Source organism: Bos grunniens, chromosome 23, assembly GCF_055505025.1.
Source record: "Bos grunniens cultivar Pamir isolate PY7600 chromosome 23, Bosgru_T2T1.0, whole genome shotgun sequence".
Classification (NCBI taxonomy): Eukaryota; Metazoa; Chordata; class Mammalia; order Artiodactyla; family Bovidae; genus Bos; species Bos grunniens.
The window spans coordinates 47,472,846-47,617,024 of record NC_141187.1 but is presented as its reverse complement, the minus strand read 5'-3'; the positions used below and the strand labels follow the sequence as shown (position 1 = coordinate 47,617,024).

The following is a 144,179-nucleotide window of genomic DNA, read 5'->3' as shown; positions in this document are numbered from 1 at the left end:
ACCTTCAAGAGAGAGAAAACAAGAAATAAAGAGAAGTGTATAAAAAGAAAATAACAAGAGAAGCTTTCCTCCAAATTACTAAAATAAATGACCAAGAGGAAGTTTCTTTTGATTGACCTGGTGATTTTTAAGAGATAATATGGCTTCACTGGTTAGAAATCAGTAAGAAAAAAGAAAATGGAAATATGGGGTAAAAAAATCCCAATTTGTATCCCCAGTGAGAATTAGTCATTGGGTATGTATTTCCACAGAGAGATCTCTGTTGTTCCTCTCCTTTGCTAAAGAACGTCACTGGCTCAGTGGACTGTAACTTTACAACTTAAGGCTTTCCATCGTTTCTGCCAGGGTGATGCTTGCTGCTGCTGCTGCTGCTAAGTTACTTCAGTCGTGTCAGACTCTGTGTGACCCCATAGACGGCAGCCCACCAGGCTCCCCCGTCCCTGGGATTCTCCAGGCAAGAACACTGGAGTGGGTTGCCATTTCCTTCTCCAATGAATGAAAGTGAAGAGTGAGAGGGAAGTCGCTCAGTCGTGTCCGACTCTTAGCGACCCCATGGACTACAGCCTACCAGGCTCCTCCATCCATGGGATTTTCCAGGCAAGAGTACTGGAGTGGGGTGCCATTGCCTTCTCCCAGGGTGATGCTTAACTGTAATGTAATGTATATAGCATTACATTTTAAGCTATAAATACTTAAAAATACCCTGTCCCAATAAGCTCAATGGAAAGTTCAAATGCACTGATCATTTACCCATTTTAGGGTGAGGGGGGATCACATCTCTTATTGCACAGAAATAAAATAAACCCCCAAAATCCTCAATTTTAATATACTTAGAAAGTTCCCTAATTAAGGTTCCAGAGATACATGCCAATATCCTATATGCAAATATTCTAACTATTCACAAAGAACAAAAACACAAACAAAAGTAATTTGCCTTTAGGAGCCATTTTGTAGATTTAAAAGGGCAAATTCTATATTAAACTCTTATCAGTCTGGTGATGAATAGGCTTCATATGACAGAAAGATAAATTAATGCCATCAATTATCATCTAAATTGCCATTTTACACTTAAGCATTATAAGTAACCAAGTGAAAATTTAAGAAAAACAAAATGAATTTTCAAAATTACATATGACTTTTTTCAAGTGAGATTAATGTAGAAATTCAGACATAGGAAAGCAAATAAGCATAAATAGGCAATCTGAATAATTCTACCAAGCTAACATTTACCTCATAATAAAAGAACTGTTTAATCAGTAATGTGTAGCCTATTCCTGTAGATTTCCATAATCTTGGTCAGTATAAAAGCAATCCTAAGTCTCTTTTCCTTTATCCAATCACAGTTTCTGGAATCTAATGATTCATGAACAGATTTCTTAAATTAGCACCTATTTTCCTCTTCCAACATTGTTGGCTATTTCTGAATTTCTTTCCACAATGCTTCCCAGTGAATATTACAGAACCATGACTCAGGAACACTCAGAATCCCTTTTGCCTTACTTGCTTAATCTAAGATTAGGATATCTGATTCAAAAACTTTCGTAAACGTATGACTATTTGTTTAACTCATCATTTGCTTTTCCAAGTATGCCACCCGTCTGATTAAGAGCTATCTTTCTAGTTGCAGGGGTGGAGTTAGAATCAGGTCTTTTTTCTTTCTCTAAGTAAGTTGGTCTTCAGGTAGACTAGTAACCCATGGAAAGAACAATATCTTTTTTTCCCTAATTATTTTTAATTGGAGGATAATTGCTTTACAATGTTGTGTTTGTTTCTGCCATACATCAACATGAATCAGCCATAGGCATACATATGACCCCTCCCTCTTGAACCTCCCTCTCACCTCCCACCCCATCCCACCCCTCTAGACTGTCACAGAGCACCAGGTTGAGCTCCCTGCATCATACGACAAATTCCCACCAGCTCTCTATTTTATATACGGTAATGTATGTACTTCAATGAGACTATCTCTATTTATCCCATCCTCTCCTCCTCCTACTGTGTCCACAAGTCGAGAACAAGTGTATCTTAAGGTCCCCGCCTGGCCTGGCCACATGGTGCCTGTAGGCTCCCAGTGAAATACCTGGAACAGCCAGAAGAGGCATTGCTGTGTCTCAACAAGCAGAAGGTGGGAGTTCGAGCCTCTCTGAGACAGCGAAGTGTTGTCCTAATCTACACAGAGGGTGAGCATACTTTCAGGACGTGACACACACACACACACACAAATCTAAGTAAAAAGCTAAGAGCCAATCCCATTCCTTCATTTGAAACATAGCATCATGTAAACTCAAAATGCTCTGCTAAATCATGTTGCATCAACCAGCTTCGTAGCTAAGACCTGCAGGCTTTAATTACTTTCAGGGGAAAGTCTGGTGTCCAAAGAAACTCTCATTATGAACTGGCATTTGCTCCAGGGTGGAAGGAGGCCCAGAAATGAGGCTGTCTTGGGGTTCCTTCACCAAATCAAATATCTGTTCATCCTTCCTAGTGACGAGGCTGGTGATCTACATAATTAATATATGCTCACATCGAAGTAAACACGAAATGATTAAACAGGAAGACTTTAACTAGACAGCATGTGAGGAGGGAAAAAAGAAAAGGAATTAATGGGTAACAGAGTCTTAGAAACAGGGGAGAGTACTGTATGTTATTTTTGAGCTAAATTTTGTTCTCATCCAAAACCTAATTGGTTTTTAAACTTCTTTCTCCACAACAGCCCAGACAAGGTGGTTTGGAGCATGTGTTATACACAAAATATTTACATCGTGGCTCTTGTAACCTAGTCAGCAATTTGTGGAATAGCAAATTGAAAAATTAATACTGTAATAAAAAAAGAATAGTTGAATAACCTGCATTCCTAGCAGACCAAACTTGGAGGACCAGCAATAGAAATCTTGAGAAACCACTGCTATTGGCATTTAAACAGCAGCTCTGATGTGGTGGGAAGAGCCAGAGTAGGGGTCTTTATTTACATTTATTGAGTCTGCTAGGGACCAGGCACCACGCTAACTGCTGGGAATGTGTAATCTCATTTAACACTAAAAGCAACAGCTTATGTAAACTCTGATATCGTCATGCAGGACACACAACACTCGAAGCTAGTCAATGAGAACTATTAATCAAAGCGAAGGGAGATATGCATGCCCCGTTATCAAAAGATAAATGCCACCAAGACTGGGGGGAATGTTAAATACCTGCAGTATCTCTTGCTTAAAATCTCCTTGTCTAGAAATTATGAAGTTATGTTTGCTTGCTTTTTAATGTTCAATAAAGGAGTTATGCTAAAGGGAACAATAAACCTCTGCCGGAAGTGTTCTGCGTTGGGAAAACAAGCTGTGTTTAGATTCATCTCTGATCTTTCCTCAAATGATGAGTTATGGATGGTTGTCACCAAGAGTTCAGAGTTCAAGGTGGAGACTACTTAAGGGTCTTTTCCTGCCCAAGACAGAAAGAATCATACATTTGCCGGAGGACTGATGTCAGGGTGAGCAATGCTGTGTATAATAGGAACCCTGAAAGAAACACCTAAGACCCTTTGGTTTCTGCCTATCTCATCATCCCCTAGAACTTCCATTGCATCAGACTTTTTGGGTTTTAAGTTAAGCAAGATCCAGCACCTGGAGCAGAGTCGGCTGGTAATTTTTCTGTTGTCCTAATACACAGCCCTTTGAGGCAGGCGCTAAATGGCATCTCTGTTCACACAGGAAAGGGAACGCACACTAGGCGAGGCTGCCCTCCTGGTCGCCCGCACAGGCAGTAGGCGGAGCCAGCAAAGTTCATCCCTTGTTTGCGCTCTCAGCTCTTCACCACGGGGGTGGCACCGTTCGGCTGTGGACGAATATCGAGGCTAAACCATCTTTGGTCCTGGAGTCAGAAACAAACCATAGGCCAATGGAAAAATCGGACAGATGGGGGAAAAGGGGATTCGGGGCAGTAATTCCTAGCAATCACAACTGATAATCAACAAGGAAGGGATGGTTTCTTCCTAACAGAACCAGTCTGTAGGAATGCTCAATCTGTAGTCTGTTCCTTCCTGAAGTTTCAGTCATTTCCAGCTAGTCTTTTTATTACTAAGTATGAATAAGTATTTATACCTGAGCCAGGTAGACTCTACTGATGGTTTCCTACAAGAGCCCAGCACACACAACTTAGCGACTAGACTACCACCACTACGCACTCTTAAGAAATGGGGCTGGAGCACAGCCTGAATCCTTCGGGCTGTGTGCCGTTGGGCAGTTTGATCTACCTTTCCCTGGTCTGCCCTTTCCTGACAGAGGAAAGGGTCTAAGGAGTCGTCCTACAAACACGGCTCTTGTTTTTGGAATTTCATTTCCAAAACGGCTGTCTGATGGAGGAGGCAGAGCCTACTTTCCATAGACAAGTGCTTGTGTTTTCTCATTCTTGTTATTATGAATGTGAAAGTGAGAGTTGCTCAGTCGTGTCCAACTCATGCAACTCCATGGACTGTAGCCTACCAGGCTCCTCTGTCCGTGGGACTCTCCAGGCAACAGTACTAGCATGGGCAGCCATTCTCTTCTCCAGGGGATCTTCCCAACCCAAGGATTGAACCTGGGTCTCTTGTACTGCAGGCAGCTTCTTAACCATCTGAGCCACCAGAGCCTGCTGGGCTACAGTCCATGGAGTCACAGAGTCGGACTCTAATGAGCGACCTGCTGCTGCTGCTGCTAAGTCACTTCAGTCGTGTCCAACTCTTTGTGACCCCATAGACAGCAGCCCACCAGGCTCCTCTGTCCATGGGATTCTCCAGGCAAGAATACTGGATTGGGTTGCCGTTTCCTTCTCCAATGCATGCATGCATGCTAAGTCACTTCGGTCGTGTCCGATTCTGTGCGACCCCACAGACAGCAGCCCACCAGGCTCCTCTGTCCATGGGATTCTCCAGGCAAGAATACTGGAGTGTGTTGCCATTTCCTTCTCCTAGTGAGCAACCAGCACTTTACTATTATGAGAAAGGTACAAAAAGGAGTAGAAAATAGTTACATATTTTTTTTAAGTATAAATTTTGAAAGCTGGATGGATTTTTACTGGACATCCTGCATTGGGCAAGCTCATTATCTTGGCTCCCAAATTAGGAAAGCATACCTTATTTTCTGAAATAAACATAATTTTTGTAACTACAGAACATTTAAAAAATCATTTCCAAGGCTCAACAAGTTTAACTCAACTTCCTAAAAACCCTTCTGTCACCCAAGGGCAATGCAACAGAACAGAGGAACATAATGTGCAGAAATCGCTTCGTTAAAGAAGTGCAATTGGCAAGACTCTTGATCCACCACCTCCCAGCACAGGCACACCCTCCAAACAAGGCAGACAATAAATGGGAACAGCATGGTGAGGCTCTGCTCATGCCACACATCTGTTCGCTTAGTTGGATTGTGTTTTATATTTAGGCATAACAAGTTTGGATTGTCTTTACGTACAGTGACAGCAGTGCAATGAATGTTGTTTGAACTCTGAATTGTATAAATACGGAGACATGTTGATTTGAGAAGAGAAAACAAGGCATGTGAAAATTGGCAAAATACCCATTTAAGAATTATACTTACTCTTCTTGAAAAAAATAGACAAGAAACTCAACTGGCAGACCACCCACGAAGTACCATTAAGATCTAAACAACATGAAAAAAAAGACAACGTGCTCTAGCCAGTACAGTTTTTGAAAGCAGTAACTTTATAAAGCCTTTAGTTTAATCCAGGGACTTCAGCATAGTTCCTATAGTTACAGACGCCTTTGTGTGTTCACACATGTGAAATAAATTGGGATAATTAGAAAAAAATAATGATAATAGTTGCTAGTGTATATAGTACACCTCTATGAACCAGAGACGTCATACGTGTTACCTTATGTGGTGCTATAATATAAAGCCTATAAAATAAATATTAAGTCATATGTCATAATTTTCCAGATAAAGAAATTGAGGCTAAGAGACTAAATAAGTGAATAAAGTTCAAGTAGCAAGGTCATCAGTAGAGGCTGAATTTAAACTCAAGCCCACTTGTCTCTCTACATTTTGTTCTTTGGCTGCACCGTGCCGCACTTGGGATCTTAGTTCTCTGACTAGGGGTCAAACCCATGCCTCCTGTATTGAGATCTCGGAGTCTTAACCACTGAACTGCCAGGGAAGTCTACCTGTTCCTAAGACTTGTGGCCTTGTCGCTACAATGCCCTGATATTCAATAACTCCTTTCTACAGTAGATTTAATCAGCATACAATAAGCCAAATTCACTATTGACAATAAAACAAGAACTCATAACCCAAAATAAGGATTCAGTTCCTAGAAAAAGAAATTTCATTGACATAATCTTTCAAGGAAACAAATAAGCAATTAAATAAGGCAAATGTGCAATCAATTTAAGAGAAACAAAAAGAGGAAAACATCCAACAATAATACAAAATAAACCAATCTTGAACAATGAAGAAGTAGTGAATAGAGTAATCCAAGTGTTTTCTCTCTATAGAGTTAATGTTCTGCAGAACAAAAACCTGTCTTCAGTTCAGTTCAGTTCAGTCGCTCAGTCTTGTCTGAACCGACTCTGCGACCCCATGGACTGCAACACACCAGGCTTCCCTGTCCGTCAGCAACTCCCAGAGCTTGCTCAAACTCCCGCCCATCAAGTCAGTGAGGCCATCCAACCATGTCATCCACTGTCATCCCCTTCTCCTACCTCCCTTCAGAAAGACTTTATTTAAAAATGGGAAAATGTCCTTTGCCCCTGTATTTCTCTGATAATCCTAGCCACCAGTAATGATTCTTTTTCCTGCTCTCCTACTGCCCTTAAAATCTGCATGACTCATTTGCTTTGTAATTTCCTTTTATATGTATAGATCTCTACCATGAATTTGAAGCTCTTCAAAAGGAGCAAGTACATTCTGAACTTCTTTGTATGTCTTATAATATCTTGCATATAATACACACTCAAGTAATTGCTGGTTTTATTCAGGGCAAGACTTCTGCCACTAAGATTATCTAGACTCACCAAATTTGACTAAAATGTAAGATTATGGTTCTAGGTAACTGGGCAACCTTTGAGACTCTTGGCAATGTAGTGCATATTTTCAGCTCAAAGTATCCAGTACTTTGCAATGGGCATCATCCTTTCCCTTTTTAATGGACAGATCATTGTATTTGAGAGTAATAGGTACAGGTGACAGTAATAGGTGCAAACTTGCTTTTTATGTTAGCTGTGTTTTTCAAAAGTTGTGTTTCATTCTAATTTCTGCCACTCAAGACTTCCTCAAGGAATAAGGGGCGCAACAGAGTACAGCATCCACTGCAGAGCAGAAAAGATGGAGGCTGGATGGGTGGAAAGAAGGGAGTGGATCAAAGCTTGGAAAATATTGCCATGAAGAATAAATCCAGGGAGGACAGACACTTAAGCCCCATACATTGGAGCCACCAGAAAAGAAAAAGCATACAGAAAAGGGGGGAGGATGAAACAAAGGGACATTAAGGTTTGCAAGTGAGAGCTAAGATTTAAGATATTCTATAAACATTTATTGAATGGCTGAAGGAATGCGTGCATAATATCAGAGTCCCTTCACTGAGCTTGAGACAGCAGAGGCGTAAGGATAGGAGAGTAAGAGGGGTCGGAAGGTGAGCGTTCAGAGGCACTTACAGGATGCAATCAGGCTGAAACAACCAAGAGTTCTCCGGGAGCTGTACAGAAAAACAGAACATGCAGTATGGCTTTTGCAAACTCCCAAGAAGTTCTGGGCGATGTTGGCTACCAAGCGACACGTGTAAGAGTCATGGTCACGCTGTGCCTCTCAGCATCAACCAGGTGGCTGGATGGGAAGGGATGCAGCGTGTAGCAAACTACTTCACAGCTGTTTTTACGTGTGGATTCTGAAGCTGCCAAACTACGTGAACGGCACGTTGGCCCCGACGGCCGCACGAGCGCAGTGAGCCCCCGACTCGGGCAGACGCGCTGCGTTCCTGCAGTACCCACGGTGGCTGCAGGGCAGCTCACCTCCTCAGAGAATGCGGGCTGCGGCAGCTGCTAGTGACGGCGATAGAATCAGATAGGTTCTGCCCTGCAGTTTGTAAGTGCTGCCTGCCTTTCAAAGGCAGAGCCTCCAAACAGTACGGGAGTGAACAAGTTTGCAAAGGAAACGCACTTGCAGTCTGGAAACCAGAGCAGCTGGATATCCAACTGTGTGAAGAAATTCAGAGGGCTCTTCCTGTCCCTTAAATTGATATTACTCACCCCCGTTTTATAGAGTGAAAGCATATGCTTAATTCCTCAACAACTCAGACCAATTTCCACATCACAGCCATATACATGGAATACTCGATTCCACCTAGGTGGTGACTATGTGACTTTTTTGCTTGGGTATTCCTTAAGGAGGATTATAAACCAATGGCTCTGGAGGTGACATTTTTTAAATAAAATGAAATGTGTTGTAAATACAATTGTGTATGACACTATGTATGACATTCCAGGTGGCAGGAGTGGTAAAGAAACCGCCTGCCAGTGCAGATGTAAGAGACGTGGGTTCAATCCCTGGGTTGGGAAGATCCCCTGGAGGAAGCCATGGCAACCCACTCCAGTATTCTTGCCTGGAGAACCCCATGGACAGAGGAGCCTGGAGGGCTACAGTCCATAGCGTCGCAAACAGCTGGACATGACTAAAGCGACTTGGCACACACACGCGTATGTAAAGCACCTAAAACAAATGCTGCATGCCCACCATCCATTTGTGACAATGGCATTAATCTCCTCATGCTGATGGTAATTCTATTGTCTCCGTATCACAGAGGTGCCTTTTCCTGGTGTTACTGTACTTCTTTTTGACTCTGCTGTCATTTTGAACAGGTAAACAGGCTGCTGCTGCTGCTAAGTCACTTCAGTCGTGTCCGACTCTATGCGACCCCATAGATGGCAGCCCACCAGGCTCCGCCGTCCCTGGGATTCTCCAGGCAAGAACACTGGAGTGGGCTGCCATTTCCTTCTCCAATGCATGAACGTGAAAAGTGAAAGTGAAGTTGCTCAGTCGTGTCCGACTCTTCGAGACCCCATGGACTGCAGCCCACCAGGCTCCTCCGTCCATGGGAGTTTCCAGGCAAGAACACTGGAATGGGGTGCCAGGGTAAACAGGCTAGGACTCTCTAAAATCCATCCAGAGCAGAAAAAGGAAAATGCAGTGGATTGTTGGTGAGGTCTGGCCAGATACAAATGCGTGCTTGAAGATGCTGAAGCAGAGCGGTGAGAGATGCAGAATCCACGTAGCCAAGCAACGTGGGAGAGTAAGAAGAAGAAAATTGAAGTGAAAAGAGTACTAAGTTCTTGACCTAGTCCTAGGGGCTTGGTGTCAAGAAATGTGTGATGGAGCCATTAAACTTCAAACTGCAGAGCACTGATTTTCTTAGAGAATTCTTTATCCTTTCAGACTGATTGTGTGTGTACATGTAGATAGGTGTATACATGTGTAGTTTGAAATCTAATTTTATACACATAATATACTTATTTTAAACATAAACTATAGGATAACCCTAGTATCATATGGTTGGATGGCATCACTGACTCGATGGACATGGGTTTGAGCAAGCTCCAAGAGTTGGTGATGGACAGGGAAGCCTGGCATGCTGCAGTCCATGGGGTCACAGGGAGTCGGACACAACTGAGCGATTGAACTGATGTATCACATTTGATATTTAATAATATCATATGCTCTGAATATAGTGGAGACAAAACTTGCCGATTACACTTTTAGCAGTCATACCAAAGAATGAATATTTCATGAGAAATGTAAAGAAATTACTTTTCCAATGTCTTCATTGAGGAAAGAAGGCTATCATCTGAAGAGGCAGCTTCAAGGGGCTGTTTGGATGTTGTAAAGAGCCATCAAGTTTATTATTCATGACATAAATGGAAACTTTTTAAGTAGATTATGTTCTGACATAAAGGATTCCAGTTAAGACACCAGATTGCAAGGAAAGGCACAAACAGCTGCTGCAGCTTTGAAACTGTACTTACTGCTCAGTTGTTCACAAAAATGTTTAGATCAACTTCACTACTTTTAAACTTTCTGTAGACAAGTGACATGGATGTATTACAGGCCCAGGGAATGGTTTTAGAAGCAATCAAAGGCTGACAGCAAAGCCAGGAAGTGTTCAGGGGACAAAACCTCCCCTTTGTGACCAAATGAAGCACTTTTTGCAAAAGCCAAGACAGCATTGAGGAAAACACGTGCAGCCAGCCTATGAAACGGAGTGAACTTCAACCATAATGAAGTCACTGCTCATGTAACAGCAAGAAGCGGTCCCCAGAGAATCAATAAACAATTGGTTCCCAAAGAAGATGAATCCTACTGGCCGAAGAAAATCAGAGGGACCGCTTTCTTTCTCAGTGTTCTTCTCTCTACCCGAGCTTCTGTTATCTGTGGTCCAGTCATCCTTCAGTGTTTAATCAGCTTCCACTCCTTGGGCAAATCTTAGCTCATTAGCTCCTTCAAATTCCTCTCAGCGCATAGCCTGTACTTCCTATTGTCCGTGACCTTGAGCTCTCTACCGTATGATTTGCATCACTATTATTTGCTGTTCAATTGCTAAGTTGTGTCTGACTCTTTGAGACCCCGTGGACTGTAGCCTGCCAGCCTCCTCTGTCCATGGGATTTCCCCGGGCAAGAATGCTGGAGTGGGTTTCCATTTCCTTCTCCAGGGGATCTTCCCAACCCAGGGCTGGAACCCTAGTCTCCTGCACTGGCAGGCAGGTTCTTTACCACTGAGCCACCAAGGAAGCTGCGAAGTAACTTAAGTAAACTAAAATAAACAAGAGTCTTTATTTCCTTTCTTAAAGCCCTGCTGTGTCCTACTGAGATGAAGAAAAGGACAGCAAAATATCCAGAGACAACCCGGAAGGAAGGTATAAAGGCAGCAGGAAGGAACTTCGGGGATGTTTAGCACAATGCCCACTCCAATACTTTGGCCACCTCATGTGAAAAGTTGACTCATTGGAAAAAGACCCTGATGCTGGGAAGGATTGGGGGCAGGAGGAGAAGGGGACGACAGAGGATGAGATGGCTGGATGGCATCACTGACTCGATGGACATGAGTTTGGGTAAACGCCAGGAGTTGGTGATGGACAGGGAGGCTGGCGTGCTGCGGTTCATGGGGTCACAAAGAGTTGGAGACGACTGAGCGACTGAACTGAACCGAGCTGAACTGAGCACAATGCCTGCTATGCCTTTCTGGGGGAATTTTAACTCCTTCTCTGCCAAGGCTTCATACCTGCAGTGTGAACAGTTGGGGACCCCACAGGGTGGTGATGTGACTTCAAAGAGGAGCAGACAGGTGAAGGAGGCCGAAGGGACGTAGTAGAGCCAGAACAATCTCTAGAATGTCTCAGATCAGTAGCCTCTGCACCTGTCCCAAAGCACTGCGTTTAAGGGTGTTCCTTAGACCACTACTGTGTCCCCAGATAATAAGACCCAAAAAGGAAATGTTTAAATGTTTGTCGGTGCCACTTACCAAATCTGCTTAAAAATGCACTCCTTGTTGAGAAGAGGTAGTTAGGGTGTGAGATAGACATGTATACACTGCTATATTTAAAATGGATCACTAACAAGGACCTCCTGTAGAGCACAGGGAACTCTGCTCAAGGTTATGTGGCAGCCTGGATGGGAGGGGAGTTTGGGGGAGAATGGATACATGTATATGTATGGCTAAGTCCCTTTGTTATCCACCTGGAACTCTCACAACATTGTTAATCAGCTATACCCCAGTACAAAATAAACTTTTTTTTGAAATGCACCCCTTGGAGAGATCATTCTGGTTGTCTCACTGAGTTTCTCTAGCTATTACCCTATGCAATGAATGCTTTCAAAAATAGTATTTGAGAGTTGCAAGTTAAATCAACTAGTCTGGGGTATCACAGTCCTTGAATTAACTGAGTGGAGGGAGAGAGCAGGGAATGAGCCAAGTCAGAAGAATAAATAGAACCGAAGGAGCATCACCAACCTCAGGTCCAGAATCAGGATATTTATTAGGTTCCTGAGGAGTGAAGTGACTGCTCCCATGGGCAATTACATTTTCCAGAGCAGAATAAATTAGTTAAATGTGTGTACAGAGTGGCCAAGCATTACAATTGTTCTTAGTCTGTTTCTAAGAATTATTTCATCACTAACTTACATTAGTGATCTTGGAAATAAATGAAAAGAATCCCAAGTTATGAAAGCTCTAGACTTTTTTTCTCACGGAGTTGGTGATGGACAGGGAAGCCTGGCATGCTGCAGTCCATGGGGTCGCCAAGAGTCGGACACAACTGAGCGACTGAACTGACTAAACTGATAGCAAATGAACAACTTTTAAGATAAGAGACATCTTAGGAATCGTATTAACTGATTCAAAATGTTGTCCCTCGGAATTACAAGAAGAACCTAAAAGTTTCTCTAGGTCTCATAAGCATGCTTTGGACATGAATAAGTTTTTAAGTATTAATAATAAATATTACTGGGCTTCCCCAGTGGCTCAGTGGTAAAGAATCTGCCTGCAAAGCAGGAGATCCAGCAGACGTAGGTTCGATCCCTGTGTTGGAAAGATCCCCTGGAGGGGGACATGGCTACCCACTCCAGTATTCTTGCCTGGAGAATCCCATGGATAGAGAAGCTTGGTGGGCTAGGGTCCGTGGGGCCACAAAGACTCAGACACGACTGAAGCAACTCAGTATGCATGCCATGTGTATTATTACTATAATAGAACTGTGTGTGTGCTTATAGAGCTCAGTTGTGTCCTACTCTTGCAACCCCATAGACTGTAACCTTCCAGGCTCCTGTGTCCATGGGATTTTCCAGGCAAGAATACTGGAGTGGGTTGCCATTTCCTTCTCCAGAGGATCTTCCCAGCCCAGGAATCAAACCCAGGTCACCTGCATTGCAGGCAGATTCTTTACTGACAGAACTACAAGAGAAGTCCATAAAAGAACTATGGGTAATGATTTATCTCAATTAATCTTCACAACAGTCCATATTATTCCCATTTAAAACTCAATTTTTAATTCTCTTTCAATGTTTAAATTTTTTAAAGTTATTTCCTTTTGAAGCTCAGCAAGGTTTGGAGGCTTTCCTTTCCTAAAGGTGTCAGACCATCTGAATGGAAACCAGATCTTCTCATTCTGAATCAAGTGCATCTTGGAAGTGATGGAGGCCTAAATGGATTCCATGTCTTTGACAGTGCAACTGACAGATTAAAAATATGATCCCCAGAGGGTCGTAAGTGAAAATAAGGACAAAGATTTTTTTTTATGGACAACTGTCATTTAGTTCAAAGGAAATCATGAAACTGCCTTGTGTCTAGTCAATTAAAGATTAGAGACAGTGGAAGGAAAGAAATAGTTTCTGGGCCAGCTTGGGATCTAAGTATTTGGATGCTTAGACCAGGTTTCCCAACAGCAGGACTATTGCAATTTGGGGCCAGACTTCTCTTTGATGTGGGGTCATCATAAGGTATTTTGCAGCATCCAGGCCTCTACCCCCTGGATGCCAATGGTGACAGCTAAGAATGTCTCCAGCACGGCCTCCCTGGGAGTCTAAGTCCTCCTCCTCCCCAGCTGAAAACCACAGACTTAGAGGCAGTATTATATTTTTTTCCTGTGCCTGAAAGAAGTTCTATTTTTTCTTAATTGTAACATGTTACTGAGAAATGTTCCAAACTTCCTTCAGATGTAGAAGAAATTCAAGAAAGATTGTTCTCTCCACTAAAAGAATTGCCTTAACAAGAATCACCCATATGACTATCTTAGTGGTGATGGTGACTTTCCTGGCGTTTGACTTCTCCCATCAATGGGACAGTCATCCTAGACTGTATCCTGATGACACAGAGGCATGCTGTGAATAGTGACATACTTGGAAGAAACTAGAGAGGGAATTTTTGTCACCCGCATACGTGTAGGTGAAATAGATAAACATATAGAATGCCGTGCTCGGAGCCACAGTGAGATTCCCCTACACATGCATTCGATTGGCTAAAATTAAAAAGACTGACTGACTGAATCAAGTCCTGGCAATGATACAAGGGAACCAGAGGTCTCCTACAGTGCCAGTGGGAATGCAAAACGGGGAAAACACTTTGGAAAACAGTTCAGTCATTTCTTAAAATGTGAAACTGACGAACATGAGTAGGTGAGTTTCACGTACATGATGCAGCCACTCCAGTCCAGCCATTGCATTGGCCCATGGGAAACAAACAAATGAAAAATGTAGACTTTTACATGAGTGTCCATAGGAGCTTTATTTATAATCACCAAAAGCTGAAAACAACCCAAAATTACAATACAGCCATTGAGTGCAATTTTTGTTGCTTTTGTTGTTCACTAAGTTGTGTCTGACTCTTTGTGCCCCCAAGGACTGTAGCAGTATGAAAAGGCAAAAATAGGGTAGAATACTACTTGGCAATAAAAAAGAAGGAACTATACTCAGTTACATGGATGAATCTCAAAATCATTATTTAAGTGAAGGAGGACAGCTTGAAAAAAGTATACATCGTGTATGCATATGCAAAATTCTAGAACACACAAACTGATTTGTGGTCATGGGAAGCAGGTCAGCATTTCCTGGGACTGGTGACTCCTGGGGAAGGAGAAATGGAGAGGAAATGTATTCAGTGATGGAAAAGTTTGCTATTGTGATTGTTATGATGACTTTAATTGTTCGATGCATATGGCAAAACTGCTGAGATTGTTCATTTAAATATGTGTAATTTATTGTAATTCGATTATAACTCAATAGAATAAAAAGGAACAAGTTATAGGAAAATGTAGGTTTTATCTACCCAGTAGAAATGGTGATAGAAGACAGAATTCAAACTCCAATCCTATGATTCCAAAGTAACTGCTAAAGACAATTTTGGTAAATGTATATGTTGCATAAACACCAAATCCATGACACAGTTGTATCTTGGAGCCAGTCTAACCTGTATGTCTTGCCTTTCAGGCCAGAATGTATAATAACACGAACCTGCACACATGCACACCGACACATACACTTCCACGCCACCCCATCACAAAGCAAACCAGCTGCATTACAGTTGTTTCACTCCGCCAGCCTGTGCGTTCTTTCCTTATTTGAAGCTATCATCTTTTTGTCATTCTTTGATTTAAAAAATAGCTAATCTCATTTAAACAAAACGCTACAACCTTCACCTTATGAACAATTCAAGTTGGTGCTTATATTAATGCTTCAGCAAATACCAAACGCAGCGAAAGTTTAAAAATCTTGGAAACGGGGACTTCCCTGGTGGTACAGTGGTTAAGACTCTATGCTTCCAATGCAGAGGGCACAAGTTTGATCCCTGATCAGAGAACTAAGATCCCACATGCTGCATAGTACACTCAAAAATAAAAAATATTTTAAAATAATAATAAAATATTTTTTAATCTTGGAAATGCACAGATGAGGTAAATTCTGTGTTCTTTATGTTTTATGAACAGAAGTTCCAAACTGATACGAAGTGTTATTAAGTTGGCATTGTAAATGTGCCAGGCCTAAAACAGGTATACTCTAGATGAAGTCTCAGCTATGTCAAAGAATAAATGCATATCATATTATTTGAGTCACAGCAAAGAGACTATGTTAACAATAAAAGAAGTATATTAATTTCCTTTCCGATATTTGGCCACTTTGGACATCTTTTCCTGAAGAAAAAAAGAAATCTATAGGACTTGAATACCAAGTGAGGTGAAGTGTAACTTTGAACTCAGAAAATAAGTAACTGCAATTCTGTGGCTCACAGTAACATTTTGGCCTTCCTTTGTTCCTCTCTGACAATGGTAAATTATAGATTATTATGTCACAAGTTAGACAACACATGGATTTAGGGTGAACTGACAGATTCTGAGGCAATAGCAAACTCTTTCTGCAGGAACTGAACATTGCTCCATCTGGCCAATGTAGAAGCAAATGAAAACAATATATTTAAAGACATTATGCCCTTTTTATTTTTCACTCCCAGATCAGTTATTATAATATCTTGATGCAAACAATGTTGTAATCCAGAATGAGGCTTAGCACTTAGGAACTAAAATGAGTCAAGAGAAGCAAAACAGGAGAAAGGAAAAAAGGAGCATAATATACAGACAAACAAGAAACAGGATGAAACTTGACAAAAATCTAAATTAAAAAAAGGAAGTATTCCAGGTGAAAGTAGATGAAACAAAGCCAGGGGCACAAATATCAAGAGAAGAGTCTCAAACAAATAAATGCAAACTTATCTTAATTATGTTTTAACGGAGATAATGAGAGCCACAGTAAAGAACATACTGCGATCTAAACACACAGACACATATTCATGGACAGACAGACACATACACATCCAGAAACAGGGAAGAAGCTGGCTTTATGACTTTCTGGCTGTGATCTTGGTCAAGCTATTTAATTCTATTCTGCTTCAGTTTCCCATGTTAAATGAGAATAATACAAGAAAACCAAAGGACTGCTACTCTGTGAATTAAATGAGATAATGGTGATTGAGCCCTTAGCACCAAGTGAGGAACATTTGTAAATACAATAAATTTCAGACGCTGTTATAGAATTTATTAGGCACTATAATGGGAAAAAAACTAATGTCACGGAGCAATATATCAGTTATGCAGAAGAAGAATTAGTGCCACTGCCCACTTCACAAGTATTTACAAAAAGTGGTAGTAATCATGTAAGGGAAACTGAGAAAATCATTCTAAATTATCTGCAATAATACACTTGATCCAAATGATTCACAGTAGAGATATTAGATGAGGCAGAATGGACCTGAAGTGAAACTAAAGCCTATTTTCCCAATCAAAAAGACAGTTAAATACAGACTCAGAGAGGACCCAAAAAACCATCCAAGGATAATTCCAAAAGAAAGAAATCACCTAGTTGCCAAACGTTTAAACCTTAAAGATAAAAACCATATTTTACCAGCTGCAAATGAGGGAGAAAGGCTTAAGAATCCAAAATTTAAAAAAAGTGACATGAAATTCATTCTCTGAAATGTATGAGAAGAAAGGCGAGAGAACCAGAGCTGCGACCACAGATACAGTAACTGAGGAAGGGCATCTCCAGGAAAGCAAGGGGAAACTCTAAATTCAGCATGAGACAATGACAAAGAACAATAACAAACCAGAAGCAGCAAAGAGGAGGTTGGGAAGGAATGGATATCTGAGAACAAATGAAAAGGAATGCTTTAAAACAAACAAGAGATTTTTAGAACCTGAATAAAAGCAAGGTTAATGATAGAACTTGAAAAACTTCAGTGGATCAGACTTAACTGCACAAGATGCAGAGAACTAGAGCATCCCGTGAATCACCTCCCGGAGCGTGCGCCTTGCTCTACTGGTTTCTACTCTCTCCCATGATTCTTTCTTCTCCTTTCCTTCCACCCTCACCTTCTTTTCTTGACCCCTCCTTCATATCAAGTTCCTTCCCTACTCAGAGCATTGAGCCCGGTGATTCCATGCAGGACAATCCTAGATAATATTTTTCTCGTTTTTTAAAAGTAAGTATAATATTTATCAAGCATCTCAAATATTTCTGGTCTTCAGAAGGCTGCAGATAAACCAACACAGAATGTAGATACCCATCATATTTTCAGAGATTTCCAATAAAGATAAAACCCAGTTCCATAGAAACCTCATGTCACAGAATTTACTCTCCAACAGTCAGTTCTGTAGAAAGTGTCTCCAAGTTGACACTACTGATATTTGGGGCTGGACAATTCTTCATTCTGGGGGGACTGGCCTGTGCATTGTAGAATGTTTAACACATTCTTGATCTCTAGATGACAGTAACATCCCCCTACCCCAATTTTGACAACCAGAATTATCCCAGATATCTCCAAAAATCCCCTGGGAGGCAAATAGCCCCAGCTGAGAACCTCTGCTATAAACTCTTAGATTTGGAGACCTTGAAGAGTCATTGGGCAGACTGAAAGTGAAAGTGAAGTTGCTCAGTCGTGTCCGATTCTTTGCGACCCCATGGACTGTAGCCTAACAGGCTCCTCCATCCCTGCGATTTTCCAGGCAAGAATACTGGAGTGGGTTGCCATTTCCTTCTCCAGAGATCTTCCCAACCCAGGGATTGAACCCGGGTCTCCCTTATTGTAGGCAGACGCTTTACCATCTGAGCCACCAGGGAAGTCCATGGTGACCATTTCTGTATTTATGGCAAGCACACACCTACTTTTTTTTTTTTTGGAGTATAGTTGCTTTACAATGTTGTATTAGCTTCTACTGTACAGCAAAGCGGATCAGCTATATGTGTACATTTATGCCCCTCTTTCTGAGATTTCCTTCCCATTTAGATCACCACAGAGAATTGGGTAGGATTCCCTGGGCTCTACAGTAGTTTCTCATTAGTTATCCATTTTGTACACAGGATCCACAGTGTATATACATCAGTCACAGTCTCCCAATTCATCCCACCATCCCCCATATCCCCCTTGGTATTCATAGGTTTGTTCTCTACGTCTGAAGGACACATCTACTTTCTAGTATTATGCTTCTCAATACAGCAGCCACGAGACACATGTGACCATGGAGCACTTGAAATGCGACCAGTCAGAACTGAACAAATATCAAATTTGAAAGACTTGGACATAAAAAAAAAAAAAAAAACTCAACAAAAATTTTACATTGACTACATGCTGAAATGAAAATTTTTTGAATGTATTAGGTTAAGTAAAATATATTATTAAAATCAGTTTCAACTTTCTACTTTTTAATGTGGCTACTAGAGAATTTGAAATTGCATATATGGCTTGCATTGTATTTCTGTTGGGCTTGTGCTGTTCTAGGAAGCCAAAGCACTTTGCATGTCAAAGACTTTTGTTTTTCATTAAGCCAACAGTATTTAAAGAATGTCCGCGGTATGTGCCTAAGGTTGCATTAGCTGCCTTTGGCTACATCTATCTGAGGTAAGTTTGTTGATGCCAAGGTCTGTCATTTCACTTTGAAGACAGAAAAATAGGAGCTAAAGAAAAAAGTAATATAAAATCATCCTCTCAATTGTAATGCCAGAATTAATTAAATACAACCTATTGTTTCCCATTCCCAAAGTTTTTAGTCACCAAATATCTTTGTCCCTAAGAAAACAGGATTTTCCTTCTTCTATAATTATTATAGAGATAAAAATCAAATTCCAAAGAAAACAATTTCCAGACACCTTAAGACAATAAAGGCAGCATTTGTTTGAAGAGAAAACAAAAACAAGATGGGAGACTCAAAAGGCATTGCTTTGTATAATAATTTAATTAATAGCATGTTGAGAAAAGAAAAACATTTTCCATCACTTTTTACTTCCTTTTGCGGAGACTTCTACAATCTGTTGTGGCTGTGCAGGTCTATCCCTTTTTTTCTGTGCATGCTGGATTTGCATAATGTGCATGGGCCTCATGGGCACTCACTTAAGATCAACTGAGTTAATTTGCTTTCTTAACTCAGGTTTAAGCGTTTCATGGGCACTAAACTTCAGATCAACTGAGTTAATTTGTTAGCTTAGCTCAGAAAATTAAAATGATGGTTGCTCCATTTTGTTTTAAGCGTAAATGTAATTGTGGTCCTTTGACTAAGCAGAGGTCCAAAATCTTTGTCTATTCTTCCCCAGTCGAAAGAGCCAAAGATACAAGAAAAGAAAAATGCTGCAAATGTGTTGCCTGTGAGCAGGAACAGCAGGTGACAACTATTGCTCAAGCTAGTGAGTTATGTTGGTGTAGCCACGGTCCAACATTTTTCCTAGCCAAGAGAGTATAATCTGCCAGGACTTTTATTCTTTCTAAGAGTCCACTGTTAAATCTTTTCACTGTACCTAGAGTATCTGACCTGGAGGAGGAAATGGCAACCCACTGCAGTGTTCTTGCCTGGAGAATCCCAATGGACAGAGGAACCTGGCAGGCTACAGTCCACTAAGTCAGGCGTGACTGACGCGACAGAGCGTGCATGCACGCAGGGTATCTGAGAAACGTTGCCTGCCTTTGAAAAAGTGAAGACACCATGAGTCAAGAAATGCTCGGCTGAGATCAGTAGAGCGCAAGACTGAAAGGGAAGCCTCATTTCATAGGAAGTGAGGAACTCAGGAAGCTGCCTAGAGCATTGGAGTGTGGCGCCTCCAAGAGAGCCACTGTACATCCACCAGACAATACGATTTGAGAAGAAAGCAAGAATATCGGCATGGGTATTTATTTCCCTATTTATATTCATTTATTTACTCATTTTTTTCTTTCATTTTTCCAAAAACATGTGTGAGGCATTGTGTTAAATGCCCTGGGCTTCCAAGTGAAAGGAAGAGACAAGTAGGTAGCCATAAGCAATAATCAATACCCGACAACTCACTATATTAAAAAATGTTTGTAACTTGAATTTGAATACCTACAAACGAGAGTGCTGAACCGTCAGAGCGGTATAGTCTGTTTGCAAATCTTCCTTTATGCTCTTTGTGTTACAAGTACTGAGGATCTAATTCTTTCGCCATTCATTTAGTCATTCAATAACTATTTAATTCAGTTTGTTTTCCTGAAGATAGTTAAATCGGTCAATGTGTCTTCCTCACTGGTTTTGATAGAAGATTCATTGGCATAAGAAGATCTGCAGGAATTAATAGGAACTGCTTCTTATTTTTATTATGTCAATTGGATGAATTGCATTAATTCATAAATTTGATTTTTTAAACATAATACATTATGAAAAAATATGAGAACTTGATGAGTTGTGTCTAGCTGGAATTGAAGGATTAGATCAATTCATGAATTTGACTGAATTTTTAACATCATACATTCATGGGAACATATGAGGGCTGGATGATGTGCGCCTATTTGAAATTCCTCAGTTTTCTGTCAGGAACACATCTGACCCAAACAAGCCAGCCAGTCTATTCCCATTCATCAGATAGCTCAGCCTAGCAAACTGGAACAAAAAAGTTTCTTCCATATTTCCTTACAGTGCTGACCTATCCTTATTCCAATATCCGTCAAACCATTTAAAATTCCATAAATGTTCAAAGAAGCATGTACCCCAAATTAGAAACACTATTCCAGTTTCATTCCTCTAGTAGACATTATGGAAGCCAGATTTTCCTGTTGTGGTGTTTGTAATTGAGAGTTTGTAATGAGCAATGAAACGGCAGAAAGTCAAGTGAGCCCAAGGTAGGATTTGATCTGTAGGCATGGTGCTTCTTAGAAGTGGGTTCTAGTGAGAAATGTGACTCATACCAATAAAATTAACTCCAGAATTCAGTGCTCAAGGCTTTGCTATGCTGAAATTCCATTTATTGCAAATTGTGCTATTTCCAATTTCTTTTAGTAATAAAATGCATGAATAGCCCAAAAAAGGCTATAAATAGTCAACAATGCCAAGAGCTTTCTATCAGAAGCTCTTGTAGAACCGAGGGACCGGAGTTTTCTGATCCTGTTCTCTCTTCCCTCGGTCAATACTCCACAATAACTCACTAATCATTAATAATTTCTTTGTCCATTTAGTTTCAATGAATACATAAATCAACTATTTACTCTAGGATGAGATGTGGGAAATTGTTTGAAGCCAAAATTCTTTTGTGCATCAACAATATGTAAATTACATCCTCTTCTGTTTGGACTCTGACTACATAAAGTCAAAGAGGGAAGAAAGGAGAATAAGACTCCAAATGGGAGGTAATTTGTTCTGTGCCTTTGTTTATCTAATGCTACCCTTTCAGGATGGCTCAATGCCATGTTGATAAAACAAAAGAAGATTGATAAAACAAAAGAAAATGAGGCCTACTGACTTTTGATGAGGTTGTGATGTGGCATACTATGAGGGTGCTTGCATTGTATCGTTTTATTTTTTCTTTTACTTAAAGCTGTTCATAGTTCAAACATAAAGTATTTCATGCAATTAGAGAAAGACACTAGATGTTATTTTACTTACTGTCCTCAATATTATATTGAACCACCCTAAAAGCATGACAATACAAATACATAAAAAAACAATGCAACAGATTACTTAGGGTTCAAAGTCTTATTATTGCCATTGCTTTGTCAAAATAAAATACTATTGAGAAAAGTTAAAATACAACTAAAAAGACAATTAGCTTGACAAAATCCAGTATAAAATATTTTAAAACTACACCACTAGTCCCTTCCAACATACACGTCCAATGATTAAATTACTGATTTCGTGTATACAAAATGCAAAAATGCTACTCAACTTTGACGCACTGCGTTGCTTTCTCATCCTGGTGGCTTGTAAAATGTCATCTTCAACAAGATCTAACATAGCATAATCCCTTCTGAAAACCCTGGGGGAATTATATAACATAAGTAATTCAGGAAAGTGTCAAAGTTTTATTTCTTCTACCCCTAGGCAGGTTCAAAACTATTCTTAAGAATTCCTCACTATCACCAAAGTTTAATTGTGACTGAAGAGTTTTAGAAAATCCTACCTGTCTTTCAGTTCCAGGCAAGTGTTTTCCATTTGAAACTGTACCTCTGGCTCTACTGTGGTTTCTATAGTGACAATTGTGTCTGAGTTTCATGGTGGGAAGATCCTCGGTATATTCAATAGAACCGGATGTGGTTTCACTGTGCCAAGGCTCTTTGGGCTAACAGAGTCCTGTGATGTTAAAGAGATAGATTCTCTCTGAAAAGAGTATTCCTAATTTTATCTTTTTTTGGAAATGAGTACAATTATAGCAAATTAGAAAAAAAAAAAACTTTGCAATAGATTATAGCAAATTGGAAAAAAAAAGTTTACAATAGATGTGTTTGAATACAAGTTTACATGCTTCTCTTGGAGGAATAAACCCCTCCCTGCCAAGAAAAGAGAAAAAAATCCGTAAATTCCACATACAGATAATGTATGATGAAATTAACAAGGCAAAAGAATGCAAGGATACTATGAAAATTATTTTAACGTAAGCAATTCTTTTTTATGTCTCCCACAGTATATATATGATAGAGAAACAAAAGGTTGAAAGCTATCTTCTAAATTATCTAATCTGCTGTTAATAAATATGCAGTTCAGCAAAGAGATTATACAAAAAAAAAAGATCATTTCCTGCTTCCTGGGAATATGTGCTTCTAAAACGTCAATGATACCTGCATGAGAAATAGGCAGAGACAGGCATCGAGGAGGGGAGGTTTTTTTTTTTCCTCAGTTCCAACACATTGGAGATAAAAATTAATAGGCAAAGTGTATCAAAAAAACAGATGCTCTGCTGAAAAGCCCTTCAGGCAGAATTGCATCAGCTGGCTTTCTCTGGTGAGGCAGGACTTCAGCAACTCGCAGAATAATTGCTACATACCCTAGTCGAAGCATTTTACTGTACCTGGCTTTATGCTCAGGCAACCATCCCTTGATGGGGAGGGGGTATCCATGGGGGCTGGAGTAACAGCCAGAAGATGCATGTAATTTTGGATTATGCTTCTTTCAATTTGAAAATTGCCATCTCTCAGCTTCCTAAATGATCAGCAGCCTCAACAATTCCTTCCCTAACTTTTTAAACTGAGTGAAACAGTAACAACTATTGCTTGTAAAATCTTAGCACTCAGGAAAAAAAAGGTATAATTCTTAAGTGTACAATATGTCAGTTAAAAAAAAGCACAGCTCAGGATATTGTAGCTGAAAAAATAGAAAAGATTAAATTAATTTCCACACACAGATGATTTATGAGAAAATTAACATCCGGTTGGACATCTGACCACAAATTTGCGAACACTGGCTTAACGTTTAAGAGTGTGGTAAACCCAATTAAGAGCACACTACAACCGTTTCTTATCTCTAGGCTAGTTAGCCATTTGGAGCCTGTTGGCACGTTATAAATGATAACACCTGTTTTGAAAAATGGAATCCCATGGACAGAGGAGCCCAGTGGACTACAGTCCACAGGGTCGCAAAAAGTCAGATATGACTGAAGCAACTTCACACTCAGTGAAGTCGAGGGGAGATAAAGTATAAAACTGGTGCAGCGGGGTGGCTGGGATAACACACGTGCTAAGGAGATAAGATGGCCTTGGACGAGTGTTTATTGTAAACACGGAAGATTATCAATATGTGTGTGTGTGTGTGAGTCGCTCAGTCATGTCCGACTCTTTGCAACCCCATGGACTATAGCCCACCGGGCTCCTCTGTCCATTGGATTCTCTAGGCAAGAATACTGGAGTGGGTTGCCATTTTCTGCTCCAGGGGATCTTCCCAGTCCAGGGATCAAACCCAGGTCTCCTGCATTGCAGGCAGATTCTTTACCAGCTGAACCACCAGGGAAGATTATCAGTGTGTGTGTGTATGTGTGTGTGTGAGTTGTTCAGTTGTGTCTGACTCATTGTGACTCCTTGGACTGTAGTCCACCAGGCTTTTCTGTCCATGGGATTCTCCAGGCAAGAACACTGGAGTGGGTTGCCATTTCCTGCTCCAGGGTATTTTCCCAAGCCAGGGATCCAACCTGCATCTCTTATGTCTCCTGCGTTAGTAGGCAGGTGTTTTACCAGCTGAGCCACCAGGGAAGATTATCAATAGCCTCTAACTTAATCCAATAGAACAAAACCCACTCAATCCATTTGTAGAGGTCTCTTGGACTGCAAGGAGATCCAACCAGTCTATCCTAAAGAAGATCAGTCCTGGGTGTTCATTGGAAGGATTGATACTAAAGCTGACACTCCAATACTTTGGCCACCTCATCCGAAGAGATGATTCATTGGAAAAGACCCTGGTGCTGGGAGGGATTGGGGGCAGGAGGAGAAGGGGACGACAGAGGATGAGATGGCTGGATAGTATCACCAACTCAATGGACATGAGTTTGGGTAAACTCCGGGAGTTGGTGATGGACAGGGAGGCCTGGTGTGCTGCAATTCATGGGGTTGCAAAGAGTCGGACAGAACTGAGCAACTGAACTGACTAAACTGAGCCTTCTTGGAATGAAAACTTATCCAATCCTGTGGCCACTGCTGAGTTCTCCAGATTTGCTGGCATACTGAGTGTAGCACTTTCACAGCATCATCTTTTAAGATTTGAAATAGCTCAACTGGAATTCCATCACCTCCACTAGCTTTGTTTGTAGTGGTGCTTCCTAAGGCCCACTTGACTTCTCATTCCAGGATGTCTAGCTCTAGGTGAGTGATCACACCATCGTGGTTATCTGGGTTGTGAAGAACTTTTTTGTATAGTTCTTCTGTGTATTCTTGCCACCTCGTCTTAATATCTTCTGCTTCTGTTGGGTCCCTACCATTTCTGTCCTTTATTGAGTCCGCCTTTCCATGAAATGTTCCCTTGGTATCTCTAATTTTCTTGAAGAGAACACTAGTGTTTCCCATTCTATTGTTTGCCTCTATTTCTTTGTACTGATCACTGAGGAAGGCTTTCTTATCTCTCCTTGCTATTCTTTGGAACTCTGCATTCAAATGCGTATGCCTTTCCTTTTCTCTTTTGCCTTTCACTTCTCTTCTTTTCATAGCTATTTATTTGTAAGTCCTCCTCAGACAACCATTTTGCCTGTTCGCATTTCTTTTTCTTGGGAATGGTCTTGATCACTGCCTCCTGTACAATGAAATGAACCTCCAACCATAGTTCTTCAGGCACTCTGTCTATCAGATCTAATCCCTTGGATCTATTTCTCACTTCCACTGTATAATCATAAGGGATTTGATTTAGGTCATACGAGAAGGCAATGGCACCCCACTCCAGTACTCTTGCCTGGAAAATCCCATGGACGGAGGAGCCTGGTAGGCTGCAGTCCATGGGGTCGCTGAGTCGGACACGACTGAGCGACTTCACTTTCATTTTTCACTTTCATGCATTGGAGAAGGAAATGGCAACCCACTCCAGTGTTCTTGCCTGGAAAACCCCAGGGATGGGGGAGCCTGGTGGGCTGCCGTCTATAGGGTCACACAGAGTCGGACATGACTGAAGTGACTTAGCATAGCATAGCATAACATACCTGAATGGTCTAGTGGTTTTCCCTACTTTCTTCAATTTAAGTCTGAATTTGGCAATAAGGAGTTTATGATCTGAGCCACAGTCAGATCCTGGTCTTGTTTTTGCTGACTGTATAGAGCTTCTCCATCTTTGGCTGCAAAGAATATAATCAATCTGATTTGGTGTTGACCATCTGGTGATGTCCATGTGTAGAGTCTTCTCTTGTGTTGTTGCAAGAGGGTGTTTGCTATGACCAGTGCATTCTTTTGGCAAAACTCTATTAGCCTTTGCCCTGCTTCATTCTGTACTCCAAGGCCAAATTTGCCTGTTACTCCAGGTATCTCCTGACTTCCCACTTTCGCATTCCAGTCCCCTATAATGAAAAGGGCATCTTTTTGGGGTGTTAGTTCTAGAAGGTCTTGTAAGTTTTCCTAGAAGCGCTCAGCTTCAGCGTCTTCAGCGTTACTGGTCGGGGCACAGACTTGGATTACTGTGATAGTGAATGGTTTGCCTTGGAAACGAACAGAGAGCATTCTGTCGTTTTTGCCATTGCATCCAAGAACTGCATTTCAGACTCTTTTGTTGACTGTGATGGCTACTCCATTTCTCCTAAGGGATTCTTGCCCACAGTAGTAGATATAATGGTCATCTGAGTTAAATGGACCCATTCCAGTCCATTTTAGTTCACTGATTCCTAAAATGTCGATGTTCACTCTTGCCGTCTCCTGTTTGACCACTTCCAATTTACCTTGATTCATGGACCTAACATTCCAAGTTCCTAAGCAATATCGATCTTTACAGCATCAGGCTTTACTTCTATCACCCGTCACATCCACAACTGGGTGTTTTTTTTTGCTTTGGCTCCGTCTCTTCATTCTTTCTGGAGTTATTTCTCCAATGATCTCCAGTAGCATATTGGGCACCTACTGACCTGGGGAGCTCATCTTTCAGTGTCACACACTAGCAAAGTAATGCTCAAAATTCTCCAAGCCAGGTTTCAATAGTATGTGAACCATAAAATTCCAAATGTTCAAGCTGGATTTAGAAAAGGCAGAGGAACCAGAGATCAAATTGCCAACATCCTCTGGATCATCGAAAAAACAAGAGTCTGCCAGAGAAACATCTACTTTTGCTTTATTGACTATGCCAAAGCCTTTGACTGTGTGGATCACAACAAACTGTGGAAAATCCTTAAAGAGATGGGAATACCAGACCACCTGACCTGCCTTCTGAGAAATCTGTATGCAGATCAAGAAGCAACAGTTAGAACTGGACATGGAAAAACAGAATGGTTCAAAATAGGAAAAGGAGTACATCAAGGCTGTATCTTGTCACCCTGCTTGTTTAACTTATATGCAGAGTACATCATGCAAAATGCTAGGCTGGATGAAGCACAAGCTGGAATCAAGATTGCTGGCTGAAATATCAATAACCTCAGATACACAGATGACACCACCCTGATGGCAGAAAGTGAAGAAGAACCAAAGAGCCTCTTGATGAAAGTGAAAGAGGAGAGTGAAAACGTTGGCTTAAAACTCAACATTCAGAAAACAAAGATCATGGCATCCAGTCCCATCACTTCATGGCATATAGATGGGGAAACAATGGAAACAGTGAGAGACTTTATTTTGGGGGGCTCCAAAATCACTGCAGATGTTGACTGCAGCCATGAAATTAAAAGACACTTTCTCCTTGGAAGAAAAGTTATGACCAACCTAGACAGCATTTTAAAAAGCAGATACATTACTTTACCAACAAAGGTTCATCTAGTCAAAGCTATGGTTTTCCCAGTAGTCATGTATGGATGTGAGAGTTGTGCTATAAAGAAAGCTGAGTGCTGAAGAAATGATGCTTTTGAACTGTGGTGTTGGAGAAGACTCTTGAGAATCCGTTGGACTGCAAGGAGATTCAAGCAGTTCATCCTAAAGAAAGTCAATCCTGAATATTCACTGGAAGAACTGATGCTGAAGCTGAAACTCCAATACTTTGGCCACCTAACTTGAAGAACTGACTCATTGGAAAAGACCCTGATGCTGGGAAAGATTGAAAACAGGAGGAGAAGGGAACAACAGAGGATGAGATGGTTGGATGGCATCACTGACCAACGGACATGAGTTTGAGTAAACTCTGGGAGTTGGTGATGGACAGGGAGGCCTGGCATGCTGCAGTTCATGGTGTCGCATAGAATCAGGCAGGACTGAGAAACTGAACTAAACTGAATTGAGTCTTCTTGAAATTCAAAAATATATTAATTCAATATAATCTTCTCCAAAAAAGAAGAAATTAATGAAAACACAGAAGAGTCCATATTCTGTAATTCTAAAAATATATATTATTTCAAGGTTCCGGAATCCCTGAGTTCAGACTCTGGCTCTGTGACCTTGGCGTAAGCCCATGTACCTCAGTTTTGTCAGGAGTAAAGTGAGGGGACCTGATGGTCCAGTGGTTAAGACTCCACGCTCTCAACGCGGGGCATTCAGGTTTAATTCCTGATTAGGAAAGTAACATCCCACATGCTGCGGGGTGTCGCCAACAAGTGAAAAAAAAAAAAAGATTTTAAGAAAAGGAGTAAAATGGGAATAGTAAGTACTTACTTCATGGCATTGTAGGGAAAATTAAATGCATTAATTTAATGTATATAACGGACTCTGGGAGATACTGAAAGACAGAGAAGCCTGGTGTGCTGCAGTCCATGGGGTCACAAAGAGTCAGACACAGCAATGGGCTTATGATAGTGCCTGGTGTAAACCTTCAGCAAAGATCACAATCTGTTGTCACCTGGAAAATCACTGGTTAGTTTCCTGTGTACTGATTACAGAACATTCAGAAACCAAATTTAGAAAGATTTTTCTCTTAGTGATGCAATAAAATTACTACTAAGGTAGCAATGTTTTAATTATGAATACATGTAGATTTTTAAACTTTTACAATATTAATAATGAGTACACATTTTTTAAATGAGAGCACCTTATTGTTTGCCCTGAAAATGAAGATTTGAGTAATGCCTCAGGTCAAAGGAACTATAACAGCATTGCATTATCTACTGTTGAGTACTCAGGAGTGATTGGAGTCCCATTAGCAGATCTGAATAAAGTGTAAAAGAAATTCCTCTCCAAATATATGTGAAACCATCCTGATGACCTAGTTTTTAATTAAAATTTTACTAGATATGTAAACTCTGGGAGATCAAAGGCACAGCTTCACAACTGAAATAAACCCATGTTTGATATACTTACAATATCTGAAAATCTAAAATACTCTGACAGTGAGCCATCAATAGTGAAAAGTAACTTGTAAGCAAACTGTATAAAGAGAATCAACTGTCAACATGGTTTTGCTGAAACACTATATTTAATCCCAGATAATTTAAGAAGGGGCTTCCCTGGTGGTACTGACAGTAAAGAATCTACCTGCCAGTGCAAGAGGCCTAAGAGATACGGGTTCAATCCCTGAGTCGGGAAGATACCTGGAGAAGAAAATGGCAATCTGCTCCAGTATTCTTGCCTGGGAAGTCCCATGGACAGAGGAGCCTGGAGGGTCACAGTCCATGGGGTTACAAAGAGTCGGACGTGGCTGAGCGACTGCGCATACACTCATATAGGTCATTACAGAGGATTGAATTGAGTTCCCTGTGCTATTCAGCAGATCGTTCTTAGTTATCTATGCTATATATAGTAATGTGTATATGCCAACTAAGAATAGATACATGTGTGTGTATAACTGACTCATTTTGCTGTACTGCAAAAACTAACACAACATTGTAAATTTAAAAAAAAGAAGTTTGTCTTTATGCTCAAGTCTTTCTGAGGAAGAATGGATTGGATAAATGCTACACACAAATATATCTTATATACCCTAATCAAAAAAAAATAAAAGATATATATATAGCTAAACTCTCTACCCAACATCCCCACCAAAAAAAAAAATACAAAAACAAAATTATTTCACTATAGCTACTAGCAAGCCTGCACATTACAGTAATGTAATTCAAGCATAAACGTGTAGAGATCACTTCTCTTTCAACTGAAGTCTAGAAAGACTGTTGGCAGTCAAAATATTTATTTAACTCAAGAGTTCTTTGAGTAATTTCTTTTCCTTTCAGACCTATTTTTCTAAGTGAGCCTAATTCAAACTTACGAACATGTCATGGATATGATATTTTTGACGTCATTCCAAGTTGCTGTTTCCTTATCGTTAATCCAGGTCCTCTGTGCCCGGTCACATCTGCCATTATTTTGTATGAGGGTCAGTGTAGTGGGCTGATAAGAAACCTGGACCCCAGGCCCGTGGAGGATTGAGTCCCGGCTCTGTCACGGGGCCAGTGTGTGGCTTGGGGAACATCACTTGACTTCCTGTGCTGGTGTTCTTTTCTGTAGACGAAGAGTAATACTATTTCTCCCATAGGGAAGTTGGAAGGATTGTGCAAACTCAGCTAAACGAACTAATATTTATAAGTGCTTAGCAGAGTAACTGGGAATGTAATATGGCTCAGACAGTAAAGAAACCGCCTGCAATGCAGGAGACCTGCCTTCGATCCCTGGGTTGGGAAGATCCCCTGCAGAAGGAAATGGCAACCCACTCTGGTATTCTTGCCTGGAGAATCACATGGACAGAGGAGCCTGGCGGGCTACAGTCCACGGGATCACAAAGAGTCGGACATGGCTGAGCACATGTGTGCACATACAGACACACAACAGAGTAACTGGCCGTCCATTCAACATTTTTAAATAAACAGTAGCCACCAGAAAAAATGAGGGGAGGGGTGTAAGGAAACTGCGACCTAGGAAACTGGTCCACCTGGGTGACAGTATTGAAAAAGCTCTCCCTTTCTCGAAGAAAGAGGCCAAAGAAGTAGGGAAATCCTGCACCGTCACAGGTCCTAAGCCTCAGCAGGGAGAAGCATTTTATACAGGATGAGAGAGAAGAGAAAGACAGAAGGGTGCTTTTCCTCTTCCCTTGTAGAGCTCTAGGGAAAAATAACCAACGTGCCCACTGTTATTCCACAACATAAAGGAGCCATCGTCAGCCCTGGAGAAAGCTTAATTTATGACTCCTGGGCCATACTTGGCCCTCACGTTGTGTATCCGTGACCCTGAAATTCCTGCTAATATCTCTCAGGGGTGGAGTGTTGATCACTGGGTCTGGTTGCAAAGCTTCGAAGATGAAGTTGAATTAGTTAATAGGGTAAAGGGACCGTGTAGACAAGGATGATTGATCATGTACACACACCCTACCATTTAATGAATGTGAAATTGTTTACTTAGCTGTTCTCCTATTATTCAATGGAAAAATAATGTGATGGGATCATTATTGTGACATAACCAAAGAATTAGATGAACATAGATGAAGAAGCACATAGTTCTATCTGGGAGAACAAAAGACAGCTTTAAAGAGGTGGTGTCCTATTAGCTGGTTCTGAAAGATGGCAAGGACTTCATGTGTAGACTAGAGAGGCAAGGGCAATGCATGCAAAGGAAATAGCTTAAACAAAAGTATCAGGGCTTAAAAGCACATGACATTTTAGTAACGTCAAGTGATGTCAAGGAACAAGTACACTCAGACCGCGGAGTGAGTGGTGGTGAGGATGAGGCCCGAAGGAACCACGAGGGCAGATGGTAAAGAGACCCGAAAACCATCCTAGGGAGCCTAGAGGCCATCCCGTGGGCAAGTGGACTAGATCCACGTTTTAGAAACACATTGCACATCGGAAAAAACACTGCTTGTAGCATCGAGAGACCCATTTCTCCTGAGGTCAGTCCCCATATGTGAAATTAAATTTCAAGAAGTAACTTTGAGGATTAAGTAATCTGGATTAGTAGGTTCTCAGCAAATGATACTTACATGTGAATTGGCTACAAGTGCAGAGATTGTTTTAATGGAGGAAGAAGATAAAAACTGTGTTCTAGAAATAGATAGTAATACTCCAGGCAGGAGATGGTGAGTGATGAAACTAGGGAAATGGTGATAGGAAAACATGTAACCAAAGGGTTCAAACTATGTCAGGACTAAAAGACAGGCCCTGATAACCAGCTGGATGTGAGTAGTGGGAACGATGGAAAGATGGAAATGAAATCATAGAATGTCACTCAAATGACTAGTGAATGAGAATAGGAAAAAAGCAAGAATAGAAACAGAAGGAAAAGTGTCTTGAAACCTTGAACAAAATTACGACCATGTCTCCATAGGCTGTATTAGATGGAAAGTAAAGTTGCAATTAGGTAAATTTGATCAATATTAGTAACACAGAAAATTGAGGCACTAATACACTTTTCTATCCACAGTTTCAGGATGAAAGAATGAGCAAGGGCAGTAACTTATCTGAAATTTTTCATAATTTTGGCTTTTGGATTCGAGGTAAAGTAAAAATGAAAGTCAAACATCTCAAGAATGGCTTGCAAGATCAATGCTCCTCAATTTAATCTTCATTCACATACTCCTTGGCTCCTGCTGCTAAGTCGCTTCAGTTGTGTCTGACTCTGTGCAACCCGATAGACCTCAGCCCTCCAGGCTCTCCCGTCCCTGGGATTCTCCAGGCAAGAACACTGGAGTGGGTTGCCATTTCCTTTTCCAATGCATGAAAGTGAAAAGTGAAAGTGAAGTTGCTCAGTCATGTCCAACTCTTAGCAACCCCATGGACTGCAGCCTACCAGGCTCCTCTGTCCATGGGATTTTCCAGGTGAGAGTGCTGGAGTGGGGTGCCATTGCCTTCTCCATACCCCTTGGGGAAGGTGTTTAATGTAATTGCATGAGTATGGTGGTGTCTCAGCGGCAAAGCATCTGCCTGCAACGCAGGAGACTCAGGTTCCATCCCTGGGTCAGGAAAATCCTATGAAGAAGCAAATTGCAACCCACTCCAGTATTCTTGCCTGGAGAATTCCCATGGACAGAGAAGCCTGGCGGGCTACAGTCCATGAGGTTTCAAGAGTCAGATACCACTTAGGGGCTAAACCACCACCACCATGAGTGTGGCAAGAATACACACATACATATATACATGAAAACACATAAATATACACAGACACATACACCTGTATATCGACTATATATACAGACTATATATATTTGTGATATGTGTATATATAACCTATGTATGAATTTCATGAGCATGGCAAAAAAAAACTATGAATAGATAGATGGATCCATACATACATATACATACTAAGTCGGACACAACTTAGTGGCTGAATAACAATATATGTGTACATGTGTGTATATATAAACTATATACATTAAATTATACAAATGCATAAACCCACATCAGGTTACGTAAATAAATAAACCATATATATTAAAAATTGCATCAGCTCGAGGCCAGGGGTAAAGACTTCCTTACTTCTGTCCCTCTGTGACTGCAGAAAAGGAGGAGGAAGCCAGACTCAGGAGGCTGTCCTGAGCATCTTGAAGCTGCTCCTCTAGAGCAGCTGTGTCCTTTACACAAGGGAAGTTCTCCCTTGTATCCTAATTGGGCATGAAATCTAACTCACCAGCCCAAGTCCTATTGGAGCCGGCCAGCAGAGCAGCTGCCTGTGAAACCCCTTGAATAACCCTCATCCAGTGACTGAAATTGACATGGGGTGAAACAAGGGGCCCCTGTTAACCTGGCAGATGCCACGAGGACCCGAGTCACCCTGATGCTCACCACGCACTGTGCCGAATTGCCCCAGTTTGTTTGTCTTCCCAGTTTCTCAGAGGCCAGAAGTAGAACAAGAGACCAGATATTTTTATCGGGACGGTAGCTCTAGTGACATCATATTGGCAGGGTGAGTTATCCTTTTTACAGACTAACTCATCCCGTTAGCGACGAGAGAGCACGCTACTTGTGAAGAGATTAGTCCGGAGAGAGTGTGATCCGCTGAAAGTGTAAAGATTGGCATCTCACTAAACCACCTGTGGTTGGTGTTTATTGCTGGCAGGCCCCTGCCAGGCTCTAGGTAAACATTCTATACTGAAGGCAGAATCCTATAGTGCTTAAAATTGCAGGCTTTGGAATCAGACAGTCTAGACTCAAGTCTCACAATTATTTCTGGGTGATGCTGAGCAAGTTCCTTAACCTCTCTAAGCTTCAGCTTTCTCACCAGAGGTTGCATATTATTTTTAACACATGGGCTTGTTGCGAGTTCGTTACTATAGTGGATATAAAGTGCCTACTGTATAGAAAGAGCTCACCAATGTAAGATGTTAATACTAGATGGCGTGATTTTTTTTTCATCAAAATTGTCACAAAGTCAAGATTGGTTTATGAATTCAGAGGGACAAAAGGCAAGTGGTCTCATGCAAAACTTTCTCCCCTGCTGACATAAATTTGCAAAATTAGCAGTTCCTATATTTTATGTTTTGAAAACATTTTATTATTAAGAACTTATTCACACAATATAAATCTCTCTTCTGAAAACCCCAGATAAAAGAAATGAGTTCATTTTTATTCGAGACTGTAAAAAAAAAAAAAATTCATTCCCACACATGCTACCTTGTTCAAGAGGAAAAGCTTAGACTTGGAGGAAATGGGCTTCTGCATTTCTTAGGATGTCTAATGAAATTTATTGATTTATATTCCATTCTGATCACTAATTAGAGTTAATGCAACTTAATGACCCAGCTCCTCTCCAAACTACTTATTGAGATAGGGACGCCCTAAGAAGTTGCAGATGGTGACTGCAGCCATGAAATTAAAAGACCCTTACCCCTTGGAAGAAAAGTTATGACCAACCTGGACAGCATATTAAAAATCAGAGACATTACTTTGCCAACAAAGGTCCATCTAGTCAAAGCTATGGCTTTTCCAGTAGTCATGTATGGATGTGAGAGTTGAACTATAAAGAAAGTGAGTGCTGAAGAATTGATGCTTTCGAACTGTGGTGTTAGAGAAGACTCTTGAGAGTTCCCTGGACTGCACAGAGATCCAATAAGTCCATCCTAAAGGAGATCAGTCCTGGGTGTTCACTGGAAGGACTGATGCTGAAGCTGAAACTCCAATACTTTGGCCACCTGACTTGAAGAACTGACTCACTGGGAAAGACCCTGATGCTGGAAAAGATTGAAGGCAGGAGGAGAAGGGGACGACAGAAGATGAGATGGTTGGGTGGCATCACTGATTCAATGAGAGTTGGTGATGGACAGGGAAGCCTGGCATGCTGCTGTCCATGGAGTCACAAAGAGTCAGACACGACTGAGTGACTGAACTGAACTGAAGTGAAGAAGTTGTGGGTGCTTATCCATACACCCCAGTAAGATACTGAATATTCATGCCCTGAAGACCAGAATTACTAGGAATAGAGAATTCTGGTGAGTATTCTTGGATACAGGAAAGCCTATTTTTTCAGTAATTGTTGTACTGAAAATCATTCCAACCTGCTTAACATACAGGTATGGACATATATCTTGATGGTGCTCCATAAATCTTACTGCCCTTAGGAAGATCAGGGAACATCTAGTCTAATCTCTCATTTGTAGGTGAAGAATCTGAGATACAGGATGGTTAAGTAAGTTTTCAAGCTCCCACGGCCACTTCACCGCAAGGTAGAGTTTTAACTCAAGTTTCCTGAGTCTCCTTACATTACGTTTTTGCTTTGATTTTTTTTTCAGACCTTTTTCCAGACTACTGCTTAAAATGACATGAGGTTTTATTGTTTGTTTTTTTGGGAGGTGGTTGGCTATTGTTTGTTTATTTGGGGCGGGGAGTGGGGGCAGATTGACCGTATCATATGGCATGTGGGATTTAAGTTCCCCAACCACGGATAGAACCCATGCCCCCTGCACTGAAAGTGTAGTCTTAACACCAGACTACCAGGGATGTCCCTTGATTTTTCTTTAAAGATTCCTGATGTTGAAAAGTCTCTGGTCCTCAATCAGGGATTTGAATTATGAGCATCTAGGAATGCAGGGCAGACTTGGCAGGAGATTGAACAGTCTGAAATGCCCGGGTTACATCCTAACACTAATGCCCTAATAGGTCTCTGAGAGCCACTTCTGTCTTGGTCTCTGCCTCCTCAAAGTGCACATTAGAGAAGAGGAAGGGGGATCTGGTGACGTGAAGAACTGGGGTAGTAAGTTTCTCACTACGTCAGGTGGTCCCCGTGGTAACATGCTAATGACCCATAGGAGTTAATGACTCCTAATTCCTTGTCTTGTTGCATTTTCTTCGTGCTCAGTTGTTTCAGTCGTGTCCAACTCTTTGCAAGCCCAAGGACTGCAGCCTGCCAGTCTCCTGCGTCCATGAGATTTTTCTGGCAAGAATACTTGAGTGGGTTGCCATCCTCCCCTCCAGGGGATCTTCCTGACCCAGGGATCGAACCTGCATCTCCTGCATTATTTACCACTGAGCCACAGGGGAAGCCTCATTTTCCTGGGACCATGTGTTTGGAGAAAAATTTTTCTGCCAGCAGATGTTTCTGTATCTTAACTGCTTTGTCCTCAGAGGGGTCCTCGTACACCAGGGCTCCAGGGGATGTCTTAGGGGCAGAAGCTGTGGTCTCTGTAGCCGTGGGGACATAGGAGCAGCCTCTCATTAGCAGAGCCTTCTCTGCTCAGCCACACGCGGTCCCTTCATTTTTCCTGACCACAGTCTCAGTAGGTCGCCCACAGATATCGAGCTCTCACCGTCGCAATCGTCACTTCGCTCCCCTCCTGCCCAAGCCTATTACCACCTTTCTGTCATGAGCTAAAGAGAAAAATAAATTATAATTGCTCTTGCCTTCCCAACAGCAATGATGGGCTGGCCTGGTTTGGAAACTGCCTAACTCAGAAAATGGGCTCAGTGAGGAGCAAGTGTGCAGAGGTAAGTGTGCAGAGGTAAGTGTGCAGACGTTGGCGTGTGTTACAGATGGGGACCCCCGCGACGCTGTCACGTGGTGTGCAAAGCAGTTACCGGATAATGGTTTCCGTGAGAAGTACACACACTCTCTACTTCACATAGGCTCACCGGGACCAGGTTTGTTTAACACCAGTTGCTCTCCGTGGACAGACTTGGAGGGCGTGATGCTGAGTGAAAAAAAGTCGGACAGAGAAAGATTAAGATCGTATGATATCACTTACATGTAGAATCTAAAAAATGCAACAAATGAATAAATAAAACCAAAAGGAAACAGACTTACGGATATAGAGAACAAACTGTTACCCGTGGCGGGAGGGGTAACGTGGTGAGGGAGGGGGAGGTACAAACTGTTGGGTGTAAGACAGGCTCAAGGACGTATTATACAACAGGAGGAATACAGCCAACATTTTTGTAACAACTCTAAATGAAGTATAACCTGTAAAATAGTATAAAAATAAATTTTAAAAAAAATCATTTGCTCTTCATCCCTTAAGACAGAGATTAACAACAATACGCCTTGATACGATCAACATTATCTCATATGGATAAATATTAAAGGATTACTTTCAAAATTTGAGACATTTCTCGTATTATTGGTATGTGTCCTTACAAGTAAACAAAACTTTTTTCATACACACCAACTAAGAAACACATTCAGGCTTAGGGCCATCTATACGCATACTCTACTTTTCAAATGTCTGCCCTCAGGAAATTCTCCTAGCCCTCTGGAGTAACTTATCCATAAAATTCCTTTTGCTTTTCTTGTCATTCATTAACAAGCTTCATAAGTGGAGTGACAGTCCTCCTAAATTAAGTACTGTATACTTCAGGCTAATTTTATGTTTTTTATCACAATAGCGGTGCAGTATTAGCAGCCTATTATTTTGTCAGCTTTCTCATTTAGCAAAGCAGCTTCAATTTATTAACAGTGAGGAGTGTGCATGAATCAATACGTTTCATTGGGCAATGTGTCATTTGTTAATCGGATATTGATGAGATTATTGACGCAGAGCTAATTAATCTCCAGCCCAGTGCTAGCCTTCATATGTTTCCTTAATTATGTCCTTCATCTTAGTCTCCTGGTTTGAGCACCCAGACGCGGAGCTGTAGACAGTGAGTGAGGCAAGCTGTCAGAGGTTCTTTTCACACATTTACAATCCCTTGGCAGCGAAATTATTTTCTGAGTTGTAAATAGGTATCAAAGAGATATTTAATAACATTTGGCAGCAGATTGATATTGATTGGTGTGGACTGGCTTCAGATCCAGCAGCCATAGAGTTTTGCCTCTGAAGGAGGCTATTAAAAAAGAAAATGCTTAATTAGTGATCTGCAATTGCATGAGTCAGTTGTCATCTGCCCTCTGGAATTTAAAAATTGCTCTCCTACAGACGTTGTTCCTATACCCTTGGTTCAATATTTCAGATAATTTTGTTTTCTTTTTCACTTTAACTGTTTATTGTCACCTTTCTTAGCCACGGACAGCATACATGGGGATAGAAAATTCAGAGAGACCCAAACCCCTGGTAGTTTTAAAGACTTAATTCAGCCATGATTAATTCCACTGCCTGCACCTGTGTGTCCAAGAGCCTAAACAGAAACCCTCTCCCACATCAAGGCTCTGGCTATTCTGTACCTTTTATAATTGTAATTTTTTTAACCTTTTCCCTTTTCTAGAGTTCCTTCTCTCTAGACTGCATTTACTCAACTTGTATACTTGGCAAACTCCTAGACGTTGTTTGAGACTCTATTCAAGTATCAAGTCCTTGTTGCTGTCATTCTCCAGGTGGATAAAGGTTTCTTCCTACATGCCTTCTGCCATCATTGTGTGAACACAGTAATCACAGCACTCACGATATTACTGTATTTGTAGGTTTTTGTGTATCTCATACTTGCTTATTGATGACCTAAAATCAATGGACAAATGGTCAATAACCCCAGGTGGTCTACGACCATTGTTGTCTTCTTCTCTTGTAGCAGTTGCGTCCCTCAATCCCAGCCAACCACAGTTTGATGTCTAAAATAATGCATATCCTTCAGCATATAGTAGGTGCTCCCATTGCTTCGTGCTCAGTTTCATTCCTTCCCTTTGCTGATCCTGACCCCTTTATAATTGGCAGATTTTCTGTGCCCATCTGGTACTCTGAACTCACTATTATTCCAAATACTTTCCTTTTATCAAGATGTATCACCAATTGGTTCATTCCCTCCATTTAAAAAAAAATGTGACTATCAGAAGCTCCTAGTTTTCCTTTTACAGGGAGTAGGCAGAGAATATAAAACATTAAGGAAAAAAACATATTCATGAAATGCCATCTAGATGTTCACTGTGGTTCATCTGGACCCAAGCAAGGACAACAGATCTGTCTACTCAGAATCAGCTCTGTAATTCCAATGATGACAAAGTCAGAGGCTGAACTCAAAGAGAAAAACAATCACAGATCTATTGTCTCCAAGACTTTCTCAAACCCCAGTGAGATAATCACCTGTGGGTTACTGACCGTAGACCTAGAAGCAGCCTGCCATCTATTCTCAGCTAACACTATGCAGAGGACACGCAGAAAGTAAAACAGTTGATAATTATATGGTAAATCTAGAAATGGTACATAGTAGAGATGTATCTAATTCAAATCACAACCTTTCTATTTACTATAATAGAGAAGAAAATATGATTTTATGCTGTGACTCATACACCCAAGTAGAGGGAAATAGAGTTTAAATAATATAATCAATATTAAACCAAATCTAGATATACACACTAAAGACCATCTGTTTCATTTTGGTGTTCAAATATAACAATAATATTGAAAAACCATTTACAGATTCAATCTTTACCTAAAAGCATTGAGGGCTTCCCTGGTGGTTCAGCTGGTAAAGAATCCTCCTGCAACGCGGGAGACCTAGTTTCAATCCCTGGGTTGGGAAGATCCCCTGGAGAAGGGAAAGGCTACCCACTCCAGTATTCTGGCCTGGAGAATTCCATGGACTGTATAGTCCATGGGGTGCAAAGAGTCGGACACAACTGAGCAACTTTCATTTATTTTAAAAGCATAGATGTAATAGAAGAAAAGGAATTTAGTGGCAGTTGCAATATATGGACTAAGCTGATTAAGAGTGGACTAGGTAATTTTTACAGACCAAATAACTCATGAAAAACTCTTGGAAAGTCTTCTTCATTGAAAAATGAAGAATAATTTTTCATTAAACCAATCTAGATATGAATATAAGTGAAGACAAACAAAGAAAGGCAAGATTTACTTAGATCAGCATTGTTCAATGGAAACAAAAATGTAACTTTACATTTTCTAATAGTCACTTCTTTTAAAAGTAAAAAGAAATAGGTCATAGGTCAGAATTATTTTAATAATGTATTTAGTTTACCAAATATTTCCAAAGCATTATTATTTCAGAATGTAACAAATATTAAAAAAATAGCAAACTATTTAATTTCTTATTTTGTACAAAAGTCTTCAAAATCACATTTTAATTTTCATAGAAAATTCTTGAACAATATTTAGATTTCATCATATTTATAGTTGAAAAGTCACATTGTTCCAAACATTCTTAATAGTTTTCCAACAACTGAATCAACCATCCTACCTCCAGCCAAAAATAGGTTGTTTTTAAAATAATGTTTGTATCCACATTAACAAAATTGGCTGGTTCATCTCATTTAAAAGACTTATTTGACTTTATCCAAAAGCACATTAATTTCAAAATTATGTCTGTACAAGTTAAGTAAACCCACTAATGCTTGTGCCAACTCAGTATTACTAACGTTGAATTCAAAAGGATAGTATAGAAACTGAAAAGAAACTTTGTCAATATTAACAAAGCTTCCTTCAAATTTTTTTGCAATTTCAAGAGCCAATGTACGTAATGCTGTTGATTACAGTTAAAATATTCTGCATGTTGATTCTTGTATGATCATTATTATTGATCATAAAGTCATTATTATTGATTTCAACATAAATTCTTACACCCACCTACCAAAGTTACAAATAAGATTTCCTTTCTTTGGAGCTTCAAATTTGGCTCATTTATATGCTATGTGTTTTTGGAGAGAAATTATAAATCACGTTGTTATTTTTGCCTTTGATTATTGAACATTGAATATATTGAGCGTTCTTTATGTTAGAGTTAACAGCACAGTAAACCTTTGTAAAATTCTTCTATGATCCCACCAGTGAGTAATGACAAGAACATAGATCATCAAATTCTTTTCTTCTATTTATTTCAACATTTCTATAAGCTGGTGATAATTAATGTCATTTGCACATCTCTGTGGAATGATTTTAATAATCATATCCACAGTATTTTTCATAGAATCTGCTTCAGAAAACCCTGCACAAATATTTCCAATCTGTATTGTACAATGGAACAAAGAAGAGAAGCATCAGTCTTTTGTTGCAAAATTTCAGCAAAACTTGATTTGCTGTCTAACATAACTGGAACTGTGTCCATTGTTTTAAAAACTACAATTTATATATCTAGATGAAATTCTTTGGTAGATGCAGGATGCAAAGATATTTGCACCGTTGGTTCAATTTTTTAAGCCATGAATTGACAACATTTCTTCATAAATTTCAAAATCCTTTGAGAAAAAAACATGTATCCAAGGCATTGAGAGGACAGTGTCTTACATCTTGAAATTCATCTAAAGCTTAAAAATAGTGTTTGAAATTTATAAAATTTTGAGTACATTGCTCTCTGAAATTGTTAGTAAGGTCTTTTATTCTACAGGCAAATATATGGTAGCTTAACCAAAGATTTTTTACTTTGTATGAAATATTATTTAGTCTAATCCTCATAATTTTCTCACCAAATTGCCAGAACTTAAATCATTTCTTTAATCATCTCTCCAGCTAAAAAATGGAGGTTTTCTGTGTGTGTGTAAGAATTGAATTCCAGAAAATATCTCCTTACATTGTCAACTTGATCATCTTAAAACTTTGTGTACACAGTAAACAAACCATCTTCTCTGATGCGCTCTGCCGTCGTAATTGCATTTGCCATTCTTAATGAAATCTTTGATACCTCCTGTTCTCTTCTTTCATTTACTATTCCAGTTCTCTTGTGCTGCTGCTGCTGCTAAGTCGCTTCAATCGTGTCCGACTCTGTGCGACCCCATAGAAGGCAGCCCACCAGGCTCCCTGTCCCTGGGATTCTCCAGGCAAGAACACTGGAGTGGGTTGCCATTTCCTTCTCCAATGCATGAGAGTGAGAAGTAAAAGTGAAGTCGCTCAGTCACAATTCTGTATCAATGGCATGTCTTTGTCTTGAATCTTTTAATGTGTCCATACTTAACTTTTAATTACCTGTGCTTAGTCACCCAGTCGTGTCCAACTCTTGCGACCCCATAGACTGTAACCTTCCAGGCTCCTGTGTCCATGGGATTTTCCAGGCAAGAATACTGGAGTGGGTTGCCGTTTCCTTCTCCAGAGGATCTTCACAACCCAGAGATTGAACCTGTGACTCCTGTGTCTCCTGCATTGCAGGCAGATTCTTTACCGACTGAGCTACAAGGGAAGCCCAACTTTTAACTATAGTATCTTTTATTAAAAGGTAATTAAAATAATAAGTACATTAATATGATTATAAGTTAAAATTTATATCATTATCACTGTAATTCATGCAATCTTCATAAAATAGTCAAATATATACATTGCAGTGTTATTTTGGTAAATTAAAAAATATTTCAAAAGAAGTCAATCCATTTACACCAACTAGATCCATAATGTATTTCTGTGTTATACTAGCAACAATACATATGCCCAAAATGTTCTCTAGAACACAACAGTGATATCTCTCACAATTCAACAACTGAAGAGAAATATAGTCTTACAAAAAAAATGAAGTTGTGTTTAGTGGAAAATACTGTATACTGCTTCGGATTTTTTAATTAAGTTAAAATCAGCCAAAATAAATTAAATAAATAAATTTAAAATTATATGTAATTAAATTAAATAAAACTTATACTTATTCATGCTTGTCACATTGCAGGTGCTCAATACGCACAGGTTCATCCAAGTGAGAAGGAGGAAGGAAAGAAGAAAGGAAGGAGGGGAGGAGGGGAAGAAGAGCAGGAAGCCTTAAACACCAAGAGTAGTTAAGTTAAAGCAAGTTCCTGCACTCAAATGCACGTGTGAATTAGGTTTAGAATATATAATAATGTCCTATCTCAAACAGCCATAATTTTTATTTATTACCAAGTTAAAAATAATTGTCCACAATTTTTAAATTATTCATATAACACCAGGAGCTAACTAGTTATAATATCAGTATCTTGAACACTGTCAATTTTTCCACAAAATGCACATTTTATTTTATTTTTTACTTTTTGGCCGCACCCCATGCCTAAGGTCAGCCCAGTTCAGTTCAGCCGCTCAGTCGTGTCCAACTCTTTGCGACCCCCTGTCCATCACCATCTCCCGGAGTTCACTCAGACTCACGTCCATCAAGTCAGTGATGCCATTCAGCCATCTCATCCTCTGTCGTCCCATTCTCCTCCTAAGGTAGGGGACTTTAGTTCCCCTACCAGGGATCAAACTCATGCTCCCTGCATTGGAAGGCAGAGTCTCAGCCACTGGATTGCCAGGGAAGTCCAACAAAGAGTGACTTTTAAACCTTCATGAAAGTTGCTGCTACTCCTGCTGCTGCTAAGTCGCTTCAGTCGTGTCCGACTCTGTGCGACCCCATAGACGGCAGCCCACCAGGCTCCCCCGTCCCTGGGATTCTCCAGGCAAGAACACTGGAGTGGATTGCCATTTCCTTCTCCAATGCATGAAAGTAAAGAGTGAAAGTGAAGTCACTCAGTCATGTCCAACTCTTAGCGACCCCATGGACTGTAGCCTACCAGGCTCCTCCATCCATGGGATTTTCCAGGCAAGGGTACTGGAGTGGGTTGCCATTGCCTTCTCCATGAAAGTTGCTAGATCTTAACAACTAGATCTATCAGACAATGGTAATTGGTAATCTCATCAATTGATCCAATTCTTTAGGAAGTCTCACAAGAAGCTCCATATAATATGTCCAAAGTGTAAGCCATTAATCACTCCCTCCTCTTCAAATCACCCTATTCCTCTTCACACATGCTTTTTACTGAGTATCTAGCATAGGATGCATATTAGGACTCAGTAAGTAGTGGTAGAATAATTAAACATATGAATTTAATAGCATTTGTAAGCTGAAGTTCTTAAGCGGTTCTGTAAGTTGATAAACTCAAATTTTATATAAAGTCTTAAGTATATACAAGAAGTAACAGCCTGTCATCTTAAATTTATAATGGAGAGGAAGAAAACAGACTATAAAAATAAATTCCATAGTAAACCAAGATATCTGACATCAACAATTGCATACCACACAGTAACAGCAAGCCAATCAGATAGAGCTTTCAAACATCATTATCTTGGACTATATATTGCTACAAAAATCAGATCATCATTTACTTTTTACATTTAGAGTGTTTTACAGCTCAGTTGAGGAATAACTAAGAAGGGACCCATGATTTCTGTGTTTGAGGTAATCAGCAGTACTTGTTTAAATTTTACTTAAAGTTTATAAACAAAGACTTGATATTAACTTGACACAAACCTTCTCAATAAGGTGTGTATAAGATACAAGAAAAGAAGAAAATAATAGTGTTTCTTTTGAGGGTAATGAAATATTACCCTTTTATCCCCATTTCAAGCTACAGTCTGCAATCGATGAAATCAGTATGAGTCCATCTCAATGAAGTGAACCACAAGTTCCCTTTCTTTGGCTCATTAACTTTTCAGTGACTTCAATTATATTTGGGCATTAGAGTCCCCCTAAACTTTTGTGGGGTGAGTAGGACAGATGTACATAACCTCATCGGTCTAAAGAAGAAATGAAGGCAAGAGATTTCAGATGATCAACTTAAGTCATAAAAGTAGAGGGACGTGGATTTGAAGAACTCAGACCTCCTTTGTCCAAACCCACCACTCTCTCCTCTGAACTCTGCATATAGTGTAGTCTAATATTGACAGATTCAGTAGAAACACGGGGAGACATTCTCACCCAAACTAAAGAAAGTTGAGGACAGAGCGTAGACCTAGGGAAAAATACTGGCATTTTTGAGTTGCTCAGAAATAGAGCACTAGAAGGTGAAAAAGCAGTTCTCAGAGAAAAATCCCCAACAGTTCCATTTGCTGGTAGCACCTTGGAACTTTTCAGCATTTAACAACACAGAAAAGGGGAGGAAAACACGACATGACCTAAATGAAATGGCTTCACTTAATGAATTTGGACAAGCCATATTTCCTCAAAGCATTCCATTAACCGTGTTTTGTCCCTCCGCTTATGTAAAAATATCATATTATATAAGGGCCTGTGTTTGGACATGTAGATAATTAAAGTGGAGGTTTAATGTCCATTTGGCTTTACAAAGTTATGACATTTCCTATACAAAGTCAGGAGCTTGTTTCCTCCCTAATTCATTTGATAACTTGCATTGATGGTAATATGAGTTGTGTGTTTTAAGATATTATTTGTTTAGCCCAGAGGTAATGTAAATTCTGAAATTTAAAAGCTACAACTCTAACGATCTGAATAATAACAGTCTAGATTTATACGTGGTCAAGTTAATGCCTTTTATATTTTGTTTTCCTCTACACTTTTGACGAGAGCATGAAAAAAAAAATCCAAGGAACAGACCTCCAACACACAATTTTATGTATACAACGTCTGGCCCTAGCACCCCACGCGTTTCTCTCTTTCCTACCACCAAATCCACCCTGTCTATCCGGGGTTTGAAAGTAGTTTTCTGTTTTACATTTTCTTAATTCTAATTAAACAAATCTTAATCTTGACTTTAATGGTTGCAATTATGATACTTCATTATGTTAAATGTTAGTTGCAACATAAGAATAAATTGTATAAACAGTTTAGCTGCAACTGCATGGTGTCTAACTGTACATTACTCATTAACAAGATGTGGGTAGCAGCAATTATAACATTTCCTCCTAATGTCCCCATTTATTGAGTCACAGCGGCAAGCCCCCTTTTCACAACACACACTGATTGACGATAGCGGCTTTTGTGCTCGTGGAAAACAGGCAGTATAACCCGCTGTGTGTCTCCAACTCAGATCGATGAAAGTACACATTAGCTCTTAGCCTCACAGGCCGGAGTTCTTGAAGGTCAAAATAGCCATCAGCGTCACTGTAGGGTATAAAAATCATTTCACAAACTGTGAACAAAAACAACACAACTTGCTTTGCAGTTTGATTATTGTTTATAGATACAGCAAGCCAAGAATTAAAGCGTAGCCTTGGGGCAGCATAATTATTTACAGCTGAAGACTCATATCACTATTAGCGTTCCCCTAATTGCTTGAAGTTATATCAATGTTAGTTGATTTAACACATTTTTTTATAACATGCATGGAAATTGTTTCCTCTGCATATGGAGTGTCAGTTTAACTGTTAGATGATTTCTTAATTTATCAAGGTTTTTTTTTTCTTCTCCTTTTTCTTCTTCTTCTTCTAATTGTTCATTTTTCTTTGAGGGAAGGTTTCCTCCTAGCTGTACAGAGAGAAGAGCTGAAGCTGAACTTCAATTTATCTACAGTATGTGAAAGCTAACAATGCTGGAATGGTTTTGTTTTGCTATCATTAAAAATTGCATCCATAGAGCCACAACATCTTCAATTAGGAAACGACTCAAACTTTCCTCCAGGTGGTTCGCACGCATCTTTTTTTCATGAATATTTAACCTGACATTCGGATCAGCATGAAGAGCAGAGCCATGTATCTCAAGAAAGTCTTTAAGAATATTGAAGTCATAAAACTTTTCATATATTGTAAAATCTCAACATCTGAGTCAACCTGCCAAGTTTTTAAAAGACACGTAAGGAAAATAAAGCTAATTGTGTAGCTATAACATAGATGAGAACCTGCAGTAATAGTGGAAAAAGAAAAAGAAAAGAGAAGCATTCAGGTATATGGTTGCGGATGGAGTTTGGAATTTGGAAAGCTTTAAAGGAAGTCCTAGTCTTCTTTTTTCGATGTTCTTTACCTGGATATTCTTTCTTTTTGCAATATATTTTCTACCTATAGGTGGTGACACTTGTACTGTTCCCTTTCAACTGTTTCTGGATCGTGACTAGGAACAGATGAGCTGCTACAAGACAGGGACCACGGTGTCATAGGTTTTCAAGACCAGAAAAGATCTTAGCAACCAAGTAGTCAACCCCTACATACAGCATCCTACAGTTGAGGGAACTGAGGTCCTAAAGGATTAAGCTAAATGCCTAGGATCACATAACTAGTTAGTGATAGAGCTGGGAAAATAAAGAAGAAACTTGATTCAGAAAGAATAAACAGGGACAAACTTGCAAAATATCACTTAAAACACTATTTGCACCAAGCAAAATAATCCCAATAAATTATATGTATTTAGGCCCAAATCCTATCATTCTTTTTTTTTCTTGCTTCACAATAAATGGCTCTATACAATATTAGGATTAAAAGACCTGAAGTCTTTTATTTGAGAAAATGTAAATGTTTATGAAAATGCTTCCCAAAGGGAAATATCAATTTAATGGCTAATGTATGTTTTTACAAAATTGATCATCGCTTGCAAATATGAAACTACTTGAGAATATCTGAGAAGATTGCTAATGGAGCTTATTGTTTAGAAGTATGTGAAAGCAAATACCAAAGACTTTGATTCTGGGTCACAGAGGTTACCCAGAGATCTTATGAAATTTAAGCTGTGATTGTTAACCTGCTAAAAGTTACCACATTACTTAACACTTGTGATCTTATCTAGGAGCCATATGGTAGAAATATTTCCAAAGATTTCTCAGGACAATTTTGTTTTATCAAAGGGAATATTATTTAACAGTTCTCTGTACTTGATGAGCCTTTAGCAAAACTCTGTCTGCTGCCTGGAAGAAATAGAAAACTTTAAAATGATATTTCAGATTAATTTAATTTAGATTTTCTTTGAACAAATTGCAGTCTCTACAGTGACTCTGGAGAGTTGCTTCTGGGGTCTGAAGCTGCCTCGGTCCCAGCTGCCCCATGAAAAAGATGCTGGGAAAATGGAAAGAAAGTCAGATGTAAAGAGTGGTTTGCAACACCCAGCATCACTGATAAGTAATGGTAGAGTCATCTGCTTTCCCGAGAGTTTAAAAATGCTTTTCCTTCTATAGATAGAAATGATATCAGAGAGGATTAAGTCACCACCAAAAGACATTGATTTTTTTAAAGAATCTCTTGATATATAATATTTATGCTTTACATTTTTTCTCTGTGTTTAGAAAGACTATAAAACAATCAAAATTAATTAGATGGAGAAATAAATAAAAGTAGTAAGCAAAATTAAGCAGTTTTTAAATTACTAAATACTGCTGCTGCTAAGTCGCTTCAGTCATGTCCGACTCTATGCGACCCCATAGATGGCAGCCCACCAGGCTCCCCCGTCCCTAGGATTCTCCAGGCAAGAACACTGGAGTGGGTTGCCATTTCCTTCTCCAATGCATGAAAGTGAAAAGTCAAAGTGAAGTCGCTCAGTCGTGTCCGACTCTTCGAGACCCCATGGACTGCAGCCCACCAGGCTCCTCCATCCATGGGATTTTCTAAATAAGTTAATCTCACTAAATACTGAATTAAAGTGTTTTCTTCTCAAATATGCATCCATATTTTTCACAAAATAGCAAATTGATCCCCTCTTTTGTCTTTCACAGTCATCCAATTTGATTTTACTTTTTCAGTGCCAAGTTTCACTTGGACAAATTATACACCTTAACTTTCACCTTTCGGTTTGGGGGGAAATGACTACTTTTTGCTTGCTGTCGACTACTGTCCTTGCTTTATACCAATATACATGCTTATTAGGTAGTAAAGCTGTTTATAGTTACTGTATCCTGATATAGTAGGATGAAGTACAATGTTACTTAATTTAGCAGCTGCAAGATTACATTCTTCCCCCAAAATGATGGTTAAGAAAACTTTTAGCTGTAACAACGGTTTGATTGTGGTAGACACTGAGGAGCTGGAAAATGACTATTCTGTGGGTCCCAACTTTCATTAAAAATGTCTCTTTTATTGAACTCAAGGTAGAAAAAATTTATCTTGCCATCCATTGCATAGATTCAAATTCTTTCAGACCCAGAAGATAAATATTTACTTTTTAAACTGTGCTGAAACAGCTATCATCACATGGCGGTCCCATAGATGACAGCCTCTACCACATAGTGACCCAAAAGGACCACGTTTCCCTTCACTGCCTTCTGCATTTCAATCTATGTCTGCCGTTCTCTGCGCTCCCTTTGGAAGGACTGTGTGCCCGAGTTGCAGAGGGGCTCGTGGGAGGGTGGGAACAAGCCTCAGAATCTTCTAGGTTACAACATATGCTGGGCAGATAACATCTGCAGATAATGACGGGGCAGGGGTGAAAGGTGGAAAGGCCAGGCTGGGGAAGAGTGACGAAGCATGGGGACGGGAGGCAGCTTTCTGGCGAGGGCTTTGCCGCAGACACTGTTTCCCACTGAATCACTCATTTGCAACCTCACCATTCAACCTGCGCAGCGCGGGGACGTACCGGACCTCCAGCCGCTGGGAGTTGTTTACCTTCTCTTTCCACTCGCAGGAAAAAGGACCCTGAAGGCAGTGACAAGTCTGAGCAATCTGATCTGGGATGAGGAGCACGTCTACTGCTTTGCACAGTTTTTGTTCTCCTCTCCTAACTGGAGCTGCGCGCCTGACTGAAGTGAGAGAAAGCTAATACAGTCAATGGAAACTGCTGTCAGGAGAAGCTAGATGAGTCAGTCCTTATAGCCAGAGAGAATTTCAGATAACAGCTCAAGCATGACCACTCCGATCACAGCCCGGTGTTTATGTATACACAGGAACAATGAAGTGGCCTGGCAATTACTGGAAATACATTCCTCAAGCTTTCAGCCGATGCCAGGCTGAAAATTGTGGTCAGCGCATGTGGGAGACGCAATATCCACTCAGAATTCACCGCAGCAATTGTAATTAAACCGCATATTTTGTGTCTCTCTCCATGCTCAGTGTGTAGCTCTTTAAACCCCTGTGAACATGTCAGACCAGACGACTGGAATTCTCTCAGGTCGAATCTTTTCAGTTCTGTCTGTGGATTCAAACCACCAAGAGGAAATAATATCACACCTGCTGTCCTGACCCTGAAGGCGGCGATTGTTCAGGTGCTCAGTCCTGTGTGACTCTCTTGCGACTTCATAGACTGTAGCCCACTGGGCTCCTCTGTCCGTGGCATTCTCCAGGCAAGAATACTGGAGTGGGTTGCCATTTACTTCTTCAGGGGATCTTCCCCACCCAGGGATCAAACCAGTGTCTTCTGCATTTAGGAATCTTTACCACTAAGCCACCTGGGAAGCCCTGACCTTGATGGTAACTTGTCAGAAGATCACACCCATCTTTCTTGAGCTCATATTTGAGACTTCAAATGTTTGCAAACCTACAATTTAGACAAGTGAAAAAGCAGGATTCACCAAAAACACAAGTCGGAAAGTTAGCTATTGGCAATAACTGCAAATTAAGATGCAGATCCATTTTTTTATCTACTAACTTTGCATACTCGGTGCTGACGTGCAGTGTCTACACTGGTGTGGAAAAACAGGTCTGACTTATTAATAAAAATAACAGACCTTAAGAGGATTTGACCTCAAGCTGCCTGATTTCACATCTTATGGGTTGAGTAACCCTGAGTAAGTTGCTTAACCTCACCGCACCTCAACAGAAAATGAGGACAAGGATTCTGTCTGCTTCACTGTGTCGCAGTGGGGGCTAAATTTTAAAGTGTGGAATAAAGTGTTTAGTAGAGCCTGTCATTCCATACACTCCAGGTATTGTGTCTATTAACACTGTCATTTTGCACACATGACCTCATAGACTTCTCAAGCGTAACTCAAATTGTATTATGGCTGAAACTACATCAGAATGTGTCTGTGGCTATGAACCAAAAGGGTAGGAAAAGCTACATAATCTGAAATACTAGACTTTCCTGGCAGTCCAGTAGTTAAGACTCCATACTTCCACTGCAAGGGGCGCGGGTTCAGTACCCAGTTGGGAAGTTCCACGTCCTGCCTGCGAGATATGGCCAAAAAAAATTAAAACTCGAGGTTAAAAGATGACAAGGACATTTTTCAGTTTTTCAAAAAAAATTTTTTTTTATATTATTATATCGTTGACAAGGGGGAGGCAAAAGTATATGTGCAATTCTTATTGCTAAACGTTTGCTGTAAGAATTTTATTTCCTAATTAATTATATAAGAAGGGGAAATAAATGGCTTTAGAGATAACAACTTAAGAGAACAAGGAGCATGGGAAGCACTGTAGCCTCCCTGACAATGAAAAATAAAAAATGTCAAACACATCCTACCAGCCAGAGATTTGATCTGATTGACAAAGTCACCTTTTAAGGTACAAATAACCATTAGCAGATATTGCCTATTAGTTGCTTGCACATTAGCATGGATTATTTAAACCTCACAGGTCAACATCTAGCTAAAATTAGAGGTTCTCAGTTGATAACATTTTTGAAAATTGAAAACATTTTTGAAAAAGGAATAACAGAAGAATTTGTCAGAGATCCCTGGGACTTGAAGAACAGCAGGCTTGTTTAAAAAGAAGAAGAAGAAGAAGACGAGGACGAATTTTAGACAGCTAGGAATCTCCACAAGTGCTGTGCTATTGACCTCAGTGAGTCATCACAAACCCAAGTGCCTCTTGCCTGTGGAACAGTATGAAGACATGCGTCTACTCTCATGTGACCCTCTTCAAGGCTCTCTTCCGATTATTAATGTACACTCCAATTATGAATCATGCACTCTTCTTGTGGTTCCCTAAAAATATCTCCCTCAACAGTGCTGAGCATCTCTTTAACCAGGGAGTATCAAGGGACTTAGAAAGACTGCAGCACGGTCCCTAACCTCAGCGTTAGCCATGTTATGAGGTCCCAGAAGTTCTGCAGATACATCGTAATAGAATCCAGCGTATGTGCTGTGCTTCCAACTCTTTGCCCCTCCATGGACTGTAGCCCCTCAGGCTCCTCCATCCATGGGGATTCTCCAGGCTAGAATATTGGAGTGGGCTGCCATGTCCTCCTCCAGGGGATCTTCCCTATCCAGGGATCAAACCCAGGTCTCCCGCATTGCAGGTGGATTCTTTACCATCTGAGTCACCAGGGAAGCCCAGAATCCATCATAACAAGTTCTAACTTCTTTTCTGCTGCCTGATGTCTGAACACCCAGTGTTAATGTTTTGCATTATCGTAAAACTCAGTTGAGGCTAATTAATTTTTTCCAACTAGGCATTTTCTTTCACTTTAGTTTCCTGAATTATCAATGGCAGATATTTTTTAAACTAGTTTCCACATTTTAAAAAGGTAAAAAAATAATTAAGAGCTATTGAGATTTCTGGTTATGGAAATTTTCCATAAGTAATGCTCCCAGAGTAACGAACTCCAGAAATATGGGTAGCCTCTAATTAAGCATGACACAACAATGGAAATTAAAAATGGAGAGGGGGGACTCACAAATCTGGCCCTCAGGGGGCTGCTGCTGCTGCTGAGTCACTTCAGTCGTGTGAGACTCTTTGCCACCCAATGGACTGCAGCCCGCTAGGCTCCTCTGTCTATGGGATTCTCCAGGCAAGGATACTGGAGTGGGTTGCCATACCCTCCTCCAAGGGATATTCTCAACAGAGGGATTGAACCCACATCTCTTACATCTCCTGCCTTGGCAGGGGGATTCTGTACCATTAGCGCCTCCTGGGAAGCCCCTTAAGGTTGCCCACGTTTCATCTTGAGAGTGAAAAATGAAGGTTTTTCTTAACCAATGTGTTTTTAACTCGGGCATTTCCTGTCAGTACATTAGCTTCTCAAAAGTTTCCATTATATTTTTTTCTTTCTGATATACACAGAAATCTAACTGTCTGTGGTAATAAACATCATCTCTGTCATCTATGGCTATCAATAGTCACAGAAATTTTGGTTTTCATCTCATATGGTTGTGATGCGCTTTCACATTTAGCTGCAAGCCTCTTGTTGTTTAAGCTGGATTCAGATGCTATAAGACAATGATAGCCATTAACTATTAGTTTCACAATATCTGAGACATAGCGATGCGCCCTCTAACTTGCTGGTACCAAAAACTGCAACATCCAGGACAATGCTTTTCATCCTTGTTCAGTATTCCACCGCTTAGCTCAGCTTCACCAAACATACAAAATGTCACCAGAGTTCCATCTTTCTGGCCATAAAACACAATGTTTTTGGATTCACACCGCTGTATCATTCTGGCAGCTGTGTGTGTGTGAATGTGCCAAATCCTACTTAAAAAAAAAAAAATTCTCAACCCTTCTAGATTCATCTCTTTATGGTTTAAGTTCTTTAAGGACATGCTATCTCGCACCTTCTCGGGGAGTCTCTTTTCTGGGTCGGCTTTCTTTCCTGAAGTTGGTAGGTATCTCTGAGCAGATGGAGCTCATCACTGCCTTTCTTTATTATTAGCACATCCTACAGGGCTAAAGGGACCAGATCATGTTGCATTTGCTCTTGTATCTCTAGCATAGTAACTTCTGCGCAATAAATGTCCATTAGCTTTCACTGAACTTCTGAATGACTGAATGAAAGAAAAAAATAATAATCCCACCCCTTCTCTTGGAGAATGTCAGTATGCAAACTAATTCTTAAACACCCTTAAAAACTACTGTGGTTGTAGCTTTGAGTGTAATAACAATAGAGTAACTTAGGAACTGGGAGGGTAGAGTCTCCTGTGGACGACAAAGAACAGTCAGTGCACTACTTCACTTACACATTACTCTCACAACCCTTTGTACATTTTTTGTGTTTCTTATAGTGTCTAAACATTGGATCACAGTGCCCAATGCCCCCCAGGTCTTGTCCCAAGTTGGGCTTCACACTTAGCATGCTCTCCAGACCCCATTTAGCCAGTTCTCTTGTTTCCATCATTCAAACAACTTCTGAAATCCTATTTCCTCCATCAAGCTTCTGACTAATTGGAAAAGAGGCAGCAATTTCCCCTAGAAGGGCAGTTCCCACCCCCATCCCTCCACAGAAGTCCATGTCAAGGGCCAGATTCCTCTAGGCACTGAAGCATCACTCTAAAGATTTGCTTTATATGGAGCTCTATGTCTATAGAGGTCCACTCAGAGACTAGAGAGAACTATGAGCAGTGCCTTGAACTTTTCCCTGATCAAATAGGATCTTAATAAATGCTTTAAAAGAAAAGAGACATCAAAAAACTTCAAATTGCAAATGTCTTCTTTAGCTCCACTTCAGTGAGAGTCAATGGTTCAATAATAGGGTTTTCACAATGAAACCCTTTTGATGTTCTTGTCTGCTACTACTGTTGATCAGACACAGTGGATAACTGATCATCTTCCCAGTAACGCTGTCTAGAGCCATTAATTTGTAAAGCGTGGGGAGACCCAGGATAAGAGTGAAAGTGTTAGTCGCTCAGTCGTGCCCGACTCTTTGAGACCCTATGGACTATAGCTCATCAGGCTCCTCTCTCCATGGGATTCTCCAGGCAAGGATACTGGAGTGGATAACCATTGCTTTCTGCAGGGGATCTTGAACCTGGGTCTCCCACATTACAGGTGTGATGTGCCTGAACCACTAGTGCCATTAATTTCTAAAGCATGGGGAGATCCAGGACAACAGAGGTTGGTCTTATACCAAACTATGAAGTTTCACTCTCTGCGTAATAAAAAGTATGCACTTTTTATTCATACTTCACAAATGAGGAGATTCTGACAGCTAATCCAGATCAAAAATTTTGCATTTGATCAAATGGCAGATCCCAGGCCCAAAGCCATCCCCCTCCAGCAGTCAGCCTTTCAACCTGGGCTCATCATCTCACCTCAAAGAAGCATATTAGGGTGAAATTCATGAGAAAGAATTTGTCTAGGTCACATAATGGCTCCTTTTTAGTCTTTGATTTCTGACACTGGAATCACCCAGCTTCAATACTGCTATGAAGACTCTAAAGTTGTAGGGCCTTTTGTCTGTTCAAAATACAATTGGATTCGGAAAAAGACTGACATAGTAGATCTCAACATCTTTTCAACACCTTTCCTGAGGACACGCCTTTTTTTTTTTTAACAAGATGCCATTATTCTGTACATCTACAAATGCAAACCACTGACATGCATTGATACGCTGTGTGAATGCTTCTTTGATCCTTTGGGAAGTGCTGTAGTAACCAGAAAGCAAAAGAAAAGTGAGAGGAGGGAAGCCCTGAGGAATAGTGCTTTATAAATCAGAATTGCCATGCAATTTACAGATGAGTTCACTGGGTACCATGTTAGAATATGAATGCATAGCAACAGAAGCATCAGAGCTCATCATTTTTATAACAAAAATGTGCTATGCAAAGCGTTTATCTAAATGGAACGTGTTGGGACTTCCCCTGTGGTCCAGTGGCTAAGACGTCTCAGTCCCAAAGTAGGGGCCCAGGTTCAATCCCTGGTCAAAGAACTTGATCCTGTATGCCGCAACTAAGACCCAGTTCAACCAAATAAATAAATCAATCAATAATTTTTAATAAATGAAAGAAATGTCGTATGTTGATACCCCCTACTTCTTTGGACATACTGAAGCAGTTACTTCCTTCATTTAAATTACTCCCTAATCATGTATTGGACTTCCCTGGTGGCTTAGTGGTGAAGAATCTGCCTGCCCATGCAGAAGACTAGAGTTCCACCCCTGGGTCAGGAAGATCTCCTGGAAAAGGAAATAGCAACCCACTCCAATAGTCTTGCCTGGAAAAGCTCGCGGACAGAGGAGTTTGGAGGACTACAGTCCACAGGGTAGCAAAAGAGTCAGACACAGCTTAGTGACTAAAAAACAAGAAGAATCATGTATTATACACCATGTTTGCAACTATATTCCAAGTCATTTGATGAGTGCCATTAAACCCAGTAATACACCAAAGACAAGTTCTACAACTTCTAGAAGAATATAAAGGGGAAACAGGGAGAGGAGCCAGCAGTTGATGCCATTTGGTTCTAAAAATAAAATGTCCATCTTTCATTAAATGCTTGATTGGATTTAGTGAAGTTTTCTGTTTGTTTTGTACCAGCCACAGGAACTTGTTTTTGATATATTAGCTTTATTGAAATAAAAATTCCCATAGCATGCAGATCAGCTATTTCAAGTGTACTCTTCAGTGGATTTCAGAATAACCACAGAGTTGTATACAACTGTGATAACTGTTTTATCTGGCTATTTTAGAAATTTATGAAGTTGATATCAGTATACATTGAAATCTTAGTGAATTCATTTAAAGCATGTTAAGGTTTAATTATGTATGCCAACCTTTTTGCTCCTTTTTTCCATTTTTTGAAGAAAACATATTATGAAGAAAATGTGAATTTAGCATATTCAGTTAGACTAATCATTCCTAGCATTTATAGAAAATAGACAATTTAGCATGTTAGACACTTTACATGCATTATTTCATTTCATCATCAGAACAGCCCTATGTGATAAATATTGTGGTTAGCCCCATTTTATAAAAAGTTAGGAGAACCAAGATCAAGTTGTTTGTCCAAGGTGAAATAGAAGGAGGTGGAAACAGAACGACTCACACTTACATAATCCTATCTACCAAGCCCATACTTCCTTGTCCCACATTTGGTTTTTTTTTTGTCTCTACTATTACAAATTAAAAACCTCTATGAAGGTGAGTGATGGATTTTCTTATCCAATGCACCACACAAATAAATAATACATCAGGGGAAAAGAAGCAAAGTGTGGTACAGCCCTAGGATTGGCTTCAAAAGCTATAACTTTGGCTTTACCGATTATTAGCTATGTGACTTTCAGGCAAGCTACCAAACTTCTTTGTGCGTTGCTTTCCTCACTTCTAAATGGGATATTGGGGGACCTCTCTGGCGGTCCCGCGGTAAAGAATCGACTTTCCGGTGTAGAGGATGTGGGTTCAATTCCCGGTTTTGGAATTAAGATCCCACCTGCCCCTGGGCCACTGAGCCTGGACGCCACGACTGAAGAAGCCTGAGCGCTGCAGCGAAGACTCAGCACAGCCAAAAAAACCTCCATAAAATGGGATACTGGTGTTGATGTTAAATTATTTAGGGATCAGCACATAGTCAGTACTCAATACTTTATCTTTTACCTAGTAGACAGAAACTTACTTTGTTTACAAAGGAAAGAATGTTTGCAGCTATCAAGCTAAAAGCATGTAGTCTGATTTTCTCAAAGAATGTGGTAACTTCTGGGAACCGACTAGTTCCAGCTACCATTTTTCTCTTTAAAATCTGATGCAAGCACCAAAGTTATTCTAGCAATGTCCTGAGAACAGCTACAATGAGTAATTATTTGAATTCCAAAGTAGTGGTTCTCATTCTTTGAGAGGTTAGGGCTCCTTGAAGATTCAGACGAAAGCTATGAGTCCTCTTCAGAAAAATTCAAATATGCACACAGGTAAGCCTTTGCAGATAATTTCAAACTTCCAGAGAACCTTAAAGCTCATGGACTCTCACAAAAATGAATCCCTGACTCACAGAGATATGATTGAGGCAGAAAACCCATGTTCTATTTTGCCCTTGCTAACCAGTGAAATGATCTTGCAAAAAAAATTTCAACCTCTCCAAACTGAAAGTTCTTACTCCCACCTTAAAATAAGAGGATTGGAGTGGAAGATCTCTAAAATTCCTTTCAACCCTAATTCTATAATTCTAACTTCTGAATTACATAACGAGTTCTGTTAACCAACCAATTTCAGTAATTTATTATCCTTCTCCCTAGGTTTCTTAATTAATATTGATCTTCCTTTAGCTAGTGCTGCCAATTCTGAAGAAAATGGAATATTACCTTAATCTTTATAGGCATCTTCTAGATTTTGAATTTATAATTTACTGCCCAATTTCACCCAAGTTTGTATAAATGAAATTTACATATTTATGTGCTCTATCAACTATTTGATTATTAATGCACAAATTATAGTCTGAGATGCCTACAAATACAGTACACGGGTAGTAATTTAATTCCTCCTCCAAATACTCATCACTTTGGTGATACTGTCCTCTTTAACCCAAAACTGATTAATTTGGCAGATTAAAGATGGAAAAGGGGAGGGAAACCAGACACTAACTGTCAGCCCACAACTTCACAGAGGGCCCTTGTGACTTGTTAAGCTTTAAGTGTAGTTATTCTGATAATAATATTTTACAGTTTTATAATCCTGTGTATCTACAAAACCCTGTCATGTACATCATCTCAGTGGACATCATCTTTTATTTTTCTTTTATTTTGGAATAAATTTAGATTTACACAAAAGTCTCCAGGATAGCACAGAGTCCCCGTAGACCCTTTGCCCAGCACCCCTCATGTTACCATCAGTGCATTTGTCAAAACTAAGAAATGAGCATTGGTTGGGCTTCTCTGGTGGCTCTGACGGTAAAGAATCTGCCTGCAACCAGGTTCAATCCCTGGGTCGGGAAGATCCCCTGGAGTAGGAAATGGCAATATTCCTACTCCAGGAATAATCGCACTCCAATATTCTTGCCTGGGAAACCCCACAGACAGAGGAGCCTGGCGGGCTACAGTCCATGGGGCTGCAAAGAGTCGGACCTGACTGAGCAACTTCCACTTAACTATACTATTAACTAAACACACTTTTCTCAGGTTTCAACAGTTTTTCTACAAATGTCCTTTCCTGTTCTAGGATCCAGCTCAGAACACCACATGGCATTTATTCATCATGCCTCCTTTGTCTTCTTGAGTCTGGACAGTTTCTCTGTCTAATTTTTTACAACATGACACTTGTGAAGAGTATGGATCAGGTGTTTTATAGAATGGCCCTCAATTGTGTTTGATGTTTATTCATGATTAGACTGAGTTTATGTTTTTCAGGGAGGAAGAGCATGGAGGTAAAGGGCTCAATTCATTACGTAATTATATGGGGGATATGTGATATCAACATCCTGTCACTGGGGACGTTGATTTTGATCACTTGGTTAAGACTATATTTTCCAGTTTTCTCCACTTTAGAGTTATAATATTCCTCTTTCTTTAACCTATTCATTTGAAACAAGTCATTAAGAACAGTCCATACTCGAAGAAGAATTAAGCTCTAAGTCCTGGAAGAGGGGTGTGTCTGCACGGAGCAGTTGGGATTCTTCCATAGAAAACCACCTTTAAAAAATATTGGAGTATAGTTGATTTAAAATGTTATGTTAGTTTCTTCTGGGCAGCAAAGTGAATCAGTTATACATATACACATGTCCACTCTTTTTTAGAGTCTTTTTCCATATAGGTCTTCACAGCATATTGAATAGTTCCCTTGCTGTACAGTAGGTCCTTATTAGTTTATCTATGTTTAGTTTATTAGTTTATTTATGTAATTTATCTAATTTTACATAGAGTAGTGTGTATTTGTCGATCCCAGTCTCCCAATTTATCCCTTTTAAAGCACATATTGCTATTTCCAACTGTATAAACGGCAAAGAGAAACCAAAGTTTCAACTGTGTTGATGAAGACTGGCCTTTAGACTGGGCTTCCCAGCTGGCACTAGCGGTAGAGAACTCACGTGCCAATACAGGAGACGTGAGAGATGTGGGCTCGATCCCTGGGTCGGGAAGACCCCCTGGAGGAGGGCATGACAACCCACTCTGGTATTCATGCTGGAGAATCCCATGGGCAGAGGAACCTGGTGGGCTACAGTCCATTGACTCACAAAGAATCAGACAGAACTAAGGCAACTCAGCACACATGGCTCAGACTGACCAAATCACACAGCACGTACAAAGTAGAGCTAGTTTGCAAAAACAGCTCTTCTAATTCCAAATCATTAATTTATTCCATGACACCATAGTATCTCTATTTAGATAAAATTTTTTGCCCTGTGCCTTAGGAGGAGTCCAGCAATATGCACCTCAACTTTCGTCTTGTTTTTATTTAGCATCTGAAATACCTTTCAGCCAATATCATTTAAATGCAGCCAAAAGGGTCAAGGTGGTTTCCAAGTTCTACCCTAAGGTGTAGCATATGATCTGGGGATACTCTGGTTTCCTCGGGATCCACTGTATTTTCATTCTAGGAAGCGGTCCGCATTCTGTCTCCTCAAATCGACCTTTTTCTCCTAGAAGACTAGCCAATCAAAATAGAGATTTCATCTTTGTATCATTAACAAAAGGCAGAGTGAACATTTTTAGTCCTTGCCTCAGATAAAAGCCCTCGAAACTCAGTTTGTTACCTCTCAAGATGAATAGCCATCAATATGGACTTCCAGATCTCCATAGAATGATCTGAGCTGTCTAAGCAATCCAGGCAAATTTACAAATAAAGGTCAATCCTGGCCCAACTTCAGCAGCGTTCTACACTTCACTTTGGTTGCAGACACCAGGCTTGGGACAGCTGTCAGCTGCTAGTGATTTCCAGCCGAGGCACAGGGAGGCCAAATTGTAACAGGTGACATAAAGGGGAAAGATGTCTGTATCAGATTACTCATTCCCGGGAGCCATCCCCTCCACTGGACTGCCCTTGTGTGAAATCCAGGAATCTACAGACATTTTAAAATTAGCATTTCTGCTGGCACAATTACTTGTCTTATCAGTCACTCAAGTAATGTTTAATAAGCACTCCCCTGCTCGTGGTGATTCACTAAGCCTGTGGGAGAGTTAATCCAGAATGACAGGGTCTCCGCCCACTGGGCACTTACATTCTAACACAAAGACAGCAGACCCCACGTAATGGGAGCCATTCCATCCCAGCACGAAAAGGAGGGCTGGTTTTATGTTGCCTGTGTTGCAGGTTCTTAGCTTTTGCTGTCCACTTTAGAGGTGTATGTAGAGGTGTGTGTAAAAGACTAAGAGACAAGATTACAAGCACTGAAATTTTAAGGAACTAGCGTAAGAAGCAGGGTTTGCTGGTTATTATTTTCAAATTTCAACATTCGGTTTCCTGAATTCTCTCCTGTGCTTAATACAACAAATATGGAGATTTTACTCATTGGAAAAGACTCTGATGCTGGGAAAGATTGAGGGCAGGAGGAGAATAGGGCGACAGAGGATGGTTGGATGGCATCACCGACTCAATGGACATGAATTTGAGCTAACTCCAGGAGATGGTGAAGGACAGGGAAGCCTGGCGTGCTGCAGTCCGTGGATTGCAAAGAGTCAGACACGACCGAGCAACAACAACAAAGAGGAAGCACCACGTATGAAAACCAATGTGGACGCGCCGTGTGTACATCTCCTCACACTCATCATCTCTGTGTATTTTCTGCCCTCCCTTACCCAGACCCCTTGCCCTGCAAAGAGCTTTATGCCTGAAGCATGCAGTCACATTCCCTACAGAGAAGGTCTGGATTTGTTGTTTCTGTTGACAAAACTTGGACCTACTTGTTGGGGGGTTTCTCTCTCTCTTTGGTGTAATGGAAACAGCTGGTTGTGGAGTCAGAGACTCAGCTCAGCAGGGTATTTTCTTTCTCAGCCTCAATTTTCTGGTCTGTAAAATGTGGTTAAAATCTATAAATTTATTGTGAAAATTTGGCAAATGTATATATAAAAGTATTTTATAAACTGTGAAACACCATTTGGCTTCTTAGGTGGCTCAATGTTAAAGAATTCATCTGCCAACGCAGGAGATGCAGGTTCAATCCCTGAGTCGGGAAGATCCCCTGGAGGAAGAAATGGCAACCCACTCCTTTATTCTTGTCTGCAGAATCCCATGGACGCAGGAGCCTGGCGGGCTACAGTCCACGGCATTACAAAGAGTCGGACACGACTGAGTGACTTAGAATGCATGCATGCATATGCATATATATATATATATATGTATATATATGTACATACAATGTCAGGCTAAAAGGCCAGAACTGAATTTGCATTTTAATTCTAGCATTTTACATGCATAACTAAACTTTTATCTAGTTCCTTTATTAAATTGCAAAGCAGTTACAAGTTCTTCACAGTTATAGACAATCCAAAAATGTATAGAGAATGGGGGACAAGAGATACATTATGCTTGTTAAAAATTATTTGGGTATAGGGCATAAAAATGCATGCAAGAAAACACGTCAAGGACAAGATTCCCTTCTGAACCCTTCACTGTATGTATATTGAATTCAATACATTTAGGAAAACAGCATAATGCATTTAACAAGAAATTAAAAACAGAATGAATACAGTCACGGAAGTCTATATCCAAATGCGTATTTAAAAATATATTCATTAAAAATGAATGCACTAAGAAACTTGCAACTTTTTTTTGTTGTTGTTGAATGACACTGCTTTTTTCCTAAAAGTTATGAAAAGGCAGGAAGACTGCCCAGACCAACAACACAAAGGCACCACCAGCTGCTTTCTATCTAACAAGGTTTGACTTCAGTTTCTAGGCATTATGGGATGATCCCATTTGTAACAAGCAACTCTTCCTTATGGAATTTAGTCCACAGTGATCCTAAAACTTTGACAGTGGAACAAAAACGCCTTCTGCCTTTCCTCTACTGGGAAAAAGACACTTTAAGGTAATTGTGTGAAACATATCATCCTTAACTTCAATGAGTCAAGTTTTACTAAAGCTGAGAACCCAATCAGCTTGTGTGTACATCAGGCTTCCCAGCGGAGCTTCTTAATATGAATGTCCAGAATCCAGCCCAGAGAGTCTAATGAATTTTCTGAATCATGCTTGGATATCAGTACTGTAAAGAGCATCCCCAGGGATTTTGAATGCATCCAGGTTTGGGGACCAGTGCACTAAAATGCCCCAACATTGCACTCAATTATAACAGCAGTGCTTTCTGGGGAGCATTTGTTTGCAAGAATATGACACACGTTCTGTCTTCACTGACCTTCATACTAAACTTTCAAGATGCCCCTGGCTCCTCTCTAGTCATCCACAGGGCTCCACACCCCCCAGGCCAGTGGCTCATTCGTCAAGAATCAGATCTGCTCCTGCTTACGTTATGTGTGATATACCTATAATTAGGTAATCTGTTTTAAATATTTACAAAATTAAATATGGGTACAAAAAAGAGAAAGAGTACTTTCTTTCCATGAAAATTGAGATGAAAACATTTTTAAAACAAAGGCTAGTCGCCAGGAAAAATTGTTGTCCAAGGAAATATGGAAGAAAAAGTTACAAAGACAGGGAAAAAATAACAAAAATCAGAAAAAAAAATCTAGATAATTTCTGCACTTACTTTGTTCCACTTCAAAGAAACATAAGCTGGAAATCACAAATGAAGCTTTAAGGGTGTGACTTATCCAAAGAGAGAGAGAGAGACAGAAGGAATTTCAATCATGTCCAACAAATAAATTAGCATTTCTATCTCAGCTGACTTGAACAAGTTCAGGTGGTGTATTAAACCTCTAGGAAAGAAAAGTATATGCTTGTGCGTGCAGTTCTGCAGTTGAATAAATAATCAGGAACACCGACAAAAATTCTTCTTCCTTCTCCTCCCCCTCCAGTTTTTTTTTTTCCTGTGTCATAAATGATACAAAGAAGACGGAAAGAATTAAGGAATATGACACGTGAATGCACCTCGAGGACCTGTCAGGTACAACTGCCGAAAGAGAGGCTTGAGAAACTCGCTGCTTTAGCCAACAACTTCTAAGCAGCTCTATGGATTCAGTGGCTTGGGTGGTGACGAAAAAAATCAATGCAAAACTGCTGATTTTCTGAATGTTAATCAAATAATTGAGGAAATAAGTTTCCAGGGAAATTAATGGGGTGGGAGCACAGCAAGAGGAAGAAAAACATTTACAGTAGCAGAAAAGTCTCTGTGTAAAGTGATTTCACCCTTTTGGGTTTTTTTCTTAAAGCAGTACCTGCTATAATTCTCCCAGCGCACAGGTCCTGTAATTCAGTAACTAAAAGGGCACTCCTGTGGGTGCACGTTAATTCCATAAACAAAAGCCCTTCACTTATCGCAGACAGAAATTTGTGCACTGCACGGATTTGGTTCAGCAAATATTAAATAATAGCCCATTTGAAAAGAAAAAGACAGATATGGGGTGTGTGTGACAAAGGTTCCATTCTGTGTTAATTTTAGTAGTTGAAGGCATGTGGCCTTCCCAGTGTTTTCTTTGAGTCAGATTTTAATGCAAAGCCGGATATTTTTTTGACAGAGGAAAATCCTTAAAAAGCCCTCATTTGAAGCTTAGGATTGATTTGTCATTATATTCGAGGCCATTGCCTTTGTATTAGACTTAACAACATGTTAACATTGTATGGCAAGAAGACCTGTTTCTACAAGTCAATTCTTCATGGAGCTCAGAGGAGCAGGCAGAAATATCTTACCCACAGTCAACCACTCGTGCACACACATATGCACACTCAACCACACACACATACACACACGCATCCTCTTGAGAAAATTTCACATCCTTACAACTTTTTGAGGCTTTATAGTATAATTGCTGCTACTGCTGCTAAGTCGCTTCAGTCGTGTCCGACTCTGCGCGACCCCATGACGGCAGCCCAGCAGGCTCCACCATCCCTGGGATTCTCCAGGCAAGAACACTGGAGTGGGTTGCCATTTCCTTCTCCAATGCATGAAAGTGAAAAGTGAAAGTGAAGTCGTTCAGTTGTGTCCGACTCTTAGCGACCCCATGGACTGCAGCCTACCAGGCTCCTCCGTCCATGGGATTTTCCAGGCAAGAGTACTGGAGTGGGGTGCCATTGCCTTCTCCGATAGTATAATTCAATAGGGATAATTCTTTGGACATGTTTCCCCTCTGTCTGGAATTTCATCATGGGTTCTGAAAAATCTTAGTAACTGTAATATATGTATGTGTGTGCTCAGTTGCTTAGTCAAGTTTGACTCTTTGCAATGCCATGGACTATAGGCCACCAGGCTCCTCTGTCCATGGAATTTCCCAGGCAAGAATACTGGAGTTGCCATCACCTCCTCCAGGTGATCTTTCGAACCCAGGGATCGAATCCATGTCTTCTGCATCTCTGGCATTGGCAGATGGATTCTTTACCCCTGAGCCACCAGGGATGGAGGTATACTTACATCCATACACATACATTCATTTGAGGAACAGAATTCGGCAAATACGATATACTGTGCACTCTGAAAGCATAAAGTTTCTAGGAAATAAAAAAAAAGTCAGCAGCATATATCCTGAGTGGTGTTTTTGACTTTCACTTTTATAGGAAAGGGTCTAAATAATAAGCATGATGAAATTTATTAGCATTTATTAAGAACCTGCCATTTCAGTAAAATATTAAAACAGGCTCATTGGCACATTAATAAAGGTGCCTTTGAACTCAGACTAGGTGAACGACCCCAAGCCAGGTGAGGTGAAGCATATAAAGAACTGTCACGAGTGATAATTTCCGCATAGTGTACACTTGTTTAATTTCCCTCAGACCATGCCTACCCTCTGAGTTTCAAACCCTCATGAAGCCATCTTGCTACCAAAGGACTTTCTATGGTCCTATGTCAAAAAAGGGAACAGAGTGAGCAACGTGGGATCCTCAGCAATGCTGAATACCCACAGGAGGATAGCATCTTTTCAGCCTTGGTCCTCATACTTCCCAAGCCCTGCCTTCAAGGCAGCTGTCCCCAAGCTTCTTGGCACCAGGGACGAGCTTCATGGAAGACAATTTTCCCACGAACCAGGCTTGGGAGGATGGTTTGGGGATGATTCGAGCAAATTACACTGATTGTGCACTTTATTTCTATTATTACTACATCAGCTCCACCTCTGAACATCAGGAATTAGATCCTAGAGGTTGGGGAGCCCTGTTTTCCTGGAATCAGTGAATTCATTAAGGGCACAGCTGACAAAAGAAATGCCTCGTGGTGATAATATACATTCTTTCTGCAATTCTCAGCAGACACGTGCCGGTATTAACTCTGAATATAAAGGCTACATTCCTTTGGTTTGTGGTGTTGGAGAAGACTCTTGAGAGTCCCTTGGACTTCAAGGAGATCAAACTAGTCAAATCCTAAAGGAAGTCAGTCCTGAATATTCACTGCAAGGACTGATGCTGAAACTGAAACTCCAATACTTTGGCTACCTGATGTGAAGAGCTGACTCATTGGAAAAGACCCTGATGCTGGGAAAGATTGAAGGCAGGAGGAGAAGGGGACGACAGAGGATGAGATGGCTGGATGGCATCACCGACTAGATGGGCATGAACTTGGGCAAACTCCAGGAGATGGTGATGGACAGAGAAGCCTGTCGTGCTACAGTCCATGGGGTCACAAAGAGTCAGACAAGACTTGGTGACTGAACAACATGATAAAGATATTGACAGCATGTGATTTTATCTGAGAATGGCAAAATGTATGACATACACTGTCCAGCATTATCATTTGAAATATGAAGCAAACACCACCAGACATAGTTCCTTTTTTTTTAAGATTTTTTTATGTGGACCATTTGTAGTCCTTTCTGAGTTTTTAACAATATTGTTTATGTTTTATGTTTTGGTTTATTTTAAGCCATAAGGCATGTTGGATTTTAGCTCCCTGACCAGGGATCGAACCACACCCCCTGCATTGGAAGGCAAAGTCTTCACCACTGGACCACTAGGGAACTCCCAGCCATCATTTCTTGAAGAATAAACCAAGCTAAAGACTGTCAAAACAACTTGCTCAACATTCAGGCAAAGCAGGGGAAGCATTTGAAATAGGAGTCATAGCGCCCATCCTCAGCCATTCCACAAATTTATTTTTGCCATTTTTGAGATTATCTTTTACAAAGTTGCCTCAGGGAACACCTGTAGACAGTTAAAATCATAACAAATAAAACACTCCTGAAACAACAGTAAGAACTCACACTAATTCATTCACCGAGTTAAACCCTCGGTGGTGGTTTGCTACCGAAGACAACAGTCCTTTTGATGGTGCCCCAGGAGGTGTGCAGTGCACAGCCTGAGCTGCTGTATAAAGCAGACTTGAAGTTCGCTGTATTAACTGCCTGCCTGTGTGCTGGGTCACTCAGTTGTGTCCGACTCTTTGTGGCCCCATGACTGTAACCCACCAGGCTCCTCTGTCCACGGAATTTTCCACACAAGAATACTGGATCAGGTTGTCATTTTCTTCTCCAAAGGATCTTCCCACTAGGGTTCAAACCCACATCTCCTGTGTCTCCTGCATTGGCAGGCAGACTCTTTACCACCAGTGCTCCCTTGGAAGCCCTTGATATATTAGCTGAATTAATATAACTATAATTAGAGGATCTTATGTCAAAACCTGAACTGTCAAAAATGATAGTTATCTCTCATGCCTTTGAGTGGGTGGGGTGGGAGGCTTAGTCACTCAGTCGTGTCCAACTCTTTGTGACCCCATCGACTGTAGCCCACCAGGATCCTTTGTTCATGGGATTTCCCAGGCAAAAATACTGGAGTGGGTAGCCTACTTCTCCAGGGAAATCTTCCCAACCTAGGGATTACAGCAGGGTCTCCTGCATTGCAGGCAGATTCTTTACCATCTGAGCCACCAGGGAAGCCCAGTAATGCCTTCACTATGAACATATTTTTGAGATGTCTACCATTGCTTTCTGTTGGCTGAATATATCTTGCTTAAATTTCCAAGTTCTCTGAGAGAAAGCAGTCTGGATGGCAGGTAACTGCCAGGATAGTGACCATACCAACTATTTTCTCATTTCTAAGCATGTTGAAATCTCTAGTTAACCAACTGGTCCATTAAAATGGATTTTAGTTCCTTACTGAGAGGTAAAAGAAATGTTTAGGATCAAGACTTGCCTCCTATAGAGAAAATGTAAACTCTATGGAAATAATTTATCTTATTTTGAGAAGTGGATTATTGGTTTAATAAATAGAAATAGCTCTATTTCAACTTCATTGCATGTCAAAAGCAAACAACCAAAAGGAAGGCTTTCCTAGCTGCTTCCAATTATAACAATAAAAGGACTGAGGTTTAGAGCAAATGTTTGTTTAGCTTATTATTATAAAGTAATTTCAACCTAAATATTTTGGTTTATGTCTTCTGTAGCCTCCAAGTGCTTGACACAGCATTTTACTATAATAACAACTTACAGAAAATTAGAGACTAAAATTAGACAGGAAGATTATACATTTTGGTAACAAATCAAGACCCAATAAAAATATCTGAAATCTCAAAGGCATATTCACTTTTCCAATATATGGAGCGGAATGGCCAGCTTCAAAGATTTAAAGTTTTTTAAAAGCATTTGTTCAAAAATTCATACAGATATTTGAAAATAACATTTAGCTAAATTCTTTAAATAATACAGAACAAATGGACCTTTCCTTGAAAAAATGCAATTAAACAGCCTCTGAAACTAAGAGGGAACATTGTCAAAGATGGAAAAAGAAATTAGTCCTATCTTTATATTTACATCTGAGAGACAACTTGATTTTCTGTGTTAGCTAGACAGAATGAAGGTAAAAATTAAGCCCTATGAATAATGGAATAGGGAGCTATTGCCATTCTGTTAGTTATATTGGAGAACAAGGTCAGTGGAAAAAACAGCAAGCCAAATCTTGGTCCCACACCTGCTTCTGCCCATTCTTCCTTGTTAAACAGAAGGGTTTGCACTAATGTGTGGTCTCCCAACTTGTTATTGGAGGGTAGGAGCAAGGAGGGAAGATGGTGACTAGTTTGTTTTCAGAGGGAAAGCGGGATTATTTAAAAATCTAGCCTCCTGAGGTTCTTTTTCCTCTCCAGAGTGACATTCTCCACCCTTCTTGATTTAAGCATCATTTCACTCAAGGGGCTTCCCTGATGGCTCAGACGGTAAAGAATCTACCTGCAAGGCAGGAGACACAGGTTCAAACCCTGAATCAGGAAGATCCCCTGGAAAAGGAAATGGCAACCCCCTCCAATATTCTTGCCTGGGAAATCTCAGGAACAGAGGAGCCTGGCGGGTGATGGTCCATGGGGTCACGGAGTCAGACACGATAGAAGTGCCTGAGCACACACATCACCTGATTTCAATAATATCTCTTCATGTTTCTTTCAGCCTACATATGTTCTCAGTCACTTCAGTCATGTCCAACTCTGTGACCTCATGGAAGCAGCCCACCAGGCTCCTCTGTCCATGGGATCCTCCTGGCAAGAATACTGGAGTGGATTGCCGTTCCCTTTTCCAGGGCCATCTTCCTGCCCTAGGGATCGAACACATGTCTCCTGCATCTCCTACATTGTAGGTGAATTCTTTACTGCTGAGTCACCAGGGAAGCCCTTGTCTCAGCCTAGGAAACATTTTCTCCAATAGGTCTTTGCTGGCCACCACTTACATTTATCCCAATGTGGCCCTAGAGTGCCTGGAGCAAAGACAGTAGTCAGATGATGTTTGAGATTGACAACTGTTTCCCCGCCCCTGCCCCCACCAATGATGCAGTCTCAGATACTAAGGAACATTACAAGCCATCTGAGAATGAAGCAACTGATTTTCTATACTGGATGAGCTCATAATGAAACAGAAAATCAGGAATAAGTGACTGGAATAATTCCAAATATCCTTGATTCTGTTCAATCAGATTTTTATAATTTAAGCTATAATTTACATGTTTTTAAAGTAAATCAATCTTTAATTTTATGTTATAAAATCTAACTTCCATCCTTGGATGGAAAGAGAATCAAACTGGCAAATACTTCAAATACTTCTTGTGAATTAATTGAATTATTCCAAGCTTTGGAGTGTGCATATGTGTGCATGCAAGCCTCCGTACTGACATATGCATGACCTTTTTAGGTCTTTATTTTCTAGGTTCTTCTTTGAATGGATAGCATATTTCATTGACTGGCCCCCATATGAAATATTAAGTATTCCTAATTGTTTGGCATTGTAAGAATAGAATGAGCGAGTTTAAGTACAGGTTTCAAAAATAGGATGTATATATATGTACATTTGTTTTCTAAATATTATAATGCCCTAGATACGCTTTCTATTTATCTGGATAGCATTTCAAAAAGATGACTATTTCTTAAATATTGCCTGAGATGTTCCTTTGTATTCATATAATAGTTTAGGGACTCTGGTATTTCAGTTACCCTAATAGAAATGTGTTTCCTGTAATGGTATTTCTAGTCCAAAAGACAACTGGTATACTTTCTGGAAAGAAAATTAAGCTGGTGCCTGTTGTGACTTTTGAAGCCAACTCTTAAGGCACCTGCAAGGCAGAAGAAAATCTTAAAGCTGGCCACAGGTGCAGAAATAACCATTTGTAGAATGTGGACCATGAGATCCCGAAGTGCAAAGCCACAAATCCAGCCATCATTAGCTAAACAAGTCCAAATCTACAATAACAGTCACAAACATTTAACCAGAAACACAGCTGCTGCTAAGAATTGGACTCTGTACTTAGACACTTGTTTTAACTGTTTTTTCCGCCAAGAAAGAACTTGCAGTTGGGTGAGAACCCACTTATTTGGTATCAACCTTTTCAAGACACTCTGAACTTCAAATCCACATTTGATTCATGAAAGACACCTTTCTTTATCATTCAAAAAAGGTAATATAGGTCTCTTTTTTTATTCTAGAGCCACTGGATCATTAAATTTCAGGAAATACCTATGCATTGGGCTGGCCAAAAAGTTCATTCAGGTTTTACTGTAGCATGTTGTATGTGCTCGCTCAGTTGTGTCCAGCTCTTTGGGGCCCCACGGGCTGCAGCCTGCCAGACTCCTCTGTCCATGAGTTTTCCCAGGCACGAATACTGGAGTGGTAGTATCCCCCTTCTGCAGGGACTGAAGCCGGGGCTCCTGCGTCTCGTGCACTGGCAGGCAGATTCCTTACCACAGTGCCACCTAGGAAGCCCAAGACGTTATGGAAAAATTCAAACAAACTTTTTGGCCAACCTAGTAAATGATGATTTTCCCCAATATTACATGGAAATTTTCTGCACTTAGAAATCAGCTCTTCTCTTACACTCATTTAAAAGTAAAAGGAGGAGGGTTCTGGGAAGATGGCAGAGTCAGAAACACGAGGAATTCACCTCCTCAACTAGACAATTGTGCTGGCAGAATCTGTCTGATGTAACAGCCTTGAAACTCTGGAGTCTGTTTGAAGACATTGTAACTTCCAAGAGAAGCCTTCATTGGTAATTTGGCTTGATTTTAATCAGTTTTGGCTCTTAGTAGAGTAGCACCTACCCATCTCCCACCCTCCAGTCCAGAGGCAGGCAGATATACTTGTGTCTGTGACAGTTTGCATGCAGGGTGTACCAGAGGCCTGTGCTCTGATCAAATATTGCTGTGAATTTCATAGGCACAGCCACATGTTGCTGTGCAGCCATGGGCAGCCATGTTGCTGCAAATGGCATTATTTCATTCTTTTTTATGGCTGAGTAATATTCCATTATATTATCTATTCAACTATCAATGGACACAGGTTGCTTCCATGTCTTGGCTATTGTAAACAGTGCTGCAATGAGCATTGGGGTACATGTAACTTTTTAATTATCTTCTTCTCCAGATATATGCCCAGGAGTGGGATTGCAGGAGCGTATGCTCAGTCATCTTGGACTCTTTGTGAGCCCCATAAACTGTAGCCCACCAGGCGCCCTTGTCCATGGACTTTTTCAGGCAAGAATACTGGAGTGAGTTGCTGTTTCCTACTCCAAGGAATCTTCCGAACCCACAGATCTCCTACGTTGGCAGGTGGATTCTTTACCACAACAATACCTGGGAAGTAGGATCATGGGGTAGCTCTATTTTTAGCATTTTAGTGAACCTTCGTAATGTTCTCCATAGTAGCTGCACTAATTTATGGTCCCACCAAGAGTGTAGGAGGGCTCTTTTTTCAAAAATGAGTGACATTTTTAATATACTAACAATAAACCTCTGAAAGCAAAATTAAGGAAACAATTCCATTTACTGAAGTATCAAAAATAATAAAACACAGTTGATTCTTGAACACAGTTTTGAACTATGTGAGTCAACTTATAAGATAATTTTTATCAATAAATGCTGTGTTCCATCAGGTCACAATTGCCTGCCCCAAGGACGTTGTAAATTGGAGAGCACTCTCCAGATACAAATTTCTATTGGTGATGACAGCGATAACGGTAGTGGTGTTATTACTATCATTGTTGTTATTAACATTATTATCAGTCGAGGGTGGCATGAGCCTACAGTGTGGTGAAACAGAAAAGCCTAAGGAGCAAGACAGATCTGTTTATGAACCTTGGTTTGTGCACTTACAAAACATGTGACTAGAAAATTGTGCTGTTATTATTTGAGCTTCAACGTCTCCACATAAGAAACAGTAAACATAATGCTTGTCCTACAGAACTGCAGTAAGGATTAGGAATAATTTGGGTGAAGTACCTAGCACAGTGCCCAAACATTCACACAGAGTAGATATTCAATAAATTGTAACTATTATCTCATTAATAGTAGTATAGGTAAATAACAGTAGCAGTACAGGTAAAGAATAAGATAAACCATACTAACACATGGTATCCAGTAAGCACTCAATAAATCTCAGGTCATCTTTGTCATCATCATGACCATCACCACACTAATCCTAGGATGCCTTTCTTTTTTCCTTTCTTTCTTTTCATACATTTTGTTTCCAATGTAGGTGCAGCTATAACCAGTGACTCCAGACAAGATGTTTTCAAGGCAAGCTTTTTATGGTATTTTCAGAGAAACTTACTTTCCATCATAGCAGAATGAATTTTGTCTAGAATAAATACACCAAAATATAAAGTAATGCATCAATGACTTCAAATAGTAATTCTCAATGCATTATGGCTTAATTCTCTTCTCTCCAAATATTTGGGAATCTATGAAAAAGAAAATTTAAATTCTCCGGCGTTTTTAAATCAGAAATTATGGGTTTTCTGTAGTTTGCCTTAAATAATCAATATTTGTCAACATGTCTGTTCTCTCCAGAGGGTAGTAATTAGAATTGAGTAGTAAATTATCATTAATGTACATAAATGTAAGTGTCATATGTATCTTGTAAAATAAACATCTGGTGAAATTCTTGAGTGAGTCTATACATTATAAAATGGAAAGCATTTTTCAATGCTTCCTAAAAGCCTAAATAACTTTTATTTCCTTCCTAAAATTGGAGACTTTCTAAATAACATCGTTCCGAGTTTATAATCTTCATATTTTTCCATGGCTCCACATTCTCCCATCTTTCCTTCCCTCCATATGTCTGAAACACAGTCATTTAAAACAGCAAGCTTTTGTTAATTACCAGAGACAAGTGTTAATGGATTTTAATTTTGCTTTATTAGAATTTATGCAAATTTCACTGTGTTGAGACTCCAAATAAAATCCTTACAGTCACTTTTTTTTTTTTTTTGCTGTTGACTTTACTTTGTAGAAGGGGATGGAGAAAGTTTTAATTAGTATTTGGTAACTGTTGATGGCAACATTCTTATAATAAGAAATAGGTGTCATAAAATTATCTTTAAAACTGTATGAGTTTCATAATTTGTTAATTATCACTCATGTCTTTCCTCTGAAGATTCAAATATTCTGCCACACTGTCTGTAAGCTTGCTTATTTTTATTGTCTTAATGACTATCTGTTTATTTGTTTTTATCTTGATCACAATGTGTGCCTTGTTATACACTCAGTAGTATTTTTTTCCTTCTTTCCAGTGGTTTGCATGACAGAGGTTTATTAGAAAGTTGCTCTGGCAATTTAATAAATATCCTGCCAAATAAAGAATACTACGAGAATTGTAGATATAATCCTGGTTCTAAAAATATTATTTCCATATTATCCAGGAGATGAAAAAAAAATGTTGAGTCTTCTAATATTCAAAATTATTCAAAAATACTTTTGCACAGCTTTTTCCACAGCACTTTCACAGAAATTCTAAGTTACAAATGATCATAAAGACATAAAAATGGGGTAAGGACTATTATCTCCATTTTCACCTTAGGAAAGACCACTTGCCACAGCTTCCACAGCTAAGACCTGGTAAGGCCAGGATAGGAACACTCTGGCTTGACTATAAGTTCTTGATACCACAGGTGCCTTAATCAACGAAGTTCAGAACCGAGATAAGCAAGTTCTGGCATAAAGTAACTTCTCAAGTACCAGCAGGTGATGGTTTAAAACCTATTGTTGGTGTTGTTCAGTTGCTAAATCATGTCCAGCACTTTGGACCCCATGAATTGCAGCACACCAGGCTTCCCTGTCCTTCATTGTCTCCCTGGGTTTGCTTAAACTCACGTCCATTGAGGCCGTGATGCCATCCAATCATCTCATTTTCTGTCACCCCCTTCTCATCTTGCCCTCAATCTTTCCCTATGTCCAATCATAAACCATCTGGTGTTCCTCCCGTCAAGAGGTGGAGTTTAATCCCCCCCTCTTGGAAAGTGGGCTGAATTTAGCACTTGTTTCTAAACCAGAGAATGCGGCAGAAATGAAAGAAGATAGCAGAAATTTCACTTCAGAGATTAAGGTTTAAAAAGACTGCAGTTTCTGTCCTGAGAGTTCTCCCTTTGATCTTTCACTCTGGGGGAAACCTACTGCCTTGTCCTAGGACACGCAGGTCTCCCCGTGAAGAGATATTTGTGGTGAGAACCTGAGAATGACCGCCAAGAGCCACGTATGGAAGTGAGACTTCTCAGAAGATCTAGTCCAAGTTTCAGCCGACGTAGCCTCCACTGGCTTCCTGCCTACAACCTCATGAGACACCTGAGCCAGAAGCACCCAACTAAGCCACTCTCAAATTCCTGACCCTCTGAAACTGTGAGATAATGAATACTCATTGCTTGAAGCCACTATGTTCAGGGGTAAGCTGTTGTGAAGCAGTAAAGAACGAACACGAAGTGCTCGTCAGAGCCTTTGATTCTTAGAGACAGGGCAAATAAATTAAGAAGAGGCCTAGGATCCCATTATTGAAGCCTGGGATAATACCAAGAGAAGCAGAATGTCTTTTTTTTAATTCAGAAGGCAAAACAACATCCAGGCATGGTTTCCTGGGGCTCCGCATGGCTGCTGGTGCTTTGGTTAAGAGCTAAACCTCGGAATCAGAACTTCCTGGGTTAAAGATCCAATGCTGACGCTTGCTATGTAACGGTAGAGAGGGGGCTTCCCACGTGGCACAGTGGTAAGGAATCCGCCTGCCAATGCAGGAGACGCAAGAGATGTGGGTTCAATCTCTGGGTCAGGAAGATCCCCTGGAGAAGAAAACGGCAACCCACTTCAGCATTCTTGCCTGGGAAATCCCATAAACAGAGGAACCTAGCCGGCTACAGCCCAAGGGGTCACAAAGAGTCCGACACAAATGAGCACAGCAGCACGTGGGCAGAGTATGTTGCAGCCCTACATGTCAGCTTCCTCATGTGAAAAACGCAAATATTAAAAAAAAAAAAATTCTGACCCTCTTGTGAGGATTAAAAGTGATTCTGTGTGCAGAATCCTTAACTTAGTTCCTAATACATACTGAAGGCTCAATAAATGCTATTTATTACCATTGGCAGTAGTAGCGGTAGAAGAATTTAGGAGAGCAAAAAAGAATAGGCTTGGTGAGGGTAACACTTTGAGCGCTGTTGGGTCCTGGGACCGACCAGATGGTGAAATCATGGGAGAGACTTCCCTGACGGTCCAGTGGCTAAGACTCATTGCTCCCAATGCAGGGAGTGTAGAGTCAATCTCTGGTCAGGAACTAGATCCCACAGGCTAAGACCCAGCGCAGCTAAATAAATATAAAACTAAATTAAAAAAAATAAAGTCTCAGGACCCAGAGGAGCCTGCAGAGTCACATGGAGTCCAGAGACCACAGGTCCAGGACATGTGGGACCTGGAGATTTCCTAATGCAGATAATCCAGTGGCCAGTTAGCATCTGGAGTTTCTCAGCCCTCAGAGCGGGAGTTGCCTAGTGATTTAAGTGATAGACTGAGAAGAATGGCAACTAAGAATGTGTGGAGTTTGGGTCTGGAGGAGCACATGAGATCCATAAGGTGGTAAGATACGGAGCATGTGTTGGGCCAGCGACGAAGTAGAAGAGGTGGCTGAAGCACAACGGTACTGTTACCACCACTTGGAATAGTGGTCTGTTTCTTAGGACAAAGAGGAAAAGTCCCTGTTACACAAAAGCAGAGAGCCTGTAATTTGACTTTTGGGAACGAGTTTTCTAAGAATGGGACTTGACATGCTATTTAATCTTGCCCATGCTCTGCATGTCCAACTTTTACCACTTATGCCCCCATTAAGTACTCTCTTCCTCCTAAGAGGAGATGCTAAGCCGTCTCTAAACTGACAGTCCCTGATCTTAAAAAGCAGGATTTGGAAATGGCAACAGTGACCACCATTATAATTAATGCCAGACATCTTCAAAGACCTTCTTTCACCTACAAATGAAACTAATTACTAGTCTTTTTCGCTGAGAGTCCCTCACTGAGCTCTGCAGCTGGGTCATCTCTTGCAGTTTATTCTCAAAGGCCTTTCGATAAATCTGTTTTGAATTCTGTGGCCACCCTTCCCCCACTACCTAAAAGGAATTTGCAGGAAATAGAACCTAGTAAAGTGATTTATAGCAGCCCGCAGTCTGGTGGGGAACCTGCCGGTGCCGAGGCAATGAATTCCAGTCCCCCACCCTTGGCCATGTCCAGGTGTAAACAAATAGAGTTAAAAGAAGCAGGTAGGCACCATGGCACTCCATCAAAACTCTTAAGGCAAAGGATTGGAAAGAGAATGAATATGCTAACCTTTAAAAAGTTTATTTATAGAACACCTAAGGAAATGAAAGGATTTTAAAGAATTTTAGGACTGGAACAGACCTTTGAGACCGTCTATGTTTCTCCAATATCATTTTCAATTCCCCTCCATGCCACCCACCACCCTTGATTCAAAACAGCAAAAACTGAGGCTCCAAGGGCTTAAGGGTTCTCTCTACACCAGAGACCAGAGGCCAATGATTTGACGGCTAATCTAATTCTCTTCTGACTACATTAAAGTTTACAAAATAAAGATGAATGAGCAGAGTAACATGAATCAGAACAGTTCTTTCTCAGTCATGGTATACAGTTCCTGCAACTTACCTGGCATTTTGATTCTGAGTTTCAAGATAAGGATGATCATCATGCATTCATGATGCCTGAGGGATTATTTTAATGTGAAAATGTATAAAGACAAAAAACTATGCATTGGGAAAAATGACATCCACATCTGGAAGGTATGCAGGTTACCAGAAACGCTGCTTCCCAGGTGGCGTTAGTGATAAAGCGTCCACCTGCCAATGCAGGAGACCCAAAAGACGCAGGTTCGGTCTCTGATCGCCTCCCACATAGGTTGCCCTACGTGTCTCTTCATCTGGCTGTCTTCTGCATCCTCTACCATATCCTTTATGATAAGCCACTAAACACAAATGTTTCCTCGAATTCCGTGAACAGTTCTAGCAAATTCTCGTGTGGAACCCAAGAAGGGAGTCATGGGAACTGGTCCGTCAGAGGTGCAGATGATAACCTAGGACTTGCATTTGGCATCTGCAGTGGGAGCAGTCTGCGGTTGAACTTTTAACGTGTGGAATCTGATGCCAACCCCAGGTAGGACACCCAGCTGGCATCACAGACAATTACTCGATACATAGAAAGCCCAAATGTCTGTTGTCAGAAGTGTCGTAAGTGTCAGAGTGAAGAGAACACACAGGGGAAGGCTGTTCTTCCTAGACACAGAAAAAAAGATGAAAGAAAAATGCTACTTGTTAAAAGATTTTTTTCTCTTTTTTCCCAAATCTGAAGTCCTTAATAATATATATACATATATGTATGTGTGTGTATATATATATATATATATATATATATATATATGAATATGGGCTTCCCTGGTGATTCAGCAGTAAAGAATCTGCTTGCAATGCGGGAGACCTGGGTTCGATCCCTGGGTAGGGAAGATCCCCTGGAGAAGGGAATGGCTAATCACTCCAGTATTCTTGCCTGGGGAATTCCATTGACAGAGGAGCCTGGTGGGCTACAGTCTGTGGGGTCAAAAAGAGTTGGACACAGCTGAGCCGCTAACACACAACACACATATATATGAACAATAAGGACCCACTGTATAGCCTAGGAGCTACAGTCAATTCCTTATAATAATCTATAGTGGAAAAGATTCTGAAAAATAATAAATACACATATTTATATATATGTACAACTGAATCATTTAACTGTATATCTGAAATACTGTAAATCAACTATACTTCAATTTTTTTAATTTTATATATATGTATATGTTATATATATATAAATATAAATACATATATATAAACTCAAAATGTAATTTAAAAAAACTCAGGTATATACACCCTGAACACTTGTATTAAAAATCTATTATAATAGAATCTACGTAGATAGTTGAACTCACAAAGAAGAATAAAAAGACCAAGCAGCCATTTTCATGAAGTATTATTTTACTATGCAGCACACTTGCATTTTTAAGTGAGTAAATGCATTCTCCCTGAAAATAATTTTTAAAAAAGAAAAACTGCGCCATCAAATACTTTTTCACCCTTTTCTTGAAACAATTTACAGAGAAATACATTTAGCACATTGGGTCTTTGATCTTCAATTTCAACTAACCAGCAGGGCAATAGTTACAGTTGAGGTCATGTCGAGGTCTTGACTTCCCATATACCTTTTTTCTTCAAGGAAACTTCCATTCTCATCATCAACTTTCAAACAATGCACTAGTTGCCCAAGTTTTAATACTTACATCAAAGCAAATAAATGTGAGCTGAGAGAGAGCTGGCAGCATTCACTGAAACACTGTCTTCCTACTTGGTTTCTTGGTAGAGAGAGCGTGGATAAGGCGCAGGTGGTTGAACTCTTGAGCAGAGAGGGTAACCCACACGTTCCCACAATATTTAAAGTGTTCTATGCGTGGTGGTGCTTCTGGTGGTGCTTCTCCGGTGGTGCTACTGGTAAACAGTTTGCCTGCCAGTGCAGGACACCTAAGACATGGGTTTGATCCCTGGGTGGGGAAGATCCCCTGGAAGAAGGCACGGCAACCCATTCCAGTATTCATGCCTGGAGAACTCCATGGGCAGAGGAGCCTGGCAGGCGACAGTCCACGGGGTCTCAAAGGGTCGGACAGGACTGAACCGACTAAGCACGTACGCACGCATATCTTACACGTGTACAGAAGTCAGTTATTTGACATTGCGTTGCAATGTCTTCATTTCTTAAAAAGTTGCCTTACTTCTCTTAGAAATAGCATGTCATCAATTTATTCCGAGGCAGAAACTAACTTGACAGTCACAGCCTACATTCATCTATATTGAAAGATGAAATTATAAACTGGAACATAGGGAGAAAATCACATTCAAAAATGCTTTATACACTCAAATGCATTTTTTTTTTAGAAAGCAAGGGTGGGAACTGGCTCATGCAAATGCCGCTGCCTGACTTCCCCATGACTGATTAGAGCTGGTGGAGAGTTCATAAAAGAGCAGAGCTAACTGTCAAAGCGCATTAGCAGCTGCAAAGGAGAAGACAAAAGAATAATGCCACCATTATTATTTATAGTTGTTCACTGGGGTGAGTTGAGTCCTACTTTTTCCTACCTGAGCAGTGGAGAATAGACAGTCTCTAAATACTGCATCCGTCTCCCAATACTCTTTTTGTTCATGTCAGCATTCTATATAGGTTTTCGTATATGTACACAGTATAGTTTTTATTTTTATTCATTTTTAAATTAATTTCTGTTGTAATATAGCTGCTTTCCGATGTTGGGTTAGTTTCTACGGTACAGCAGAGTGAATCAGCTGTATTTCCTCTTTTTTGGATTTCCTTCCCATTTAGGTCGCCACAGAACTCTATGAAGGTTTCCTTGGGCTATACAGTAGGTTCTCATTAGTTATCTATTTTAGACATAATATCAGCAGTGTATACATATGTCACTTCCAATCTCCCAGTTCATCCCACCCCCTCCTCCCCATCTTGATGTCCATGTGTTTGTTCTCTACATCTGTGTCTCTATTTCTGTTTTTGCAAATAAGATCATCTACACGATTTTTCTATATTCCACATATATGCATATATATGATATTTGTTTTTCTCCTTCTGTCTTCACTTTTTATGACAATCTCTAGATCCAACCACGTCTCTACAATTGACCCAATTTCATTTCTTTTTTTCAGTATAATTTTACAATGTTTGTCTCCAATAAAAGTGAGCAAACTAGATGTCAAATTCAAAATTCCTTGAGGCTGTTAAATTATCAACACTATTCTAAGAGTACATATATCTCAATCAAAACATAGAATGAAAAAAGTAGTTTTTGGAATCAGACCTGTGATTGGAGTACGGTTGGTGATATTGAACAGTGTGATGTTTTACATATATATATATAGTCCTCACCTTCACAGAGCTTACAATTTAATGTTCAAAGCAGAAATTAACCAAAATATGTACCTATTAATTGTACAGGGTGAGCTAAGAGTAGTATATGAGAACACAGTACAGAGTAAACTAATCTAGAGAGTCAGGGAAGGCTTAGATAAGAAAATAGTATCTGAACTGGGCTCCGAAAGGTGAGTAGGAGTCAACCAGACAAAGGGTTAACCAAGGGAGAGGCTGGGAAGAGAAGCAATGGGAACACTATGATTGGAGGCAAAGTATCTGTGACGGCCAAGATCTACTGGAGTATAATGTGTCCAAGAGAATGTTCACGTGGTTGGAGTACACAACGCTGAGGGGAAATGACACAAAATTAGGTCAAGCAAGGTTGGCAGGACACACAGAGGCTCGCTTGTTGTGTTGGAAATGTAGGTCTTTATCAGAGAAGAATGTGCGAGCCCCTGGGAGGCTTTGTGCTCGTGTGTGTGCTGGAGTGAGTGTGCGTATGTGCACACCTGTGTTTGGTAGCTTTGGAGAAAATGTAGTACACAATCATACTTTAAGTACTTCAACTCAATCACTCTTGCTGGGAAACAGAGAAGAAATTAAAGTGGGCATCAGACTACATGTTGGGACTAGATAGGAAGAAAATACCTTGATTCAGGCAAAAGGTGTTGAAAAACTGGCTGGAGATAATCAGATATTTGGAATGAGACTCTAGCTAAGAACTGGATGGATGGCCTATGGAGACAGTGAACCAGATTTTGGAGGGAGAAGATAGGTTATGTCCTTGGTTTTCAACCTGCTGACTTTGTGCTGCCTATGAGACAACCAAGTGGAGATGAGAGTAGATAACCTGGCTAATATCCATTGAAAGTAATGGATATTCACTTTCAATATCCATTAAGAGCTCTCAGCATTGACCAAGAGCAAAATCATTTGATCTGTGAGGTGAGTTCAAGGTTAAAGTTATTTGAGCTGTAAAGTGACTTCTAAAGAATGTATAGGATTTTAATATTTGAGGACTGAAGGACATTCCAGAAAGAAATCTGTAATCATACTAAAGCAGGAACATATTGGGTCTGCTCTTTCATTAGCCACTAATATAAAGTATTTTCTTTTATAACATAATTTAATCAAGACTTTAAAAGAATTAGGCTCTAAGGGGCATTAATCCATTATTCTCTTCCCTTAGTCCAATGGAATGTTAATTTTAGAGTAAGCTCACTTAACAGATGAAGTAACTGCCTTATAAAGGGTGAGTTCTTACATCCTATGAAATTTACAACCTTTTTCCTATAATCACAATTTATTCAAAAATTTCCAGAATTTCCGTCAGAATTATTGCTTTTATAAAGGCAAAAAACAAATACCTTTTAAACTTCTCAACTATTTCTGTAATTTGTTGTAACATTTGGTAAAACTTTTCCTTTGATCTTTTCTTTTTCACTCAGACCCAGTGTATAGACCACCAGTTTGGCCAGCTATAATCCACAATTAATTTTTTTTAAAATACACGAAATGTGCAAACTAGTTAATTCTTTATTAAATGGGTTTACATTCAAGGTTATCCTTTCAATTAAGCTCAGTCCCTGTAGTTATATATAAATATGCTTTCTTACTGTGGAGAGACAGTGAGCTTGCAGGGACTTGCAGGGGGAAACAAAAAAAGCTTACCTACATCACAGACCACAGGTGTCAGATATGTGACTGTCACCTCTTATCTGTGCTGTGGTGGGAAACTTTGAGAATCACTCTAAACCCTGAAGTGTTGACCTCCCGCGTGGAGTGTATGAACAATAAAACACACATTTCTCCTTCTGTGCAGGTCAGAATGAAAATGTTGTAGTTCATCCGTCATTACCAATAGTAGACTGATTCATGATTTTTCAGATACCGAAGACGAGTAAACTTTGAAGGCAGCGTATACCAATTGCTTTTCAACTGAGGACGAACTAAAAAGCACCCGGAGCTTTACCTTCTGCAAACTCCTTGCAAAACAATTCCAATATTTAATTTAATTGCTTAATTTGATGTGACATGAAAGAGAATGCCATCAACACAGATTCATGTAACTGAGCACATTGTGAAACTATACCCAAGAAACCAGTGACTGGCTTCAGGTTTTTGTGTGGCACAACCTAGAGAACTGATTCTGTCCTTTAACACAGGGGTCCCCAGCCTCCCGGATCTAATGCCTGACGATCTGAGGTGGAGCTGATTATTCTGCACTAAAGTGTATAATACACGTAATGCATTGACTCGTCCCAAACACCCCCCTCCTCTGGTCCATGGAGAATCCTCTTCCGTGAAACTTGTTCCTGGTGCCAAACAGGTTGGGAAGCACTGTTTGAACACATTTATCACCACGAGATTATCAAAAACAATAAATGCTGCAATGGATTATGAGAAAGGTTTTGTTTTTCAACTTGTTCAAAAGGCTTCCTTAGCCTTTCCAGAGGGTTTCCTTATTGACACAAAGTTTATGTCCCCAGCATAAAGTCTTGAGAGGATGGCATATATTTAATTCAAAGATATTAGACTATAACAGGATATTTCTTGATTTTAATGTGCTTGTTATTTTAAAGTGATTAGCATTAAGTAGCATTGCTACTTAATCCATTTTTTCAGGTTTAGAAGCATGAGAGTTTGCCAATCCTTTGGAACAGGTGCCATATCATCATCAAGTTAATCAATTTTTTTATTAAGTCAACCTGCCATGTTCAGGTTGTCCTTAGATTCAGGGGAACCAGAGATTTCAAAACATTTTGAAAATCTGCTATTAAGGAACAAAAATCTATTGGTAGAGAAAAAGACATACATAAAAGAATGCTTATGTTATAGAAGCAGAGGAGTAGGACTGGGAAAGTCATCAGAGGTGACTTTACAGTAATTTAGATTTCAAGTGTAAATTTGAAAAACTAAAAAGAATTTGGCAGATATACAATTTGAAGGAGGACATTATATCGAGAGGACAAATATGACCAAGAAGAGTGGACCTAAGATACCTTGATTGCTTATGGAGCCATAGGTAATTGTGGATGACTGAAATTCAGGAAGACCCTAAAGGGCATTGTGTCAGAAAAGTGAATTTACAAGTCAGTTGCAAGAACTTAAGTATCTACCGAGTAAAGGATAAAAAGTCATTACACAGTTTTCACAGGGAAGTGGCAAGATTTCATTTAGATTTTAGAAAGATGGATATTCAGGGTTGATTTCCTTTAGAAACGACTGGTTTGATCTCCTTGCTATCCAAGGGACTCTCAAGAGTCTTCTCCAGAACTACAGAGACATCGCTTTGCTGACAGAGGTCCATATAGGCAAAGCTATAATTTTTCCAGTAGTCACGTATGGATGTGAGAGTTGGACCATCGTACCTGAGTAATAACAAAACCTGTATTTTCAGCATACTGTTTTGTCAATGCCTGTAGTCTTCCTAGTGTGTCACATAGATCACTACTATCATCATCATACGTAGACAAAGCTTTCTACAGCCAGGTAGGTAAGACCTTTTATATCTAACAAGGGCTTCTAAACATGTAAATAAAAATGCCATCAATGTCTTCAATAACTTTCCATTAGTTTAACTTGTCGATTTATTGCTCTACTAAAATGAAAGTAATTTAACAAGTTCTACAAAGAATTACCCTGGTTTCTATAGCCAGATCTGATTAATAAGTAAATTAATACTATGAATAAAAGAGGTTCATTGGTAAAACTGTTTACAAATAACGATGAGCTCTAAGGCCTAAGAAACTGCTTATCTTGCTAAATTGCAACATCAGTCTGTATCAGATGTTCGAAAAGTATACTTGAAAGGTACAATTTTGAGACTGACTTTTCTCATTAGACTTCCAGGAATGTAATTACCATCCATTTCAACATCTGGGCTTAACATGATAAAAACTCAACATTTTTGAAATTTCTGTGATTTTATTTATTTTTAAAAGCTAAATTGATTTCTTCTTTTCAAAAAAAAAAAAAAAATGGTAGGGGGGGGAAATTCTCCCAGGCTAAGACCTGATGAGCTGAGTTTTAGCCTAGAGCAAATTTTTACAGCTCAGTTATAAACCCCTGAAATAGGAGTTCATAATGGAAACAGCTGCTCAACCTTAACTATTGCGGGTGCCACTATAATAAAAACGGCAGGAGTTCACATTAACATTGGCTTCCCCTTACACTCTTTCCTGTTACCCATCCATTAACCAAACTCCACTACCTAATGGAGGTAAAGGCTACAGCTTTACTCCCAACAAAAATAACAAGATAGGCAACTTACAGGTGGTAAATAACATATTCCCCTAAACATCAGAGTGTACGATAACCCCTGGAGGCTGCTCTCCAATCTAGAGAATAACATCCCAGTCCAGTGATTTCGAATTAGGAATAACATCCCAGCCCAGAAAACACTAAGCAATGACACCTATTTCCTGTTTATTTTTTGAAATGTATTATTCTTGCAATACTCATAGAATATATTTTTAAAATCTCTCCTTTATGATAGAGCTATCTTTGTAACACATTCCTAGAATACCAACAAGTAGATGATTTCCTAAAATTGGAAACAATATTGAAATTGAAGTAACTGAATATTTCACTCACCAATATCATCACAGTGAGACCTAGACTAAAATACAAAGGAGTTTCATTTGAGTGCTGTCTTTGAAATTCCTAAGAATAAGCAAAGGACAGATATTTTTGAGTGTTGATGATATACCAGATGCTTTGCATCTATTATTCAATTCTTAAAATCCTATTATAATCCCTCCCACTTACCTATGAGAAAATTGAGGCTCAGATTGGGTAAATAGGGTTTTCTTTTCATAAGAAACTGCAACTTTTAAAAGTTGTATTTATGTATTTATTCATTTGGCTGAGCACAGGCTTTCTCTAGCTGTGACAAGAGGGGGCTACTCTCTAGCTGCGGTGTGCTGGCTTCTGACTGACGTGGCTTCTTTTGTTGTGCAGCACGGGCTGTAGGGTGCGTGGGCTTAGCAGTTGTGGTGCATGGGCTTGGTTGCCCCATGGCACGTGGGGTCTTCCCAGACCAGGGATTGAACCCAGGTCTCCTGCACTGGTACGTGGATTCTTAACCACTGGACCAGCAGGGAACTCTGAGCTGCAACTTCTGTCTGATGGTAAAGTAACTGTGCCATTCATTGCTAAGACAAAAAGGAAAAAGAAGGCACTGTACTCATCAATTTTTTTAATGTGAGGATAATTGCCTTGGAGAGGTTTAACATTTGAAGATATTATTCTGAGAATCTGTACGGTGCTTTCTTTATGATGATTTTATTATGGTTGAACAGAATCTGTGGCCAAGCTTCTTGTGCTGACTGAAAGAACTGACCCTTCCAAGATTTCTCATGGCTTTTAAAAGCCTGGCAAACTCCCCATCCACTAAATGCTTGCCTCCCTAGGTAAATTAGATGTTGTGACTTGCCTTATGGGCATCTTCCTTACAATAATATCCGTTTTGAATCTTTGAGAGGATAAGCAACCTCTCTCACCACTTGGCTTTGAGTTCCGTTCTGTAGGTGACAATGTGACAGCAGCAAGGTTCAGGCACACAATTCCCGGTCTGTCCCTGCATGAAGGTGAGCGTTGTTCTGACATCACTTCAAACCTGTTCCCAACCTGCTTTTCATTTGAAACCCTTTAAATCAAAGGTGTCACTGAACAAAATGGAAACATTTAAACATCTGTTTTTCTAACGTAACCATCCTCTGAACCATTTTCAAAAATAAACTGAGAACTTAAAAGGTAGAAAAAATGAAGAGTAAAATCCCACAGTCCCGGTGAAGACATCTTGACAAACTGGAAGTAGGGTGTTGATTTTTACTCAACACAACTCTGTCTGAGTAACACGCCTGCCTCTTCAATCATCACAAAAAATGCAGCGGGGCCATTGTATTTTTATCAATGTAAATCTCTTATGTAAATGTGCTAGATGTTGACAAGTTTTCTCAACTGAGCCATTGTTTATATTGTCATCTGTATATCCTAGGATTTTTTTTCAAATTGATTTTTATATTTTTTAATATTTATTTATCTGGCTGTGCCGGGTCTTAGTTGGGGCCTGGAAACTCTGAGTCATGGCACTGGGATCCACTTCCCTGACCAGGGATCGAACCCAGGCCCCTTGCGTCAGGAGCGTGGAGTCGGCCAGTGGACCACCAAGGGAGCCCCTCAAACTGATTGTTAAGAGCAGGATAGCAACTACCGTATTTTGGTTTATTTTGAGGGCACCGCCCAGAATCATATCCAGGTGGATATTTTAAGTCAATAGTTTTAATACTGTGGTGATCTTAAAAACAGTTGGTATTAGCATATAAAGCTTTCTCTATATTATAGGTATAATTTCTAAAACTAAAAAATATTTATTATATGGCTATATGTGAGAAGTTCTTGGAAGTAAAAGACTGGAAAATGCATAACTCACACACATGCATATATATGCACACACACATATACACGCATGTGTGTGTATGTATATATACAGTATTTCATATGATTTCAGGGATGTTAAAAGATCTTGTTGTCTACCTTTGGGCCTCCTAGACATACAAAAACACCATATAAGACCCTTGACTTTAGGGACTAAAGTAAAAAAACTATTTTTAAAGATTTAGATTCTGTTCTCAAAGCTCTTACTGCATGACTTTAAAAATAATCTTTGTAGACTTCTTGACTGTTTTCCACCAAAAACCATGGACCTGGGGGTGTTGGGGGCTCATCTCAGCACAGTTCTTTTTTTCCTTGGGGTATAATTGCTTTTATATTGAGTGAAAAGTTGGCTTAAAACTCAACATTAAAAAAACTAAGATCACGGCATCGAGTCCCATCACTTTATGCAAATAGATGGGGAAACAATGGCCACAGTGACAGACTTTACTTTGTTGGGCTCCAAAATCACTGCAGATGGTGACTGCAGCCATGAAATTAAAAGATGTTTGCTCCTTGGAAGAAAAGCTATGACCAACCTAGACAACATATTAAAAAGCAGAGACATTATTTTGCCAACAAAGGCCCATCTAGTCAAAGCTATGGTTTTTCCAGTAGTCCTGTATGGATGTGAGAGTTGGAATATAAAGAAAGCTGAGCGCCAAAGAATTGATGCTTTTGAACTGCGGTATTGGAGAAGACTCTTGAGAGTCCCTTGAGCTGCAAGGAGATCCATCCTAGTTCATCTGCATGGATCTGCAAGTTCATCCATCCAAGTTCATCCTAAAGGAAATCAGTCCTGAATATTCACTGGAAGGACTGATGTAGAAGCTGAAACTCCAATACTCTGGCCACCTGATGTGAAAAACTGACTCATTGGAAAAGACTGTGATGCTGGGAAAGACTGAAGGCAGGAGAAGGGGATGACAGAGGATGAAATGGTTGGATGGTATCACTGACTCGATGGACATGAGTTTGAGCGAGCTCTTGGAGTTGGTCATAGACAGGGAAGCCTGCTGTGCTGCAGTCCTTGGGGTCACAAAGAGTCAGACATGACTGAGCAGCTAAACTGAGCTAGTAATTGCTTTTCAACGTTGTGTTGGTTTCTGCTACATAATAACGTGTATATATATATATATATATATATATATATATCCCCTTCCTCTTGAGTCTCCCACCCTCCACACCTCACCCCCATCCCACTCCTCTAGGTCATCACAGAGCACCGAGCTCCCAATGTTATACAGCAGCTTCTTACTAGCTATCTATTTTACACATGGTAGCATGTATATATATATCAATCCCAATCTCCCAATTTATCCCAACCCCCTTTCCTCTCCTTGTGTGCACAAGTCCATTCTCTACATCTGCGTCTCTATTCCTTCCCTACTCTACATATAAGTTAAATAAGCAGGGTGATGACAGCCTTGACGTACTCCTTTTCCTATTTGGAACCAGTCTATTGTTCCATGTCCAGTTCTAAGTGTTGCTTCCTGACCTGCATACAGGTTTCTCAAGAGGCAAGTCAGGTGGTCTGGTATTCTGAGCTCTTTCAGAATTTTCCACAGTTTATTGTGATCCACACAGTCAAAGGCTTTGGCATAGTCAATAAAGCAGAAATAGATGTTTTTCTGGAACTCTCTTGCTTTTTCGATGATCCAGCAGATGTTGGCAATTTGATCAAGCTGGAATCAAGATTGCCAGGAGAAAAATCAATAACCTCAGATATGCAGATGACACCACCCTTATGGCAGAAAGTGAAGAAGAACTAAAAAGCCTCTTGATGAAAGTGGAGAGTGAAAAAGTTGCCTTAAAGCTCAACATTCAGAAGACAAAGATCATGGCATCTGGTCCCATCACTTCATGGCAAAGAGATGGGGAAACAGTGGAAACAGTGTCAGACTTTATTTTTTGGGGCTCCAAAATCACTGCAGATGGTGACTGCAGCCATGAAATTAAAAGACACTTACTCCTTGGAAGGAAAGTTATGACCAACCTAGATAGCATATTCAAAAGCAGAGACATTACTTTGCCAACAAAGGTCCATCTAGTCAAGGCTATGGTTTTTCCAGTGGTCATGTATGGATGTGAGAGTTTGTGAAGAAAGCTGAGTGCAGAAGAATTGATGCTTTTGAACTGTGGTGTTGGAGAAGACTCTTGAGAGTCCCTTGGACTGCAAGGAGATCCAACCAGTCCATTCTGAAGATCAGCCCTGGGATTTCTTTGGAAGGAATGATGCTAAAGCTGAAACTCCAGTACTTTGGCCACCTCATGCGAAGAGTTGACTCATTGGAAAAGACTCTGATGCTGGGAGGGATTAAGGGCAGGAGCAGGAGGGGACGACAGAGGATGAAATGGCTGGATGGCATCACTGACTCGATGGACGTGAGTCTGAGTGAACTCCGGGAGTTGGTGATGGACAGGGAGGCCTGGCGTGCTGCGATTCACGAGGTCACAAAGAGTCAGACACGACTGAGGGACTGAACTGAACTGAACTGAAAATAGATTCATCTGTGCCATTTTTCTAGATTCTACATATATGCATTAATACACGATATTTGTTTACATCAGATCATTTATAGGAGGAGAAAATGATGAAAAGGCAACTGATTCACTAAATGCTCACACAGACACATATACACACGTATATATGCACACATACACATATACTGTATATATAGCTTTTTAAGGCAAATAGCTTTAAAATTTAAAGGTCTTATTCTAAGACCATATGAGCTGTATTTACATAGATTTCATTTGATCTCTTTGAAGCTATTTTGGCAAGCAAGGCTCTTGAACTTAACAAAAGAACTGACTATACAGACGTTTTACTTGACCTCAGCAAATCCAGGGGACCCAGCGCCACAGCTCATCAAAGCACATTGCGCAGCGCTGGAGTAGTGGTTCTCAAAGTTCAGCCACAGGCCAGCAGCCAGCAGCAGTGTGCAGGCACTTGTGAACCATGCCCACTCCGAGCCCAACCCAAGACCTGCAGAAACAACAGGGATGGGGCCCAGGAAGTGCCCCAGGGCATTCTGATTGAGAATTTTCTCACACTACAGCCATTTCCCTGCCACAGGAAACTGTATTCTAGCAGTAGCCTGAGTCCCCAGGCACACTTGAGCAACCCATCTCGTCTTCTCAACTCCCCAAGGCTGACAAACTTTTTCTTTTAACTACACAACTCCCAGCCCCACAACCTTCTGCATTACAATATGCTAAGAACTCTCTGTTCACATCAAGGTACAAAAGACTATGTTTAAAGGCTCAAACAGACTAATATTGGGCATTAGAAGGAGATGTGGATTCACTGCAGGTCAAAACTCTTCTCCAACAGCATCTTTCTACTGCTTAGATGAGTAAAGACCATCCAGGTTAACTGAATAAGCAAATGTGCACATTGCTCTTTTAAAAAATAAACACATATTTGTTTGTTTAATTTTGGGTTTAGAAGCTTCAGTTTATAAAAGTCCAAATGAATTTTACTAGCAATTTCCCCTAGAGAATCACTGATGATAATTATCATTGAAGAAAAATCCCAACATTTTAAATTACAGTTACAAATCATATACATATACATATATATATATTTACTTTTAATTTTCACCATATTGTACAAATACATCTAATTATTCTCCATCTACATAGTATGCCATGAAGTGCCTTAGGGGACTGATTGGTTTATCAATTCAATTAGAAAGTTGGTTGTTTTGATTAACGTCAACTATTATCTATTATAATGAGTATCATAATGCCATCTAATTAAGACAAAGAAAGTGCTTTAAAATTTCCAAACCTATTGCCGGTACGGGTAAAAATAAAAACAACAGCAAAAAGCTGTCTGGTTCCATTCAGTATAGAAACGATCCCTCACACCTCTTTCTCTAGAATCACTGAATTCTGTAAAAACTGAATGCTACTTACTATGTAGTAAATAGATAACACTACTGTATTAAAATCCCTGGTATTGCACAGGGATCTCTACTCAACATTCTATAATAACCTACATGAGTAAAGAATGTGGAAAAAAAAAGTTATATATGTAGATGCATATATATGCATATGTATGACTGAATAACTTGGCCGTATACCTGAAACTAACACAACATTGTAAATAACTATAAGCCAATAAATGTGTTTAAAAAAAATTGATGTACATGATGACAACCCTGAGGCATCAAGAAAGAAGATGGAGAAACGGAGTTGGTGAGAGAACATGACGACACTGAGTATATATTATTGGATTCAAGCCGTAAGAAAACGAGACGCACCCTTCCTTTTCCAAGACACCTGCCCTAGTGCTAACACTTCCAAGGATACCTCAGCGCTTCTTACAGATCTTTCCAGCCCTAGAGTCCCAGGAGATCTGGGAGGCACCTCCTAGCAGGCGCGAGTGACTCGACAGTAAAGCTGTAGGACGGGGCAGAAAGGCCACACTATCTGCTCGGTGAGTGAGTGACGGAGCGAAAGTGTCAGGCGCTCAGTGGTCTGACTCTTTGCATGGACTGTAGCCCGCCAGGCTCCTCTGTCCGTGGGATTTCCCAGGTAAGGATACCACCCAGCACCAGGCTCTTCCACCAGAATCTCAGAATCCTGGGTACTTGAAAGGAGAGCTTCAGACGCCTGGGCTGTACCCCCTGGGCAATCACTTAATAGTTAAATGGCCTCCATTGTCCTTTCACTCCGCAATTGTCTCAGCTTTCTCCTAAGAGGAAATCGATCAATTTGGAGGCCTCGTTCAAGAGTCAAGAGAACCTTCCTAGCCCACTCGGGTTGTCATAACAAAATACTACAGATGTGGCAGCTTAAACAATAGAAATGTATTTCTCACAGATTACACTCGTGGCTGATTCAGTTCCTGGTAAGGGTTCTTTCTTCCTGGTGGCTCAGTCAGTAAAGAATCCACCTGCAATGCAGGAGACCACTTGCAAGAAGGAAATGGCAACCCCATTCCAGTATTTTTGCCTGGGAAATCCCAGGGACAGAGGAGCCTGGCAGGCTAAGTGCATGGGATCACAAAGAGTTAGACAGGCCTTGGCGATTAAACCACCACCACCAAGAATTCTCTGCCTGGCTTGCAGTCAGCAGCCTTCTCTTTGTGCCTTCCATGGCAGAGGAGAAGTCTTATGTGTCTTCCTTTTCTTAAAAGGACAACATGGGCTTCCTAGGTAGTGCTAGGGATAAGGAACCCACCTACCAATGCAGGACACGCAAGAGATGTAGATTTGATCCCTGGGTCGGGAAGATCCCCTAGAGAAGGGAATGGCACCTCACTCCAGTATTCTTACCTGGAAAATCCCATGGGCAGAGGAGCCTGGACAGCTACAGTCCATGGGGCCTCAAAGACAACAGCTCTCTCTCTCTCGGATCAAGGCCCCATCCATACAACCTTGTTTAACCTTACTTATGGCCACCTCATGCAAAGAGTTGACTCATTGGAAAAGACTCTGATGCTGGGAGGGATTGAGGGCAGGAGGAGAAGGGGACGGCAGAGGATGAGATGGCTGGATGGCATCACTGACTCCATGGACGTGAGTCTAAGTGAACTCCAGGAGTTTGTGATGGACAGGGAGGCCTGGCGTGCTGCAATTCATGGGGTCGTGAGGACTCGGACACGACTGAGCGACTGATCTGATCTGATTCTAAATACAGTCAGATCAGAGGTTAGAGCTTCAACTTATGCATTTGGGAGAGACACAATTCAGTCCACAGCAAGAGCTACACAAATGTAGATTTTCTTTTAACCCCACAGGGCCAATTCAGAAATAGTACACAGTTCACACAGCATTCTAATTGTTAGCTATGGCAAAATCATATTCTTTCAAGTTTCCTACCTGAGGAAAAAGAAACTTAAAAATGGTTAGTTAAGGTTGATGAGAATCACGATTTATAGAGGGCAAACTGTTCTGAGTTTGGACAGACAGATTTAAATGGGGAATGTTACCAAACAGTTATATAACTGAGACATTTCTTTGGGTTGTGCCTGAATGTCCTGAATTGTCCCTGCAATTCTCAGTGTGTTTATGCTTCACTAACTTCCCTCTTTGCCTGTGGATGTTATCATTTTATGATGTGTCCAAGCAAAGGAAGATATTTGGGTCAACAATATTAGATTCTTCAGATTCTCTTAATCTATTTGCAAAGAAATTTTAATCTATGAACCGGGAGTCTTTGGAACCTTGGCTCCTGAGTCCGGCGGACCTTCTACGTTTTGATGAGTTTGTTTTTGTGGAGAATGCTGACTTCATACACAAACTCGATTGCACCAAGGCCTGTGGCAATGGCACTGGATTTGAGCAGAAATGAGGTTTAAAATAAGCTTTTAAAGTTTGGGTGTTTTGAGAAAACAAATACCATGTAACAATTCATATATACGGAATCTAGAAAAACGACACTGATAAACCTATTTGCACGGCAAGAATAGAGACACAGATATAGACACAGCAGTCCACAGACTTGTGGACACAGCAGGGGGTAAGGGTGGGATGACCCGAAAGAGTAGCACTGAAGCATACACATTACCATATGTAAACTAGACAGCTAGTGGGAAATTGCCGTAAAACACAAGGAGCTCAATGCGGTACTCTGTGACAATCTAGATGGCGGAGAGAGGATGGGGGTGGGTGCGAGGGAGGTTCAAGAGGGAGGGGACCAATGTATACTTATGACTGATTGATGTTGCTATATAACGGAAACCGACACAGCATTGTAAACCAATTATCTTCCTATTAATTTTTTAAGTTTGGATATTACAAACTTAATACCTTAAAACCTCAATGGGAAGTGGTTTTGATGATAAAACTTATGTTGAATGAACAGGTCTTTCAGCCAAGTTCCTACAATGAAATCATATTTTTTGGTTTGTGGTCTAGATCAGTCCTGAAACCAGAGTCATCAGTATATAACAACTGTGTATGGATATGGATATGTGTGTGTATATATATATATATATATACTGGTGTGTATGTGCTCTTTGCACATATTTGGGTGCACATGTATATATATATATATATGCATGTATGGGGCTTCTCTGGTGGCTCATAGGGTAAAGAATCCGTCTGCCAATGCAGGAGATGTGGGTTCGATCCTTGGGTCAGGAAGATCCCCTGGAGAAGGAAATGACTACCCCCTCCACTATTCTTGCTTGGAAAATTCCATGGACAGAGGAGCCTGGCGGGCTACAGCCCATGGGGTCTCAAAGAATCAAACAGGACTGTACGACTGAGCACGCATGCAAGTATATATTTACACATATGTGTATGAGTGTTTATTTTTCCACTGGTAGTGTAATCTAATGTCTCCAATTCCCATGACCTATTGAAAATGACAGTTGGCTTTTGTCCCATGAAGGAACGAATTGGTTCCTCCAGGTGCAAACACCAGCTTCTTAATGTCAAACCCTGAGTGCTCCAGCAACCTGATTCAGCAAAATGAAGTCTCTGAATTGGTCTGTCACAGTGAGAGGAGGTTACAAACCAGAACAGCTTGCTGGCGTATAATAAAGATGGAAAGTGGCCTTTGAGAGCATGGCTCTTCATCCTCTTTGATCATATCTTCATCACCTTTGATCATATTTCCTCTTGTGACTGACAGGTGTCAGCTGTCAGGCAGCCAAATTTATCTGAAAAATGTGGCTGAGCGTAGGATGAATTCAAGTCTGTGGCTCAATATGTTTTAGACAGTTTTTTCTCCTGTTTTTGCTGCCCCCTTCCCACAAAGGTGCAAGGAAGGCTCCCAAACATTACCCACCCACATTCCTGCTACCTCCCAGGCAAAATAAATATTACACATCTTCTCATTTCATACTGGTGCATGTCCGTGAACTGCTTAACCAGAGCTTTGATTCCAGTCTACGCTTTTCTGTGTTCCTTCGAGTTGAATCATTCCTGGGTTAACAAACTAATGATTTAGAGACATTTAGAACAAGGACTTCATTTGCCTCATGTAAATACTTTGCTGTTTTTTGGAGCTAAATTGTGTCTGACTCTTTGCCACCCCATGGACTGCAGCATACCACGCTCCTCTGTCCTCCATTATCTCCCAGAGTTTGCTCAAATTCCATCGAGTCAGTGATGCTATCTAAACATCTTATCCTCTGCCACCCCCTTCTGCTTTTGCCTTCAATCTTTCCCGGCATCAGGGTCTTTTCCAATGAGTCAGCTCTTCACATCAAGTGGCCAAAGTACTGCAGCTTCAACTTCAGCATCAGTTCTTCCAATGAATATTCAGGGTTGATTTCCTTTAGGGCTGACTGGTTTGATCTCCAAGTATCAATTCTTCGGTGTTCAGCCTTCTTTACAGTCCACAGCTATAACTCTCACAGCCAGATGTGACTACTGGAAAAAACATAGCTTTGACCATATAAATACTACATGATCAAAAAAAGTGTGTGTGTGTGTAAGATTATTAAGGAAATATGAGAAGTTTGATCTACATGAGCAAGGCAGCACTTTTTCATGATGCCTTGATGTTTTCTTCTTATTTTAAAATGTGCTGTATAAGGCAGAGAACTGTTTAAATTCATATTCCATGAAATCTGTGAGCTTAGCTACTGCTTCTTCTTTAATGTAATGTCTTTAGGACATGAACCCATTATGATAATGATCTGATTGGTAAAGAGAGTTCATTAGATAGCTTTCTCCAAAGACATAGCTGCCAGAGAGGCATAGCGATTAGAGGTAGAAAGGCTCTTTTTAAGAAAAGCTTCCTGTTTTGCCATTTTATCCACAGAAAAAAAAATCTATTCTTCCATGCTCAATAAACTCCCAAGAGAGTTTTGAGTTCAGATAATAGATTTCTTTATATGCACAATATTTGCTGAAAACTTACCATGAACAGATCTCCTAACTAAATTTTTGACGCATGCATATTGTTCCAATGAGTGACAATGTGCACATACTGGGGAACAAAACACATCAGGTTTTTATTTTGGAAGGAAGCTCAGTGGTTCCTGCGTATTTACAAGAAAGTATATCTGATGTGTCTTTGGCTGGAATTCTTAGTAACATATTTAGGAAGCTAGAAGGTCTTTTTTTTTTTTTTCTTTTCTGACACATGACTAATACTACGGTTGTGAAAATAAAGCATAATAACCACGTAGTTACAGAAACCAAAGCAAAGCAACCAACAAAGCTACTGCTGCTTTGGGGGAATTATCCTACCAGAACTGACAGAGGATTGAGTCAGCTTGGAATCCAGCTAAATCCCCTTGTTAAGAGATACACCAATGGCAAAGAGGGAGCCGCTGCTGCGGATCCATGAGCCAGTCTATCAGGGCAGCCACTCAGAGGAGAGACAGACAGAAGCTTTAGACATTTAGGGAGCAAACAGAAATCATGTTGTCAAATTAGCGTTTGTGCAGCGCTCTGTAATTTGTAGCAGCAGGAACATCTTCCAGTGGAAAGCATGATACTGAGTACTTTAAAATACCAAGCACAGAAAAAAAATCGAGAGAGCACAATCAAGCTACTTGAATCATCTATTCTTACACACACTATAAAACCCACCAAGTTCATTTAATTATTATTCACTGTGTATGTATTCCTTTTCAGATTTAGGGCATATATCTGAATATTTCCAGCTCCTCTTTGACCTCCTAAACTGGCAATGCTCACTAAAAGGTAACAATCCTTCAACCGAATGTGATCAGTGTCAATTATGGTTGCCACACGTGAAGGTATTCTCTGTGCTTTTAAATTACAGCAAAGGATGCTGAAGGGGTCTTTTGCAAAAGATGTTTGAATGTGTGACCTAGAAAGCTTATGAAAAGGAAGGGATTGGAGGAATGCTTCAAACAGAAATGGTTGCTGGTGGGCAGGTAAAGAGTTCAGACTTTGTAACTAGAATTTGATCAATAAATCTTCAGCAAATGGTAACAGAGGGTTCAGGTATAGCAAAGGGTTTCTATGAATCATTTGGTTAAACAAATATTTATTTAGTACTAACTATGGGCCAGGCAAGAATCTTTGCCATCACGAGGACTACATCCTTGTGGGATTTACATTCTAGCAAAATTTCTATCCTAGCAAATTTTGCATCACTCTAAAAGGTATGGAAGAATTGATGCTTTTGAACTGTGGTACTGGAGAAGTCCCTTGGACAGCAAGGAAATTAAACCAGTCAACACTAAAGGAAATCAACCCTGAATATTCATTGGAAGGACTGAAGCTGAAGCTGAAGCTCCAATAATTTGGCCACCTGATGCAAAGAGCTGACTCATTGGAAAAGACTCCTGATGCTGGGAAAGATTGAAGGTGGGAGGAGAAGGGGACGACAGAGGATGAGATGGTTGGATGGCATCACCGACTCAATGGACAAGAACCTGCGCAAACTCCGGGAGATAGTGGAGGACAGAGGAGCCAGGCGTGCTGTAGTCCATGGGGTGGCAAAGAGTCAGACACAACTTAGTAACAGAACAACAACAACAAAAAGGCGTGGAGCCACTGGAGAAACTCATTCCCAGTGCTAATTTTTAAACAGTTAAACAAATTGGGACCAAGTTCACAATAAATGAACATGTCAAGTGATATCAAAGAATAAATCCCAAGTTGGTGAGCATATTTTAGGAGAAATAAATCACAGTGACTTAGAAAGAGAGAGACAGTGTGCATGCGTGCTAATGACTTTAGTCGTGTCTGACTCTGTGATCCCGTGGACTGTAGCCCTCCAAGCTCCTCTGTCCATGGAACTTTTAAGGCAAGAATACTGGAATGGGTTGCCATGACCTCCTCCAGGGGATCTTCCCTACCCAGGGATTGAACCTATGTCTCTTATGTCTCCTGCATTGGCAGGTGAGTTCTTTACCACTAAGACCACCTGGGAAGCCCCAAGAAATAGAGAGAGGGAGAGAGAAAATAGAGTTGAAATATATATGTTTAATCAGTTTTCTTGATTTTTGTTGTGATAACTTTTGATCTACATGCCATCTCAGTGTTTCTTGCCTGTTCTATTTTCTTCTGCTGTGTAACAAATTAATATCATCAAAACAAGAAATGTGGTTTCATCAGGTGAAAATCGAATTGTTCACAGGGGCTAGATCTCATCTGAATTTCTCTCTTCTGGCATCCTCTTCCAAGCTCACTGCTGGTGGGCAGAATTTATCACCTGGCGGGTACGGGACTGAGGTCTCCAGTTCCTAGCTGACTGTTGGTTATCGGTTGCCTTCAGCTCCTAGGTGTCTCTTGCTTCCAGGCCCTTTTGTATCATGGCTGTTGATATCAGATAGCCCCGTTCTTAAGGGCTCAGCTGATGGGGTGAGGCTGACCCAGATGATGAACTCAAAAAAACTGATTTATAAAATATCTTCACTTTTGGCATATCATCCAGATAATGTAACCTAATCACAAGAGTGACAGCTCATCCTATTCACGAGGTCTCTGCCCACTCAGGGGAGGGGATCACACAAGGTGTATCCAGGTGGTGGTTATGAGGGGGCTCTTTACAAGCCTGACTACCATATGATTAGTCCAACGCCTGCCCTTCTGTGGTTACCTCTGGAGTCATCCTACCTCCTCCCACACACCCAGCGGCAAGAGCCTACCCTACCTAGAGGAGTTGAAAGTGGTACCACTTAGTGCTTAAAGTGAGTGACTTTGGCATCAGTCAGACTTCATTCAGCTTGACTCCTAACACTGCCTCTTGGCCTCAGTGTCCTCCCTTATTGAGTGGGCAGACTGTCGTTATGAGGTTAAAAGGAGGATATCCCCAAAGCACTTAGCGCAGGGCCTGACACGTGGCTTCACGTGGGGGAGCCGTGTCTTTTCACCTTCTCCCTTCAGTGTTCAGTGTGTCTGGCACATAGGTGGTCTTCAATAAATATTTGGTAAAAGACTAGGTAATTAACTCAATAATTAACATGAGATAATACTTAGGTTCTTAAGATGCTTTATAAACACAGAAACAGGACATAAAGAGTTTCATGTGTGTGTGTGTGTGTGCTCAATCACTGTCATATCCAACTCTTTGTAACCCCATGAACTGTAGCCCGCCAGGATCCTCTGTCCATGGGACTTTCCCAAGCAAGAATGTCAGAGCAGGTTGCCATTTCCTTCTCCAGGGGATCGTCCCAACCCAGGGATAGAACCCACGTCTCTTGTGTCTCCTGCATTAGTGGGGGCATTCTTGACCACTGTGCTACCTGGGAAGCCCAGAGTTTCATATAACTTACTAAATATCAATCATTAATTAATGAAGATAGCAATCCTTCTATATAAAGTTCTAGCAAAAAGAAAAATTTTTTGGACTTCTTTTTATCTTCTTGGTTTTAGTATATGAAGCTGTGAAGCAATCCTGTTAGACCTGATTACTAAGAAACTGCAGAAGTCACAACAGGAAAGAAATGAAGAGGGCAGAGCAGGAGTACTGGATTTTGTAATGAAGTCTTAGGGAAGACCAAGAAGACGATGGAAAGACGTTGGTTATGGGCATCTCTCCTTAACTTCAGGGAAAGACAGCTGAGAAGTGTGCAGAGGGGTAAATGGCTCAAGTTTTGGTGTGAGATCTCCCAAGTTGGATATCCCCAAGAATTCAGTAGGACCCTCAAAGAGGCTCCAAGGCAAGATATCTAAAATCAGGAAGACGTTGAGTGTGTGAATGGAGGACCAGACAAAAGTTGTCTGACTTAAACAACGCTAAATGATTTGCTAAGCTGCAATTCATTAAAAATTCAGTGAAGAGAGTTGCTGAGAAGTTTCTAGGTGAGCAAAGGATGACAAATGAAATGACAAGAACTACGCACCCTATTATAAAGTATCATTGCTTTGGGATTTTTTTGGTGTTACTCAAGTTCCGGTAACCTCTTACAGTGGGGGGTGGGGGGGTGGGCTGGGAGCGAGGAGATCCACACACTAGCAGGTGATACTCCAGGGCCTACTGAGTGAGTGGCCTACAATTCAGCTCACTTCTGACACTGTGTTCTCAGAGGTAGCGTCAGATTTCACGTAGTAAGGCCTCAGTCCCACAAGGCTTCCCCCACTTTAGATTCTGGTTACAAGTTCAGGTTATTACCTATGCTTCTGACCCACTGGCTGTAAGTCAGAGGTTATCAAAACTGCCTTCTGGGGTTCAATTAATTTGCTAATGTGGCTCACAGAACTCAGAGAAACATTTTATTCACTAGATTGCCTGTTTATTATAACAGGATATAACTCAGGAACAGCCTGATTGAAAACTTAAATAGGGCAAGATATGGGGCAAAGTCAGGGCTTCCCAGGAGGCACTAGTGGTAAAGAACGCGCCTGCCAACGCAGGAGACATAAGAGACGTGGGTTCAGTCCCTGGGTCGGGGAGATCCCCTGGAGGAGGGCATGGCAACCCACTCCAATATTCTTGCGGGGAGAGCCCCATGGACAGATGAGCCTGGCGGGCTACAGCCCATGGGGTCCCAAAGACTCACACATGACTGAAGCGACAGCATGCATGCATGGGGCAAAGGCACAGAATGTCCATGCCTTCTCCAAGCCCACCAGTCTCCCCAAAACTCCATGTGCTCACCAACCTGGATGCTCTCTGAACTCTCCCCTTTGGAAAGGTTTTTATAAAGGCTTTATTAAATAGGCATGACTGATTAAGTCATTGACCACTGGCTCTCAGTTCAATCTCCAGCCCCTCTCCCCTCCCAGGAGGTTGGGGAAGGGACTGAAGGTTAGCTTCTAATCACCTGGTTGGCTCCCCAGGCAACCAGCCCCTCCAGAGACTACCCAGGTGCTCTCCCCAAACCCACCCCTTTTTATTAACATAAAAAAGACACCTTTATCCTACCTCTCTCAAGGTTGAGGAAATTCCAAAAGTTTTAGGAGCTCTGTGCCAAAAACTAGGGCTTCCCTAGTGGCTCAGCTGGTAAAGAATCCGCCTGCAATGCAGGAGACCTGGCTTTAATGCTGGACTGGGAGGATCCTCTGGAAAAGGGAAAGGCTACCCACTCCCATTCTGAATTAGAGAATTCCATGGACTGTATAGTCCATGGGGTCACAAAGAGTTGGACACGACTGAGCGACTTTCACTCACTTGTACCAAAAACAGGGACAAAGATCAAATGTTTATTGCTTGTTATAAATCACAGGGTCATGGTTGGTATTGTATTTATTGTTCCTATTAATGAAATTCATAGCATTTTAAAAGTCACTTTTGACTTCAGCTCCTCGGCCATACATTTTTCTTATGGTCTTCAGGACGTCAGAATTTGGAAGGACAACTGTGGACGTGTTTTCTGTGTGCGCACATGTGCAGTTGGTTTAGAGCATACAGGTGTGTGTGTGTGTATATACATTCATACGTACACAAAGTGAAAATGTTAGTAACTCAGTCGTGTCTGACTCTGTGTGACCCCATGGACTGTAGCCCACCAGGCTCCTCTGTCCCTGGGATTCTCCAGGCAAAAATACTGGAATGGGCTGCCATTTCCTTCTCCAGGGGATCTTCCCGACCTAGGGATCAAACCCACGCCTCCTGCATTGGCAGGCAGAATCTTTACCACTGAGTTACCAGGGAAGGCTATATGATAGTGTATATACATGCATGAAAGTGAAGTGGCTCAGTCGTGTCTGACTCTTTGCGACCCCATGGACCTACCAGGCTCCTCTGTCCATGGGATTTTCCAGGCAATAATACTGGAGTGGGTTGCCATTTCCTTCTCCAGAGGATCTTCCCGACCCCGGGATCGAACCCACGCCTCCTGCATTGGCAGGCAGATTCTTTACCACTGAGTTACCAGGGAAGGCTATATGATATGGTATATACATGAATATGTACGCACAAGCTGAGTCTCTTGCTGTCCTCTAGAATGCCGAAACCTTCAACAGAGCGTCTGTATCATCTGGTTCTCATATACTGCAACATTTATAGCACTGGCTAAGTGCTGAGCACAACGTGAACACTTAACAGATACTAAAAATGTTTTTAAACTTTAAGAGAGAAGAAGTTTAAAAATCCAGTCCATGTTAAAGGGTTTAAAGTAGCATAAAAATTCAAAGGCATAGAGGTACCATTTGGTTCATTAGAGCATCTTCTAGCTGATGTGGCTGACTGAGCTTTAAGTGGCGACATGGCAGCTTTCGCAGGATAACTTTGAGTGCAAAAATTCCTGAGACAGAAGAAAATTCTTGGAAATATTTCTAACTTAATTCACAATTTTACAGTGTCTTCTAATTCTTATTCTTCTTTCTGAAGAATAGAAGGTAAGAAGAGTCATCGCCAGAATTTATCTGAACAACTGAGAAAATATTTCCTTAAACCATTTATAAGTGGAAAGAGATGCTTGGTATTGGAAGCACAGGAAGGAAAGAGGGAAGGAAGGAGGGAAAGAAAGATGGAAAAACAAAGAAACAGAAAGGCCAGGAAAGAAGCACTGTCGAATTAACCACAGCCCAGAGTGCCTGCTTTCTTCATCTTAGGAAGCCTTAATACATTCATGAAACCTCCAGAGATGTTTCCACAGTTCAATGGGCCACCAGAGTCAAAGACACGTCCACAATACCCATGTCCAAAGGTCAAACTCTTTTGGTGGTGGTGGTGGTGGTTTAGGCTCTATGCCATGTCGACTCTTGTGACCCCATGGACTGTAGCCCGCCAGGCTCCTCTGTCCACAGGATTTCCCAGGCAAGAATACTGGAGTGGGCTGCCACTTCCTTCTCCAGGGGGTCTTCCCAACCCAGGGATCAAACCTGAGTCTCCTGAATTGCAGGCAGATTCTTTACCAACTGACACACCAGGGAAACCCCAAACAAATCCTTTAAGGAGATTTAAAGATATACCTTTAGGGTGGAATTCAGGGAGAAGGAAAGAGAAAGTTAGCTTATTTATACCTGCATCCCTAAGACTGTAAAACTCCCCTTCTTAAGAATATAATCTTTCAAGATGCAGGATGAAGAGGAAATAGAAGAAAGAAAAAATAAAGAAAAAATATTAATGTCTCAGCAGCTTGATTGTGCATCTGAGAAAGATTTGACAGGAGACTCAGTGCACCATGTCAATCCATCTCATTCTAAATTCTGATGTTGTGTGGAGATGACACGCTGAGTCACTGGGCTGAAGTGATTTCTCATCATGCTCGTTTGAACACTCTCCCTTTTTAAAGTCTTGATCTGTCTCCTGTTTGCTGAACCCTCAACAAGGAGACTCTAAGAAGAGCATATCGCTTGCAGAATTTACATAAAATGCTACACAGGTACAGAAGGAGGCCTCGAGTCTTTCAGCAGTGTGAGCAAAAGTTCTAAGCGGCTCTAGTGGTCCTGGGGTATTCCCTGGTGGCTTGGTGGTAAAGAATCTGCTTGCCAATGCAGGAGCTACGGGAAACGCGAGTTCGATCCCTGGGTCGGGAAGATCACCTGGAGGAAGAAATAACAACCCACCCCAGTATTCTTGCCTGGAAAAATCCCATGGACAGAGGAGCCTGGCAGGCTACAGTCCATGGGGTCGCAAAGAGTCGGACACAACTTAGCGACTGAGCATGCATGCACACTAGTGGGCTTGAGACCCTGCAGCAAGGACCTTGGGCCCAAAGTGACTCACAGGGAGAAGGTGTGAAGAGAAAGGAGTTGGTCTCAACCCTACCAGAAGGTGAGCCAGCCCAGAGGTGATGGAAGGAAAGAAAGGGGGCAGTATTTAACCACCTCGGTTCTAGAAAACTCGAGGCTTCTCTCCCCCACCGCACCACCATCACCACCTCTTGCTCAACATGGCATGTCAAAGGAGATAGGTAAAGGGCGGGTCGCAGGCGGTGGGGCTGAACACAAGCTGCCCTTCTCCAGGGCGCCCGGATTGCCAAAGAGCTGTCAACTCATCCACTCCGCCTTGAGGCTCCGAGTCGCCCAAAACAGTCAGCCGCGGATGAACCAGGGCCTTTGATCCACTATCAGCACCTTTGCCCACCACCCTCACCCCCTCCTTTTTCTGTCTTTCTCCAAACTTTGAAGATAATGAGTCTTAAATATTTGCAAGTAATTAGAAGGTGTGGCTGCCAAGGAAAAGTGAGTCGTTTTCTTTCAAATGGGAAGAGTGGGTGCTCGGCTCTTCGCACACATCTCTAATTATTTCGCCTGCATTTATTTGGTCCCTGATAAACTGATCTGGCCCGGGAAGGAAGACCACACCTAGGAACTAATGAGCCCCTCCTGCAACAATAATAACCATTATGAACCGAGAAGCCCAGTGTCATCATGAGTCAATTATTTATCATTTACTGACAACTTCATCCTTCAACTTGCTTTTCAGCTTTAATTCATTAGCAACGGAGGGGAGGTGACTGTGTGTATTCTCCCCTACAGGGTGGGGGGGTGGGGGGAAAGATGATTTAAGAAAATACTATCCATATATGCAGTTCCCTTCTGTTATTATACATATAAACAACTCAGAAAGCATCATCTGTCTTGACATTCATTTTCACTACTTATAGTATATGTGCTTGTTGTGTAATAAAAAGACACATGAGATTCGTGTGTCTCATGAGCGAGTCTTCATTCTCCGCTGCTAAGGGGAAAGGGATCAGAGAGGCTAAAAGAAGGAAATACACAAACAGTTCAGTTCAAATCAGTCGCTCAGTCGTGTATGACTCTTTGCAACCCCATGGGCTGCAGCATGCCAGGCCTCCCTGTCCATCACCAACTCCCAGAGCTTGCTCAAACTCATGTCCATCGGGCCAGTGATACCATCCAACCATCTCATCCTCTGTTGTCCCCTTCTCCTCCTGCCTTCAATCTTCCCCAGCTTCAGGTTCAGGGTCTTTTCCAAAGAGTCAGTTCTTCACATCAGGTGGCCAAAGTATTGGAGTTTCAGCTTCAGTATCAGTCTTACCAGTGAACACCCAGGACTGATCTCATTTAGGATTAACTGGTTTGATCTCCTTGCAGTCCAAGGGACCCTCAGGAGTGTTCTCCAATACCACAGTTCAAAAGCATCAATTCTTCAGCTCTCAGCTTTCTTTTTGGTCCAACTCTCACATCCATACATGACTACTGGGAAAATCATCACTCGGATAAACCCCCTCACACATAAGAGCTATCCAACAGCTACCCTCAAGGAAAAGTACATAAATGACGGCTTGGTTTATTCAATCATTCTCCCACTTGACTGATCCATCTCATAGGATAAGGAATAACATGATGAGATGATGATGAAAAACAAGCAAAAGAAAAAGTTGGGGCAGAGGCACAAAAGCGTCTTACCCTGTGGGATTTGCCGAAGGTCTTTGAAGTAAACTCACCTCCCTTATTTCTGTCTCAGATGCAGAAGGACATTTAAGGTTGCTTAGCCCAATGTCTTCGTCTGTAAGGCACAGAGGGAGGTAGTTTGCATGGCCCCAGATCACCCCATCAGCTGAGGACAGACTCAGTGTCTCTTCTGGCCCCATGTCATTGTCCCAAAGATAATGTTCTTTTCCTTCTACAGATGAAGCTCATGAAGTCCAGAGCTTTGGCAGGAAGGCCCAGCCTGCTGAGAGTGCTCAAAGAGCACGATCCAGGAAACTGGGTTGTTACATAAAGTTGCTTGGAGTCTTTCACAGTGATTCTCCTTCTGATTTTGTAAAAGAAAAGTATACATTTGGAGATAAATCATCCAAGTGTGTGCTAAGTCACTCAGTTGTGTCCGACTCTTTGTGACCCCATGGACTGTAGCCCACCAGGCTCCTCTGTCCATGGGATTCTACAGGTAAGAATACTGGTGTGGGTTGCCATTCCTCTTCCAGGGAATCTTCCCCACCCAAGAATCAAACCCATGTCTCTTGTGTCTCCTGCATCTCCTGCACTGATTGGGAGGCAGAGTCTTTACCACTGAGTCACCTGGGAAACAATTCCTCAAAGTGGCTGAGTGGACTTCTTCCTTTCCAATGTGTGACCATCTGGTGACTCACTTATCCTTGGAAATTTTTTCTTCTGTCTTTTAAATGTCTCACTATTGTCTTTACCATTTCTAAGTGTGTGTGTGTGCACACCTACACAGGTATGTACATGCATAAATTTTTTTTTTCCCTATTTAAACTCTCCAATTCAGGTGGACATGTGAAAAGACAAATAACACGTCTCAGTTGTTTGTTTGTTTTTTTACATTATCCAGCTCTGTAAAAGGGGCTTTCCTTAATAAGCTGCTGCTATAACTTCTCAATTTTTCCCCTGAATGCAGTTTCCAAAGACACAATAAGGCCACATAATAATTTTGAGAAGAGAGTCCGTTTCAGCTTTTTTTTTAGAAATTCAAAGTAGACAGGGGAAGAACCAAGGTGTTCTTAGGTCATCAAAAACAGAGGCACCCACACACACTATTGTGAAGGGACTATATTGTTTGGTTTCTTCATTTCCGCTCGGTGACTTGTTAGTATCTTTTTGCCTTAGAAACAAGGGAGCAAGAGGCATTTGAGCATTTGATCAACCTCTTAGAATTGAAGGAAAAGTCAAAAAAACTTTGAAAGCAAATAAGCCCTCGGAGTCATACACGCAATTAGATTAAAATCACATGCTTCTTTGATGTCAGTCACTGTTCTAAACTTTTGATGTGTATTAACTCATTTGATCCTCATGACAACCCTACCAGACGGACGCTCATGTTCAATTGCTCAGTCGTGTCAGACTCTTTGAGACCCCGATGGACTGTAGCCTGCCAGCCTCCTCTGTCCATGGAATTTCCCAGGCAAGCATACTGGAGCAGGTTGCCATTTCCTTCTCCAGGAGATCTTCCCGACCCGGGCATCAAACCTGAGACTTGTTTACCACTGCACCACCTACGAAGCCCACACCAGACGCATACTATTATTATATTCACATGTCAGATAAGGAAACTGAGGCACTGAGAAGTTAGACCACAAGGTTACACAACTGGTCGGCACGAGACCTGGCATTTGAGCCTGCCCCTCACCCCATTCCTCACTGGCTCCTTGTTCCAAGGCTGGCTTGGCTCAAGACTCCAGGAAACATCAAAGTTGACATCCTAAAAATAGAAAGTTTCCGAAAGCCTCAGGGGCCTCTTCTTTTGAACTCTCTTCCCTACTCACACCCTGATCTAAATTAGGTTTGAGAAATCCACGTAAGGTCAGGATGCCTACAGGGGTAGATTTCTTGCAGGAAGAAATCTAGGCGAAAAGGGCTATGGCTATGGCTGATCCTGAAACCAGCATGTTCTGAACTGGAGCAGAAATTTTTCCTCCAGGGAGGTTGGTTCTCTCACTCTCGGCTCCCAAGCCCATTGGCCCAAGAATTCCCTCGTCTGTTTTGAGGATGCGATGAGTTTTCATCAACTTTCAGGGAGTGACTCTGGACAAGGAAGGCCGTTGATCCAGAGACAGATCCAGCCAGGACTAATGACTTCAGTTCAACTCAACACAACCCTGCCAGGTGAAGGACTAGACGCATAAATAACTCAGAACGAGACAGGCCACAGTGAGAAATGTGGTAATCAAGCTGCAAGGTGCCGACCAACTCAGAAAGACAGCTCACGAAGAAACCAGGGCCCCTCCTTCCGTCTCACCCACTCCACTCCTGGTTCCACAGAACGGAGGCGTTTCACTCGGGCACACAATGGAGTTAGGTAATGTCAGACAGGAAGAGAGGCTCCTAATAAGGAGAGGTCTGATGGAGTGAGCCAACAATGTACTTTCTTGGGTGGGGAGGAGATGAAACATGCAAGAGTGAAAATACTCAGTTCATCAGAAGGGAGTGTGTGTATTTCAAGCTCTTTCTGCTTCTAGGTAGTCTTAATTTAAAAATATGGGTTACACAACATGAGAGATTAACTATACTTCAATTTTTTTAATGCATAAAATTCTTTTTAAATAAATGAATTTTTTTAAAAAGAAAAAGCAAACTGAAAAATGGGTTAGAATGCCACATACACCTGTTTTGAAGCTTCCCAATTTATTTTTCAAAGTTTATCAAGTCCTATGCCAGTCTCTGTCTTTGTTAATTTAGGAAAGGAATATACTCACCAAACTAATAGAATGAAAATAAGAGAGAGAGAGCAAATGTCCTTTTTTTCAAATGTATCTTTTAAGGGATAGTTAGATTAGAAAGAATTTCCTTATTAACGTATTTGAAGCACTTTAATAAATACACTCATAAAGAACAGAGCTACTGCAAAATACAAATTAACCAGCATAATAATATACCTTTGTATCTCTTGAAGAATTGATGGATTTTTAAGATTTTCAAAAAGAAACCACAATTCAAACTTTAAAACTTGAAGAGCTTAAAGTCTGTCTTTATTTCCAGCCTCTAAACATGGAATTCATGGATTAGATGTCACATCTAGAGTTGAATGCAGATAAAAAACAGTAGGTTGAATTTGTACATACATATTTAAATATTTCATTTGATTTCATTTGATGAACTATTTTAGCTTTTATTCCATACCTGTGGATTCTGACGTTTTCTGCGATCTATATCTAAGAATGCAGTGGGTATGCTGCAGTAATTTTCAGAAGATTTTTTAGCCCTTATGTAACACTTGTTTCCATTTGATTCTGACAGCACCGGGAGGCATTTTCCAGCTTGACTCTGAGAGAGTTTGTTCAATCTGATAAGGAGGATCTTATCTTTTTTTCTGCCTTTTTCTCAACTAAAGATCTTTGGCCCACCAGAAAGAAACTGAATTGAAAAATGCAAATTTTTGCGCCCAGCTCAATGAAGCTGGGATGAATTGATATTCAGATTTGGTTACAAGTGATGTATAATTTAGGCCATTAAGGCAATGAACACTTATTGCATTAAAAAAAATGAATTAATCCTTAATAAAATTCTGCCTTAAATTAACATACATATATGTGTGTATATGTTGCATACATGTAAATATAAATCTGATATTGCTAAGTCACTTCAGTCGTGTCCAACTCTGTGTGACCCCATAGACGGCAGCCCACCAGGCTCCCCTGTCCCTGGGATTCTTCAGGCAAGAACACTGGAGTGGGTTGCCATTTCCTTCTCCAATGCATGAAAGTGAAAAGTGAAAGTGAAGTCACTCAGTCGTGTCCGACCCTTAGCGACCCCATGGACTGCAGCCTACCATGATCCTCCGTCCATGGGACTTTCCAGGCAAGAGTACTGGAGTGGGGTGCCATTGCCTTCTCCGATAAATCTGTTAGACATAAGTAAAATATTCTGTTAACTTTGTTGTTGTTGTTGTTCGGTCACTTGGTCGTGTCTGGCTCTGCCACCCCAGGGACTGCAGCACACCAGCCTTCCCTATCCTTCACTGTCTCCTGGAATATGTTCAAACTCACGTCCATTGAGTAAATGATGCTATCTAACCAGCTCATCCTCTGCCACCCCCGTCTCCTCTCGCCCTCAATCTTTCCCAGCATCAGGGTCTTTTCCAATGAGTCCACTCTTAGAGGTACACATAAATAACAGATATCCATTTTTCAAATAAATGTTTCTCTTTTCCACCACACCAACAGAGCAGTCCTGTATTTATCTATAGCAGCCCCATCCGAGAAGCAGTGTTAAAATGGAAGCCGGCAAGCAACCCCTGTGTCCAGTCTGGGCTCTCATCCCTAAGTTCTCCTGTTGGAGTTAAGATGTTCATGGGGACTTCACCCTCGGTCCAGTAGGGACTTTGCCTTCCAGTGCAGGGGGTGCGAGGTTCAATCCCTAGTTGGGGAGCTAACATTCCACAGGCTTCCAAATCAAAAAACCAGAACATAAACAGCAGAAGCAATATTGTAGCAAATTCAATAAAAACTTTAAAAATGGTTCACATCACACATACACACACACACAAAATCTGAAAAAAAAAAAAAGATGCTCACTGACTTGGAAACAAGAGAATAGAGACAGTTACTAAAAACTGGATCAACAATTCCTTCAGCATGAAAAAGTATAAGTTAACTTTGTGTCTGATCATATATGGATAGGAAGGTAGGAAGAGAAAGAGCTTTGCCAGTAGGAAATAGTATAAATAAATAGTTCCCTGTATTCTGACTTTTTATCTGCTTGTTGTCACAGAAATAATAATTATTTACTGTGAGAGCTCTATTCTTATAAGATGAGTTAACGGTGATTAAACCCATTATCAGCTACTTTCAGAAAGGTCAAAATAGAGAATAGCAACCTTTAAGGCTCCTTCCAGTTTTACCCCCTTAGTTACTGAGTTCATAAAGAGTAACCACTGCTCCACTGGTGAGCATTACAGCCCCCTCTATAAAAAAAGTTCTATGTTTCCCTTCAAATCAATACATACCTGAATAAGAGAAACTACTGCATTGTAAGAGGTGCTTCCCAGGTCGTGCAGTTGGTAAAGAATCTACCTGTCAAAGCAGGAGACAGTAGAGAGGTTCGATCCCTGGGTCGGCAAGACCCCCTGGAGTAGGAAATAGCAACCCACTCCAGGATTCTTGCTTGGAAAATTTCACAGACCGAGGAGCCCAGCGGGCTCCAGTCCCTGGAGTCACAAAGAATCGGACATGGCTGAGCACGCACACACTGCATTGGAAGAGCTGCAAATGTTCAGCACTAACCAGGAGCGCCGTTGGACTGTGTCATGCCAAGGTGTTTGTCCTGAAGTCAGACACGTGGGCACTTTCTGGTAACGGGTGTCCTCAGGCTAACTCCTGGAACCCCATATTTTCTACTTCTCAACGTCACAGCATTTCTGTTTGAAGTTCATAAAACGGCATTCAGGTTCTCAACAAAACCCCAAATTCCTTTTACTAGACTTTTCTACCCTTGAACGCTGTATTTTATTGAAAAGAAGCCCAGGAAATGAATCTGTAACCCAGCTCCCTTGTACCAGTCAGAACTCAAGTCCCTTCTACAGTCTTCCTGGCAGCATACGTCCTCTCTGTGTGCTTTACTCCCCTGGCAGAACTGTTAAGAGACTTGTTTAGAGGACGAAGTTCTGCCACTCACTCCATCTAATCCTGCCAGAGGGTGGGAAGAGAGCCTAGAATGCTGTGCATTATACAACACGGCTCAGACCACTTTCCATCAACACTTTGTATGTTCGTTCCTCTCGTCAAGGTCTAAAAGCAACTATTCTCCAAAATCAGTTTCAAAACCCTATAATTTTAAAAGTTGAAAGTTGCTGTTTCTAGCATGTTTTTATGTCTAGAGCATAAAACCTACCATTTAAAACTGAAGATACATACTCTCCTCATGAGTTATTTATCATTCTCAAAAGTTCTAGCTTGCTTACTATTCAGCCACAGTGTTGATATTCATAGGTAACAGAAAAAAGACTGCAAAAGAGAAGAAATTCTGGAAAATTGATAGGATGATTACATTACACATGAATAATAATTGTAGAATAGTGTGGTTTGTGCCAATAAAATGTATTATGCTTACTGAGGCTACAATTAGCACCAATACTTTTAATACCAGTCAAATTAATTTTATTGCTGACATTTCAATCACATATTAGTAATTTGCAGTCTTTGGACCCTTGGTTTAGCCATAGAGTCGTGTTCGACTCTTTGTGACCCCATGGACTGTATAGCCCACCAGACTCCTCTGTCCATGGGATTCTCCAGGCAAGAATACTGGAGTTGAGTAGCCATTTCCTTCTCCAGGGGACCTTCCCCACTCAGGGATCAAACCTGGGTCTCCTGCATTGCAGGCGGTTTCTTTATCAACTGAGCCAACAGGGAAGCAAGAGCTTGTAATTCCAGCATTACGTACTGATGTTGGAGAATGTTTAGAAGTACTGATACTAATAACATTGAACTAGCACTTCAAAATTCTATTTTTTTATAACATTACCCCATGGTTGCTTCTTTTGACATTCTTTTAGAGCTCTGACAACTGTTTGGTTTCTCGGAGTTCTCTGACGTGGCTCAGATGGTAAAGAATCAACCTGCAATGTGGGAGACCTGGGTACCATCCCTGGGTTGGAAAGATCCCCTAGAGGAGAGCATGGAAACCCACTCCAGTATTCTTGCCTGGAGAATCCCATGGACAGAGGAGCCTGGCGGGCTGCAGTCTATGGGGTCTCAAAGAGTCAGACATGACTGAGAGACTAAGCACGTAAGCACTGACGTGTAATAAGCAGATAGATGACAGGTCCATAAATTAAAAAAAAAATTAGACACTCTGAATAGAATTGGAGATTGCACAAAATGAACTATTGCTCAAGGTGCTGAGAGACTCAGCATTTCCTCTTTTCCAAATCTTGATTTTCTTAAGGAGAATATTTTATGACAGGTCATTTTTAAGAAAATGCAGGGATCCCAGAGCATGACAGATGTCCCCTCAAGACTAGAACGAGGGGCCAAGCCTCCCAAGGACCTGGCTGGTGGATGACACAGGAAGCTTACTACACTGGTTGCCTCTTCAGAGCAGGAGGGAGTGAGCATTGTTATTATTTTAAAGAACAAGCACTAGATAAGACAGGAAGGCCAGGGTATTTATTATTAATTTCCTAGAGGTGAGTAATGGTGATGGGTCTGGAGGGAGGAGGGGCTTCTTAGGAAAATTAGGAGAGGTTTTGCTGATATTAGGATGTGTTTCCTGCTTGATCAGAATAGTCAGAGAGACCGCAAGTACAGGTCAAAAGACAGAGCAGGAATTTCCAAATGGGTCAGCATGAAGTCATTTGTTTGCTTTCCCGAAGTCACAGGCCACCTGGAAGAAGATGGGTGAGGGTGTAGCAGTGGAGCCGAGAGGTGGGAAGGAACAGCGCACCGTCTGCAAAATAGACTGGCGGAACCTGGAGGCCCGCTGGGAGAGTCTGCCCAGAGATGGATTATCGGGAGAGTACAGCGAGTGCTGACTTTTCCCCTAGTCATCCCTTCTCTCTCCCAATGCCAACATCATTGCATCAGGACCAGCAGGTGCAATGGAAAGAGCCCAGCCTCTGTAGGCTAAGATTCAACTCCAAGACTGGCCCTCACTAGCGGTTTGACTTTGAGAAATTGACATATTTTGTTTCGGTGTTCCCAATAATAACACTGGCTACAAACATGACTCACTTGATTACTCATTTCTTTCATCACTGTGGGTTCTACTCTCTTTTCACTTTGTTGAGAGAGAACGAACAGAGCTGCTCTGAAGTCAGCTGGTATCTCAGATATGGGGGATATGTAAAATTACCCGTAAGGATGTAATTCCCTTTCAAAAACCATGATATTACAACCATTCCAGCTTATACGTTTAAGTCATTAAGATGCTTTTTAATAACATGGCCACACAAATGGAAACACTGAAATGAAATCTGATTAAAGATTTTCGTACTAATGGTGGATTTTATTTGTCTGCATTTCAATCCGTGTACTTGTTTTCTGTTTATCTGAAACAAGGAAAACAATCATGTATTACTGACTGGAAAGATTTTGGTGTGACTTATAAAAATCAAAGCCTGATTTGGGGACATTCTTTTTTACGAAGTTTAAAGTTTTAAAAGTATTATACTCTGGCAAACATAGAACAATTAAATAAGATTTGGTGTGTTTCTGAAGCAAACAGCTGCAATACAAGGTACCCCATAGGACCAAAACCTAGGCATCTTTTTGCATAATGTATGTGTGTGTGTGTATTATTAGGTTGCATTTTTTCAGAACCGCAAAGTTGTTTTAAAAATAGGAAACTATATTTTTTTTTCTCTGCACCCAGGCGAATTAGGTAACTGTTGGGCTCTGCTTCACATTTTAAAGTGGAAAATGAAGCATAGGCAGAAACAAGGGCAGAAGTTAGGTCTCCTAAGTCCTACTCTTTGTGCTGATTTCTGAACTGTTCCTCTATTTTACTGTTGATCTCGGTGGTCTGTTGGTTGGATACAAATGACTTCTCTGTAGAAAGTGAAATAGGATCATAGATGCTTAAACTTGAGAGTCTCATTGCAGGAGAAGGTTGTTTACCTACAGAGGAAGATACAGAAGGCAAAGTAAATCAGTAAAAACTTCCTCCAGCCTTTATTTTAGAAACTTGTCCACCAGTTTGCCATTTTCTGGACTGGGAGAGTCAACGCCTTTCCCAAAGAATCTAACGTTCCCCCAGTAAGAATCCAGCCGGTAAAATAAAATTCCAAATTGGTTAAAAGTGAAACTGACTCATAGGTGACTCATTAGGCTCCAATTGAACAATTGGTTATAACCAATTTCAGTTTCTACTGCATCTTATTTTCTGCATCTCAATTTTTCATTACAGCCTAGTAGTTTGTACTCCTGAATTTAAGTTTTTAGAGGTGCTTGTTTATCTCAACATATGACTTTGTAAGTCTTTTCTCCTGATTCTTTATGATAAGTGGTCAGTACTGAGCAGTAAAGCTTCAGTGAGAAAACTCAGCCATTCCCCTATATTCATCAGGGTAAGACATTGTAACATCTCTGTGCGTTTTACCCCACATTTTACGCCTGGTCATTTCTGTTCAATGGCTTGTGAAATGGAAAATTTGCATCCCATGCTAGCCAGGCGTTACTCTCCTTAACTTTTAATGAGTGTCAACGGTGCTCTGGGCTCCACACAATAGAGAGAACGGGCACCTCTACTCAGTCTATCTAAATTATAAATTGAAGAGCAGGTTGCCTGTGCGAATATATTCTAATCAATATGCATTTACTGCTGCTATAAATGACACTAAAACACAGCTACTTCCCAGGTGTCATTCCACCCACAATTACCCAGTGGGCATTCTCCCACTTTATATTATTAAGTGCTCCTGAAAAGCTGCATTGAAATCAAATAATGTTAAGCGCTACTGAGGAACTCATTATCCTGTGGAGAATTCTTCTATGACGTCATGGGTACCATATTACTAACATAGAAATCTCGTATAAAATTCTGGGGTTTTCTCCTGTAATCACCTATTTTGAAATCTGTGAAGCAATTTTTTTTTCATTAAACACTGTTAAACCCCCACTACATGCCACGCAATAGAGAACAGAGTACCTACTTCCAACATAGGAGAGAAAAGCTATGTCTATAACACAACGGCAAAAGGTTATATTCCAAACTCTATACAAGTCAAGTACTATAGAGATGTATTGCTGTTTAGCCTCTACATCATATCCGACTCTTTTGTGACCCCGTGAACTGTATCTCACCAGGCTCCTCTGTCCATGGGATTTCCCAGGCAAGAATATTGGAGGGGGTTGCCATTTCCTTCTCCAGGGGACCTTCCTGACCCAGGGATTGAACCCGCATCTCCTGCATTGGCAGGGGGGTTCTTTACCACTGAGCCACCAGGGAAGCCCAGTGTGGCAGTGGGAGGGACCTAAAAACAAATTAAATGAATTTAACTATAAAATGAATTTATAGAAATTCTAACATTTCCTATATAAAGATGGCTAAGAGAGAGGTTTATGTAAGCTTTTAGTCTTATTAACTCACTGATATATATGTCTGGATGTAATATTTAAAATCTCAAAATTAATGTAAATCATTAGAGAGAAAGGAACCCACTTATCCCTTCACCAGATATACAGTGTGACTAACTCCACCAGGATGTGGACCAAATATTTACACTCGCTGTTAATTTTTGTTTGTTTGTTTTATTTCTTGGCCACACTGCAGGATGTAGCATGTAGGATCTTAGTTCCTTGACCAGGGATCAAACGCACGCCCCTGGCATTGAAAGTTTGGCGTCTTAACGACTGGACCTCCAGTTAAGTCCCAAGTGTCTGCTAATTTCACATAACCTGTTTGTTAATTGCTTTCCACCAAAGCCATTTTGTTCCTGCACTTTGGACCCCAAAGGTAGTTTGGAATAAAAGCATCTCGGAATAAGAGGTAATTCCTGCCAGCAGGCATCTATGGAGCAGATTGGGCCTCCAACTAGAGGGTTCTCTGAGGACCTGATCCCACTGGTATGCTGTTAGATTTTTTTTCTTTCTTCCCTTTTCCTTCTGCTGTTTAGTTGCGGGCTACAACTGGAAACTTCTGCCAAAGCAGGCTCTCCCCCGGCCCTTGGGCACACTACGTTGATCAGTAGATAAGACCTTCCCAGCAGTCAGGGCTGCCCCTGCCATCCACAAAGCCGCAGTGCCGTGCAGACAGCTCTGCGGAGCTTACTAACTGCCACTCCACCTGCCTCACCTCCTCGGGTTCCCCAAGGTTTTCCTGGATACTGACAGTCATGGTGGCTGCTTGACCTTGGGCCTTGCAAGCTGGCTGGTTTCCAGAAAGTTCCTCCGATGACAAAGTGTGCTGAAAATTGTGTTCACGGCATTCAGGCACAGCGCAGGGGGCTGGGGAGCGAAGCCTGCTGCCCTTACCCCCAGCCTCGACCCCGGCTACCCGCCTTGCAGGTAGACCAGATGTAGCTTTCCTCTCCCTCCACACCCTGCCAGTACCCTGGAGAGAGCACAAGACCAGACTGTGAGGAATGAAATGAAATAAAATAATGAAAACAAAAAATGAGAGAAAGAAAACAGTTGTAGTTGGCCAGTCTCTTGAAGCTTGTTTTGATGCACACACAAAAAAAGCAGGGCTTCTCCAGGGGCTCAGTGGAAAAGAATCCACAGTCAATGCAGGAGATGTGGGTTTGATCCCTAGGTGGGCAAGATCCCCTGGAGAAGGAATGACAATCCACTCCAATATGCTTGCCTGGGAAATCTGGTGCACAGAAGAGCCTGATGGGCTACTGTCCGTGGGGGTCACAAAAAAGTCGGACGTGACTGAGCAGCACGCTAAAAAAGAAAGGAGGGGGAAAGCTGACCTGCCAAGTATTTAAGCAAGACCGCAAGATTTTAAAGCATAGGCAACTCATACTGGCTTTTATCGGATTGATACTCCTCTACCTCTTTGAAGACCTCAGGCCATCGAGGAAGTTATGTTGAGTTATAATTTTCCAGTGACTCTAAGTGTGTGTGTGTGTGTGTGTGTGTGTGTGTTTGTGTTCCCAAAGGAGGATCTGGCGTTAGGACAGTGGTTGCTGTAATAGTCCTTGGTACGGCTGACGGCAGAAATGGCCCTCGAAAGACTGAGCTGAGGTGGAACCTGCCAGACTAGTTTCCCCACAACATGAGCTACACCCTCTGTGAAAAGCTGCTTTTTCTTGGCAAACTCATTTTTGCTTTAATGGAACAGGGAAGCGTGTGTCATAATGGGACGGCTATGCCCAGTTTCACCACGGCTGGGAACTGGGGGAACTTCAGACAAAACTGAAAGAGCCTTTCCAGGGTTGAACCCAACGTTCTGCCCGAATTACAGAAGCCCGACAAGATAGCCGGAATGATACCTTTTATTTAAAGATTTCTCTCTCAAAGGACTCCTAATTCTAGCTAGTTTTCAGACCTTAAATACATAACATCTGGTTTTTTCATCTTAAAGAACTCAAAGCAATGGTAATATTGGCCTGTCCCTCCAATCACTAAGTCAAACAACAATTTGTATTGTTTCTTTAAAAAAAATAGGTTTTTCTTGAAGTGTCACAAGGTCAGTGGTTGACTGGAACTTCACCTGTGGTTTTGAACCAAGCAAGGTTGAAATAAGCACATAGGTTTCAAAAGCCTTTCCAACATATTTTTGGTACAGTTTCTAACAACAGCTCTAGAGACACTATCTGCTCTCTGCAGGTGTGTAATATGACACTGGGAATTTTTAAAAAACCAGTTACTGTTGGTGGCAATGGGCTTCAAACACAGCTCTTCAGAATCCAGAGAGAAATTTCATGTTTGCTTTGAAAATGTTCCATCTTTTTCTCGCTTCTTTGGCCTAGAGACAGTACATGGTCAGACTAGCCCCCGCTCAGGACAGACTCCCCCCCACACACACCTTTGGGACTGGGAGTTGACCAAACTGGCCTAACAGCAGAGAGGGTGGTGTGCTTTCCACCCCCAGAGTATCCACACCCATGACAAAGTTTGGCTTTTTATCATACTCTTAATCCATCTTTGTCTCCTTTTTTTTTTAATCAGTATTTATCAGGATAAATAATAAACATCATTATTTATTTATGAGGCAAAGTGAAATGCCAGTTCCACTTTGTATGTTTCTATTATCTTTAATATGTTTTAATCATTACTGTCCCTGAACAAGTCCACAAGCTACCTCTGTGTTAGGTTTCTTATGCATGTGATTAAACAAAGACGTACTAAGGGTTAAGTATGTTCAGAAGTATATAGGTCAGAGTTGCCTTTTTATTTTATGATGACTCATATCCCATAAGTAGCAACTGATTATCATCCTTCAAGTTAAAAGGAAAAAAAAAAACTGTCTGGAATATATTGCAAACTTGTCCCAACACCTGCTTGTATTTTTTTTTTAAATTGAGGTTTTCCTTTTCAGAGTCACTCAAAGGAATCACATTAATTTTCATAGCTATGAAGTTAGCCGAAGCCCCTCTCCACATTGGATTCCTGGAAAGATTTTTTTTCTTTATTTTTTTAATATAAATTTATTTATTTTAATTGGAGGCTAATTACTTTACAATATTGTATTGGTTTTGCCATACATCAACATGAATGGGAAGATTTTTAAATGCATCTTCCTACGTGAATACAGTTCACTCTCATTCCTTCCTTGCATGTTTCTCCCCCCTTTTTTTTAAAGGAAGACTTTTTTTTTAGGTTTTTTTTTTGGCTGTGCCAAGTCTTAGTCGCAGCGCTCGGGATCTTCACCTCGGCTCTCGAACCCTCTAGTGGTGGCGTGTGGACTCAGGAGTTGCACGTCAGAGCCTACTTGCTCTGCGGCACGTGGACCTTAGTTCCCTGACGAGGATCAAACCCGAGTCCCCTGAAGTACAAGGAGGATTCTTAACCACTGGACCACCAAGGAAGACCATAAGATTTTTCCCTTTGGTGTGGACCATTTTTACAGTCGCCATTGAATTTGTTACAATAGTGTTTCTGCTTTATGTTTCGGATTTTTAGGCCACGAGGCACATGGAGTCTTAGCCCCCTGCCCTGGATGGCGAAGTCTTAACCTCTGGAGTCCCTCCAGAGGGAGTCCCTCTCTTCGTTTTTAAAGTCATTCCTTTCATTCCCGAAGCTTCTCTTCTGCCCTGTGTTCACTGTACCTTTCTCTTCTCATTTTTAGAAGCCTTCCTAGAGCTCACTTCCTCTATGAGGCTGTCCATGACTAAGGCACAGAGGCCATCCCTGGAGACACACCCTTTTGCACAGTAACACATGTGCAATCTGGAATATGCAGCCCAGAAACTGTTTTTCACCAGTCTACCCTGCTCTCCATCCTACATGAAGGTGTTAATCCCTCAGTCGCGTCCAACTCTTTGCAACCTCATGGACTGTGGCCTGCCAGGGCATTTTTGTCCACGGAATTCTCCAGGCAAGAATACTGGAATGGGTTGCCATTTCCTTCTCCAGTGGACCTTTCCAACCCAGGGATCAAACCTGGGTCTCCCGCATTGCAGGCAGATTCTTTACCATCTGAGCCACCAGGGAAGCCCTACACAGGGAGATAAAATTCTATGTGAAGGCTGTTGTTCAGAGACCAGTTCTGCGCTAAGGCTCCCTGGACTGTATGTGGCATCTCTCTTCCAAGTTGCCCAAAGTGCTCCTTAAGTATTCTTTTTCACAACTTCTTTTTGACATAGCTTGTCAAGAAACCTCACTATTCACAAACAAGAGCTGAAGGCAACAGAACTTCAGAGAATCAGGCAGCTCCCAGGGTTAAAGAAGGACAGAGTTGCTGCATCAGACTGAATCAGAGCAAACCTCGCACATAGACTCCAGCGAAATACAATTAGCCCAGGGTCAACCAGTCAATCCTAAGATCAAATCATTTTTCCAGTCAAAATGGAAAAAATTCTAGATCAAACCAGTCAATCCTAAAGGGAATCAACCCTGAATATCCATTGGAAGGACTGATGATGGAAGCTGAAGTTCCAATACTTTGGCCACTGATGTGAAAAGCTGACTCACTGGAAAAGACTGATGCTGAGAAAGACTGAGGGCAGGAGGGGAAGGGGACGACAGAGGATGGGATGGCTGAATGGCATCACCAACTCGATGGACATGAGTTTGAGCGAACTCTGGGAAATAGCGAAGGACAGGGGAGCCTGATGTGCTGCAGTTCAGGGGGTCGCAGAGTCAGACATGATTGACTGAACAACTACAATAACAGTTGTTCAGTCAACCCAAAATGGTTAAACAAACTGCTTTCTGTATCACTAACAATTTTTGTGAACAGCTCCTCCATAGCATCAAAATGGTGATTAATAAAATAAAATTGACACCAATGTAAGACACTCCTTGCTGGACAACCACCAGTGAGGCATCAATAAAAGGACAGGGAGAAAAAAGACAAAGGCTTTCTTTCCCTGGGTCTCCCTCAGAAGGTGTCACTTGACTTACCTGAGGCCTCCGGATATGGGTCACTCTTCGTTGCTGCAGAGGACATCAACAAATCTTCGGTACTTTTCAGAACAAGAGAGGGAGAATGTTTTCTTTACGCCCTGTCTTTATACAAGACATGACCAAAGGTCATGGCTACAAAGTAATCCTAAAGTGTGTTCACTTTTTCTTGTCTAAGAAAGATGGGATAGACTGGGATGCCTCTATTTCTATTTATTTTGTATTCATTTGGTCTATTGGGGGATTCCCTGGTGGCTCAGATGGTAAAAAAATCTGCCTGCAATGCGGAAGACCCGGGGTAAGGTTCCCCTGGAGAAGGGAATGTCTACCCACTCCGGTATTCTTGCCTGGGGAATTCCATGGACAGAGGAGCCTGGTGGGTTACAGGCCATGGGGTCGCAAAGAGTCGGACACAACTTTAATTTCACTTGGTCTACTTGAGGATCATATAAATAATAATACACCTTTTACAACAGAAACCACTCCAGTGCACCTGTTGATCACGACAGATGGTAAAATTTAAATGAAAGGCCTGCTTCCGTGTCCAGGGCGGGGCATCAGTGCCGCCTGTGTTAGGGAAGAGGTTGCCCCTTCTTCACAGGAAGGTGGGCGGCAAGGGTAACTCTCATGGTGCTCAGCTGTCTCTGGAAGACTAATTTCCTCAGAATCCTGTGATGAGAGGTATCTCATCTCAGGCTTTTTAAATACACCATTAGAAGGCATTTTCCCATATCAATCTTTTCTTTACTTTCTATGCCTTTCTCTTAAAAAACAAATGCCCTTCTTTGTATTGACATCTTTGGGGGTAATGTATCTTAAGAAAGTTTATTCAAAACTCTGATTTCTGCAGCTTCCAAACAAAACAATGAAGGGAAAGCAACATGTTCCTTTCTGTTTAAGTGACTAAGACTCAAGAACTATTTTTCTCATTTCACTATTGCTGACATTTCTATTCTTTTTTCCATTTTAAGCTGGAAATTCAGGTTCACTTTATTTCTTGAGTAAATTTCGCTTTTTATCCCATCATTCTTTCAGAAATGTAGAAAGGAGTTGAAATCAATATGTTTTGCATGAACTATAACTTCCTTGCCAAATATGCTACAGCAAGATTTTTTCATAAGTTTCACAAAGAATTTTTATATTACTGTTATTCTTTTGCTGAAATCTTTGGGAAGAAACTAAAACCTGTCTCCCTAGGCAAATATTCCTGTTTGATAAGGGAAGAAAAGACTTTCTCACCTTCTCTCCCTTTCAATTTCATTGTTACTTAAAAACATATAAATATATATATATATCTTTTTTTTTCTCTCCAAATGCTGTCTTAACATCTACTTCATGCTGTGTAGGCTTGACCTCCAAGCATATGGTGAGGGGGCTGAGAAAGGACTCTGCTTTGAGAAACAAGCAAAGCCCTTCGCAGGCATGGAGGACATCCCAAGTCACAAGCCCACAGGGAAGACCTCAAGAGCCTGCAGGGAAGGAAAGGACAAATTGACCTTTCATCCCTGCTCTCCGTCTCCCCACTTCAGCTTCTGATCGGCCCTGCAGGAACCTTCATTCTCTCCTTCTCTCGCATCCAAATCCCCTTTGACTCCAGGGCTCTGTTGGCAGGGATGAGGACGGAAAAGGAGAGACGGGAAAAAAAAAGTGCAAGAGATCACAGTGCTCGTTACCTCTAAGAGGGTTCAGCATCAGCTGCCAGGCAGCTTCCAAAGGGCTCGGAGGAGACTCCTCCTCCCCGAGGAGTAGGTCAACCTCGGTACCCTGGCTGACCTCACCTCCTGGCAGCCGCCAGTCTTCCCTGACTGCAGAAATGGTCTCCTCGCAAAGTGATGTGGGTTAAAACTCAACTCTAGCCAATGTCAAATTAATCTAACCTTACTCATGTACAAACACAATGTGAAAACCTAGGACATGATCTCATCATGGACAGGCCCAAGGTTATTTCAGTATTAATAATTAAGTCTCTGTATTATCTGGGCTCTTGCCACTCTGCCCTTGCCCAGCCTAACCTTTCATCTATCTACCCACTGCTGGAGACAAAAGGTCTTTTATTTTCTATTACTTACACCCACAAACTTGGGCTCCTTCTTCTTTCTACCCCATTAACATAAATGACCTTCATGAGACCACGGACAAGGCTCCACAAGGATGGTTGAATGAGGAACTTTGGGTTTTTTATGTTTTTAATTTAAAAAAAAACAAAATTCTATGGGTAAAGAAGATGTGGGATGTGCGTACAATGGACTACTACTTAGCCATTAAAAAGAACGAAATCTTGCCATTTGCAGCAACATAGATGGAGCTGGAGGACATGATGCTAAGTGAGATACTGTGCGATATCACTTTATGTGGAACCTAAAATCTACACAAACCTAATGAATAAAACAAAAAAGGAGAAGACTCACAGATATAGAGAGCAAACTAATGGTTATCAACGGGGGAGATAGGGCAGCACGGGGTAGGGGAACGAGAGGCACAAACTACTGGGTGTAAGACAGGCCAAAGGATGTATTGCACACCGTGGGGAAGGGAGCCAGTGTTTTGGAGGAACTGTAAAGAAAGCAACCTTAAAGGCTGTATAAAAACTTTAATTTTTTAAATTAAGTAAACATTTAAAAAATAAAATTCTAAGCTTAAAAAAAAAAAAAAGCAGCAGTGGAAATTTTACTTCTCCAGAGCACCAGTACTAGCCACTGCTATAAGATAATGTCTGAGCCACCAGGAAAGCCGGCAAAGAAGTGATAGGTTACCCACCAGTATTCTTGGCCTTCCCTGGTGGCTCAGATGGTGAAGAATCTGCCCGTCATGTGGGAGACCTGGGTTTGGTTCCTGGGTTGGGAAGACCCCCTGGAAGAGGGCATGGCAACCCACTCCAGTGTTCTTGCCTGGAGAATCCCAGGGACAGGGGGAGCCTGGTAGACTGCGGTCCATGGGGTCGTGAAGAGTCAGACACGACTGAGTGACTTCACTTTCACTTTTCACTTTCATGCATTGGAGAAGGAAATGGCAACCCACTCCAGTGTTCTTGCCTGGAGAATCCCCGGGACGGGGGAGCCTGGTGGGCTGCCATCTATGGGGTCGCCAGAGTCGGCCACAACTGAAGCGACTTAGCAGCAGAAGCAGCAGCAGTGTAGTATTGAGCCTCCTATGGAGCAAGAGTAGACCAGAAGATGGTAATACGGATTTCCTACTTGCAAACCCACATTGCTCATCGGTGAGACAGAAAATAAGCTTGGAGAAGCCTCTCTTCCCTAGGAGGGTAGCTAAACCTACTAAGAACAATGACTTTTCTAAATCATCTTTTTCACAGAATGGAAACTTGATGTCTCGAGGAAAATGTTCGATCTTCACAACAAGACTCCACAAAAATTAATCAATACCTTACAAAATTCTTCATTTATATCTTAATGAAACAAATAACGTTAAGGTCTCTTAGCCATTGACTTTTCAAATTATCTGCTGTTGCAGATAATGAATGGGTAATAATATTTATTGGGAATCCCTGGTGGCTCAGCAGTAAAGAATCCACCTGCAATGCAGGAGATATGGGTTCAATCCCCGGGTCGGGAAGACTCCAGCCCCCACCCCTGGAGAAGGAAATGGCAACCCACTGCCGTATTCTTGCCTGGAAAATCCCATGAACAGAGGAGCCTGGTGGGCCATAGTCCCTGGGGTCACAAGAGTGGGACATGACAAAGCGACTAAACCACCACCACCAATAATATTTATTACTCAATGATGATAGCTATTATTTATCGAGCATTTTCTATGTGCTAGTCATGACTCTAAGCCCTTTATATGAGCAGAGCTCATACATGAGCCCTTTATATGAGCAGGTCATATAATAATCACACAATTCTATGAGGAAAGAACTATATTATCCCCATCTTACAGATGAGTCAATAGAGGCATTAAAAAGCTAAGCAATTTTATAAGATTTCACAGCTCTTAAGTAGCAGAAGAGGAGTTTGAATCCAGATAATCCAGCTCCAAAACCAGCTACTCTGAGAGAGAGGTCTGGAAAATGCAGAAACAGAATGCACTGACCTTTTCTTATGTAAAAATTATAATTCTATTTCCTCTTTATAAAGACAGTAAAATGCAGTGGTTTAAAGAGCAAATTCTGTCAGCATATTGCTCATATTGCTCATAAATTCCCACTGCCACTCACCAGCCGCAAGACCTGGCCATGATAAACTCTGTGACCTGAGTAAGGTACTTAACTATTCTGTGTCTCAATTTCCTCATCTGTGAAATGGGAATAATGATAATGGCACCGCCCTCACAGAGTCAGTGTGAGGGTCAAATAAAATAACATATTAGCAGCACTTGCAACAGCAAATGTTATATAAGCATAAACTATTAGCACTATTAGGAAATATTCATCCAAAAAGTTTTGATGGACAATCACTGAATACATGGTAAGCGTTCCTTTCAGTGTCATTTTCCAACATGTCCTAAAGTCACCACTCATCCAAATGCTGGTCCCCTCCTCTTTCCTTCCATGAAACCCACTTTCATCCCACGGTGAGGGCAGGGATCATGGGCACTGCTGGTGAGGAGGGAAGACAGGGCACCTGCCCTTCCTGCTACAGACCCAGGAGAGCAAGAGGCTGACCAGCACCAAGGCCGAGATAGTGTCAGGAATTGATTTCAAATCAGGTTCTTAAGGATAATGTCGAGGATAATTACAATCATTATTGTGATTGGCGTTATACCTTGCAATTACCCTGGCTTAATTAATTCAAACTTGTGAAGCACTTTGAGATCCTCAGATGAAAGGTGCCAAGTTACTCTGAAGTGTCATTACTTTCCTCCTGCTCCTTTCATCCAAGGTGATTATAGCTCTTCAGAAGCATTAATTAATCCTCTTAACAGCCCCAGAAAGCAGATAAGCATAGGAGTCATCCGCACAGAGTCCAAGAGAGACATTTATCAGACCACTTTAGTGGTGGCTGTTCCGTAGTCAAGTTGGCTCTTGGGAGGCCCCCAGAATCACAGGGTTTTGTGACTTGGGTGCCTGAAATGTGTACAAGTCTCCAATTTAGTAACAATTTAATGAGGAGCAATATGGACATGGCACCAACTTTTTAAAATTAATCTGTAGCTTACACTCAGAGAGGAATCCTCAAAGGCTTAGTTATGAGGTAAGAAGTAGGGAAAAATTATGTCGTCATCTAGTGTTTTCTTTAATGATCTGGCAACTTTATAATCAGACAAAGGATTTCCTTATGTTCCGTAGTAAAGAATTTGTCCTGGGTCACAAAACTATAGGGGCTTCTCAAGAGGCTCAGCAGTAAAGAATCAGACTGCCAAGAAGACACAAGTTTGATCCCTGGGTCAGGAAGATCCCCTGGAGAAGGAAATGGCAACCCACTCCAGTATTCTTGCCTGGGAAATCCCATGGACACAGGAGCCTGGCGGGTTACAGTCCATGGGGTCACAAAGAGTCAGACATCACTAAGCCACTAAACAACACAAAACTATGGAGCCTACACTGGGAATTGACCTCAGTTCAAAGCCCTAATAGACTGAGTTTGACTTTCAGTGAGGTCTATTTTTATAGTGGTCTTTCTTTTCACTGCTGTTTATGCCCCGACTATATAACGAAGAATACTTGAAAAAAATACTGTGAGAGAGGCATTTTATACACACAGGTTAGTATCCTTTTAATAGAACTTCTTTGGAAATATTTCACTCTCTCACTTCTAATGTTTTCAGCACAAGATCCAATGGGCAAAAGATTTGTTGAAGATAGGTTTTGCATCTTACCGACTGCCAGGGAACAGAGAGCGTATGATAAAGGGTTTTGAGGGATGCTTAACCAACTTGTTTTCTTGAAGCATTATAATTCTTCTTCTGTCTTTTGTTTACAAGTGTATATGAATGTGTGAGGTCCTAGTTTAGCTCAGGCTGGGTCTTAGGACCCAGGGAACAGAGCAGCCTTGATTCCTGTTTTCACAGTGTCCTCTGAAACTACTTCTGTGGCTGCATCCTGGGCTCAGTGCTGGTGAGGAGGGGCTAGATGCGTCGCCTAATCCACCTGCTGCTAGACCACACTTTCCTGGTACCAGACACCATTTTTGCACGGCCACAAATACGGATGATGACTGTCTTTTCTTATCGTCATTATTACTATTGCTGCTGCTAAGTCGCTTCAGTCATGTCCGACTCTGTGCGACCCCATAGACGGCAGCCCACCAGGCTCCGCCATCCCTGGGATTCTCCAGGCAAGAACATTGGGGTGGGTCGCCATTTCCTTCTCCAATGCATGAAAGTGAAAAGGGAAAGTGAAGTTGCTCAGTCGAGTCCAACTCTTCACGACCCATGGACTGCAGCCCACCAGGCTCCTCCATCCACAGGATTTTCCAGGCAACAGTACTGGAATGGGGTGCCATTGCCTTCTCCTATTACTATTGCTATTATCATCAAATACAATAAACTTACAATTGCTACTTAACATTTGTTAAGTCTTACAAAGCGCAACCTCAAAACACACTCCAGCAAAGCTTGCTAATTTAGATAGGCAGAAATGGAACCTCCATCCAAGATCAATTTAAGTGACCACAATCTGTTTTTTCACCACAGTTTGCTTTCCGAAGAGTGTACAAAATTTTGCATTGATTGTGTTTGCAAGCCCTGGTTTACTCTCTCTGTTAGTAGAAGGATAAGCTTTGAGGGCTTAAAAAGTTGGCTTAAAACTCAACATTCAGAAAACTAGATCATGGCATCTGGTCCCAGCACTTCATGGCAATAGATGGGGAAATAATGGAAACAGTGAGAGACTTTATTTTTGGGGGCTCCAAAATCACTGCAGATGGTTACTGCAGCCGTGAAATTAAAAGACGCTTGCTCCTTGGAAGAAAAGTTATGACCAAACTAGACAGCATATTAAAAAGCAGAGACATTACTTTGCCAACAAAGGTCAAAGCTGTGGTTTTTCCAGTAGACATGTATGGATGTGAGAGTTGGACTATAAAGAATACTGAGTACTGAAGAATTGATGCTTTTGAACTGTGGTGTTGGAGAAGACTTTGAGAGCCCCTTGGACTGCAAGGAGATCCAACCAGTCATTCCTAAAGGAAATCAGTCCTGAATATTCATTGGAAGGACTGATGCTGAAGCTGAAATTCCAATACTCTGGCCACCTGATGGGAAGAACTGACTCATTGGAAAAGACCCTGATGCTGGGAAGGATTGAAGGCAGGAGAAGAAGGGGACGACAGAGGATGAGATGGTTGGATGGCATCACCGACTCAATGGACATGAGTTTGAGCAAGCTCTGGGAGTTGGTGATGGACAGTGAAGCCTGGCATGCTACAGTCCATGGGGTTGCAGAGTCAGACACTACTGAGCAATTGAACTGAACTGAACTGAACTGAAACTTTGAGAGACAGCTCTATTACCTTTCTCAGAACTTCTTCAGTTCAGTTCAGTTCAGTCACTCAGTCATGTCCAGCTCTTTGCGACCCCATGAATTGCAGCATGTCAGGTCTCCCTGTCCATCACCAACTCCCGGAGTTCACTCAAACTCATCTCCATTGAGTCAGTGAGGCCATCCAGCCATCTCATCCTCTGTCGTCCCCTTCTTATCCTGCCCCCAATCCCTCCCAGCATCAGAACTTCTTAGCATATATTAAATGCTCAGTAAAATATAGTATGTGATCAGTAAAAGTGCAGAGAAGGCAATAGCAACCCACTCCAGTACTCTTGCCTGGAAAATCCCATGGACAGAGGAGCCTGGTAGGCTGCAGTCCATGGGGTCACTAGGAGTCAAACACAACTGAGCAACTTCACTTTCACTTTTCATTTTCATGCATTGGAGAAGGAAATGGCAACCCACTCCAGTGTTCTTGCCTGGAGAATCCCAGGGATGGCAGAGCCTGGTGGGCTGCCGTTTATGCGGTCAGACACAACTGAAGCGACTTAGCAGCTGCAGCAGCAGTAAAAGTGTGTTGCCCACTTAAACTCAATGACGTTAACACATGTGGTCCATGCAGGATATTTTATTTAGGGAATAAAATGTCACTAAGACATATACTTACTTTTTATGTACATTTTTTAACCTATTTCAACAGTTAGTGAGTGAGTAAGTGAAAGTCGCTCAGTCGTGTCCAACTCTTTCAACAGTTAAGGTCATGTATATGATACAGATTAAATTAGGTTCTTTCAGTGTTTTACTGATTACCAATTGTCATAATACTACATATTATGAATTGGGATGATCCTGAAATCACCAAAGAGGTGATGTTCACCAGCCACTATAATAACCATGAAACGTGTAGACATTCTATTACATAGACCCAATTCTGATTGGGTTAGTGATACCACGAAAGGACTGGCTTGCAGTGCCAGATTCCTGGGTCAGGAAGATCCCCTGGAGAAGGAAATGGTAACCTGCTCCAGTATTTGGACAGAGGAGCCAGGCTATGGTTCATAGGGTTGCAAAGAGTTGGACATGGCTGAGCACCACACCCATACACACAGACACACACACACACGTGAAGCTTCCAGTGCCCATATCCACCTTTCTGCCGAATGTCTATTCTAATGGACCTTGAATATTGCTTTTGGTTCCTACTGTAAGTTCACGTTCCACCAATCTGTAAGGTGCCTCGTGGCGTATCCATTATCATTGACAAGCTTCCCACATCTACTGGCCTTCCAACGTCTGACTCCCTTCTGCCCAGTGGCCCCACGGCCACTGTCTGTCCAGCCCTTGAGCCAGCACTGGACCGCATTTTTGCTTCCTGGTGCTGCTTCGCTGATCCGTGACTAGATATGGTCCTTAGAGAGGGAGCCCCGTGTGCCACCTCCTTAATTTTTGTGTTATCCAAATAGTCCATCTCCCACACCTTTCCTCCTGTTCCCAGCAAACAGTATCTGAGCGGACGGGCTCCGTACTACTTTTCTTAACCAATATTCCCTGGACTCGTATTCTAAAAGAGGTCACAGAACAAAGGGTAAGATTCTGCAACTGCCACGGAGGATACAATCTGTACTTGTTCAAAGCATTCTTCAGGGCGGCCAGTTGCTGCTTTGATGTGACAGTCAGAAATGCTGGCTTGACACTAACCTGTGAAAACTCCTAACAAAGCATTTTATCTCACTGGATCTAACTGGGTCCACAGGTAAGGGTTAAGTTTAGAACTGTCTCCATCTAAACTGGCTCATTATAAATATGGGCAAACTAGTATTTGGTGACTGGAAGCGTATAATAGAGGGATGGATGGCACAGAAGCATTATATAAAAAATGGATGATACATCTTGCAGGCAAGTTCCATTAACCCTTTAAGGTTACCACCAGATGAATCATTTTCCTGAATTTACTTGAGCGGCATTAGAAACATCAGCCTTACATAAGGGTAGTATACCCACAATCATTAACTATGTGATAATTCAATTGAGTTAAAGCAATATATAGAATAAGTTACAGAGCCCGGCACTGAGTATAGAGAAGGAAATGGCAACCACTCCAGTATTCTTGCCTAGAAAAATCCCTTGGACAGAGGAGCCTGGCTGGCTGTACAGTCTATAGGGTCACAAAGAGTCAGATATAACTTAGTGACTAAACAATAGCAAAGGTTTAAAAAATCAAAATGAATATTTTCTCTTGCTATTTCTTTCTCATGGCAAAATAGGGAAATAAAAATATTCAATGTAATTACCACGTGCTCAGTTCTTTAAAATATCTGCCAATCATTGAATTTCAGGGATGATGGCATATGAATTGGTCCCAACATGTGGAGGATACAGGTGTCTGTCTGCCTAACCTATGTGATGTTTGGGGGGAAAATGAAGGGTCTTTAGCCACACACAAAATATCTCTGCCCTAAAGTTTAATGCCCCAAAACCCATAGCTTCATCCTTCAAAACAATTTGATTATATCAATACATATAGACCAAAGACAAGAGAAAGACTTAGTTCTTGAAGTTCAGGTAGTCATTCACACTTTAGTAAGATTAAAAGAGAGTTTCTGCTGAGGGCAAAGGAAAAATAGGGCTCCTTTTCCTTGAAGGCTCCCAGAGGGAAGCATGAGGGCTCCCAGAGGGAAGTGGAATGAAAACAGTTCAGAGGAGAAAACAGAGGGAAGTGTAGGGAGCTGCCCTCATACCTTCGTGTAGTTTCTAAAACCAGACTTTGTTAGTTTCAGGTAAAGACTAACTATTAGAAACTTTGACTTTGCCCCTGCTTGTTAGGAATAAACCTTTGACTTGACTGGTCTATAAATCAAGCTCACATTTGGTAGCACTACCTCCCATTTCCCTCATCTGCCTACTCTTCCGACCCAGCTCATCTGTCGCATTATTTCTGGCTGTCAAGTTCAGTTCAGTTCAGCTCAGCTCAGTCGTGTCTGAGTGTTTGCACCCCAGTGGACTGCAGCATGCTAGGCCTCCCTGTCCATCACCAACTCCCAGAGCTTGCTCAAACTCATGTCCATTGAGTCGGTGATGCCATCCAACCATCTCATCCTCTATCGTCCCCTTCTCCTCCTGCCTTCAATTTTTCCCAGCATCAGGGTCTTTTCCAATGAGTCAGTTCTTCGCAAGAGGTGGCCAAAGTATTGGAATTTCAGCTTCAGCATCAGTCCTTCCAATGAATATTCAGGACTGATTTCCTTTAGGATGGACTAGTTGGATCTCCTTGCAGTCCAAGGGGCTCTCAAAAGTCTTCTCCAACATCACAGTTCAAAAGCATCTGTTCTTTGGCACTCAGCTTTCTTTATGGTCTAATTCTCACATCCATACATGACTACTGGAAAAACCATAACTTAGACTATACAGACCTTTTTTCTTGATAAAGTAATGTCTCTGCTTTTTAGTATGCGGTGCAGCCTTGTCATAGCTTTTCTTCCGAAGAGCAAGCGTCTTTTAATTTCATGGCTGCAGTCACCATCTGCAGTGATTTCGGAGCCCAAAAAATAAAGTGTGTCATTGTTTCCATTGTTTCTCCATCTATTGGCCATGAAGTGATGGGACCAGATGTCATCATCTTAGTTTTCTGAATGTTAAACTTTAAGCCAACTTTTTCACTCTCCTCTTTCACTTTCATCAAGAGATTCTTCAGTTCCTCTTCACTTTCTGCCATAAGGGTGGAGTCATCTGCATATCTGAGGTTATTGATATTTCTTCCTGCAATTATGATTCTAGCTTGTGCCTCATCCAGCCTGGTATTTCACATGATGTATTCTGCATATAAGTTAAATAAGCAGGGTGACAATATACAGCCTTGAAGTACTCCTTCCCCAATTTGGAACCGGTCCGACATTCCATGTCTGGTTGTAATTGTTTCTTCTTGACCTGCCTAGAGATTTCTCAGGAGGCAGGTAAAGTGGTCTGGTAGTCCCATCTCTTGAAGAATTTCCCACAGTTTGTTGTCATCCACACAGTCAAAGGCTGTCAAAGTGAAAGTGAAAGTCACTCAGTCGTGTCTGATTTTTTGTGACCCCACAGACTGTAGCCTACCAGGCTTCTCCGTCCATGGGATTTTCCAGGCAAGAAAACTGGAGTGGGTTGCCATTTCCTTCTCCAGGGGATCTTCCCAACCCAGGGATCGAACCTGGGTCTCCAGCATTGTAGGCAGATGCTTTTACCGTCTCAGCCAGGGAAGTCCAAAGGCTGTCAAGCTCACTCCCTTTTATCCTGAGTACACACAGGCTATTAGAATTAGCCCTTAAAACTCAGGATGAATGCTGGGTCTATTTTTGAAAGATAATTACAATCCATCCAGTGCTAAAGGCAGTCATCCCAGCGTTTTATTTATTATATTGGTAAGCAGATGGTCCTCGAAGTGTTTAAGCACATTTGAACACGCAAGATCCATTATTTATCGCAGGAGATGGCGAACAGAGGAGGAACTTAGCTGGGCCATTAGCAGGTACGGAAGGATGGGAACATCGAACAGGCGGGTGGCCTCTATGCAGCCTGAGAGAAAGGTATCTTCCTGTCACATTAGCTTCCTAGTCACAAAGCTTTTGGACCAGAAGCGCTTCCTGTGTGTGTAAAAGGGAAGCTGTCTCTTTTTGTTTTGCCAGAATTCACTGGCAAATGCGCAAGTTTAAAAAGGAAGAGGGGAAAAAAGTAAATAACCTGGTGTCAGTGATAATCAAAAGCCTGGTTAGATTTAGAATTTAGAATGTGATTTCGATTTAGAAAGTGAAGTTCCAGAAAAAGGATTCCTTCGGAAATGAAATGAGCAAAATACGACTTTGTTGCGAAGGAGTGCGGCGCCCACCGGCATACCCGCTGCTCCTCCCCGGGGCTCCCTCCTTCTTCATTATTGATGCCTCTGCGCTCTTTTGATCTCTGCACGCCTTTGTTTCGGCTTTCCAGGTGCCAAGGGAAACCGGCCAGCAGTGAGCTCTCCAGCGCCCGGGCCTCCGTCGGCAGCCAGCCCCTCTGGCTCAGCCAGCTGGACCACACGAATTAGTCCAGTACTTCATCATCAAGCCTCTCTCTCTCCGCATTCCTCTCCGGGTAATAAAGGCCCAAGTAAGACACCCCGCGCCTTCTGCGGCGTGTCTGCGGAGCCGCGGGGTCCGGCCCAGTTCCGGGACTCAGCTCCGCGCCGCGGGGACTGCGTCGCTGTCTTCCGCCCACCGCCGAGCCTCCGTCTCCATCAGCCTTCGCGGTCCGAGGACCCTGGGGCAGGCGGCCACGGCGGACGCTGGGGAGCCCCCCGGAGGGCTGGGGTCTCCCCCTCGCCGAGGGGACGGAGCCGGGCAGGAACCGGCCGGGAGAGCCAGCCCAGCCCAATTGCCGTGCTGGGATGGACCTCCGGTTCCGTGGAAGCGGCTCTTGTTAATGGGCAGTGGGGCCTGGAGACGAGGCAAGGCCATTCTGACAATGGGCTGACAAAAATAAATAAATAAATAAAACAGACCCCTGGGCCAGGTGGGGAAAGCCACAGGGTGGAATCTTTAAAAAAAAAAAAAAATTGTAAAGTAGCCCCTCTTCAAGAGTCATATGTCGGAATAAATCATGATGTTAATTGCAAGACCCTTTCCCCTGTGAGTATAAACCCTGTCTGCTCAACCTTCAGGGGAAAGGAGTTCCAAGTGGAAACTGCCAAAGACAGCAAATTTTCTCGGCAGAATGTTGGTCTGCCTGCATTTTGCCTTTTTCAAGAAGAATCTGGGTTGAGCCCTTGGCTCCCAGGCATTCTCTCTGGTTGGGGGTTGGTGGGTGCTGTCCCTGAACCCAATAGAATCGAGTTCTGCTCTGTCTCTTACCAGTGCCTTCAGTCAGTCAGTCAGTCAGTCGTCCAGTCTCTCAGTGGTGTCTGACTCTTTGCGACCCCATGAATCGCAGCAGGCCAGGCCTCCCTGTCCATCACCATCTACCAGTGCCTTAAGAGGGCCTTTATTCTTTTTTTTCTCTCTTTTTTATTTTAATTGGAGGCTAATTACTTTACAATATTGTGGTGATTTTTGCTATACATTCACATGAATCAGCCATGGGTATACACGTGTTCCCCATCCTGACCCTCCCTCCCATCTCCCTCCCATCCCATCCCTCAGGGTCATCCCAGTGCACCGGCCCAGAGCACTCTGTCTCATGCATCAAACGTGGACTGGTGATCTATTTCACATATGATAATATACATGTTTCAATGCTATTCTCTCAAATCATCCCACCCTTGCCTTCTCCCACAGAGTCCAAAAGTCTGTTCTTTGTATCTGTGTCTCTTTTGCTGTTTTGCATATAGAGTTATCGTTACCATCTGTTTAAATTCCATATATATGTGTTATTATTATACTGTATTGGTGTTTTTCTTTCTGGCTTACTTCACTCTGTATAATAGGCTCCAGTTTCATCCACCTCATTAGAACCGATTCAAATGTATTCTTTTAATGGCTGAGTAATACTCCATTGTGTATATGTACCACAGCTTTCTTATCCATTCATCTGCTGATGGACATCTAGGTTGCTTCCACGTCCTGGCTATTGTAAACAGTGCTGCGATGAACATTGGTGTACACATGTCTCTTTCAATTCTGGTTTCCTCGGTGTGTATGCCCAGCAGTGGGATTGCTGGGTCTTATGGCAGTTCTATTTCCAGGATTTTAAGGAATCTCCACACTGTTCTCCATAGTGGCTGTAGTAGTTTGCATTCCCCCCAACAGTGTAAGAGGGTTCCTTTTTCTCCACACTCTTAGATGGGCTTTGAGGGTGACCAAGATCGCAATGTCATAGAACTGTAAATACATTTAAGAAGATTTGGCTAAAGAGACTAACATTTCCAAGATAACACTGCTTTAATGTGAATTAAGGGGAATAAAATGATTTCTGAAGGTCACTCACTCATGTCTGACTCTGCAGCCCCATGGACTGTAGTCCACCGGCTCCTCTGTCCATGGGATTCTCCAGGCAAGAATACCTGGGTGTGTAACCATTCTCTTCCCCAGAAACTGCAGTAAGTAGCCATTCCCTTCTTCAGGGATCTTCCCGACCCAAGGATCAAACCTGGGTCTCCTGCATCTGCACTGCAGGCAGAGTCTTTACCATCTGAGCCACCAGGGAAGTCCTCTAGGAAAGGTTAAAATTGATGTGGAGTCCCCTTTTACATCTAGATTAAGATTTTTTGTTTTTTAAACGTTCCTGGTCTAAGTATTGTAAGCCAATCCATGAAGGGAGAGGGCATGAATAGATCAAATCTCATTACATCAATATTAGCAGCACTTATTATCAGAGAGGGAGCTCTGGGGTAAGAAGTGGGGTACCCTCCTTTTCTGCCTTTCTACCCTCAAATTGCTAAAGGACTAAAACAACAGAAAGAAGTTTCTCTGGTCCCAGAAGCCTAGACTGCAGCCTTTAGATAAAAATATCAACAGCAAAATTCTGCTAAATTAATCCACCTTCTTTTGATTATTGATGCCCTACTGCTTTGTGCCCGAAACAACATACAAGATGCATCAGTCATTTATAAATTATTCATTCAGTTATTTTGGCAGCAGTGTCTTTCCATTTATCACCTGATAAATGTACAGAAGATAAGAAGGGTAATTTTACAGCCCCCTGACACTTACCTTTGACATGATTTTCATATTTAATAAGGGAAAAACACTAATGAAATATGTTCGACAACACTAAAGGCATCACAGATGAACACCAGTGAAGTGAGCCACGGCTGTCTGCTCTCCCTTCTTTGGCCAGGACCTCCTAGAAATTTCACCAGCTCACTCCTGTTTCTTGCTTAAAGCTCTCAGCTATGCCTGCCCAATAGAACTGGGCATGATTGGGGGTTTTGCTTTGTTTGGTTTGTTGTTTATTTATTTGTTTGGTCTGAATAGTTCTGCTATGTGCCCTAAACAGAGGGGAACATTGTTTATATTTTGGGGTTTTGGCAGGATGGTGGTCCAAATGGTTTTATTTTAGAAAATGTATCTGCCAGGCAGACTGAATGGGTGTATAGGGAAGGGGTTTCCCTGGTGGTTTTGTTATTTATGCCAAAGCCAGTTCCCTTAGCACTCAGGCCAATCTCTCCCCACGGTTCTTGATAAAAGTTGCAGTGGATAATCACTTGACTACCCACCTCTCCATGATAACCGGATCTTATCTCTGCCTGTGTCTCACTAACCTTCTGCTTGCCTTTCCATTCTACTCCTTTTCCCTAATATTCAGATGTGGGGAGATGTGGTAAGGAGCAAGGACACGGTTATCAGATGACCCTCCAGGGACTGATCCGGGATCCAGGTTTGGGGCCAGAATTGTAGCCACATGGAGAGGGCTGCAGAAGTTGAACTACTGACTCTGGCCAGTCAAAGGTCAGAACAGGTAACAGCAGTAGCAGTTTCCTTCATGCTCCCTGACTGCTTTATTTAAATGCTCCCCCTAACCTTCCCTGGTAGCTCAGTGGAAAAGAATCTGCCTGCAAGGCAGGAGACATGGGTCCAATGTCTGGGTCCGGAAGATCCCCTGGAGCAGGAAATGGAAACCTGCTCCGGTCTTCTTGCCTGGGAAATCCCATGAACAGAGGAGCCTGGCGGGCTACAGCCCATGCGGTCAAAAAGAGTTGAATGTGACTGAGCAACTAAACCACCACCACCGCCGCCTACAACCCAAAGCTTCGTCCTCACAATTTTGTAAAATAGATAGACGTGTTAGAGAATAACCTGACCAGATTCCAGAAGTGAGGTCAGATTGGCAGTTTTCATTTGGCTGGCCTCTGGGAGAAACTAGGGATATAAGAAGTCATCTAATTTTAGAATAACTGATACTAGACATGAAGCCAGAAATTCAGGAATGATACCAAATAGGAAAATTTATCAGGATCATTTAAGTCAGGTACATGATGATGTTTGTAATCAGCAATGTTATATAAATATTCACTACTATTTCACTTCAAAGACTGTGATTTCTGTGAGAAAAGGAACCAAATTATACTCACATTAGCATCCTCATAACCTAGCACAATGTCAGGCAATTAATATGCCTCCCAGGTAGCTCAGCTAGTAAAGAATCCGCCTGCAATGCAGGAGACCTTGGTTTGATTCTTGGGTCAGGAAGATCTGCTGGAGAAGGGATAGGCTTCCCACTCCAGTATTGTGGCCTAGGGAATTCCATGGACTGTGTATAGTCCATGGGGTTGCAAAAAGTGGGACACGACTGAGTGGCTTTCACTTTCACTTCAATAAATATATGTTTCATATATTCAGCATTTATTAAGGGCTTACTATCTGGTAGGTACTGTGTTAAATACCTAGCATGAATTATTTTATTTCATCAGCTTCACAATACTATCAAGATTAGTTCTCAATACTATATATCATTTAGAGGTTAGGGAAATAAGATTTGGGAAGTGTAATTTTCCTAGGGTCCCACAGAACTAAATAGAGCTAGGGTGAAAACACAGACAGTCAGCTGTTAGAGCCCACACACACCACCTCCTGGGCTAAATATATAACACTGGAAATGTGGAAGATGGATGCTGGATCAGGGAACCAGCATAAAGCTGGTTTGATGCTTTTACTAACTCACCGGGCAAGAGTGCGTTAAGTTTCTCACCTATTATCATCCCAGGGGACTACCGCAGGAGCCTCTGGAGGTATATAGAAAATGACATGTACAGGTCAAACCTATACTTGTGTCTTTATAATGTTCCGTTCAGTCGCTCAGTTGTGTCCAACTCTTTGCGACCCCATGAATTGCAGCACGCCAGGCCTCCCTGTCCATCACCAACTCCCAGAGTTCACTCAGACTCACGTCCATCGAGTCAGTGATGCCATCCAGCCATCTCATGCTCTGTCGTCCCCTTATCCTCCTGCCCGCAATCCCTCCCAGCATCAGAGTCTTTTCCAATGAGTCAACTCTTCGCATGAGGTGGCCAAAGTACTGGAGTTTCAGCTTTAGCATCATTCCTTCCAAAGAAATCCCAGGGCTGATCTCCTTTAGAATGTTAGGGAGGAAGTTACCCAAAATCAATAAGTAGAAAAGCAACTTTAAACTGCTTCTTCAATAAATCATGTACAGTTGTAATACAGCTCTAAATGGTTTCTTTAAATACTAACTCCCAATGTATCAGGATGAGATGCCAAATGCAAAGAAGGTCAAGCCCTTGGGAGAGAATGCCCTTGGCTACAGATCTCAAGCAAGACCAACAACGAGAACAGTTCTTCAAGGCAAGTGGTCCTGCCAGAAGGAAAAGCCAGCTACCGTGCCTATTGGTTATCTACTGCTGTGTGACGTGTTACCTCTAAACTTTGTGGATTTGTTGTTGTTCAGTCCCTAAGTCGTGTCCAACTCTTTTATGACTCCAGGAACTGTAGCCCACCAGGCTCCTCTGTCGATGGGATTTCCCAGGCACGAATACTAGAGTGGGTTGCCATTTACTTCTCCAGGGAATCTTCCTGACCCAGGGATCGAACCTGAGTCTCCTGCATTGCGGGAGGAATCCTCCCCACTGAGCCCCCAGGGAAGCCCTAGTGGCTTGAGCCGTCATCATTTATTGTCCCACAGGTTCTGTAGGTCCGGGATCTGGGTGTGGCTTAGCCAAGTCCTCTACTTCAGAATCACCCCCAAGCTGCAGTCAAGGTGTCAAATATCTTTCCAGTTTACATTACGACCTCAGCAGTTGGTCTTAGGATAAAGCTTACGTTCTCATTATGAAAAAATAATTTAAAGGAACATATTTTTATGAAAGCATTTTAAAGAAAGATGTAAGGTGACTTTTCCCCTCCTGCCTTCCCATCTGCCCTTTCATTTTCAAGTCTCCAACCTTGGCATGTGCCTATCAGTCACATACTGGCGAGAGGCTGAATGAGGTCACATCCGGTCATTAGTTCTGCCAGACTCAGGACTGAATAAATATAGATCAGATCTACCCCCAAAATACGTGGAAAACAACAGGGTCACCATTTGTGAAGCTAATTAGGTGGCATATTTTTTTTCCACCTCTGCTTCTAAAAAGAAAATGTACCATTTTATGAAACCAAGACAGAAAGGAATTCATGCTGTTGTGGTTAAAATTTGTGGGTGAAATGTTGTCATTATAACTTTCCGGCTGGAGGCAGGTTCTGGACCTCTGTGAGCCTCAATTTCCTCTTCTATAAATTGAGAATAACAATAGATGGAGTTTTGTTGAAGATGAAAGAACTGGGCATATGAAAGACAGCAAGTGAATGCTCTTTCTTTTAATAAAGTCATCTTGTCGACCTCTAAACTGAAGAATGGGCAGGAAGGCATTCTAAGGTCTGTCTGTTTCTCTCTCTCTCACTCCTTCCCTCTTCCCTGGTAGGTGAGTCCAAGCGTCCATGGATCATATGACAGCTATTTTAATTATAAGTTTAGGTTCTTGGAACGGAAAACAAGTATCATGAAAACTTGACTCTGTGAAGCAAAACCTGAAAAATTGCAGTGGGAACAAAAATTATTCTAGTTTTTCCTGGTGATGACATACTCTTTAGAAGGAGGATCATCTTAAAGGGACAGTGTGTAGATCAAACCTGAACTATGCCTCTGCTCAGCAGATGTAGGGATATCTTCTTTCCTGTTACGTTTGCCCAGCCAAGTTCAAATTGTGAAAAAACACAGAGGACAGTTCTCCTTAAATAGGAAAAGCTTATGTGTATATATTTCATTTATGTACTCACTGAGTTTAAAAATTAAGACCTAAACTTTGATAAGACCTACAGATTGTAAACTTTCAGCCTTTAAAGATGACCTCTGCCCACCTGAATGAATTGTAATATATAATAAGATTTTTTAGGACTTAAATATATGGAAACAATCCAGTTTTTATCAATCCTAATTTAGGCTTCTTATTCTTTTTCTTAAGTATGTGATGTGGGGGGAAAAAGTGGTAGTTCCTCAGTTGTGTCTGACTCTTTGTGACCCCATGACTATATCCCACCAGGCTCCTCTGTGCATGGAATTTTCCAAGCAAGAATACTGGAGTGGGTTGCCTTTTTCTTCTCCAGGGGATCTTCCTGAAACAGGGATCGAACCTGGGTCTCCTGCATTGCAGGCAGATTCTTTATGAATCCCTTAAGGAGGCCTTTAAGTATTGTTGTTGTTCAGTCACTCAGTCGTGTCGGACTCTTTCCAACCCCATGGACTGCAGCATTCCAGGCATCCCTGTCCTCACCATCTCCCAAAGTTGGCTCAAACTCATGTCCATTGAGTCGGTGATGCCATCCAACCATCTCATCCTCTGTCATCTCCTTTTCCTCCTGCCATCAATCTGTCCCAGCCTCAGGGTCTTTTCCAATGAATCATCTCTTCACATCAGGTGGCCAAAGTATTGGAGCTTCAGCTTTACCATCAGTCCCTCTAATGAATATTCAGAGTTGATTTCTTTTAGGATTGACTAGTTTGATCTCCTTGGAGTCCAAGAGACTCTCAAGAGTCTTCTCCAGCACCACAGTTTGAAAGCACCAATTTCGTGCTCAGCCTTCTTTATGGTCCAACTCTCACATGCCGTTAAGCAGCCAAATGAAACCAGGGTGGTGATTATGACCACTCAAACTTAGGCTTCCCTGATAGCTCAGTTGCTAAAGAATCTGCCTGCAATGCTGGAGACCCCAGTTTGATTCCTGTGTTGGGAAGATCTGCTGGAGAAGGGAAAGGCTACCCACTCCAGTATTCTGGCCTAGAGAATTCCAAGGACTGTATAGTCCATGGGGTCGCAAAGAGCTGGACACGACCGAGAGACTTTCACTTTCACCTTGTTGCTAATTCACTTCAGTCATGTCCAACTCTGTGCAACCCCATAGACAGCAACCCACGAGGCTCCCCATCCCTGGGATTCTCCAGGCAAGAACACTGGAGTGGGTTGCCATTTCCTTCTCCAACGCATGAAAGTGTCACATTCACCTTACTTCATACTTAATAAGATGATCCTGAATTTTTGTCTCAATCCTTTAGACTTTTCTTGACATGTGATTTTCATTGTACCACAGAATCAAGTCCAAGTGCATCAGGAGATCACTTCACCTTTCCAAGAAGTTCATTTTCAAGGGCTTGTTTTTTTATCTCAAGCCAAATTTATCATATTCTCCCCAATGTCCACACGTGCAAGCTATCGTTCAGTCGTGTCTGACTCTTTGCGACTCCATGGACTATAGCCCACCAGGCTCCTCTGTCCATGGGATTCTCTGGGCCAGAATACTGGAGTGGCTTGCCATGCCCTCCTCCAGGGGATCTTCCTGACCCAGGGATCAAACCCATGTCTCCTGTGGCTCTTGCATTTCAGGAGGATTCTTTACTGCTGAGCCAGGGAAGTCTGGGGCATTGTGAGGCTTCTTTAGTTAAGCTCTGTCAGATTCTCTGAAACCTTCAGATGAAAGTTGCCACAGAATTGCCAAGTGGTGATTACTGTCATTTATCTCCCTCTCTTTGATTCATAAATAAACTTAGAATTTTCACAGGATCAAAGTTTCCCATGAAATTTGGGGTACCAAACCATTTTCCTTAAAAATATTTAGTCCCTTCTGCAATGATATCCAACCCTATGTTCTATTGGAAGCACAGCAACAAAAAATTGAAGGTGAAAGTGTTCTCAGCAGACAGACCTTATAATAGTGACACAATTTGTTGTCCAGCTCTTGGTGACCCCAAGAGCTGGCGTGGACTGCAGCACGCCAGGCTCCTCTGTCCTCCACCATCTCCCGGAGTTCACTCAAATTCATGTCCAATGAGTCAGTGGTGCTATCCAACCATCTCATCCTCTGTTGTCCCCTTCTCCTCCTGCCTTCAATCTTTCCCAGCATCAGAGACTTTTCCAATGAGTTGGCTCTTCATAGCAGGTGGCCAAAGTATTGGAGTTTCAACTTCAGCATCAGTCCTTCCAATGAAAATTCAGGACTGATTTCCTTTGGGATTGACCGGTTTGATCTCCTTGCAGTCCAAGGGACTCTCAAAAGTCTTCTCCAATGCCACAGTTCAAAAGCATCAATTCTTCGGTGCTCAGCCTTCTTTATGGTCCAACTCTCACATCCATACATGACTACTGGAAAAACCATAGCTTTGACTAGATGGACCTTTGTCAGCAAAGTAATATCTCTGCTTTTAAATATGCTGTCTAGATTGGTCATAGCTTTCCTTCTCAGGAACAACTATCACATTCCCAAATTAGGCCCTGCAAATCCTTCCCACCTTCTCCTTATCCCTTTGCTTGTATTTTTAGACTGTTTCCACTTCCATAAGCAATAATGGTTCAGAAATAAAACATACACTGATTCCACTTTTCAGTTACACCTCTAGGACAGGTGTGTGACTATATTTTTCGTATTGTTCATCATTCCAGTGAGGGTACTTTCCTTGCACTTGCTGATTTTACTGGTGTGTGTGTGTGTGTGTGTGTGTGTTGTCACTCAGTTGTGTTTGACTCTTTGTGGCCCCGTGGACTGTAGCACGTCAGGCTCTTCTGTGAGTGGCATTTTCCGGGCAAGAATACTGGAGGGGATAGCCATTCCTTTCTCCAGGGGGATCTTCCCAACCCAGGGATAGAACCCAGGTCTTCTCCATTGCAGGCATTCTTTACTGTCTGAGCCACCAGGGAAGACCCGATGTGTGTTATGGCATCTGTGAAGTCACCATTTTGCAAGCAACTGCCTGCTGCCATAAAACTGACTGTCAAATTAATAAGCCCCAGAGTCACTGAGCTCCAGAGCCTGCCTCATTCTGTGGCAGCAGGGGTCATATCTCACTTCCTTTTGAAACTAGATTCTAAGAAGCAAGGATTCAAAAAGGACTGGAGCTTAAAGGCCACCTGAAATAGGTCTGAAAGCCAAGCACACCTGCCAACATATGACTGGAACCTCAGAAAATGGAAGGAGAGATGGAGGCTGGGGTTCTGAGACTTGCAGGAGTCTGCAAACCACGCTGAAAGCATGAGAGAAGAAAACACTTTTTGGGTCCTCTGTCCTCTGCTTGGAAGTTCTCAGATGCTGTACTAAAGACCAAAGAACTGTCTTGGGCCCATCTAACCCTGACCAAAATTGATTTTCCATCCAGCAGCTGCCCAAGCCCTGGGTTAGCTCATGCCCTGTGTCACCAAGCTCCTTCGCTAAATATGGTGCCGTAACCCAGTGGAGGCCCTATTCTTTGAAGTTTCCCCAAGAGTGACTATACTCTTTTTCTATCTATCCCAGAGTTTTCTTTTGTTTGAAACTGCAACCTCATTTTTCATAATCTCATGAATGAAAAATGATGAATATTTATTTTAGAAAGATTTGGGCTTATGGAAGTGGCCACATTTGTTGATTTCTTAAATAAAGCTAAAGTTTTCTCTCCGTTACTGTATGGTAAACCCTAGGGCTCAGTTCAGATAAGTGTGCTGTGTTTCACCGCCAACAAAAACATCCGTTTTTGTCTGCAGTCACCATAAACCAACCACCCTCAGAAAAACCTGCTTTGTTGTCCTCAAGGAGCTATTATTGTTCAGAATATTTTACATGTAAGTGAACTCTGAGCGCTGTTCTTCCTTTTTTTATGTATAATTTGTCACTGGGAACTTCCATTTTTATTTATTCTTCCTCTTTTAGCACCTGAGTACTTATGGGATCTGCAAAAGTACATATTGAAATATGCAAATAGTATATAGCATGTGAGTGTCAGATGCATGGAAATTAAATCAAATACAAGGGGGAAAAAGAAGCAGAGTGCATTAAAGCTAACTTTATGGCCCCGAGCTGTAGATAAATTGTGGTCTGTGGTAGTTAAACAACAGCTGTTCGGATTTAAAATAAAATTATGATAAGGATCCCCAGAAGATAACACTTCTTGAGGTAACAGCATTTACCTAAACGCATCTGTTAGCAACCAGCATCGACAAGAGTGTTTATGTGAGAGTCATTCCCATTTGTCTGCTATGTTCTATCACTCCCATTTCCAGTGGATAGCGGTTCTCATGGAGTGAAATTGATGTTCAGGTTCTAGTACATCCTTTCCTTCCTTGTCCAGGCAGGTAAATTTCTGCTCCTTGCTGGTGGTGATCCACGTCCCAAGGGATTGTCATCAAGGAAGAAAACACAGTGCCTAGCGCAGGGAAAGGAACAGCAGACTCACAGCCTTTTAGCCAGGGTCTACCCCGTCAAACCCAGGCAGGCTTATACTCTTGGTGAGCAGCCTCTCTTTAAGAGCTTTACACCCAATAAATTTAAACGTTTATATATTTTTCTTCATTTATTGTGCAAGAGTTTTATTGCAGACACATAGGAAACCACCCAGATGGAATTTTGGAGAGTAGAAACCGCCATTTTCCCTCAACACCTCAAATCTGTCCGACTTCAAACCAATCTGCTTATTTTTCTCTCTCTGTCCTGACGTGCTCCATCCTTTGTTCTCTTTAGATCTTAAACTCTGTGCCCCCATCACCCTCACCACGATCATATCCGCCAAAACACGTGGTCCATAGCAGAGAGGCCATATACCTAAAAAGACACCTCTCCTCCTATATCTTCTCCAGTAAATAAACATTTGTCCAAGCCAAAAGAATGCATAAATTCTTTCAACAACTTATATTTTATTTGAAACATGATATCAATTTATATACTTTAAGGATATTAGAAACCAGTTTTGAACTGAAAACTTTCCCACAAAGCTACAAGTCTACACAGAGATAAAATCTACATGTAGAAGCGGCCTCTTAGTATGCCCTGGTGCCAAGAAAAATCTTAATGAAGGGTTTTCAAATAGACTTTGAAACACTTTGCATTTTTCACATGAACTTTTTAAAAAATGGGTTAGTAGGGAACGATTATTGTTATTAAAGTAATAGCAAACTTTTAGAAATAAAATTAACTTTGTAAAATCTGTCAGTGATTTACAATATTACGGTTTGGGTTTCTGAGTTTCGCTTTTTTGAGAATAAAAAAATTTCTTTGTTGATAATCTTATCATTTGCTTTTTATAATATGAATAAACTTCCTTCTGAGCCATGGCAAAGTCCATCTGACAATCACAATTTGGGTAACTTAATTGAAAATGTATTCTGCAAGGAAGCTTAACAATAGAAAGATACACATCTGTTTATATTTAGCCTAATATTAAAGAAACAAAGTAGACTAAATATGCAACTGGATTTAACATAAAGTAAATATGAAATGCAACTGGTTCACATACATTTGCTAAGTAATTATGAGTTGCTTTAAAATACCATGAAGCTTAATGTCTTTGAGATCCTAATGAGT

The 144,179-nt window shown here is 41.3% G+C and overlaps 1 long non-coding RNA gene across 1 annotated transcript; it reads right to left on the bottom strand.

The window, feature by feature from the left end:
- Window positions 1-36,734: 36,734 nt before the first annotated feature.
- Window positions 36,735-109,821, bottom strand: LOC147347772 (uncharacterized). Its single transcript, XR_015152792.1, has 3 exons — window positions 109,538-109,821; window positions 36,961-37,116; window positions 36,735-36,847 (listed from the first exon to the last, which is right to left on the bottom strand). It is a non-coding gene; the product is annotated as an uncharacterized LOC147347772 (long non-coding RNA).
- Window positions 109,822-144,179: the final 34,358 nt, after the last annotated feature.